This window comes from Tasmannia lanceolata, unplaced genomic scaffold (assembly GCF_043159265.1).
Source record: "Tasmannia lanceolata isolate RefF3 unplaced genomic scaffold, GAP_Taslan_0.1 ptg000024l, whole genome shotgun sequence".
In the NCBI taxonomy this organism is placed as follows: domain Eukaryota; kingdom Viridiplantae; phylum Streptophyta; class Magnoliopsida; order Canellales; family Winteraceae; genus Tasmannia; species Tasmannia lanceolata.
In genome coordinates, this window is record NW_027518701.1 from 772617 (window position 1) to 912441 (window position 139825).

Genomic DNA, 139825 nt, shown 5'->3' on the forward strand with positions numbered 1-139825 from the left:
AGGCTTCTAGTGTTCTTCAAACTTCTTCTTCATTCATTGTAATCGAGGGTCTGCGATTCGGCCAGTCAAGAAAGGTGAATCCGTTTTGTATTGGCAAAGAGGAGTTATTCCCTTGGAGGCGATTTGTGAAGAGGGTTAATTTCCTTGGAGGGGGTTTGCAAAGAGGGTTTGTTCCCTTAGAGGCAGCGGTGTTCATTGTAAAGCTTGGGGATTCGGCGTTTGTGGAGTCCCATCTTAGTAAAGAAAATCACAAGGAAAGACCAAGTACTTGGGTAGTGGAGTATGTTTTTGAGGTTAAGGGACTGAATCACTCTAAATCATTGTGTCGTCTCCTATCTCTTCATCAACTCTTCTACATTTGGGTGTTTGGTAAGATCTAACGATCTCTTCTCTTTAAGCTTGATTGAACAAGGGTTAGATTTAACTTGTATTGCTTTTCTAATTTCTATCAAATTTAGTGTAAAAAAATTTAATTACCCAATTCACTCCCCTCTTGATTTGCCCTTTGGGATTTCAAAAACTCTATAAACTAAACCCAGATTACTCCACAAGAACAAGACAAGAAAAAAAGAAAAGGCCACCACGTGGAGACGAGTGGGCCCCACGCCCCATATTTCCCCTTCTTTTCTACCCTCTCTTGTCTCTTCACCCAATCTCTCTTGTCCACACCTATAAGCGACCACTCCCCTTCTCTCTATACCTTTCCTTCTCTCCTCTTGTTCCCCTCTTGTTGGGTGACTAGGGCGTGAGGCCCTCTGTAGACACCTCATTTTGACCGAACCCTAAATAATTTGGTTCTATTAGAAACTCAATTAGATTAGTATTTTAGAGTCCTAAATTGTACCCTAGGGTAGGTTAGGATCCCAAGTAGATTCCTTTAAAATTTCGTTTAAATCCGTCATAATTTGCCTAGCAAACGAGTGTAGTTCGTATTATAGTATAATATAGTGTAGAAAGAGGGGAGTGTTTTATCAAGTTTATGGGGCGATTTTAGGTAGTGTAATTTGCAGTAAGAGGTTGTCTCAGGTAACTAAGAAGGGCTAAATTATCCCTAATTTTCATTAAAGTGTTTTTCTTGCAGACCACCCTCGCTTATCTAAAACAAGGTTAAATATACATAAGTAGGAGTTGTCTCTTAAAGTTAAGGGGGTTAAAACTTTCTAAAATCCTATAAATAGAAGAGAGGGGTCTCATTTGAGGGACCTCATTTAGAAGTTAGGGTTTTGTTTGTCCATTGGAGAGAGAAAAATCCCCAATTCAAGAACCCTAACTTTTCTCGCGAGACTTTCTTCTCCGATCGTCTCCCTTAGGCGAATTGGCCGGAGCTCCGGCCGAGTTTTCATTCCAATAGTCTTGTTCTCTCCCCTTGCTAACCTCAATTGCTGTAATTTTCTTCAATATCTTAGTTATAAACCCTAGCTTCAAGCTTAAAGAAACCCAAGAATCTTCATTTTTCTTCCTTCAAAGTTTAAATCAATTTCATTTTCTTGTAAAATCTGGTAGTGTATACAAGTTTTGGTGATTTGGATCATAAATCTCACCTTCTTTGAATAGATCTGTTTTTTTTTTAATCTCTTTGGAGGAGTTTTGAAGTTAAAATCCATCAGCAGTTCAGACATAAATCTCAGATCTGAAGGATCAAAATTCAGGAAAGAAAATAGAGAAAATGGAAAGATTAAGTGGAGGAGCTCAGAGCTCGAATCAAGCTCTCTATTTCTAACAAATCCATTTGTTTTTTTTTTATAAAATCCAGTGAGAAAAATGTATGTCTCTTGTCTTCATCTTTGTTTTCGATTTCAGTCTCCTGTGTAGCATTCTAATCTTATTTTCTGGTTGAATTTTTACTTCAATATTTGTGCTTGCATGACATTGATAATGTATTCTAATCGCTTGATCCATCACTTGTTTGACTGCCATATAAGATAAGCTTGGTTCTAGAAAGGTTTTATCCTTTGTATTTTAATTGCTTCAAAACTACATTTTTTTTTAAGTGTTTATTGATCTTAATATGTATGTTTGGAAAGTTTTGTCACTACATGGCTGCTGCTATTTTATATCATTATAGTCTTTGGTTGTAATTTGTGCTCGTAAGGAGAGGAATGCAAGTTAGAAGCTTTCATGGACTTGATTTGATCCATGCAAATTTGAGTTATGGCTCTAATTCTATATGTTCTGTATTTCACTTAATCAAATGGCTATTAGTTTTTTATCATATGCTCACATTTATTTGAAATACAATGATCTTATGGTCACCTATGACATGCTCCTTTGAAGTCAAGAGAAATGTTCTGTCATAAAGGAGCTCTAATTGATCTCCACCGTTATCAATTCCTCTTTTCCCAACCCCTCAAAGCTCATTCTTCCTCATTAGACCCAATTATTTTTTAGGAAGGTGGAAAGGTCGTATTTATTTTTTTGTGTTTTCAACTCAAACATTTTTTTTAGACCTTGAAAAGTCCTTTACGATTTTTTTAACTGAAGAGTGATAATGTGTACGTGTGTGTGCACGAGTGTGTGTGTATGCATATATGTGTCTATGTGCGAGTGTACGAGAGTGTGTGTGTGTGTGTGTGTGTGTGTGTGTGTGTAGGTGTATGTATAAGTGTGTGTGTGTGTCTGTGTATGTTGAGCGTGTGTGTGTGTGTGTGTGTGAGTGTGTGTGTGTGTGTGTGTGTGTGTGTGTGTGTGAATGTGTGAGTATGTGTGCATGTGAGAGTGATAACTGTGTAGAATCGAGCTAACATATTTCATCATTGGCATATAGTTTTTTTGTTTAAATGAATGTTTTTGGGAAAAGTATGTAGATTAACCATATTTGTTACTTGTTCAGATACATGCAAGTTACTGATTCCTTAATTAATAAGTCATTGTGGAAAGAGTAGTTGTTTCAATGGCCATATTTCTACCATTTTCCCTTTTCTTATTTACACCTCACACCATTTTGGTATGTATAGTCCTTTTGACCCCTTTAGTGGTTACACCCCTCACACCCTTTATGATAGTGGTCAGCCCTCACTCTTGTTTTTGGCAGCCACGTACCTTTGATAATTACAGCCCATACACTTGATAATGGAAGCCCTATGCCCTCGATTTTGAAAGCCCACACATCATTTTGCCCTCTTGTCCATTAGTGTTTACAGCTGGCATCATTTTGGTATGTACAACCCTCATTTTTTGTTGTGTGAAACAGGGTAATGATAATGGCAGCCCTCACCTCCTTGTTTTTGCAGCCTTCACTTTGATACTTACAGCCCTCTTATCACTTCAGTTTTGGTAGCCACCACTTCACTTTGATTTTTGCAATCACTACTTCACTTTGATAATGGCAGCCCCCACCTCCTTGTTTTTGCAGCCTTCACTTTGATACTTACAGCCCTCTTCTCACTTGGGTTTTGGTAACCACCACTTCACTTTGATATTCGCAGCCCAAACCACATTCAAATTCTGTTTTAAACCTTAAAAATTATGATGTAGATATTTCATTAGGTGTGCTAATTTTGTTTTGGTTTGGTTTACATTCGGATAAGAGTTCCTGTGTCTTGGGGGCTTCCTTTATGCCCCTGTAACTTTTTGGTCTCTTTGATCATAGTTTTATATAGCTTGGTAATTCATGTACTTTCGAGCATTGTATTAAGCATATGGAATCTTTCTACTGATCTGAACATTTATGCATTTGTTTTCTTTTTTACCTTTTTTTTCTGTTCAAGATATTTTATTGTTTAAGTTCATATTTCAACTTTCGTACTGGACATCATTTCTTTGCATTAGCTTGACTTGATATCATTATTTCATTTTCACATTGGGCTGTTGAATATGTTTATTTTATACCTTCAGGATAACATGTCAACCTGTATTAAATTAAGTTTGGTTGATATCATAGAGGGTTGAGACAACATGTGTGATAGAAATCTTAATGAATCGAGGATATAAGATGTACACTTTAGAGTCTATATGAATGTAACTTAGCTATGTTTATGGATATCAAGTCATTCATGCAAATACCTGGTCGAAATAGCATTGTGTAATAATGCCAAAATAAGGCATGTGTTTGATTGGAAAATAATTGGCAAGGTAAATTGGTTCAATGCAAGATAAGGAGAGTAGGTGTAATTGAAGATCTAGTGATTGAGCTATTCTAGGAAGATTTAAAAATCCACGTTGATATGATATTGCTGTAGCAGTATTGTCATAATAATTTTTTATTTTGTCTGTTGTATTTAGCATTGTATATGATTCACTTTATTTACTCAGGGAATGAAGTATTGTGGTATATAAAAAAGGTCTATGCCACTTATGATTTGGATTACCAGTACTTATTCTTGATGTTACTGTCGTACTATGTACCGAAGGTTTTATTTCTCTTATGGTATGATATATATATGACAGCAAAGTTATGTCACTTTTGGTTGAGAATATTTTCTTAGAAATGGATGTGGTATAATGTAGCATGGCTCTGTCATTTGTAGGATGAATGGGATGGACATAAATTGGTTTTTGTAATAGAGATTTTGTTTTATTAAGGAATAAACTCTCACTCACTTATGAAGTGTAGAGATATGAGGTAGAAACTTTTACTTTTCTATTAGTGTGAACCTGTAGTTTATTATTCTTGACAATTGAATGATAAGGTATATAGCGAACATCATGATAGGGTGACCTCCTTGGTCTTCTCGTCTTAATATATTTGCTCTGATTACCTTTCAAAAAAAAAGAAGCAAACATCATGATAGGGATTGTCATTTTTCGTTATACCTGACCGATATGTTGATCTTCTTAAAATTAAATCACTCTTTTGATCTATACATTGTTTTCATCCTGTGTTGCCTTACAATTTTCACAGACTTATGAGAGATTTATTCTATTTAAAATGTTTTCACTAATATAAAGTCTTTTGTCTTTTAGGTAAGGGTTGTTTCTATTAGTATATGATTTTATTCTTTAGTTAAGGTCTTGTTTATCATTTTAAGAAGTTATCCTGTCTAATAGTTCGGGCATTCTTCTTATCATTGCAAGGGCGATGAAGGCGTTAGCCCAAGCCCATCATTAGAAGACTTGCTCAGTCCAAGTAGCACTCCGCTCTTTTATTTAAGAGACTTGCCAAGTCTTTTAGATATGTATCCCTTCAGACATTAGGTCCCCCATTCATTGCAAGGGCGATGAAGGCGTTAGCTCAAGCCCATCTTTAGAGGGACTCACCATGTCATGGTAGTACCCTCTTTCTTCTTCCTCCCTCCTCTTTAGGTAAAGAGTTGATAAGACCATTAGACATTAGAAGCCCATTCATTGTAAGGGCAATGAAAAAATCATCTAGAGCCCACGCTTTTAAGAGACAAGTTATGTCTCGTGCAGATAAGTCGTACCATTTGGAGACAAGCTTTGTCTCATTAGTGAGTCAACCGATAGGAGACTACCTCAAGTCTCATAAGCTACCTTACTAGTTGAAGGCCAACTTGATCTGGTAGTTGCCCTAACCCTATTTATTATTGCAAGGGCAATGATAAGGTTACTTGGAGTCCTCCATATGAGACATTCAGTGTCTCATTAGAGTTAGTTGTTTCCCCTATAGGAGACATGCTGTGTCCCATTGGTCATAGTTGTCCTCTCTTTTAGGAGACTTGCCTAATCTCACAAACATCCCTTTATCTCCTCTTGTTTTAGGAGACATGCCTTGTCTCATTAGCACCCCTCTTAGAATCATCGGTTTAGGAGTCAGTCCTTAGTATATGAGTCTGTTCTTAGCTAGAGAGTCAGTTTTTAGCATATGAGTCGGTCTTTTAGGAGTCTGTCCTATCATCATAGGAAGCTAGGATTCTGTCCAACTTTTCTCAAGTCATGGGATTTTATTCAACCCTTGCAAAGTATAGGATTATGTCCAACCTTTGTAAATCTTCTGAGTCTGTCCTGCTCTTATAGATGTTTAAGAGTCTGTCCATTCCCTTTGTGAGTCTGTCTTTAGATAGGAGTTCATTTTTTAGCTATAGGGATTCAACCCTTAGCACTGACACTCTTCTATGATGTGGATCACGGGGTGCAGACATATGAGTTCACTTTGGCTAAAAGGGTGAAAACACTTTAAAAATTCAAAAAATATTGGAAAACTTTAAAGAACAAAAACATTGAAACATTTTAAAACAACAAAAACACTTGAAAGACATGAAAATTCAAAAACATCAGGAATTCAAAAATCAAAAACAACTTGAAACATTTCAAAATCTAAAAAACATTGAAACATTTGAAAAGTCGAGAGTCATTAAGAGAGTAGTTAGGAGAGTCTGTTTCCGAACTACGTTGGTTTTATCCCCTTCCACGAGGTACGTAGGCAACTTGGGATTCTTATTCCAGGTCTAGTCAAACCTTTCAAAATAAACATGTTCAAATCATTCAAAAACACAAAAATTCTTCATGCAAAACTTTGCAAACAGTTTTTGAAAAGATCTTCCCCTAGAGTTAGGAATCTGTCCTAGATGTTTGGGGTGTCTTAAGAGTTAGGAATCTGTCCTGGTTATGTTAATGTTTTGCGTGTTTCGTGTGAGTGTCCCTAGAGTTATGAGGCCTCGAGTCGTTGTCAGTTAGACACTTAGTCGAGCCGATAGCTAGATTAGGATGCACTTAGTTAGCCCATTGTTTTCCTTAGGACATACAGCCTAGTTACACATAGGATGTAGGGCCCACCTGCATTAGACTAGGTTAACTTGCATTAGTTTAGGACCATATAGGTGTGTCTAAAATACTTAAACATGAGTCGTGTCGTGCAATGTCGAGTCTAGTGTGGTCTAGGCACCTTTAGGCATCGTAGCTTAGAATAGGCCACCGAACTACGTTGACTCTGATTCTTGCCGAGGTCGGGATACATAAAGCAACCGGGACAGCCATCCTGGTCCGAGTTAAACTTCACATTAGAGTCTTAGGGTTTGTGGTTAGAGTTTTAGAGGTCTATGGTTTGGTACTTATTTGCATGTTTGAGTATTTTCTCTCTTTAGATATATCTCTTATGTGATTTTGGTTATGTTGCTTGTCGTTTGTTATGATTTCGTGTATAGGGATATGCTAGTGTGCTTTCTTCTGACATTGTTGAGTGATTATTTTCTTTTAAGTGATTCATATGTTTAGCTGTAGCATTTGTATGCTCATATTATTTAGACTACTGCTTGCTCACATGCTTAGATGTAGTTCTTTATCTTCGCTGATTATTATTGTTGTTATCATCTACTGACGTTTGTTCACTGTGCAGGTTGTCTCTTTAGTTATGATGTGCATGTGTATGTTTGCCGTTTTCTTAGATGCGTTGTGTTAGGATTAGATATGATTGGTAGAGATTGGTAACATGATTATCTGTTATTAGATCAACATTAGTCTTCTCCGCCTCTTTCTGAAAGACGGTGGATTCTAGTATTCATTTTAATGACAGGTGATACTGGTACCAACTCTCTTTATGCATGAATGTTAGATATGATAAATATAGATAGGTAGCAGGGTTATTTTATATTGGACAAACATTAGTCTTTTACGCCTCTCTAAGAGACGCTGAATTCTAGTGTTCATTCTAATGACAGATGACACTGATATCAACTCTTCTTAGGGCTTGTGTATTTCCTTTTCTTTATCCCTTCCCGAGACATGCATGCTTAGGTAAACATCTTCTCGGGGATATCCGTTTCCATTTCACATGATTTTCGTCCAAAATTCTTCAAAGTTAATATAAAATAGCATAAGAGACCGAGTGCTTGCACTTGGGCGGATGGGGTGCTCTTCGGACCTTCCTCATTCGTCACCAGGCACGGACCCAAATTATATCTCTGGATTTTATCCATTGCGCAGAGTATCTTATGGGATCCTGGGCCGACTTCCTTGGATGGCGACTCTGAGTTATTTTGGTACGTCTTGGTTCTGAGCTAGTCCCAAAATCAATAGGTATCTTATTTAGATCGCCACTCATGCAGTGAGGGGCACTCTTTTGAGAGTTCCTTAGTAGAGCTCTCCTTCACATGTGGAGATCCTAGATGATCGATGTGGATCTCATATCCTCGCCAATTTTCTCGGGATCGGGGTCCACACCCTCACACTCCTTCTCTTGAACGCTTCCACTTTCCCTATTCTCCTCCTCTCCCTTGATCACCTTTCCCTTTCCTATCAGCCCTTTATTTCTCTAACCCCTCCCCCCCCCCCCCCCCCCTCTTTTTCCTTTCCTATCAGCCCTTTATTTTGGCACGTCTTGGTTCTAGGCTAGTCCCCGAATCAAGAGGTATCTTATTTACATCGCCACTTATGCAATGAGGGGCACTCTTTGAGAGTTCTTTAGTAGAGCTCTCATTCACGTGTGGAGATCCTAGATGATCGACGTGGATCTCGTATCTTCGCCAGTTTCCTCGGGATCGGGGTCCACACCCTCACACTCCTTCTCTCGAACGATTCCACTTTCCCTATTCTCCTCCTCTCAGACTGAAAGAGGGGGCAGAGGAACAAATCCCTACATGCCACATGGCATTGGAGGGGTAGTTTTGCCATTTAAAGGGGAAAATCCAAAACATCAGGATAAAAAATTATGTGAAGAGGCTATTTGTCTGGTACTACCGGTGCCCCTCTCGATCTCCATATCATTATTCTTTTAATTACCGTCCCCTTTTGCACTATTTAGGTACAAATCTGAGCCATTTTTTAGATTTTTTTAGATCTATTATTTATTCTTCACATACTCGTGATATGATTTAGTCAGGATTAGACTTAGTCAATTTAAGCTGGGTAGATTCTTTCACCTTCTTCATGAATTTTTTTCGAAGGATTCATTAGCTGACCTCAACTAGTTTGGGACAAAGGTTTAGTTGAGTTGAGTTGAGTATACCCCTGAAATGGTTTAATTCCTAGGTAGTTTGATTTGTCAATAAAGAGATCCTCATTCGACATTGGAAACTGGAAATAATATATTAATAAAGGAGAAAATTGTATCTCCAAGAACATCCTCCGAAGCAGTAAATAACAGCCAATGGATACCAACTTAAGCACTAATGGCAAGTAGTGTTGGAAATGATTTGGCTTCAAGAGCAAACAAAGAAATGGCAAAATTTCTTCTAGTCCTCTACAAGGATGTGATTGATATGAAGGCTCCTTCAATTGAAATAGGCAGTAGGAAAGTTTTCGTTGATGCTCGCCATATATAGGAAGCCTGGCTTCGTGAAAGATCAAGTGCTTTTGAAAACTTCTCTCTATCAAAGATAGTTATAGTACCTTTGTACTCTCCATACCCTGGCACAAGCTTATATCAAGTTTTATTTCCAACAGCTTGTAAAAGCAGAAGTACTTGAAGAAAGTAGTAGGAGGCGCCACCTATGGTGGCGTACTGTAATTTGGTGGTCCCTTCTACACCCTGAAAATCATCCTCTTGTGCACGATTGAATCCTCCAGCAAGCCAACCCAAGTTCTGATAACCCCCCTCATGCAATCTCTTCACAGCCATCATAGACCTGAAAAATACCATTACAGATGCCAAGTCTGGAACTCATTTTAAATCACAATAGATCCCTGTGTATTAACCATCATCTCTTTTAGTATGTGTAATCAGTGCACCCCCATTAAACATTGATCTGGATCGTCCAATTGTCAATCACCCAACAAATGGGCTTGTTTTGAGATACCAAAGATACTAGGTGAAACCCACGAAGGCTCTGTTTGGATTGCCAAAAAAAAAAAACATTTCTGATGAAAAAAATTTCTTGGGAAAAAAATGTATTTACACGATTTAGAGGGAAATGATATGACTAAGGTTAATTTAGAGGGATATTATCATAAATTGAAGGCCCCACTAAGTGAAAATCGAAGAGGTTTTATTTAAGTTATCCTTTTTTCATTTGTAAAATAGGGAAATGATATCAGCACCATAGTTTTAAACTCCCCCCCCCCGCCCGAGTTGACTTCCTTTTTCTTTGGTTGCATTCCGCGTTTTGCCACTGCGTTTTCATTTTACCTCACAGAGTAAATAAAAATTCCTTTGACTCTCCAGATTTATGATCGCGTCAACCAACTACTCAACTGTGCCAACCGCATTCTTGGCCGTGTCCACGCCGAGTTGACAAGGATTTTTTTTGCCCGTATTTTCGCTCGGATCATCACGACCATTTCACAAAGGGAAATGATATTAGCACAACCATGTTTTAATAATTGCACAACCCATCTTATCTTTTCTTTTTAATTGGTTTGTGAAAGCTTCCTAGGAACTGTAATAACTTTTGATAGCTCTTTAAATAATAAAAGACAAGATGAGTTATTGCAATTATCAAAACATGGTTGTGCTGATATCCTTCCCTTTCACAAATTATTTTGTCTTTTAGTATTTAAAGAGCTGTAAAAAGGTTATTAAATTTCCCAAAAAGCTCTTAGGAGCCAACTAAAGAAGAAAAGACAGTTGGGTTTGTGCAAATATCAAAATATGGTTGTGCCGATAACATTTCCCTAAAAAAACTAGGAAAATTTAGAAATATTTTTCCATTCTAAGAAATTCCTGCAGTCCAAACAGGGCTTCCATCAGAGTAAAATCCTTGTGTGTGTGTGTGTGTGTGAGAGAGAGAGAGAGAGAGAGAGAGAGATTACCTAAGGCCTTCTCCACAGGCTACAAGCAGCTTAGCATTCTTGTCTGGAACGATCTCCTTGACCTCCTTGAGAAAACCATTGTTTATGGTGGTCAAAAGTTGGCCTGTCCACAGACCTATGTAGCCTAAGTGCACCCATTTCTTAAGGAAGGTAATGGGGCTTCCATCAGAGTCTTCCACAAACAATGGCACGTGCAGAGACCCTGGCACACTTGCCTTCTCCCTCTCCCACACGGGTCGAACGTCGAGGAGCACAAAACCTTCCTCTTTCATGGCTGAAAAGGCGTCCTTGGGCCGAACCGGCCTCACAGTGCCTAACTCTATCAGTTCCCTACCACTCCAGGAAAATGAAGCCATTGTTACAATTCTACAAGGGGTTACTGAGGAGGATGGTCTAGCTCTCTTAGGATTAAAAGTAGATGTGAACTGGAATACATGAACTGCAATTGCCATTCCCTCTCTCCCTCTCCCTCTCCCTCTCTATTTCTCTCTCTTATAGAATACAACCTCATCCATACAGTTTCTCCAAGAAGATATGTGGTGATATGATTTTCTTGAAGGAAATGATAGGGAGATGATATCAGCACAACCACATTTTGATACTCTCACGAACCGATTAAAGAAGAAAAGACATCTGGGTTTGTGAAAAGATAAAAATATAGTTGTGCTGGTAACATTTCCCAGAGTTTTTATACGGGGAGATGATATTTTCACCCCCCCTGCATTACGTGCACACCCCCCTTATAACATGATTTGATGTTAAAAGCATGGTTTAAAATTTCGACCGAAATCCGAAATTTCGGATACCGGTGCGGACCGAAACTGGAATTTTCCGAAATTCCATTTTTCGCCCTTTACCAAATTTCGGTTTGATGACATTATTTATTAAAAAAAAAAAGTGTTACAAAATTTTGGGATTTCAGTCCGAAATTTTGAAATTTGGGTCCGGAATTTGGAACCAAATTACCAAATTTTTGTTTTTAGTGGGGTCCGAAACGGTTACCGAAACCGAAATTTTAAACCTTGGTTAAAAGTGGGAAACTTTATGTCAAATCACGTTATAAGGGGGGGTGTAAGTACTGCAGAGGGGGTGAAAATATCATCACCCTTTATATGGTGTAAGCCCTTATAGTCCATTGTTCTTCAAAAAGTACTGTACGGACCACACTATAAGATGATCCAAACCGTCCATGTGATGGAGCACAACTTAAATAGGTTGTGCCCAAAGAATCATTTCTATAGGATGATCCCAACCCCCGATCTAGAGAGGTGATGCATATTATGGAAACTTCTTTAGATTGGAGGCTAGGATCATCTAATGGAAAACATTATTTTGGGCATAACCTACTTACGTTCTGGCCCATCAAATGGACGGTTTGGATCATCCCATGGTGTAAGCCATGCAGTCTTTTTTGAAAATACTGTAACCTTATCAAAACTCCGTTTTTCGAGTCACCAGTGCTGGTGCAAATCAGGTTGGGTTGAGGCACCGACCCAAGGAACCAATTTTTCCAACCCAACCTGACCTGAGTTCAACCTCACCCAACCCGAGTTTTTAAGCTTACAAAAAAAATGTTGGGTGTCGCTCGGGTCGAGTTGCCCAAACCCTCAACCCGAATCCGAACCCGACCCGGCTTTTTTTTCGGGTTGAACCCGACCCGAGTTGCACAGTGGGACCCACCCATCAGATGAATATAAGGAGTAAGGTGGAGCTACGGGGGTGTATCTATCAAAACTAGGGGCTTTGGACATATCAATCTAATTTTTCTATACAAAGGGGGTTAAATTCGAGCTCTGAAACCAAAAAACCAGAAATCAATGGCTTTGCTGGGCGAGGACGGGAGAGGGTACGAGCTGGCTAGAAAGCTCGAAGCCGGCGGCGTATGGAGAACATGGCTCGGAGAATCCAACTACTCCACCTTCGCCCATTTTCTCTCTTCTTCTTCCTCATGGGAATCCTTCATGAACACAGACAATTCAAAAACTAGGGCTCAAATCCAGCTCCAGCTCCGAGCCAGAGCTCTCTTATATGATAAAGCCATCGTCTCTCTCTTCCTCCGCTCTAATCCACCCTCCTCCTCTTCTTCTTCTTCCTCCGCTCTTTCTAAGCTCAATCCCGGATGTAAGTCTCGCTCTTCTTCAAAACCCTAATTTTCTATTCTTCAATTGTTTGCTATTTTATGGAAATCACCATTATGGATACATGGATTTTTTAATCCAGAATTGTAAAATCCTGGATTTTACAAGCTAAAACCTGAATGTTACAATCCTGGATGTAAGTCTCTTTCTTCTTCGAAACCCTAATTTCCGAAACCCTAATTTTCTATGCTTCAATTGTTTGGAAATTACTATTCATCTTTGCATGTTTTACTGGAGATTTGGATACATGGATTTTATGATCCAGGATTGTAAAATCCTTGATTTTACATGCTAAAACCTAGATTTTATAAGCTATAACCTGGATTTTATAAGCTAAAACCTAGATTTTATAATCCAGAACTGTAAAATCCTGAATTTACAAGCTAAAAACTAGATTTTATAAGCTAAAGCATGGATTTTATATGCTACAACCTGAATATTACAATACATGGTTAATAAAATCTAGGTTTTGGCCTACAAAACACATGTTTTAGCTTGTAAAATCAGGTTTTAGCTTGTAAAATATTAGATTTTGCAATCCTGGATTGTAAAATCCATGTATTCAAACGGCTTCTTAAGGATTCTTGATTGTCATTTTTTTATACTGGGGATGTAGCTGATGGTTTCTCTTGAATTATTGCTCATAAAATCAAAGATTTTCTTTAATTTTGCTTTCTTAGATTGATTACAGAAACCCTAATGAGTATTTATATAAAACACTGAAAGGGTAAACATAGAAGGAGATTAGCATAATCATGGAAAGTGATAACGGTAGAAATCCTAACTAGGGGCCGTTTGGATACGCGGATTTTAGAATCCATGATTTCTTCAAAATTGTAGATAAGAGACAAGAGAAGAAGTGGACCAGCCGTCGTTTTCTGACTTCTCGCCCTTCTTTCCGTCAGCAAGAGAGTAGCAAATCATCCCATGTTTCGAGGTTTTAGAAATCTCAGGATGTGAGAGAGATTTCTAAAATTCAGATTTCTCACTTAAAATCCAAGAAACGATGTCAGGTACGCCGAATATAATAATATATTTTATTATTTTATTATATATTTATAAAAATTAAAAAAATAATAATTGTAGAGCAATCAAATAACAATAACATCACCAAAATGGAAAATTCTAATATTACTCTTCATTTCCTAAGTGATTAAGTTCCACATTTCATAACATGAGGCATCAATACATCATTCATTAGAAAAAAAAAGTCTGTGACCAGTGTGTTGACCAGTGCCTGACAAGATGAATAATTTTTAGAGACCAAATTATGAGATTTTTTTTACCGGACTTTTGGGATTTAATAATGTTTGGACAAAATAGATTTTATGAATTTTTAAATTTTGAAAAATACCCCACCGTTTGGAAGTTAAGAAAGTTAAAATTTTGACCCGACCCTTTTTCTTTGAATTTTGTACTAGAACTGGAGAGTTGACTTTTTTTCCTTTTAGATTTGGGTGTTGAAACTATTTTTAATAAATCCAAAAGGGAGGTATTCCGTTATTTACATGTAAATCTTAAGTAAATGTTACTTAAATGGTTTACATAAAATACCGAGTACAGGAAAGTAGAGAGAAGTACAGGAGAGGAAAGAAAAGCAGCAGGAAGAAGCAGGACGTGTCGGGTACGCGTGGTGCGCACCCAACCACCAAAACTGGTTTTTTTTTTTTTTTTTTTAAATGTGGTACGTACCCGGGGCGTACCCGCACCCCATACGTGTCGGGTACGGGTGCGGGAGCACGGGGAGAGTACCCGTGCTTCCTAGGTTTTCAAACTAAAAACCTGGATTCTAAAATCCGCGTATCCAGACCATGGTTTTAAATTTCGGTTTCGGTACCAGTTTTAGACCCCTCCGAAATCGAAATTTCGGCCGAAATCCGGAGAAAAGATAAAAACATTATTTTATTCAATATCAAATTTCGGCCAAATTTTGGCCGAAATTTCGGTAATTTCGGTCGAAATTTTCGTAAAATATTAAATTAATTAAAAAACAGGTTTTTGGGTTAAATTTCAGAATTTCGGACGAAATAAAATACCATTTCGGGTATGTGACGTTTCGGTGTCGGTCCTAACTAAAACCCAAAATTTCGGTCCGAAATTTCGGATTTCGGTTGAAATTTAAAGCCATGATCCAAACGGCCCCTAAGGCTCTGCTTGTTTAAGATTATGACAACCGATTGTGTGTGCCAAACGATTATTGGACTCAAAATTATGTTTAAATTTGAGTCCAATAATTGGTTTAGCACACACAATCTTAAATAAACAGGGCCAAAATCTAGCTTAGTTCCCTAATCTATCAAAACTACTTAATCTACCTCACCCAAATCCAACAATCAAGTTGTCCTTACAATCAATGATCAAGATTTGATCTCCTTTAACAATTGCATATCTTCTTTCTTGTAACTCTTTGTCCAACATGCCATATATTGATAGGATTTTGAGGTTATCCGAGTCCTTAGGAAAGATAGTGGGATTGGGTAGTTATCAAAATTCCACCTGTTGGGCAGTTTTGTGCTTGAATTGAATGTGTTGAGCCATACTTTTAACGGGTTTCTCGTAATTGTGTTGATTGTAATTGTAATGGATTTTTATGTAAGAGAGGGATTGGTAACCATTTCCCGAGCAGTTTCTATGTAACAAGTTCCATTTGAGTGGTAATGACTGTTTGATTTTTAGTGTCGCCTGGGTCATATGGCTGCGCAGTGAGTCAAGATAATATGCTTTTGTTGGAAACTTGAAGCTGTGTCCTGCCAGTAACATGTGTTTCTAGTCTGCTATGTAATAGGGCTGCACATGGTTCAGTCCGGTTCGGTTTTGGGGGATTTCTTGAACCGAACCGATGCCATCGGTTTGGAAATTTTCCAAACCGTAACCGAATCGTTTGGGGGTCAAACCGAACCGAACCAAACCGATCTTGACCGGATCGGTTCGGTTCGGTTCGGTTCACGGTTTATCCGATTTCCTTGAGTTGGATTGTTGCTATTTTTATGCCCTGTTTGGATTACAAGAAAAAACATTTTTGACGAAATTTTACTTCAGTTTACACGATTTAGGGGGTAATGATATATTCAAGCATATCGAATGCAGAAAAAGGGATGCATATTCAAGCATACCTCAAAGAAAAATGGATGCATATTCAAGCATACCTCAAAGAGTAGAGATTTGAGAGAAAAATCCGAATCAAATGCTAGGGTTTTGCCGTTTCGCAGATCGAATGTGCAGCTACCGAATCAAATGCACAAAATCCTTCTTTCGCGAATCAAAAGCACAAAATCCTTCTTAGGCTAGGGTTTTTCTGTTTTGGCCGAGAGAGAGTGGAGATAGAGTAGAGATTTGAGAGAAAAATCCGTCCGCTAGGGTTATGAGGTTATCCCTTTTCAGTTTTCAGCGTGTAGTAAGTTATTCTTTTGGTCTTTGGTGTTATATTTCCGCCCATTTATTTACTTGGAACCACCCATTTTGGTCGGTCTCTTCTCTTTCCAGTTAAATACATTAGATTTGGGTGTGCCAAGTAAAGAAAATTGATATATATATATATATATATATATATATATATATATATATATATATATATATATATATATATATGATTTATAACAAAAAATAAAAAAATGGCAAAAATACCATCGGTTTGGTTCGGTTCTTCCGGTTGAAATTTTTCCTAGACCGTGACCGAACCGATCCAAACGGTTTATGGAAAACCGAAACCGTGACCGAACCAATGCCACTAAAAACCGAACCGAACCAAACCGAAAGGCCTGGTTCGGTTCGGTTTATCGGTTTAGGCGGTTAAATGTGCAGCCCTACTATGTAACCTAAACCCATAGAAAACTCACTTGTTCTCTGTTCTGCTCCTGCCATGGTGTTCGACTGTGCTCTGCTGCTGAATTCTAAAATTGCAAACACTCTCATCCTAAATGTAGTACACAAGGCATAGTCCAACTTGGGCTTGTATCTGTTATATGGTGCTTATTTCTTACAAAGTAGTTTTTTTAGATAGGGAGTTTGTGGTAATTGGCATGCTTTGTTTAATTGGTGTATTATTTTCATCGATTTATTCATTTGATATAAGCTTTACCTCTATGCTTGATATAGCCGCCTCTCTCTCTCTCTCTCTCTCTCTCTCTCTCTCTCACACTTTCTTATGTTTGCTTCTTATAATTCTTTGGATTTTTTTTTAATCTACCTTATTCTTCTTCCAGATTTGCAATTACATGGGGATGATATATATTTTTCGTTAGAAGATTTGCAAGATGGGGTTCAGCATCAAGAAGGCTCTGTTCCACCAAATTCAATGCATCCTAAGGTTGGTCTAGGATCTTGCTATATTTGATGAGTTTTCTACTTTGCTGTGAAGCCAATTACTTTTCAATATCTGATTAGCCTTCTCTCTCCCTCTCTCTCTCTCTCACTTCAACTTATGTCGGTATTATTAATAATGAAAGCAAAAGTCCAAAACATAATACGAGATTGGCAGAGGCTCCCAATACACAACTCACTTCGTTGGTAAGGAGTGTCTGCTATCTCATCAGCGGTGCAAAATATAGTCAAATGACGCATACCCTTGGCCAAGTGCAGGATTTCATCTGTAATGCAATCTAATCTCACCGTACCCAGATTTGTCTTCAGTGGCCGTGCGATGAAATCTAATTTCTCATCTTTAATTAATAGCTTTGATGCTAGATTTTTCAGAAGAGCCTTAATGCTTCCGTGAGTGCCCAAATCTTTGCTTCATTTGAATCTTTGGTACTTAAAGGTCTCAAGAAGGCTAGCTCACTTCACCTCTATAGTATTTTGAAGTCTCCACCCAAATCTTTGCTTCATTTGAATCTTTGGTACTTAAAGGTCTCAAGAAGGCTAGCTCACTTCACCTCTATAGTATTTTGAAGTCTCCTATTCTTTCTGCCCTAGGTTGTAATTGATCTCCCATCAAAGTTGAAATGAATATTTAGCTTGATCATAATCCTATGAACCATAATCATGTGACTTTTTTCCTTTTTTCTTATCAAGAGCTAGGAATAATATTATAAACAAAATCAAGGCAAAATGAGAACCACCTCCTCCGTGGAAGTTGAAATTGAACTTAGACAGCTTGAGTATTGGACAGCTTGAGTATTGGTAGCCCTTGGCCGGCTAGTATTGGAGGCTTGCCGCAGACATCTGACAGAGGTCTTATTTGGGCGTACTCGGGTCTAATTGTTGTCACGGATTATATAGAGGACATGCTTGCGCTTCTTCATAGTATTAGATTATTGGACCAGTCATAGTTGAATCAGCTTATTATTGTAGGAGACTCTGTTAATGTTATAAGATGGCTGGGAGCTTATTATTGAAGGAGACTCTCTTAATGCTATAAGATGCCTAAGAGATGGTGTGGAACACGTAGGGGGATTATCAGATGCTATGGAGAAGATTCAGGATACCCTAGAGTAAGGATGAGGTAGGGGGCGAAGGTTGGCATTCCCCCCCCTGAAAAATTTAGAAGGATGTTACGCTACCTTTTTAAATTTCCAATTTTCCCTTTTGTCCTTAAATTGTAAGTTAACCTCTAATAACATTATTTCTTATTTCTCGACTCTCTCTAAGTCGATTACCCTCTACCAAACACCGTAGCCTCTCCCCCCTCCCCTCTTCTCTCTCTCTCTCTCTGCCCTTCCCCTCTCCATTGCCAGCTCGACCTCCGCCTTTCATCGGATTTTTGACCTTGTATGGACCAAACGTATCCTTGAAACGTTTGACAAGCTGCTTGTGCATAAGGTAATCTCTCATTTTCCCATTTCCCCATTTTCTCTACCCCAAATCATTTGATTTCTGCTCTCCCATTAATCTATTAAATCAGATTGTATTAAAAAAAATTCAAACAGTTGGGAGAAATGCATATAGAAGTTATCAGTCATCCTCCAAGTGTTGATATTCATTCAAAGGTTCACATTTAATACTTTATCTTCTCATCATATTGAATGCTTTGGTTGATTTTTTACTGGCGAGAGCACTGATACTCCCAGCACTATACTTCACCAGAAAATAAATAAACATCATACACTTAAAATAACGGGGCCTTAGATTCTTTTGCTCAGTCCCCATTTGTTTTGGAATCACAATCAGTTCTAGTAAATTTTTGACAGAAATTCCATTCTTTTTATCATCTCGGTCTTGTCCCCCAGTCTTGCTTGAACTCGGCTAACTGATCCTTTTCACTATTGGGTTCATTGCTGCCACATTGACATCCACAGTAGATGGGAACGGATCTTCGTCCACTATCATAACCCCCTTTTCTTTCTCAGAAAATTTGAGCCATCCTTCTGTGATGGTTTTCTGTAAATCTTTGAGTAAAACAATACAATTGTTAGTATTATGGCTCCATAAATGGTGCCATTTGCAATACTTCTTGTTTTTCAATTCGTCGGGAGAAGAAATAGCGTGACCTTCTGGGAACTTCAATTGTTTGTCTTTGAGCAAATGGTTAAAGATTTTCTTGGTCTTTGACCCACCTCTTTTCATTAACATTGCCAGTAGGTTTATCGCTTAGCTTACATGGTCTAATGAGAACTTTGTAGAGGTAAGGTTTATTACCTACATGCTCAGCCAAAATGATCTCAGTTTTGTCAGGAGACTCTTCCTCACTGAGATTGGTTTCGGCCTCGACCATAGTAATTTCATAATTAGGATCCCGATAGGAGGCCCCTTTTGATGAAATATGCTTTTGTTCTTCCTTTTTTTTTTTTGAATGGTAGCTTTTGTTCTTCTTCTTTAATTAGACTTTCGTATCGCGCAGCGTTAGAAACCGAATGATAAAGGTCTAAAAACTCTTGACTTGCAAACTTTTTCCTTAATTCCAAACAAACTCTGTTCTGGCCCAATTTTATGTAATCAATCTGTTGCAAATTGGAGTGGCATCTATTCATAGCCCTTTTGAATAAGGCTATGTATAACTCCACTGACTTGCTGTGTTGCTTGCTGAGCCTAGCCAAATCCTCAATAGTTACCTCCGGCTCAGTCTAGTAAAATGGGGAATGAAAAACATATTCCATGTCTGCCACGTTTCGATCTATTTAAAGGCCGCTCCTGTGAGAGTTAGGGAATAGCCTACGTTTGGTCTGTAAAATGGTCTATATGCTCGACAGAGTTGGGACACACTGTTTAGGACTCAAATATCTTCCAGAAAGGATTAATAATAAATCTTATTACTCCCATTTTTTTTATAGAAAGCTGAAATCAAGGAATGTGATACATGATGGCGTGGTGTGCCAGGGGTGTTTGATACTTTGATTGAATTCAATACTGCTCCTGTGTCTCTTTTCAATCAATTAGCTTCTCTATCCCAAAGGTTTTTGGGATGCCAAGCCATATATTGTTGGATTCTGTACACTATATTTTTGAATAGAGATTGCTAAAGAAAGTCACTATCACTTCCTCTATCTCTTTTTTTTTTTAATGGTCCTCTATCTCTCTTTTCTCCTCCACGTAATGATTTTGTATCTTTGGACACTTAAAACAAGCTTTGCTCTTATAGTATTTTCATCCATTGGAAACAGGCCTTGTTTCTATTGTCCTTTAATCCAAAGTTGCCCTCGAATTTTATCACCTACTCATTACCTCCTATCCTAATAGATATCCATATAGTACCCTCTCTTTCTTCAAGCTATACAAGTAACTTCCTGCAGCCTTTTCTATTCAATTAATGGTTAATACCCTTTTCTTCAAAACGATTGAGAAGCTTAGGGTTTTTTTGGGTACCTCTCAAACTTATTTGCATATATTCTATTATGCAATTGGTTTTAGAATTAATGTGGTTCTTTTCAAATAATGGTTATATTAGTTTCAGAAACAGTGTGGTTAATGGCCTCAAATGAGGTGCTATTCTTGTGTGACGTGTGGTCAGTCTCTGGATAATCAAAATGGTTCATGACTTCTCTGTAGGGCATTTTTGAGTGTTGTAAACATGCCACTATTCTCCATTCCTTTGCTCTTTTGTGAACTCTTTTATGAACAGTTTCCATCCTTTTAATCAGTTTTTCTTCTAGATTTGATCTCAGCTTCCATGTTTTCACCTATAAACAAAGTATACAAATCAAAGAAGTATAATACCTGTTAAAGCATAAAAGATAAATAATGCCTTTCTCCAACAGCTTAAGCTTTTGGAGAAGTTGGTAAGTTAACATGGTATCAGAGCCAAAGGTCTCGAGTTCAAACCTCCCGGATAGCAAAAATCCACATGCGATGGTCGGCCCAAAGTGGGACCACATGTGCCACGTGTTTGCCAACTGGGCCACACGTGCGGGGGAGTGTTAAAGCATAAAAGATAAATAACGCCTTTCTCCAACAGCTTAAGCTTTTGGAGAAGTTGGTAAGTTAACCCATATTCAAAAATTCGGAATCTATAACTAAGGTATAAAAGCCAACAATAATAAGAAAAATAAGAACTTAAGAGTAAAAAAAAGAACACAGGTCATGTCTTGTGTCTTATCTCTGGATTTCGGATACCTGTATCCATATCCTTGTCTTAGGGTTTGGAATGACGAGTTGTATTTCCGTCCATTGTCTGCATCCGTATAGTTGTCATAGATCGGACAGACCTTGGATTGGATGCCTAAATGCTCAAGATTCTTCCATTTTGTTGTGTCCATAAAGAACACATAATGTGAAAGGAAAGCTAGTTCATCTATTTTTTTATTGTTTATTTCGTCACTACCATATCAGAGTTTATTCAATTTATTTTTAGCATGTGCAGGAAAAAAAAGGTTTCGCAAGCCCATGCATAGTACAGTAGGTTTTTACTTCGGTTTTTTGTTTCCAATTTTAGTCCATCTTCTGATTCTTAGGCTAAAGTTTGCATTATAATCAGGTCAGGTTCAGGTCGGATCCAATTAAATGTTTTTTTAACAAAGCTCAGTCCAGCCATATGCAACCTTATGCATTAACAAAATTTGGTTTAGTAGGGATGCAATTTTAGTCCATCTTCTGTTTCTTAGGTTAAAATTTGCATTATAATCAGGTCGGTTTCAGGTCGAATCCAATTAATTATTTTTTTAAAACAAAGCTCTGTCCAGCCATATGCACCCTTATGCTTTAACAATTTTTCACACACAAAAGATTACTGTAGAAGTGATACTTGTTTATTATTTCTTACTTTTTGTTTCTCTTACTCCATTGATGCAGACACAATCCAGAGTAGCCTTTAATCCTTGCAAACTTAATGAACATTCTTTCGATCGAGCTTCTAATGCTGGATCAAGATACTCTGATCCTGAGTCTGAAACTGTATCTCAGAGGCATAGGCATGATGAGTTGCCAGAGACATGGTATAACCAATATATTGAGAAGTACAGAATGGGCACTACCAAACAGCACAAATTCCCTGTTGGGAACATAGAATGCCACAAGAGAACACCTGAAGGGATGTCTAATTACCTTAGACTTCTTGAGAAACATAAGAGAAGGCGGCAAGCTTTTAAGGAAGATGAGTATATGGGTTTTGCCCATCCCATCTGGGAGAATGGGTCCCACATGCATACAAATGTTGTTTCAGACATGAGTAATTCAATTGAGGATGATAATTTTTTCTTCCCAGAAATGATGTTTCCATATAATTGTGTACCTGATTGTGCACTCCCACCAACAAATAGGCAGGAAGACAATCAAAAGATGGAGTTTTATGGGGTTCTTGACAATTTAACCCCTGTTACAGGCTGGAGTGCAGCAATGATTGAAAAATTTGGTATAAAGCCAGAATACCTTAGGATGGAAGTTGGGAGAAGCAAATGTAGGGGAAAGAATGGGTCTGAAGGAAATGAAAAACCTCTTAGCCAGGATCAAGCATCCCAAATGGCTCAAAAGGTAGTAGCTCGTGTTCTGACAAGTGTTGGGATTGAAGGTGCAACTGAGGCTTCAATGGATGTCCTTTCACAATTTCTCAGCTGTCATATCAGTAAACTAGGTTGTACATTGAAAGTCCTCAGCGATAGTTACAGAAAGCAATGTTCGGCCATAGAACTCCTTAAAATGTTCCTGCAAACAGTTGGATATGGGTAAGTATGATAGCTGCATGTTATTTAGGCATTTTCTTGTATTCATTTATATCCTACCACTTTTCAGGATAATGTATTCTGGGTTCTGAAGACTCGAGGTGTATGAACACTTTTTTGGTAATACGACTCATTACCACAAGTCAATTAAGCTGTGGCTTTACTCTGTTAGTCTGTTATAGTGACCCTTAGGTGTGTAAAGTCGAGGTCAGGGGTTCAAACTTCATACTTAACTATAAAAGAAAGGGATCGAAATAGTAAAAGAAGGAATTTCAGAAACTGTTTTCTAAGTCTTCATATCAAGGTCCAAATATGTAAATCTACAAATATCACAGGTAAGCTATGTTGCATGAGTACGGATATGAGTCGCCGTGTCGGAATCCCGCTTTTTGACTTTCGTATCAAGTGTCGGATTCGGCAAACCTCATAAATAAAGATTCATGGATTCGCCAAAATATTTAAATTAATTCTGAATTTTTAATTATAATAAATAGTTTATTAAAAAATTTAGTTTGTTTAGTAAATACAATGTTTTATTTTCATATAAAAAATATAAAAAACTTACTATTAGGATGGGTAAAACTTAAAACATGGGGTACTTGTAAGGTTGTGGTAGCAATATTCAGAAAAAAAACAATTAAAAGAGACCTAGAAGTGTCTCCGTGAATCCTAAAGTATTGGGATCCAGGATGTGTCCGACATGGATTCTTCGCCCATTCAGAAAAATCCATGTAACATAGCAGGTCAGATATTGGAGTTTGAGGTCCTTGTTTAACAAAAAAATAATATAATATATAGTTATGAATGAAACTAGTGTATTTGAGAAGGTGACATTTAGGTTACAGTAATTTGAAACTCTTTCATGTCACATAAATCAACCTTCTGCCTATAATTCAACATAAGTGTAATGTAGGCATCATTTCTAAAAAAAAGCGTAATGTAGGCAGCTCTCGTGAAAATTCTTTGTTGAAACAGAAGTGATGTATTTAGCACCTAGTTATGACTTTAGTCTTATACTTGACATTCTCTTAAATGGAAAAGTTGGCTCCAAATCATATTTCTAACAAGAATACAGAAAACACGCAAGTTCACAAATTATGCGTTTTTAAGTATTGCAAATCTATAATATTATATTGATGCATGTGGAAATGACCATTATTATTCTTCTGTTTCCACATTCTTATACTAGCCTACTTGCATTCTTTCATCAGTTGGTTCCAGTGAATGGGCACATCTTTTCTCCATAGCTTATAATGAGCCACAAATTATCATGTTGTTACCTTGGTTATTAACCTCTAAATCTTCTCCAAAAGATTCACAATTATTATGCTTTGCAGGCTTCACTTCTATACCTGAAACTTTCTATCAGTAATGATTGTGGTAAATAACAAAGTTTGTAGAGGTGTGAGGCATGAGGTGTAAGGCCTCATGAATTTTCAAAATTTTTAAATTAAAAAATTAAGAAAAAAAATAGAAAATTGTGAAAAAATCTATAAAAAAAATATCCGTCATTTCCCGTATCATCATCCAACTCTCGTTACGCAAAGAAAATAAAGGATGAAACCCATCTAAAAGATATTACTAAGTTTGCAAGTACTTACCAAGCTACCAACACTGGGCAAACAAAATAACAATTTTACATCACATTTCCACGTCACGGACACAATGTCACAAATAGAAAACACACATGAAAAAGTGTATAAATAAGGACTCAGACTCATCGTTGATCTGTCTTGGTCCTCAATCGCATCATCCCCATCCTCTTCAACCATGTAATATGTGTACTTATGATATCCAATCCCCTCACAATCACCTGTATCACTATACTCCTCTCCCTCGTCAATTGTAACATGATACACATGTGCTACAACCTTACCTTTAATTTTAACTGCATTAATGTTCAAAATAATTATTATAAAGCTGAACTGAAATATAGATTTTATAAAACTAGAAATTATACTTACTTTTAGTAGTACTCTTTCTCCTATTAGGTCGGGAAGTAGATCCAAAACTACTACCAACCAATTGGGATGGTGGTCAAAGTGGTACATCAGTTGAACGAACAAGAAATGATTGAATAGCAATGAAATCAAACACCATGCCATTGTTATCTAGACTGCTACGATCAACAAGAAGAAAAGAATCTTCTTTTTCAGCTATCCAATTATTGTCAGAATCAATATGGTCTGCCAAGATTGGATCAATGTTCTGCATCTTCTTTCTTGCAGCTTCATGTTGTACATAATATAGATTAGAGCATTTTAACTTTTCTTGCTGTAGTCACTCCTATTTTCCGTATGGATCTATCATTGACATGAAATTTTATTCACAAATCAAAAGTTCACAAGAACCACAACAATAAATTATTGAATCTTCAATTGAAAAACATAAACTTATTGCATCAAAAGTTCTCTAGTTCTTCTCATGGCCCTAATAATTGCATGTGAGGCTTAGTTCTCGCACAACAAAGCTTTCTATCTCTACTATCTTAGACCCAAAGCACATCATCTAGTAAAAAATCATCCCATTGCTTTAGAAGTACACTTTTTATTAGATGATAAATAATGAAGACATCAAATTAAGTAACAATTAAATAAGTAAATTGTAGCACTTCATCATCTCAATGGCCATACGACAACCAAAATCTCTCCTTGCTTCATCATACAGATCTAGGTAAACATCAACATCGATATGCTCTATCGATCCTCGCCCAACATCCTATTCATGCACTCATAAAACCTTTTACCTCTTCCATGATTGAAAATGTAACTTCGTATCTAAATTGGGGATTTAACTAATAGTTGGTTGCATGTAGAGGATGATGTAATTGTGGAGTTCATATTTGCTTTTGTTATTCCCACAATTAAACAACATCTTCACTTTTGCTAAATCCATCAACACATAAAGTAATATCATTGCATGCTTCCTTTCAATCCATTGTTTTAAAATTTCACCGAAACCAACACGAAATGGTCAAAATTTACAGTTTCCATCTCCATTGAAACATATATCAAATCTGAAACGCTTTGTGAAACTATAATCGTGAGTGTACCAGTGGTATACTATATAAGTACGTGTTATATAATTATTTTTATATGAATTGCATGTGAAATGTAGTGTATGTATTATTAATAAATATTTATATGAATGCGTGTGACATGTGCCAATGATCAGACATACGTGATAGTGCATGTCACTAGGTATTCAATGTTGTTTAACCATTATGGGTAATTGTTTTTTGCTAATGTGATGGTTTTTGAGTGTGTATTTGAGCTTATTCTTCTTGGCCCACTTCATGAAGTTCCATCTTAAATGTCCATCATTTGCATATGTTTCCATACTTCATGAGTGTGTTGATAGGATTTCCGTCGAAATATTCATCACGACCGAAACTCATATTGAAATGAAACTTGAAACTTGCTTGAATCTACGTATCCTATAAAACTTCCCAACGAGACCTTAATCTTAATAAAAAATGCTTCATGTTGTCCAAAAAGAAGATTAAACAATACAATACCATGTGCTTTTATGCCCTCATCCTTCTTGGCATCAAGGCTTTAGGTTTCGGTTTCGGTATGTGAATCTGACATGATGAAAATGTGAACGTGTCGGTTTTGGATAGAAATTTTGGTCGAAATCTTGTAAAATCATGGAAATATATGCAAATGATGGACATTTATGACAAAACTTCAGAAAGTGCCAGAACAAGCACAAATACATGCTAAAATCTATCATATAAAAAAGCACTCATAATGGTTTAACAATATCGAACACGTAGTGACATGCACTGTCGCACATGTTTGATAATTAAGTACATACTATACTTTGTATATCACATAATAAATATTTATATACAATATATACACCACATTTCACATACAATTCTTATAAATTTAATTATGTAACACATTCTGGTATTGTAATACACTTACAATTTTTGTTTCTTTATGTGTTTTGGTTTCGGTTTACATTTCGGTGGGGATGGAATATGGATATCATATGCATATTTATATATAATACGTGCACCACATTTCACATAAAATTCTTATGAATATAATTATGTAACACATGCGCTGGTATTGTATACCACTAATTTTTTTAGTGGTCATTGTACAATAGGACACTTATAATTCTTGTTTTGGTATGCGTTTCGGTTCGCTTTATGTTTCTGTGGGGATAGAAACAGAAGTATTTCGGTTGTTTCATGTCGGTTTTGATGGAAATTTAAAACTATGCTTGGCATAAGCACTGCTAGTAAATGCCTCAGATGAACATAATGCAATGATAGGCTGATTCGGCTTGTATAAGCTTTGTAATATGCGATAGGCTGTGGCAAAACATGTAACTACTAGACGAAGAAGCTCCCAATTCTTTGTATGGATTCTCATAAAAAAAACCCATCGATGACCATAAATAATTTTCTTTTTACTTGCCTGGCTTTCTCAATGGTCAAAGCATGCACTTTCAATTTAGTGATGCACATCAAGTCTATGCAGTGAGCAATGCATGTAGTCCAATATAATTTCTCTCTTTTCATCAACTTCTTCTCTGCACTAACATAACTAGAGTGGTTATCTGTGATAACCTGCACCATTTTATCCTTCCCAACCTCTTCAATTATGTCATCAATGGGCTTAAAATAATAAGTCATAATCCGTGATGAAACCGGTGTACCACTTTCTCCTTCCCAACTTCCTCAATTATTTCATCAACGGGCTTAAAATAATAAGTCATAATCTGTGATGGAACCGGATGTAGAAACAGATCCTAGAAACCATATCCTATCTCACCATTCACTAGAAAACTAATTAAACATCTACTCTTCCTGTCGGTCCGCCCATCTGAGTCTTTTCATATTTCTAGCAGAAAAACCTATTTGTGTGGTACTCTTGGTCAGTTGGAGGACTTATTGCTTCATATGCTGAGTGGGTGTTACCCACCCTTTCACTAACACTTCTTTCTTTATAGTTTTAACTATCTTTGACATGCCATATCGCGGTCTTGTTTCTGTAGTTTCTGTGCCTATGTATCGCTTCTGGAGTTGTTACTGACACTTGTTTGGGTATACCCCAAACTTTGCAATTTGGTATGGGTCATGGGTACCTTTTACACTGGATAACCTATGATTTGTGGACACGGACACGGAGTGTCGTGTGTCGACACGGCGAACCCCCAAAATTTAGAAACGGGGACATGGCTAAAATAGAAAGCATAGATATGATACAACAGCAAATACTAGTTAAAGAAGAGCTAAAAAAGAGTTTATAATAACGGAAGAGTTAATAATAAAAGAGGTAAACACAATATGCAATAATAAAACAGAATGTCACACTTGACACGACACAAAAACGTGTCCACAGTCACACACCCACATTAAATCTAACACTTATAGCAGTACATTTAAAAGTGTCCAAAGGAGTGTCGACACGAGTGGACACGCGTTTCGTGTCGGGCACGGCAGGACATGTGTGTCAGGAATAAATTCGAAGTGTCGGCTAAACCATTGTGGATAATTTTGTACATGGTAGACGTATCTTGCAACCACATATCTGAAAATCCTGGTATGCATAGTCAGATTTGTAGTTATAGTATTTAATTTTTTGAAAATATGTTATATATTACCATTCAGAAAAAAAGAAAATATGCTATATATATTGCTCAATAGTATAAATGTCCTAAAAGGATGTAGTATTCATTTATGTAAATAACATTCAATGACAATTTCAGTTACAAAATAGAATCTATACTAGGACATCTATATATAACACCATGTTTTAGTTTTATATCTTTTAGATAGCTTTCTTTAGTATTACCAAGCAACTGCATGCATTTTAGTCATATTAACTATTGCTAATATATTAGAAGTCGGGTACTTGCACAAATTTTAACTTTTATTTTTATTTTTATTTCATATAATCTTTTCCACTTGTTGCCGACCCCAACTATTTTGGGACAAAGGCTTAGTTGAGTTGAGTTGTGATAACCTTTTCCACTTGTTATCCATGGTTTTATCTGTTTATACACGTGTTAGCACTGCAAGTCACTATATCAATATGTTGGCAGGTTTCTTTAATTTATGTAATATATTTCAGATTTTCTGAAACAGTCAATTTATTCCATTTATGACATTGAGTGTAGTGAAAGCCTTCTTGTTGAACTTGTTGTCTAATAGTATTTTACATTTTATGTGCACCAGTAATCTTGGGGTTTTAGCAGAACATTTAAAGAATGGTACCAAGGTTTTTTCTCACCAAACACATCATGTACGGGGACTACAGTCACAGCATCAGAGTCCTCTCCTGCAAACCCAGCAAGTAAGTAACTATGCATTTTTTTAATGGTATAAATGTATAATATAGTAACCAGGCATTTCTCTTCCTGTTTTTTTCTGAATGGCTCTGTTCTCAAAGCATTTCTCTTCCTATGGAGCTGTGTTTCCTGCTCCACTTGGCATATGCATTTCCATCATTCCGGATCACATATTAAAGTGATTTAGAAAAAATGAGGAGAATTTGTAACTGTCAGAGTTCTTTCTATATTATAAGTGTGCCAGACACATAGTTGTTAATTTCCTTTAGTTTAGTTTGTCTCCTGGATTGAAAATTTTCCGCATTCTGTCTGCTCCAATTTTTTATTTTGGAAAAAGATGCAAACAAAATTTGAAAAAAAAAAGAATCAGAAAGTATTTAGTTTTAAAAATTGCAACCCAGTATAACAAATAAACACTCATTTTTACTAGTTAAATCTTCCAAATGTAACTAGCATCAAATTGGCCCTTGATGAACTCAATTAATTTCACAGATCATGAAACCAGACATAACTAAGCAAATATAATTATACAAAATAAGAAGTCACTTGGACTCATAACTCATAATATTCTTCCACTTTTTCGTCATCATTGTTATCTCCTTCACCTGGATCGACTCCTACACCCTCTCTCATGTGTGATCGTCAGCGTTCACATCCTCTCACTCTTCCTCTTGGGCGGTATGATTGTTTGATAAATTTCCAAAAAGTACTGCATGACCCACTCCGCAGGTAATTCGTAAGCGTTTATCTCATTTCATAAGCCTTTTTCATACCTCTATTACTTTGGCTGATGGATCCGTTGCTTTTGCGACTGGCCAAGTGATTCCGTGATTGTGCTCTACCAAGGCCCTTCTAGTGCCCTCAATCTTCCACATTCCAAAGTTTCCTTTTTATCTACTATCTGTTAGTAAACTTACCAAGTTTTTTCATTGTTTGGTAACATTGTATTCTTCCTCGTGTGTTCATGATTCAAAAACCAAGAAGACGATTGGTGGGGGGGTTGAGTCAAGTGGCCTTTATTATCTGGATCGTAGCCTTGTCAGTGCTGCCCTACATTCTACGTTCTCACTTCAGCTTTGGCATCACTGACATGGAAGTTAAGATTTTGAGCCGGACCGAAATGATCGAAAAAGGTCGAATTTCGTACTAGAATTGGAAAGTTGACTTTTTATCCTTTTTTTTTTCAATGGCAAAGATAATTTCATTAACACTAAATGGATCAAGATGATCCCAAAATGTACATCAGACAAAGAAGCAAATGGACCAGAACAAGCAATAACGGGAACATCAAGAGCTAGGGAGGGAGAAAGTGGAAGAACTCAATACTCTCCCCTAGATACACCTTCTTTAGCCAATATATCCGCCTCGCTATTTGGTGACCGCCTTACATGATTAAAAGAGATGGACGCAATCCCTAATCTATCCTGAATCTCATCAAACATGGCTCTGAATCTCCAAGGAACACAAGATGAGTCTCTTAGCCATCTAATGACATTTAGAGAATCTCCTTCCACAACCACCTTATTCAGGTCAACATTTTGGAGCATTTTGATTCCATGGTGAACGGCCCGAACTTCCACCTCATTTGAGTCAGCTACTCCGATAGGGCCTCTAAATGCCCATAGTACTACTCCATCTTCATCCTTCAACAGCCCTACTATACCTAAATGTCCCGGATTTCCAAACTGGAACCATCGAAGTTCAATTTTAAAACCCCTTGTCTTGGAGGCGACCATCATTGAATAACTTTGGGATTGTTTCTAGACTCAGTACAAATCTCTTTCCAACCATGCAATCATATGCTGATACGAATCTGAAGCATTCCAATGTTTTTACCCAACATTGAGCTCCCTTAAAAATCCTTGCATTGCGTTCTTTCCTAAGGACCCAAATAGTGGCTAGGAAGGAAACTTGCCAAAATATCTTTCCTTTTTCTTCCATGGAACCATTGCCCAGCTTTCCAAAAGCTCCATGATCTTAGCCGGGAACACCCATGCCATTCCAAATCTAGCCATTAATTTACCGTATATCTCTCTAGCCACCTTACAATATACTAGGAGGTGATCCACGGATTCACCATCCTCAATACAAAGAGCACAATAGTCGATAATCAACATATTCCTTTTTCTGAGGAAGTTGGTGGTCTGTATCCTTTCAAGAACAGTTGCCCAACCAAAAACACATACCTTCGGTGGTGCTTTTATGTCCCACACCTTGGCTGCTTTGGAGGTATCGAGGCTAGGTAGAAGTTGATGGTAAAATGATTTTACCCTGAATTCTCCATCTGAGTTCCACACCCAAATCCTTTTATCTATTTGTTATTTGTTCGGCTAAGGCATTCCTTCATCATTACCTCCTTTACCGTTGCTAGGCAAACAACTGTGAGAAAATTTCGTTTTAAAGGGTTGTCAGAGTATCTTGCCTTTTCCTATGCCACCAAAAATGAACTTTTTATCCTTTTAGAATTGGGTTTTGAAACTATTTTATAAATCCAAATGGGGGGTATTCTCCTATTTACATGCAAATCTTAAGTAAGTGGACATTAAAAAATAGTATAGAGAGAAGAAAAAAGTAAGTAAAACGTAAGTATTCCGGCCGAAACGGACAGAAATAGCGGCGAAACAAAATTGGGGGTGTTCTGTTCCGAAATTCCTTATGTAACAATCTGGATTTGGGGCAAATTTTTAGACATAATTTTTTTTTTCTTCAAATTCTAAAATCCGAATCGCTACCCCAAAAGATAAACAAGCGGACTCAAAGAGAAACCCAATACAACTCACAAAGTAAAGGCACTTTGCCCGACAAGGCCACATGGCCAAACACTATTTTTTCGATCCCTTTAGCTCCCTTATTTATGTTTATGTCATCACCTGTACCTACAAAACCTGTAGGTAGAAACTAAATCAAGCAAGCTGTACAAGTTTATAGCAGACTCGTATAAACTTCTGATCTAAATGTATCAAACCTAGATGGGCAATCAATCAAAGATAAGCAAAATAAGTGCCTCAATAAGATCATGTGAAGGACAACCAAAGGTTACAAACATGGGCAAATGAAAGAATCGATAGAATATGAAAAATATCAAACAGCGTAACATGCTAAGGTATCAAAGGAATACAATTATGGGTAACTAAAACGAAGTATCACACCCTTTGCGAAAAATGTCTCAAATCAAAAGCGTCATATGTATATACATGGATCATACATCACATGCTTGTATGCGGATCAAGGTCATCATATATATATATATATATATATATATATATATATATATATATATATATATATATATATATAGAGAGAGAGAGAGAGAGAGAGAGATCAAATAAGAGTACCATACAAAAACATCATGTATATCATGGTTTAAAATTTCGGTTTCGGTAACTGTTTCAGACCTTCAGAAAACTGAAATTTTGGTCAAAATATGGTATTAATTAAAAAAGAATATTTAATTCATTCCGAAATTTTGGAACATATTTTTTTTTTAAATTACAATTAACCGAAATTTGGTAATGGCCGAAATTCAGAATTTCGGCAAATTTCAGTTTCGGTAATTTCGGATTTCGGTCGAAATTTAAAACCATGATGTATATGCATATGGGCCAAAATAAAAAGATCCTAAATAAGGGTTTCAAATGTTCCTAAAGCATAGAAAAATAATTAAAAATGGCATGATACATAGAGAGCAAAATCATAATATCAAAGTCATTACAAGAACATTATCATAAGAGTCAATTACAACTTTCCTTGAGTTTCGTGAGTGTAAGGAGACGATGCAAAAGCTCTATGTATCAAATCGAGGCGTACCCTGAAATATCATTTAAATGAAGTTAATTATTTTATCTTAACCGATTTAGTTTTTATTCGTTAGTTTTATTTTGAAACTAAACCCCAAGTATAACCCGAAATAAACCCTACTCCCTAGAAGCCATCTTTCGTAGTTATATCCTTTTTATTATATTCACCCTTCATTTTTTATTTTACAACACATAATCTCATAGAAACAAAATTACATTCGCATAGACCGCTTAAAAGACTCGAATAGATAAAACGATTTCTCTTAAAAAGTAAAGTTTTACAAACTAATTCATATAACTTATAACCACATAATTACAAATCATTTTTCCTTTTTAAATCAATTTGAAATTATTTTCAGCCCTTTTTATGATTCTGATTTTTCAATAAAAACAGCCCTAAAATAGGTATAAACATTCACATGTGTTATCTATCCTATAAAAGTACATAGTTTATGAAATTCGCACGTAAAAGATTTCGCATAAAACAACCCTTATTAGTACCATATACATGCTGATTTTTTTTTAAAAAAAATACTTAAGACCACATAGAACTTTCACTAAAGTTTTACCCTCTTTAAATAAATATTATACATGCATCCTATATAGATTTTACTTAAATTTCTTGAAAAATCAGCAGCCAATAGATACTGATTTTTCAAGAAAATATGGTAATTTGAACCCTAATAATAATATCATACATCTATTATTACATAAACAATATAATATCAACATGAACAATAATCCTCCAACCCTTTTTCTTGGAAAAACAACACCATATGTTTGCTGATTTTTTATATATATAAAAATATGTAAACTAACAATGAAGGCACACATATAGCCTTCGTTATTCCAAATCAACATTAAGTAATATTACAGGTGATTTCTTACTTTGAAACCCTCAAAAAGGAACTCAAAACTCCTTTTCTTGATCAATAGAAAACCACTCTTTTTGTGAAATCACAACCGTACTAACAAAATACACCATAAACAAGTAATTACCAAGAAAATAAAGAAGTTAGGGTACTTAAAAAACTAATCTTTTTGTGCTAAAACCCTAACTTTTTCCCTCTTTTCTTCTTCTTCTTCTTCTTCTTCTTCTCTCTCTCTCTCTCTCTCTCTCTCTCTCATAGCAGGAAGAGGGGAAAAGATTGGGTCGTGCGATCTCTCTCTCTCTCTCTCTGCTTCAATTTATAGGTGATTAAAAATAACCCTAGATGGATTTATTTATAAACTTAGCCCGGAGTTTTATTTCAAGAAGTAGATTCCTAATTATAATCTAATACTAATTTAAAAGGTGAAAATATCAACATTGGGTTTCCTAGCTTATTCTAATATATTATTATTATTTAGGTTATATTATGTTACTTTTAGATTTTTTTTCTTTTTTAACAACCTAAAAGTTGCTTAATAAGTAGGGGTGTAAATGGATATTCGGAAATTCGATTACCGTCAGCATCCGAATCCGTTTAAAGCGAATATTATCCGAATCCGTTTCAAGCGGATATTATCCGAATCCGTTTATGAGATATCCGGCTCTTAGCGGATGCGAATCTGGTAAATGGTATATCCGATCCGTTTAACATCCGAATCCGAGAAGTAAATCCTTTTTATTTATTATTAATAATATCATTAATATTTATTTTTAGTAATGACACACTATCTTTTGTTTCTATAAGAAAAGTGAATATTCTTTTTAGAAAAAATAAAATAAAAATAAAAATAGCCCAAACCCATTCTATCAAAATAACCCAAACCCATTCCATCATATACAAAAAAAAAAGGAAAAACCCAAAGACCACTGGCAACACTATCATCCATCCCCATCGCCTCCCTCTCTCTCTCTGCCTTTGTTTTAAAAGGAAGAAGAAGATCTCATATATTTTAGGGTTTGAGAGTTAATTTTGTGAAGAGAATGTAAAGGTCTAATTTTAGGGTTTGGAAAATTCATTCGAGTAAGTAGGAGCAAAAGGATAAAGTGCTGCAATAAAATGTTCGAATTTACCGGATAAACGGATACGGATAATATCCGAATTCGAACAATATCCGACGGATACGAATTCGGTAATAGATATTAAATATCCGTCAAATTCGAATCCGAATCCGAATTCGGATAGTGTATACTGTAATCGAATTCGGATATAGCCATATCCGCTCCGAATTCGATCCGTTTACACCCCTATTAATAAGACAAAAATCGTAACTATGCCTAACCCTAACAGAAATAGGGTCATAACTTACTCAAATCATGTCCAAATCGCTAAATCTTGGGTCCGCTGGATAGGTATTCGAAATACCCATCTATCAGAACCAAAATCATGTCGAACGAACAATATTTGATGCCCCAAAAATAGGTTATACTAAAAGTGACGAAAAGACACTATGACCGTCGGTTTTTAATATCGTTTAATCTAATGCGAGATAGGAAATACACAAGAATCTTAAAGATTGGGGATCGATCTAACATCTAATTTACATATCATACTGTTCGAAAACTCAATCAAATATCTAGCCATTAATCTTTGATCAAAAGATCTACGGCCTAGGTTTAATTAGGATTTGTATCGTTATAGGCCCTTGGTGGGACTGGGTCATTACATTCTACCCCCTTAAAGGAATTCCGTCGCCGAAAGTCGACTCCCTAGATTCTCATAAGTTACAAGACTAAAGTGATATGCCAACAACACAACCAATGGAGTGTACAAATAACATATTATGAAATTCATTTGTTCTGTGTGAATCTTAAGTAAACAAAATATTATAGAATTTAGTTATTAAACAAACAACATATTATAATATGACTTTGGTCCATTATTTGTATTATAAAATGTGATTAAGTAACGTATATTAATGCTGCGTTTTCCTTTAAGTATATTTATGAGAATCATGAGGGAGGTGCATTGATTTTATCAAGTTCAACCAACTACCTTTCCTAAGACGTACCCATACAACGTAACAATTTTCTTGGAAGCCTAAGACATTTCACTATATTATATGGGATCTTGTAATCCACCACCACCACCCCTTTAGGGCCCAACATCTTCGTTGGCACATCATACTGGAGGAAAAACACTGAATCCATATGAGAAGACTAAATTACACTTTGGAGCCCACAACTAACTTTCTTTACTTCAGCCAACATAACTCGCTCATATGTCGAACCAGGCGTCCCCGGTGCACGTGAGTTCGTTACAGGTGGTATTAGAGCTTAGGGTGTAGGTCCCTAGGTTAATATTTAACGAAGTTATGAGATAGGTAAAACTAGGCAAGGAGCACATAGGATCAACGCAATAAATTCGTGTGTACTGAGGCACATGAGTTAATTGTGTTGTAAGAACCATGTAACGAACTCACGTGCACCGGGGACGCCTGGTTCGATATGTGAACGAGTTATGTTGGCTGAAGTCAAGACAGTTAGTTCTGGGCTCCAAAGTGTAATTTAGTCTTTTCAAATAGATTCAGAATGTTTTACCGCAGTATGATGTGCCAACACAGATGTTGGGCCCTAAAGGGGGTGAATTGCAAGATCCCACATAATATAGTGAGATGTTTTAGGCTTCCAAGAAAATCGTTACGTTGTGAGTATGGGTACGTCTTAGGAAATGGTAGTTGATTGAACTTAATAAAATCTATGCACCTTCCTCATGATTCTCATAATACACTTAAAGGAAAATACATCATTAATATACGTTACCTAATCAAATTTTATAGTACAAATAATGGACCAAAGTCATATTATATTACGTTGTTTGTTTAATAACTAAATTCTATAATATGTTGTTTGCTTAAAACTCACACAGAACAAATAAATTTCATAATGCGTTATTTGCATATCACCTTAGTCTTGTAACTTTAATACATGAAAACTGTTAACTTAAGAGAATTTAGGGAGTCGAATTTCAGGGACGAAATTCCTTTAAGGGGTAGAATGTAATGACTCGGTCCCACCAAGGGACTATAAAGATACAAATCTTAATTAAATCTAGGTTGTAGATCTTTCGATCAAAGATTAACTGTTAGATCTTCGATTTTGAGTTTTCGGACAGTAGGATATGTAAATTAGATGTTGGATCGATCCCCAATCTTAATCTTTAAGATTCTTGTGTATTTCTTATCCTGCGTTAGATTAAACGATTTTTAAAATCGACGGTCATAGTGTCTTTTCATCACTTTTTGTATAACCTATTTTTGGGGAATCAAATTTTGTTCGTTCGACATGATTTTGGTCCTGGTATATGGATATTTCGAATACATATCTAACGAACCCAAGATTTAGCGATTCGGACATGATTTGAGTAAGTTGTGACCCTTTTTTCTGTTATGGTTAAGCATAGTTACAATTTGTGTCTTATTAGGCAACTTTTGGGTTGTTTTATTTAAAAAAGATAAAATCTAAAAGTAACCTAATATAACATAAATACTAATAATATTAGAATAAGCTAGGAAACCCAATATTGATATTTTCTCCCATCTTAAGTTAGTATTAGATTATAATTAGGAATCTAATAATTAGAAACCTTCTTGAAATAATACTCTGGGCTAAGTTTAAAAATAAACACATCTAGGGTTATTTTTAATAACCTAAAAATTGAAAGAAAGAGAGAGAGAGATCGCACGACCCAATCTTTTCCCCTTGCTGCTGTGAGAAGAGAGAAGAAGAAAGAAGAAGAAAAGAGGGGAAAAGATTAGTCCTTCAAGTAGGTACCCTAACTTGTTTATTTTCTTGGTAATTTCTTGTTTAGGGTGTGTTTTGTTAATAGGGTTGTGATTTTACAAAATGAGTGGCTTTCATTTGATCAAGAAAATGAGTTTTGATTTCCTTTGGGGGTTTTAAAGTAAAAAATCACATGTAATATTACTTACGGTTGATTTGGGATAACTAAGGCTATATGTGAACCTTCATTGTTAGTTTACATATTTTTATATATATATAAAATAAGCAAACATATGGTGTTGTTTTTCCAAGAAAAAGGGTTAAATGATTATTGTTCATGTTGGTATTATGTTGTTTATGTAAGAATAGATGTATGATTTTATTATTAGGGTTTAAATTACCATATTTTCTTGATGTTTTGGCTGCTGATTTTTCCAGAAACTTACGTAAAAGGTATATAGGATTCATGTAGAAACCTTCAACATGTTTTAAAAGGTATATAATATTACTTTGTATGTTATCCACTTGATCCCCATTCATTTCTTCTATTCCCTGATTTGATTCTGGTTCACTTGTCAACCCTTGATGTAAGGATCTATCATTGCCGACCCCATGAAGAATAACCTTGTCCTCAAGGTTCAAAGCCGAAAACTCCAATTGCAGCTCATGTAGATTTTCCCACGTTGTGTCTTCTGGCAATAGTCCGAGCCACTGAACTAAGACTTGTTGAATTGGTTTGTCATTGTTTAGGACAGTTCTCTCACCCACAATCGTTAACGAGGAGATGAGCGGTTGATTGTTAATACTCAAAGTACACACAGCTTGGGGTGGAGGTCCACAATATGGTTTAAGCAATGATATATGAAAAACAGGGAGAATCTGACTTCCTACAGGCAACGTCAATTTGTAAGAACCCTTCCTGATTGTAGCTTCAATTTCATATGGCCCATAGTACTTTTTACTACGCTTGTGGAAGGTTCGACGAACCAGGAAATGTTGTCTGTAAGGTTGGAACTTTAACCAAACCCAACTACCCACCTCCAATTGCTTGTCAAGACTTTTCTGATCCGCTAGACAGTTCATTCTCGCTTGAGATTGATGTAAAGTGTACTTGAGGCGGATTAAAATCTGATCACGTTGTTGAAGGTCGTCCTCCACTGCTTCAATGGAAGAAGAGCCTGAATTGTACGATGGTATTATAGGAGGCTTTCTTCCGTAGAGTACCTCGAACATTGTTCTTAGTACTCTGGTATGTCCTCCGGAAGGAGCACTGTGTAATTCATACATGAGTTGGTGCCGTAGATTAGACTGTGAGTTAATGAACAAGCGATGGTTATGATAGAGGAGACCATTTCTGATAGTGAATTCCGGAGAAGCGAGTCCCTTTGTAATTTCTTCGTGTTTTGCAATTAACTCTGGGTCAGTCAGGTTCTGGAGTTGGCCTGAAATATCAAGTTCTGGACGAGAAACTGCCAATTGTAATTGGGAAGATGATATTGGAGCTGAATGTGGTAATGCTTCTTCGATTCTGGGAGGTCATCAGCTAGCTGGTTTTCTTTGCTGGTTTTCTTTCCCAGCTTTGTACACAATGGAATAATTATAGCCAAGTAATTTGCAGAGGTATTGTTGTTGCTCTGGTGTTTGAATAACCTGAGCCATCAGTTTTTTGAGACTACGATGATCGGTGTATATCACAAATCTCCTACCCAGCAAGTATTGCCTCCATCTCATGACAGATTCTGTAATGGCAAAGAGTTCCATAACATACGCTGATGCTATTGCCATGATCGGTGTCATTTTTCTGCTAAAATAAGCAATGGGGTGTTTTTCTTGCATTAATACAGCTCCAATGGCAATGCTAGATGCGTTAGTTTCCAAGACAAAATCTTTTGAAAAATCTGTCAATGCCAACACTGGTAATTGTGTCATTAATTTCTTTGAATGATCAAATGCCATTTGAGCTTCAGAACTCCACTGAAAAGCGTCTTTTTGTAAGAGGTCTGTGAGAGGGGAGGCTACAATAGCATAATGACGAATAAATTGACAGTAGTATCCTGTCAGGCCGAGGAATCCGCACAAGTGTTTCAAAGAGGAGGGCCATGTCCAATGTTTAAAGAGGGTAAAAAATTTAGTGAAAGTTCTATGTGATTAAGTATTTTTTTGAAAAACAAAATCAGAATGTATATGGTACTAATAAGGGTTGTTTTATGCGAAATCTTTTACGTGCGAATTTCGTAATATAACTATGTACTTTTATAGGATAGATAAAGCATATATGGATGTTTATACATATTTTAGGGCTGTTTTTATTGAAAAATCTGAATCATAAAAAGGGCTGAAAATAATTTCAAATTGATTTAAAAAGGTGAAAAGGATTTGTAATTGTTGGATATATGTAATAAGCCTGAGGGCATAGTTGTCATTGTACTTATCTTTCTCTTTAAATAAATACATTATAGTGAGGGGGAGTTTTCCCTAACTCACTCACTTTTTCTCTTCTCCAAATCTCCAACATGGTATCAGAGCTCTAGGGTTTCTGATCCCTAGGGATTCCTTTTGGGCTCCATCCCACAACCCTAACCCTATCCCTCGCATCTCTCTCCGTCTTCTCTCCCTCTTTTCCCACCCCCCCACGCCCCACCTCCATACCCCCCCCCCCCCGCCTAGCCCTCCGCCCCCCTCACTCCAGCAAGCCTATGCCCCTTTCCCACCCCTCCACCTCCCACTATAGCCCCTTTTCTCAAACTTCTTTAAACCCTCTTCGCCCATTTCACCTTTCTATGTCCTCCCACTTGGATTTCTTCATCAAAACCCTCTTCTCCACCATTATGTGCTGAGTTAGTTGGGTTCCTATTCCTCTTAGTTCTTCGCGGTCTCTCTCCGTCTTCGTGGTCGAGGCAAAGTAGCTTTCTTCGAGATGAACCCCCATCTCTCAAGGACCCTTCCTATAGTCGGTGGGAGCAGGAAGATGCCTTGATTCGTAGTCTACTCTGGCAGAGCATGACCCCTGCCGTTTCATCCACCATGATTCTCCTCCTTATTGCAAAGGAGATCTGGGATCACTGAGCTGTCACTTACTCTAGGGTTGAGAACCTCAGGCGTATTTGTTCCACTTACTCTGAGTGGATGCGTCTGCGACGAGGTGACATGTCCCTTGAGACTCATTATGGGCAGTTTATCTCATTATGTCAGCAGCTTGACATTTTCTTACCTCTCACTTCTGATGTCAATGTCCTCCGTCGCCAGCGAGAACAAATTCGGGTTGTGCACTATCTTGAGAGCCTGGGCCCTGAGTTTACACACCTTCGTCATTAGATTCTTGGCTCCGGCACTATTCCATCATTACGAGAGGCTTATTCACGTGCGCAGCAGTGCCTTGATGAGTCACCATACAGCCTCCCATCTGATAGTTCGGCACTCGTGGCTTCTGATAGTATTGGTGGTTCCAAGCCACCCAGAGGAGGTGGCTCTTTTGCCCGAGCTCGTGGCCGTAGAGGTGGCCGCACTGGTGGTGGACGTGGCCGTCCATACTCTACCCATTGCCATCGTGATGGCTACCAGATCGAGACATGCTATGTGCTTCATCCAAAGCTTCGCCCACCTCGATCAGCTCATCTCACTGCTCCTGGCCCATCTGACAGCGTGACTTCTACCCCTGGTTCTACTTCTGTTGATGAGTCCTTTACCTTCACGATGGCAGATTATGAGCTGCAGCGTTTTAGACAGAGTGCTTCACATCCCACTGACGGGTTTGCTCAGCCAGATAGTTCACCCACGACCTTACTCTCTAGCTCCGGGTCCTTGATTATTGACTCGGGAGCCTCCAATTACATGACTGGTAACTCATCTCAGCTATCCTCTTTTCGCTCTTTTTCCTCTGGCTCTCCGACCATTACCTTTGCTTATGGGTCCACTTCCCCCATCATTGCTATTGGTACAATATCTCCCTCGCCTACTTGTACTATGTGTCCCTAAATTTCCATTTAGTTTACTTTCTGTCAGTCAATTAACGAAAAATCTTCAGTGTTCCATCTCATTTTATCCCTCTTATTGTTTGTTTCAGGATCTTTCGACTGGGAAGATGATTGGATCGGGTCGTGAGGTGAATGGACTTTATCACCTTGACTGCAGCTATTCTCCTACCGCTTTGCATAGCTCTATTGATGCCTATCAGTGGCACTGCCGTCTTGGTCACCCTTCTCTTCAGCGCCTTCAGCAGACGTCCTTTGTTCCTTCTTCTGTCTCTCTGTTCCAGTGCGAGTCTTATGAACTCGGGAAGCACCACCAGGTGTTCTTTCCTTCCCGAGTCATTAGTCGAGTTGATAGTCCTTTTCTTTTAATTCATTCTGATGTATGGGGGCCCTCTAGGGTCGCGTCAAATAATTGATCGTAGTTTTTATTGATGACTATTCGCGTATGACATAGGTATATATGTTGAAAGACCGCTCTCAGGTCTTCACTGCTTTTCAGAATTTCCATGTTGAAATAAAGAATCATTTTAATTGCAATATTAAATGTCTTCGCACTGATAACGCTCGCGAATTTTTCTCTTCCTCACATGGGTTTCAGGATTATCTTTCATGTCATGGAATTCTTCACCAATCCTCTTGTGCCTACACGTCACAGCAGAATGGTGTCGCTGAAAGGAAATTAAGGTATTTGCTTGAAGTTACTCGAACAATCATGTTTCAAATGCGAGTCCAGCCTTTTTGCGGGGAGGCCGTGTAGACATCATGTTTTCTTGCGAATCGCCTTCACTCTTCTGTCCTTCGTGGCTCTTCTCCCTTTCAGGCTGTGGCCCATCTAATGGACGGTTTGGATGATCCTGTGGTGCGGGCCATACCGTACTTTTAATATAGTGAGGAGTGCCCTCATCAAAATACAGTAGTGCTGATAATATTTCCTTAAAAAGACACCCATTTCTGTGGTCTATGCTAGAGTCTCCATCATCAGTCTCGTCCACGTCTGCCCTTGTAAACTAGGAAGCACGGGTACTCTCCCGGGGCTCCCGCGCCCGACACGTACGGGGTGCGGGTACGTCCGGGTACGCCCTGGGTACGTCCGGGGTACGTACCCCATTGTTTTTTTTTTAAAATCTAGTTTTGCGTGTCGGGTGCGCACCACGCGTACCCGACACGTCCTGCTTCTTCCTGCTGCTTCTCTTTCCTGTCCTGTACTTCTCTGTATTTAAATGTAAACCATTTAAGTAAATGTCTTTACTATTTTATTGTCCATTTACTTAAGTAAATGTCTTTACTATTTTATTGTCCATTTACTTAAGATTTACATGTAAATAACGGAATACCCCCCTTTTGGATTTATTAAAAATAGTTTCAACACCCAAATCTAAAAGGAAAAAAAGTCAACTCTCCAGTTCTAGTACAAAATTCAAAGAAAAAGGGTCGGGTCAAAATTTTAACTTTTTTAACTTCCAAACTGTGGGGTATTTTTCAAATTTTAAAAATTCATAAAATCTATTTTGTCCAAACATTATTAAATCCCAAAAGTCCGGTAAAAAAATCTCATAATTTGGTCTCTAAAAATTATTCATCTTGTCAGGCACTGGTCAACACACTGGTGACAGACTTTTTTTTCTATGAGTGGTGTATTGATGCCTCATGTTATGAAATATGGAACTTAATCACTTATGAAATGAAGAGTAATATTAGAATTTTCCATTTTGGTGATGTTATTGTTATTTGATTGCTTTACAATTTTATTTTTTTTAGTTTTTATAAATATATTATTATATTCGGCGTACCCGAACGTACCCGCACCCGGTTTTTTTGGCAAATCACGTACCCACGTACCCGTGTCGCGTCGTACCCGCACCCCGTACCCGTACCCGTGCTTCATAGCTTGTAAACCTTGAATCTACGCCCATTGTTGATGTCCCCATCAATTTCTTTAATTCTTCTTATCCCCAGCTAGGGGTGTAAACGAGCCGAGCTTGGCCAGGCTCGGCTCGAACCGGGCTTGGGCTCGGCTCGGCTCGGCTCGGTCAGGCTCGGCTAGGCTCGCGAGCCTTATCGAGCTTGGGTTATATTAAATTCAGTACAACATTTTTGGAAAAATTCTTGACTATACGTGACCTATCAAATTGACGGTTTGGATTATCCTAGTGAGAGTGCCCTCGTAAGAAAACAGTAGTTGATAACATTTCCTTCTTTTTTTTTATAGGAATTTGCTAGCAAACTTCTCCTATGCCACTTCTCGGCATGTGACCATCCTTGGTGCAAAGATTCGCACATGGCAAAGGTGGCTAGCAAAAGCAAAAATAAGAAAAAAAAAGTAATCATTACAAAAAAAGTAAAATAGCTGAAGGTATAAAGTTTGAAATGAAAAATTACCAACAAAAGGTAGAAAGTTATGGCAATTACGGAAAAATTTAATTTCTCACGAGAATTAACCGTTTGATACGAACTCCATTTCGAGAAAGACAAAACCTCATGATGTTGACAAAACAGATGTTGACAACACCAACCTCATGACGATGATTATGCCTCCAGCTGTTTCCTACTGTATTATATTTAGGACTATTCTTTTATACGGGTTTTCTTAACGAGCCTTAAGAAGCTTAGCCGAGCCGAGTCTGGCCTAACTCGGGTTCGGCTCGTTAAGGATTCGAGCCGAGCTCGAGCGAGCTTCCGAGCCCGAGCTAAAATTGACACCCCTATCCCCAGCCCACCCCTTTTTATGGGTCTGCACCCATATTGTCCCGCTAAAGTAGTGTATTATAGTCATCCTTGTGGTGTTTTTCTCAACTTGCATTCATAATATGGAAGATCTTGGAAGAAAAAAAAGTGGAATAGTTTTAGCTCTATGGAATTTATTCAATTGTTTCGCTGTAATTGATTATATTATACTTTGAGTTCTGTGACTTGCCCATATATGACTTAAATTGATCTGTATCATATCAGCTGCCCCTTTTAATTGGAGTTGTATTTTTCGAATCCATCCATTTCATTTATTTTTTTTGTGGTGGATTTTGCAGGTTCAAAGACAAATGCACATGCTTCATCCCCAGAACCTAGCAATGCAGCAGCAACAGTGGGATAAGCTCCGAAGACGCCAACCCTCTACTCCTCGAACCTCTAGTATGATTTCAGATAAAGACAGACCCATGGTGGAAGTCAAAATTGAAAATGCATCAGAATTTCCAATAGATAGTACACTCGGCGCTGTCAATAAACACCAACTGCAACTTAGACATCAGCAAATGGTTATGGCAAACCATCACACTCAATCTGGCCATCAGTTTAACCAACTGACGCCCCTTCAAATTCCTCAGCTTCAGCAACAGTGAGTCCCTTAGAAAGATCTCATTGGTGGTTGAGAAATATTGTATATTTGAGTGCTTGATGTTCTGATTAATTATGTTATGCTTTTCTGTGTGTGTAGGGGCATGTTCAGTGTGAGGACACCGCCAGTGAAGGTAGAGGGCTTTCAGGAATTAATGGGTGGGGATGCGTCATTAAAGCATGAAACTGAAGAGCATAGATTAACCTCACCTTCAAAATAGATGGGTATGCATGCTCTCTCTACCACCCTTCATGTATCAATTATGATGAATTATCTACCCAAGAAAAAAGTTTTAAAAAAATTCTGATGTATGAAATATTTAACAGATGAGCTACACACATTTTTTTATCAGTGTTTCTTTTCTAACTTGTAACTCATGAGAACAAGGGGAATCTTATCAGGAATAAATGTTTGTATTTGTTGATAGATGCACATATATGCATGCATATGTATTTCCATTAAAGCAATCGCTTCAACCTCATGTTTGGAGTATTGAGGGTATCAGTACATATTCATTTTCTTCACATATTTTTGGTAGGAAAAAATTGTGGTGAAATTATTGCTTTTTTGGTAGGAACACTAGGATTGAACCTCCGACCCCAGGGTTGAAGAACATTGTCTATAGGAATTGAGCTAGAGGCTCAACCCCTCAAAATGTTGGGTTGTAGTTTAGGGTAAATTTTGTCTAGAAAATCTTCCCAAAAGTTGCATCTTAGAGATTTGACAATATTAGAAAACTCCCATTTTTTTGGGGGTTGGTAGGCTGGGATTGAACCTGCAACTTCAGGGTCAAAGAACGTTCTCCTTACCAATTGAGCTAGAAGCTCAACCCCTTGTGAAATTATTGCTTCACATTGTTACAAGCACCATTTTTTGAATGGCAAAGAATATGTTTGTTATAAGCACAATTTTCTTCCCTACTGCTGGTCGCTTGCTATGCCAGATTCATGGGGGGAATATTTCTATCATTACCTAGGGGGGCCACAATTTGCAGATAATATTTTCAGAACCCAAATACTCTTTCCAACCTAATCTTCTTCCTTAGAGTCTGAAGCCTAAATTGTGAATCAGAATGAAGACAACGCAAGAGTTTCAACCTATAACATGGATTCTTCTGAAAGGGCAAACTACGCATATTGGACACTAAGGCCCTGTTTGCATTACAGGAATCTTGTAGAAATGGTTGGGAAAACTTTTTCAGATTTCCCTGCTTTTCCATTGTATGATTACACATTAAAAAAAAGTAATTTGAATCACTGCAATTCAAGTTTTATTTATAAGGACCTTCAATTTATAATGATATCCCTTTAAATAAGTCATAACAACATTTCCTACAAATCATGTAAATGAAGTTTCCACATGAAATGTTTTTACTGCAACATGACCTAAATGGATTCTATGTGACATTCTCTAGATAACCCTTTTTTTCTATTTTTTTTTTTTATGAATACTGCTAACACAAATTTACAGTTAAGTTTTCAGTTTTATCGATCTTAATAGTAAGCTTTTAATATGAGAATAATGCATTACATTAACTTAATTAAAATTGTGAGTATATTACTCGGGATAATCATATTAAAATATAAAATTATTAATCTTTTAGAATTGATCAAAATATATTGTTGAACCTTAGAATATTTCTTTATGTAAATGTATGGTGTCAGATTCCAACACTACCCAACATAATTTGGAGCAAGACTATCTGAGACCAACTCAGAGTGGCAGCAAGACCATAGTTAGCAAGACCTGCTAGGCGAAAAAAAGTCGGGTTTAATACAGTATTGGCTAAAAAAAAAATGTAGTAAATATGGTGGCATAAATAAAAACATGAAAAATATGTTTAATGTTTAAGATTCTGTCATTTACAAAATATAGCCGAGGTAAAATTGGAAATTTGGTAAACAAACAAGTTTAAAACGTGTTTAAAATGCGGTGAGGAGAGGGCAAGAAAAACCTAAAAAATCAGGAAACAAAAAACTCACTCCAAATGTGAGACTTTTTCCTGATTTTTTAGCCATTAATCACCCTCACCTCAACTCATTCCTGCTCTCCCATCTCTCTCCTTCTCCCACCTGCCCTACTCTCAAACTACAGTTATTTGCATTCTAATCTACCTACCCAACTCCATGGCAGATCTTTTATATATGTGGTTCCAATCCTCCCCTAGAAGACATCATCTTTAACCAACAACCCCCGAGTCACACCTCCCTTTGGATTTTCATAAACGATTGTGAGTTCAAAACTGATTATTTGATTCAAATTTACGTTTAAGAGCCGATTGTAGTCTAGTCCTAAGAACTTCATCTATTGCATGCAAGTGATTAACACCATACAGGAGCAGTTCGAATCCGTGATCGACGTGGGCACTTTGTTTCCATACAAAATATGATCGACGTGGGCTCTTTGTTTCCATACAAAATATGATCGACGTGGGCTCTTTGTTTCCATATCAAAATATGAGGACGAGAGCAAAAACAAGGACAAGGGTGAAAGCAAAAATGATAAAATAACCTGTCTATTTTCCAGAGTTTTTATATGATGCCCGACCGTCAGAATTACAAGAGCAAGGTGGCAAAACCCTGCCTTTTGATTTTAGATCTAAGTGGAAAGTCACAGAAGGTGGTTTGACTAGGATAGGGGCAGGGTGGCCTTTGTAATTTTGACCGTGGCCACCATATAAATTCTCCTATTTTCCATTCTGAATGCTCCTCTCCCTGATAATGTATTCAATGCTTCATCATACCTGTTCTATTTTCCCTTTCAATGCTCCTCTCCCTGATAATGTATTCAATGCTTCAATGCAAAAGTCTGGCAATAATGTCTGCACAAAGGTTTGTCATATTCATTGCTAAAGTTTGGCAATAATGTTGGCACAAAAATAACTTAGAATAAGGTTTATTAAAAGGAAAACACTTCCTAAATGGGATTTCTTTTGGAAAATAAAGACAAAAGTGGGATTTCATCTTTATCTTCCAAACGAAATACCCTTTTATTAGCAACTCTCTTGAAAGAAGAGGAAGAATGCTAAGCTGAAGGGCACCCTTGCTAAAAATAAAAAAAAATGCTCCCATTGGACCATCTCACCGAAGTGCACTAATACTGGCACAGGAAAATAGGACACTCACCTACGAACGGGCGCAATATACACCTATTATTATATGGCACCTATGTTCATAAATCATATAACATGTATTTTTCCATTGTGTAGACTTTGTTGGAAGACCAAAGCATTGATTTGTTGATCCTCAATTTTAACTCCATCTGATGATTCTAACTGTGTATCCCATATAATACTACAATACCATATAAAAATCTCTATGGATAGAAGAGTTAGTTTCATACTAGGGAGATGATTTTTTTTAAATACATATTCTACGACTAGTTATGGTAAAAAGTAATTAAGTATGGGTGAACCCATCGGTTCAGGTTGAGCCAACCCAAGTTGCACCACTAGGATTGTGCTTGAGAAACTTCATTAAAATAAAGAGAGGAATGACAGTACAAAAAACATAGTGAGGATAATCATTTCCTAACTAAACATAGATAAATCTACAACTAAACATAGATAAATCTACTTGTCAACACAAGGCATTCACTGTTCTTGGAAAGTGCTTCTCTTAAAAAGTAGGAGAAAAGAGAAGGTTACACTTGATTCATGACTACTCTCTATTCACTATTTTGCCTTGTAATCTTTAAGGAAGTCAGCAAACCCTCTTGCATAGGCTTCTTGTAAACTGTGATTGCCAAACACATCCTTCATTTCTCTAGCATGGGCCCTCAGTTTCTGTCCTTCTTCTTCAACCATGGCCTGTCTCAGACACCTTGCAATCTCATCTCCGGTGAATGACCCATCTTTGTTTCTCTGTACTTCTAAGGCAAGACCCTTCTCGCCCAAAAACTTCGCATTGAGCCCCTGGTCTATGATCATTGGCAAGAGAACTGGCGTGTGCCCGTGTTGGAGGGTCTCAATGATGGACCCCCAACCACTGTGGATCAAGGAACCCCCTACGGCCCGGTGGGCCAAAATTTCTAACTGTGGGGCCCAACCCATACAAACAATCCCTCGACCGTTGATTCGGCTCTTGAATCCTGATGGCAGAGCATCATGATCGTCGATTGCCCATATGGGCCTTCTAAAAGCCCATAAGAATGGCAAATTTGAAAGCTCTAGCCCATTTGCTATCTCATAAACTTGATCTCTACTCAATTTACACTCACTCCCAAACCCAACATACACAACTGACTTGAGCTCCTTCCCATCAAGCCAATTGAATATCTCACCCCATTCACCTTCTGTCCCTCCGGCCGTGGCCGCCGGAGGAAGTACGCCGACCGGAATAATGGGTTTCTTATACAATTTCTCAAGTAAATCTATAAACTCCCCTTCATACTCATGGCAGCTCCTTATGGCCACAACATCACAAGCTTGATGTGATAAAGACACTCTCTCAGCATCAGACATGTTGGGGTCATTGGGAGCGAAAAACCCATAGAATAATCCATTAATCTCATCTGGCCTGAGAGCCAAAGTTGATGGGAAAGGGAACCAATCTGGGGGTGATAATAGGCTCTCCGGCGAAGACCGAGCTTTTCGTCTTCCATCTCCGGTCATCGACTCAACCGGACCGATGAAAGCTAGAAAAGCAGCAGGGAAAATAGAGTAGAGAACAATTGGGATGCCCATCTCTTTAGCAATGTCTTTAGTCCAGTAAGAAGTAGAGTCTTGGACTATCCAGTTGGGTGATTCCTTGGCAATGAATTGCTCCACAGGGCAGCGCAAGAGATCATAGGCCTTTTTTAAGAAATGGGTATCTTCCATTGAGACATCAATGGTGGCCTCAGCGCCTTTCGGCAGGCCATCGACCTGAGGTAAGGGAAGTTCCACCAGTTTTATCAGAGTTGCTAAATTTGGAGGGACTTTGGGGAGCCTTCGAATGTTTCTTGGAGTGCAAATGAAGGAGACTTTGATTCCTAACTTGGCTAATGCTATGGAGAGTTGGAGGAATGGGATCATGTGACCAAAGGCCAGCCATGGAAGCATCACTACATGAAGATCCTTGGACATGTTTAAGTCAAAACTAACTCAAAGCTGTGTAGGTACAGAACCTGTTGTTGCTTCCTATATATATATATATATATATATATATATATATATATGAACAAGCCCACTCCACCAGCTCCCACCCAATAAAAGTCTTGGTGTTGTTGGCCTCTCTTTATTATTACTAACTTCTTCTTCATTAAATTGATTTGTGAGAACTTTCTTTCTCCACCACACAAAATTTTTAGGGATAACTACTAAAAACCCCTAAATCAAAACCTATATACAAGAAACCAACCAAAATTTTCTTAATTACCAATAACATTGTCTTGTGCCATAATTAGCTTTTAAGTTTTTTTCTATAATTTAATTACGCTTAGTTAAAAGATACTGTAAAAATCCCTACAAAATCTCTCTCTTGAATCCATTCCCGGATTTCTCTTCTTTTTAGGTAAGTCTCTCTCTCCTCTCTTAATTAATTAAATACATCATCATAGCACCCCTACAATGCATACATGGGTGTAAAATAATGGGCCCCACATGAAGTTGAGGTGGGTGCGACACCCTTTTCCAGTTTTCCTCATGTTTTAATTCGTGGGTCCAATATTCCAAATATCTTACACCTCATTATCATGTGGGCCCACCTTTTTCAAGCTTTCATCACTTTCCTTTGTTTGGTTACACATGAACAGATTTTTCTAATGGAAAGACCTTTTTCATATGAAAAGAATAAATACCCTTCTTTCTTTTTTTTTATTTGACCCTGTTTGGAATTTTCTGAAAAAGTTTGGAGGTAAAATATTTCTAAAATTTCCTCTTTTTTTTTTTTTTACCCATGAAGACAGATAACTTGAATCAATCCTGTTTAATTTTTATTTAGATGGACTTTCAATTTATAAAATGAGAGGAAGTCTAAACTTAAGGGAGCCCTTGCAAAAAAGAGGTGAAAGGGTTCTCCTATTGGCTACACATCACCACCATCATGCATTAATAACGGCTGAAAAGTCAAACATGATGGTGATGTGCAGCCAATGGGGGAGCCCTTTCACCTCTTTTTTGCAAGGGCTCCCTTCAGTCTAGAATTCCTCTTATAATGATTCCCTCCATATTAACAGTAATCATATCATTTCCATCTAAATCATGGAAAGAAAAAAAAATCTAAGAAAAAAATTTCCGGCACAAATGCTTTTCTTACAATCGAAACAAAGACAGCCTGAGGATAGGAAACCAACAGTCTGATGTTAGAAAGATTCAGATAGAAGTTGAAATAGCTTCTCTACATAAATAAATCAATGAAACCTTTCAAAATCAAGGCTTTAGACAAAGTTTACTGTGAGGGGATTTGCTAGCGTCCATCGCACAAGGCATTTCGCGGATGGGTTGTTGCATGTGAGAGCATCCACCTCATGAACGAAGACAGAATCTGCTGAAAAGTGAGTCTGTGTGGCTGCTCTCACATGCAACAGCATCCACGAAATTCCTTTTGCGATGGACGTTGGCAAATTCCTACTGTGAGTGGATTAAACATTCTTTAGGGTGTGTTTGGATTGCTAGAATTAGGTGCTGGAATCAGGATCTGCTTCCAATTCCGCCGAATTCCATTGTTTGGTTAAAGAAAAAAGAACAGAATCAAGGGGTTGGAACAGCGGGGCAGAATTGGGGGGGGGGGGGGGGGGGGGGGGATGCCATAATCTATTTCCAAGCCAGGGAGGTGAGAGGACCGAGTGGTGGTATTCTGATTCTGCCCCCGTCGGAATGATAATTTTATTAGAATCTTTTTTTGAATTATAATTTTTCTCATTCCGTTTAAAGGAGAATCCAAATAGGAATCTGAATATGATGCTGATTCCGATTCTTGATTTCCGGCAATCCAAACGCACCCTAAAGATAGAAGTACGACCACTAAATCCATTGATAAATACAGAGTGAAAGACCCAGGAATGAAAGCTAAAATGAGTAATGTAATTGGCATAATTTTCTTTTAGTTTATAAAAGGAAATAACCATGACGTATGCTCAAGCCTCTAAACAAATCTGCAATTAGAAGCAGAGGGGAAATGCTATAGTTTTGCAAAATCCTTCAAGCCTCTAAACAAGTACACAAACTTGGTAAGCCCTAACAGAAGCCTAGCCCATTGACAATCTTACTCCCCTACATGTAACTTTTTAAGGTATAAGCACCATATAAAAGCCTTTGAGTTAAAAATCTCTTCCTCTTCTCATAAGCAATAGATTTTGAAGGTTTACCTTTGCCAAACAGCCAGTATGTACAAAGTTCCAGTATTTTGCTGAAGCATGTCAACAGAATTGAACTTGAAACTTCTCAGTCAGCCATCATCATACTGTAACAATGGTGCAATTCTGCATTTAACACTAAAAAAGAAAATAAATAAATAGAATTGAAATTTGAAGGGGAAATCAAGGAGATTCTCAAAAAACAAAATTTGAGAAGCAAAAATGGAAATCTTCCGTATTATTGTGGGGAAGATGCTATGTCTTTCTTCCAACTGTGTTCTTCAAGCCATTAATCAATCCCTTCATTTTGCTTCATTGAGAAGACTGATTCAGAATCCAGAGTACAGATCCAGCAAAGTTCTGCAAAAATCAATAAGTTACAGAAACTACAGAGATGAGAACTGGACAGAGAAGTCTCACACAATAAGAAATTATTTAATCTGTCTTTTGGTTATCCAACCTTACACACCAATTCAAGATTTCTAAAACCCAAATGGTTGCAACATAAAGGCTGATAAAATCACCAAAATCCTGCTAAATCACAATAGTGGGATCTTCCTTTAGCTATGGTGGTTCTCAATAATATTAAAGATGCGGTGCAGGTGCTCAAGCCACTGTGCTGAATAACTTCTTAAACTTGGTATTTATTTACGTTTAGGCACATATTTGAAATGGAGGATATGGATAGCCACGACTCTCCCACCTCTTGATTTACCCAAACCAAGACAGATCAAGACTATAGGGATCTTGATATAGAACAATAATTTGCCAATAAACAAGTAGATATCCAATAAAACCAACCAATTAAATAATGACCAATAAAGTACCTTTATTTCTCACTTCTTTTTTTTTTTTTGCAATGCTCTAAACTTGATTTTTTGTACACCTCTATTGTATCCGTCTATCATGGAGATAGATGGGCCAGCTAGGCCAATTAGCAGTTTTACTTCTTTAATTTTGCTAGTTTGTTTGTTTTCCATTTTTTTTTATTTTTTTTTTTGAAAATTGACAAATATATTCATACTAGCAAAATTACAATGGGGACTAGTAGTCCCACCAGATTTACATAGTATGAATTGCCCAGGAGCATTCTCCTTGGCCCAAAAGAAAAACCCATTACCCCTTACATTACCCAATAGCCTCAATTGAATCGAATCCAACAAAAAGTGCCATATTTGTGGGGCCCGCCAAGTCAAGATCGTGACCTGCCACGTCACACCGATTTCTCCACCACAATCCAGCTAGCAAATTCGATTTTCAAAAATCCCGCTCAAAGGCCCAGAGCTATTGTGCGCCCCTAACCGTGCACGATAGCCAACCACCCAACATCATCATCCAATCTCCGGCGGCCTCCACCTCGAACCACCACCAAACACCGGCGGCTCCCTATTAAAAATATATCAAATCCTTCCACCATCCTCTCCAAAACCTACTTCCACTAACCCAAAAATCAGAATCCTCCTCCCCTCTAGAATCAAATCATTCATATCCCATCCGAAAGTATACTCCAAGCCCTAACCCTAAACCGTAACCCTAAAGACTATAATACTCTCCTCGTCCTTCCCCCTTCAACCCTAACCCTAACAAGCCTAATACTCCCCTCCTCCTCCTCCTCCTCCTTCAAACCCTAACCCTACCTGGCTACTCATGCCGCTCATTGTCGCCGTCCACAACGTCCCTCACCTCCACATCCAACCTCCTCCTTTTCCCCTGAATCCGGACACCCTTTTCCTTACTTTGGCCCCTTCCACAGCCTCCGACGACTCCCCAACCCCCTTTCTCTGTCAACCCTAACCAAATCCGGCCCTTTCACCATTAAATCCAACCTTCTCGAGCCTAGATCCGGCCATTCCGCCCCTCCAGCCACCATCTCTACAATTCCTGCGAGATCGGCCCATCTCCGGGCAACATCCGGCCACCATCTTCTCCCTTGCCCATCAAGAGAGAGATAGATCAGAGAGACCAAAGAGAGAGAGGGAGAGGGAAAGGGAAGGAGAGATCAGAAAGAGAAATAAAAAAGGGAAATCAGAGAGAGACGAAAAGACGAGAGAGAGAGAGACAGAGAGACAGAGAGAGAGAGAGAGACCACCTCCCTCCCTAGGGATTCCATCGACCTAGGGAGCGAGGGAGAGAGCCGGAAGCGCAAAAACCCTCTCTTTTGTCCCTCAAAGACACTCTGTTTGTTTTCCATTTGGTTTGTCTGTTTTTTACCTTTCAAAAAAAGTTAGGAAATTGGGTAAACTTACAAGCCTCAAAGTGTTAAGATAGGGCAGTGTTTAAATACACGGATGCGGCATGAAACGCGGCCGAAGAAAATCCTAGTTGGATCAGCACGACTTGGTCGAGTCATCGGTTGACACGGTCATAATTCAGGAGAGTCAAAGGAGTTTTTAATTTTTATTGACTCTGTAGTGCAAAACGCGGAATACGGAACACGGATGGGGCGCAACGCGCAACGCGGCCAACGTAAAAGGGAGTCGACTCGGGCGAGCCGACGCAGACGCGGGGGAGTTTTACAACTATGAGGTGCGCCACCTTGTCCAATTAGCAGTTTTACTTCTTTTATTTTATTAGTTTATTTGGCATTAGTTTGGTTGTTTCCCACCTGATTTGGTGTTAAAAGTTAAGAAGTTAGGTTACCTCCCTAAACAAAAGATAGCTATAAAAGCCCATGAAATCCTTCATTTTCTTTTCTTCACTTCTTCAACAATTCTATCCTCTTCGAATCTTTTTATGAGTGGTCCGGTAAAAAAATCCCAAAAGTCCGGTAAAAAAATCTCATAATTTGGTCTCTAAAAATTATTCATCTTGTCAGGCACTGGTCAACACACTGGTGACAGACTTTTTTTTCTATGAGTGGTGTATTGATGCCTCATGTTATGAAATATGGAACTTAATCACTTATGAAATGAAGAGTAATATTAGAATTTTCCATTTTGGTGATGTTATTGTTATTTGATTGCTTTACAATTTTATTTTTTTTAGTTTTTATAAATATATAATAAAATATTAAAATATATTATTATATTCGGCGTACCCGAACGTACCCGCACCCGGTTTTTTTGGCAAATCACGTACCCACGTACCCGTGTCGCGTCGTACCCGCACCCCGTACCCGTACCCGTGCTTCATAGCTTGTAAACCTTGAATCTACGTCCATTGTTGATGTCCCCATCAATTTCTTTAATTCTTCTTATCCCCATCTAGGGGTGTAAACGAGCCGAGCTTGGCCAGGCTCGGCTCGAACCGGGCTTGGGCTCGGCTCGGCTCGGCTCGGTCAGGCTCGGCTAGGCTCGCGAGCCTTATCGAGCTTGGGTTATATTAAATTCAGTACAACATTTTTGGAAAAATTCTTGATTATACGTGACCTATCAAATTGACGGTTTGGATTATCCTAATGAGAGTGCCCTCGTAAGAAAACAGTAGTTGATAACATTTCCTTCTTTTTTTTTATAGGAATTTGCTAGCAAACTTCTCCTATGCCACTTCTCGGCATGTGACCATCCTTGGTGCAAAGATTCGCACATGGCAAAGGTGGCTAGCAAAAGCAAAAATAAGAAAAAAAAAGTAATCATTACAAAAAAAGTAAAATAGCTGAAGGTATAAAGTTTGAAATGAAAAATTACCAACAAAAGGTAGAAAGTTATGGCAATTACGGAAAAATTTAATTTCTCACGAGAATTAACCGTTTGATACGAACTGCATTTCGAGAAAGACAAAACCTCATGATGTTGACAAAACAGATGTTGACAACACCAACCTCATGACGATGATTATGCCTCCAGCTGTTTCCTACTGTATTATATTTAGGACTATTCTTTTATACGGGTTTTCTTAACGAGCCTTAAGAAGCTTAGCCGAGCCGAGTCTGGCCTAACTCGGGTTCGGCTCGTTAAGGATTCGAGCCGAGCTCGAGCGAGCTTCCGAGCCCGAGCTAAAATTGACACCCCTATCCCCAGCCCACCCCTTTTTATGGGTCTGCACCCATATTGTCCCGCTAAAGTAGTGTATTATAGTCATCCTTGTGGTGTTTTTCTCAACTTGCATTCATAATATGGAAGATCTTGGAAGAAAAAAAAGTGGAATAGTTTTAGCTCTATGGAATTTATTCAATTGTTTCGCTGTAATTGATTATATTATACTTTGAGTTCTGTGACTTGCCCATATATGACTTAAATTGATCTGTATCATATCAGCTGCCCCTTTTAATTGGAGTTGTATTTTTCGAATCCATCCATTTCATTTATTTTTTTTGTGGTGGATTTTGCAGGTTCAAAGACAAATGCACATGCTTCATCCCCAGAACCTAGCAATGCAGCAGCAACAGTGGGATAAGCTCCGAAGACGCCAACCCTCTACTCCTCGAACCTCTAGTATGATTTCAGATAAAGACAGACCCATGGTGGAAGTCAAAATTGAAAATGCATCAGAATTTCCAATAGATAGTACACTCGGCGCTGTCAATAAACACCAACTGCAACTTAGACATCAGCAAATGGTTATGGCAAACCATCACACTCAATCTGGCCATCAGTTTAACCAACTGACGCCCCTTCAAATTCCTCAGCTTCAGCAACAGTGAGTCCCTTAGAAAGACCTCATTGGTGGTTGAGAAATATTGTATATTTGAGTGCTTGATGTTCTGATTAATTATGTTATGCTTTTCTGTGTGTGTAGGGGCATGTTCAGTGTGAGGACACCGCCAGTGAAGGTAGAGGGCTTTCAGGAATTAATGGGTGGGGATGCGTCATTAAAGCATGAAACTGAAGAGCATAGATTAACCTCACCTTCAAAATAGATGGGTATGCATGCTCTCTCTACCACCCTTCATGTATCAATTATGATGAATTATCTACCCAAGAAAAAAGTTTTAAAAAAATTCTGATGTATGAAATATTTAACAGATGAGCTACACACATTTTTTTATCAGTGTTTCTTTTCTAACTTGTAACTCATGAGAACAAGGGGAATCTTATCAGGAATAAATGTTTGTATTTGTTGATAGATGCACATATATGCATGCATATGTATTTCCATTAAAGCAATCGCTTCAACCTCATGTTTGGAGTATTGAGGGTATCAGTACAGATTCATTTTCTTCACATATTTTTGGTAGGAAAAAATTGTGGTGAAATTATTGCTTTTTTTGGTAGGAACACTAGGATTGAACCTCCGACCCCAGGGTTGAAGAACATTGTCTATAGGAATTGAGCTAGAGGCTCAACCCCTCAAAATGTTGGGTTGTAGTTTAGTGTAAATTTTGTCTAGAAAATCTCCCCAAAAGTTGCATCTTAGAAATTTGACAATATTAGAAAACTCCCATTTTTTTGGGGGTTGGTAGGCTGGGATTGAACCTGCAACTTCAGGGTCAAAGAACATTCTCCTTACCAATTGAGCTAGAAGCTCAACCCCTTGTGAAATTATTGCTTCACATTGTTACAAGCACCATTTTTTGAATGGCAAAGAATACGTTTGTTATAAGCACAATTTTCATCCCTACTGCTGGTCGCTTGCTATGCCAGATTCATGGGGGGAATATTTCTATCATTACCTAGGGGGGCCATAATTTGCAGATAATATTTTCAGAACCCAAATACTCTTTCCAACCTAATCTTCTTCCTTAGAGTCTGAAGCCTAAATTGTGAATCAGAATGAAGACAACGCAAGAGTTTCAACCTATAACATGGATTCTTCTGAAAGGGCAAACTACGCATATTGGACACTAAGGCCCTGTTTGCATTACAGGAATCTTGTAGAAATGGTTGGGAAAACTTTTTCAGATTTCCCTGACATTAAAAAAAAGTAATTTGAATCACTGCAATTCAAGTTTTATTTATAAGGACCTTCAATTTATAATGATATCCCTTTAAATAAGTCATAACAACATTTCCTACAAATCATGTAAATGAAGTTTCCACATGAAATGTTTTTACTGCAACATGACCTAAATGGATTCTATGTGACATTCTCTAGATAACCCTTTTTTTTCTATTTTTTTTTTTTTTTATGAATACTGCTAACACAAATTTACAGTTAAGTTTTCAGTTTTATCGATCTTAATAGTAAGCTTTTAATATGAGAATAATGCATACATTAACTTAATTAAAATTGTGAGTATATTACTCGGGATAATCATATTAAAATATAAAATTATTAATCTTTTAGAATTGATCAAGATATATTGTCGAACCTTAGAATATTTCTTTATGTAAATGTATGGTGTCAGATTCCAACACTACCCAACATAATTTGGAGCAAGACTATCTGAGACCAACTCAGAGTGGCAGCAAGACCATAGTTAGCAAGACCTGCTAGGCGAAAAAAGTCGGGTTTAATACAGTATTGGCTAAAAAAAAATGTAGTAAATATGGTGGCATAAATAAAAACATGAAAAATATGTTTAATGTTTAAGATTCTGTCATTTACAAAATATAGCCGAGGTAAAATTGGAAATTTGGTAAACAAACAAGTTTAAAACGTGTTTAAAATGCGGTGAGGAGAGGGCAAGAAAAACCTAAAAAATCAGGAAACAAAAAACTCACTCCAAATGTGAGACTTTTTCCTGATTTTTTAGCCATTAATCACCCTCACCTCAACTCATTCCTGCTCTCCCATCTCTCTCCTTCTCCCACCTGCCCTACTCTCAAACTACAGTTATTTGCATTCTAATCTACCTACCCAACTCCATGGCAGATCTTTTATATATGTGGTTCCAATCCTCCCCTAGAAGACATCATCTTTAACCAACAACCCCCGAGTCACACCTCCCTTTGGATTTTCATAAACGATTGTGAGTTCAAAACTGATTATTTGATTCAAATTTACGTTTAAGAGCCGATTGTAGTCTAGTCCTAAGAACTTCATCTATTGCATGCAAGTGATTAACACCATACAGGAGCAGTTCGAATCCGTGATCGACGTGGGCACTTTGTTTCCATACAAAATATGATCGACGTGGGCTCTTTGTTTCCATACAAAATATGATCGACGTGGGCTCTTTGTTTCCATATCAAAATATGAGGACGAGAGCAAAAACAAGGACAAGGGTGAAAGCAAAAATGATAAAATAACCTGTCTATTTTCCAGAGTTTTTATATGATGCCCGACCGTCAGAATTACAAGAGCAAGGTGGCAAAACCCTGCCTTTTGATTTTAGATCTAAGTGGAAAGTCACAGAAGGTGGTTTGACTAGGATAGGGGCAGGGTGGCCTTTGTAATTTTGACCGTGGCCACCATATAAATTCTCCTATTTTCCATTCTGAATGCTCCTCTCCCTGATAATGTATTCAATGCTTCATCATACCTGTTCTATTTTCCCTTTCAATGCTCCTCTCCCTGATAATGTATTCAATGCTTCAATGCAAAAGTCTGGCAATAATGTCTGCACAAAGGTTTGTCATATTCATTGCTAAAGTTTGGCAATAATGTTGGCACAAAAATAACTTAGAATAAGGTTTATTAAAAGGAAAACACTTCCTAAATGGGATTTCTTTTGGAAAATAAAGACAAAAGTGGGATTTCATCTTTATCTTCCAAACGAAATACCCTTTTATTAGCAACTCTCTTGAAAGAAGAGGAAGAATGCTAAGCTGAAGGGCACCCTTGCTAAAAATAAAAAAAAATGCTCCCATTGGACCATCTCACCGAAGTGCACTAATACTGGCACAGGAAAATAGGACACTCACCTACGAACGGGCGCAATATACACCTATTATTATATGGCACCTATGTTCATAAATCATATAACATGTATTTTTCCATTGTGTAGACTTTGTTGGAAGACCAAAGCATTGATTTGTTGATCCTCAATTTTAACTCCATCTGATGATTCTAACTGTGTATCCCATATAATACTACAATACCATATAAAAATCTCTATGGATAGAAGAGTTAGTTTCATACTAGGGAGATGATTTTTTTTAAATACATATTCTACGACTAGTTATGGTAAAAAGTAATTAAGTATGGGTGAACCCATCGGTTCAGGTTGAGCCAACCCAAGTTGCACCACTAGGATTGTGCTTGAGAAACTTCATTAAAATAAAGAGAGGAATGACAGTACAAAAAACATAGTGAGGATAATCATTTCCTAACTAAACATAGATAAATCTACAACTAAACATAGATAAATCTACTTGTCAACACAAGGCATTCACTGTTCTTGGAAAGTGCTTCTCTTAAAAAGTAGGAGAAAAGAGAAGGTTACACTTGATTCATGACTACTCTCTATTCACTATTTTGCCTTGTAATCTTTAAGGAAGTCAGCAAACCCTCTTGCATAGGCTTCTTGTAAACTGTGATTGCCAAACACATCCTTCATTTCTCTAGCATGGGCCCTCAGTTTCTGTCCTTCTTCTTCAACCATGGCCTGTCTCAGACACCTTGCAATCTCATCTCCGGTGAATGACCCATCTTTGTTTCTCTGTACTTCTAAGGCAAGACCCTTCTCGCCCAAAAACTTCGCATTGAGCCCCTGGTCTATGATCATTGGCAAGAGAACTGGCGTGTGCCCGTGTTGGAGGGTCTCAATGATGGACCCCCAACCACTGTGGATCAAGGAACCCCCTACGGCCCGGTGGGCCAAAATTTCTAACTGTGGGGCCCAACCCATACAAACAATCCCTCGACCGTTGATTCGGCTCTTGAATCCTGATGGCAGAGCATCGTGATCGTCGATTGCCCATATGGGCCTTCTAAAAGCCCATAAGAATGGCAAATTTGAAAGCTCTAGCCCATTTGCTATCTCATAAACTTGATCTCTACTCAATTTACACTCACTCCCAAACCCAACATACACAACTGACTTGAGCTCCTTCCCATCAAGCCAATTGAATATCTCACCCCATTCACCTTCTGTCCCTCCGGCCGTGGCTGTCGGAGGAAGTACGCCGACCGGAATAACGGGTTTCTTATACAATTTCTCAAGTAAATCTATAAACTCCCCTTCATACTCAGGGCAGCTCCTTATGGCCACAACATCACAAGCTTGATGTGATAAAGACACTCTCTCAGCATCAGACATGTTGGGGTCATTGGGAGCGAAAAACCCATAGAATAATCCATTAATCTCATCTGGCCTGAGAGCCAAAGTTGATGGGAAAGGGAACCAATCTGGGGGTGATAATAGGCTCTCCGGCGAAGACCGAGCTTTTCGTCTTCCATCTCCGGTCATCGACTCAACCGGACCGATGAAAGCTAGAAAAGCAGCAGGGAAAATAGAGTAGAGAACAATTGGGATGCCCATCTCTTTAGCAATGTCTTTAGTCCAGTAAGAAGTAGAGTCTTGGACTATCCAGTTGGGTGATTCCTTGGCAATGAATTGCTCCACAGGGCAGCGCAAGAGATCATAGGCCTTTTTTAAGAAATGGGTATCTTCCATTGAGACATCAATGGTGGCCTCAGCGCCTTTCGGCAGGCCATCGACCTGAGGTAAGGGAAGTTCCACCAGTTTTATCAGAGTTGCTAAATTTGGAGGGACTTTGGGGAGCCTTCGAATGTTTCTTGGAGTGCAAATGAAGGAGACTTTGATTCCTAACTTGGCTAATGCTATGGAGAGTTGGAGGAATGGGATCATGTGACCAAAGGCCAGCCATGGAAGCATCAGTACATGAAGATCCTTAGACATGTTTAAGTCAAAACTAACTCAAAGCTGTGTAGGTACAGAACCTGTTGTTGCTTCCTATATATATATATATATATATATATATATATATATATATATATATATATATATATATATATATATATATATATATATATATATATATAGAGGAAAGTGAAGCTACACCGCCGGTGTAGCTAACTTAGCTACACCGCCGGCTTAAAATACAATGGGCCCACATTGTTTTGGTGATCAAAACCATTCATTTGATTGGCCCTCACATAGATAGGGTGTCCACCAAAAATCAGCTCCATAGGATCATCCCAACCCTACGATTTGTGGAGGCAAAAATGAACGTGTAAAAACCTTCACAAATTTGTCCATTTTTGCCTCCACAGTTTGAAGGGTTGGGATGATCCTATGGAGCTGATTTTTGGTGGACACCCTATCTATGTGAGGGCCAATCAAATGAATGGTTTGGATCACCAAAACAATGTGGGCCCATTGTATTTTAAGCCGGCGGTGTAGCTAAGTTAGCCACACCGGCGGTGTAGCTTCACTTTACTCATATATATATATATATATATATATATATAGAGAGAGAGAGAGAGAGAGAAGCTACACTGCGAGTGTAGCTAACTTAGCTACACCGCCGGCTTAAAATACAATGGGCCCACATTTTTTTGGTGATCCAAAGAATTCATTTGATTGGCCCTCACATAGATAGGGTGTCCACCAAAAATCAGCTCCATAGGATCATCCCAACCCTATGATTTGTGGAGGCAAAAATGAACGTGTAAAAACCTTCACAAATTTGTCCATTTTTGCCTCCACAGTTTGAAGGGTTGGGATGATCCTATGGAGCTGATTTTTGGTGGACACCCTATCTATGTGAGGGCCAATCAAATGAATGGTTTGGATCACCAAAACAATGTGGGCCCATTCTATTTTAAGCCGGCGGTGTAGCTAAGTTAGCTACACCGGCGGTGTAGCTTCACTTTCCTCATATATATATATATATATATATATATATATATATATGTGAACAAGCCCACTCCACCAGCTCCCACCCAATAAAAGTCTTGGTGTTGTTGGCCTCTCTTTATTATTACTAACTTCTTCTTCATTAAATTGATTTGTGAGAACTTTCTTTCTCCACCACACAAAATTTTTAGGGATAACTACTAAAAACCCCCTAAATCAAAACCTATATACAAGAAACCAACCAAAAATTTCTTAATTACCAATAACATTGTCTTGTGCCATAATTAGCTTTTAATTTTTTTTCTATACCCATTTTACCCTTAATTTAATTACTGTTAGTTAAAAGATAATGTAAAAATCCTTACAAAATCTCTCTCTTGAATCCATCTCCCTACCACCATTCCCGGATTTCTCTTCTTCTTAGGTAAGTCTCTCTCTCCTCAGTCTCTCTCTCCTCTCTTAATTAATTAAATACATCATCATAGCACACCCCTACAATGCATACATGGGTGTAAAATAATGGGCCCCACATGAAGATGAAGTGGGTGCGACACCCTTGTCCCAGTTGTCCTCATGTTTTGATTCGTGGGTCCAATATTCCAATATTTTACACCTCATTATCATGTGGGCCCACCTTTTTCAAGTTTTCATCCCTCTCCTTTGTTTGGTTACACATGAACAGATTTTCTAATGGAAAGACCTTTTCATATGAAAAGAATAAATACCCATTTTTTATTTTTATCTGACCCTGTTTGGGTTGTCTGAAAAAGTTTGGAGGTAAAATATTACTAAAATTTCCTATTTTTTTCACCCATGAAGACAAATAACTTGAACCAATCCTTTTTAAATTTTTATTTTAGATGGGACTTTCAATTTATAAAATGAGAGGAAGTCTAAACTGAAGGGAGCTTGCAAAAAAGAGGTGAAAGGGTTCTCCTATTGGCTACACATCACCACCATCATGCATTAATAACGGCTGAAAAGTCAAACATGATGGTGATGTGCAGCCAATGGGCAGCCCTTTCACCTCTTTTTTGCAAGGGCTCCCTTCAGTCTAGAATTCCTCTTATAATGATTCCCTCCATATTAACAGTAATTATATCATTTCCTTCTAAATCATGGAAAGAAAGAAAAAATCTAACCAAAAAAATTTCCTGTCACAAATGTTTTTCTTACAATCGAAACAGGTTTAAATACAGCCTGAGGATAGGAAACCAACAGTCTGATGTTAGAAAGATTCAGATAGAAGTTGAAATAGGTTCTCTACAGAAATAGATCAATGAAACCTTTCAAAATCAAGGCTTTAGACAAAGTTTACTGTGAGGGGATTTGCTAGCGTCCATCGCACAAGGCATTTCGCGGATGGATTGTTGCATGTGAGAGCATCCACCTCGTGAACGAAGACAGAATCTGCTGAAAAGTGAGTCTGTGTGGCTGCTCTCACATGCAACAGCATATCCACGAAATTCCTTTTGCGATGGACGTTGGCAAATCCCTACTGTGAGTGGATTAAACATTCTTTAGGGTGTGTTTGGATTGCTAGAATTAGGTGCTGGAATCAGGATCTGCTTTCAATTCCGCCCAATTCCTTTGTTTGGTTAAAGAAAAAAGAACAGAATCAAGCGGTTGGAACAGCGGGGCAGAATTAGGGGGGGGGATGCCAGAATCTATTTCCAAGCCAGGGAGGTGAGAGGACCGAGAGGTGGTATTCTGATTCTGCCCCCGTCGGAATGATAATTTTATTAGAATCTTTTTTTGAATTATAATTTTTCTCATTCCGTTTAAAGGAGAATCCAAATAGGAATCTGAATATGATGCTGATTCCGATTCTTGATTTCCGGCAATCCAAACGCACCCTAAAGATAGAAGTACGACCACTAAATCCATTGATAAATACAGAGTGAAAGACCCAGGAATGAAAGCTAAAATGAGTAATGTAATTGGCATAATTTTCTTTTAGTTTATAAAAGGAAATAACCATGACGTATGATGAAGCCTCTAAACAAATCTGCAATTAGAAGCAGAGAGGAAATGCTATAGTTTTGCAAAATCCTTCAAGCCTCTAAACAAGTACACAAACTTGGTAAGCCCTAACAGAAGCCTAGCCCATTGACAATCTTACTCCCCTACATGTAACTTTTTAAGGTATAAGCACCATATAAAAGCCTTTGAGTTAAAAATCTCTTCCTCTTCTCATAAGCAATAGATTTTGAAGGTTTACCTTTGCCAAACAGCCAGTATGTACAAAGTTCCAGTATTTAGCTGAAGCATGTCAACAGAATTGAACTTGAAACTTCTCAGTCAGCCATCATCATACTGTAACAATGGTGCAATTCTGCATTTAACACTAAAAAAGAAAATAAATAAATAGAATTGAAATTTGAAGGGGAAATCAAGGAGATTCTCAAAAAACAAAATTTGAGAAGCAAAAATGGAAATCTTCCATATTATTGTGGGGAAGATGCTATGTCTTTCTTCCAACTGTGTTCTTCAAGCCATTAATCAATCCCTTCATTTTGCTTCATTGAGAAGACTGATTCAGAATCCAGAGTACAGATCCAGCAAAGTTCTGCAAAAATCAATAAGTTACAGAAACTACAGAGATGAGAACTGGACAGAGAAGTCTCACAAAATAAGAAATTATTTAATCTGTCTTTTGGTTATCCAACCTTACACATCAATTCAAGATTTCTAAAACCCAAATGGTTGCAACATAAAGGCTGATAAAATCACCAAAATCCTGCTAAATCACAATAGTGGGATCTTCCTTTAGCTATGGTGGTTCTCAATAATATTAAAGATGCGGTGCAGGTGCTCAAGCCACTGTGCTGAATAACTTCTTAAACTTGGTATTTATTTGCGTTTAGGCACATATTTGAAATGGAGGATATGGATAGCCACGACTCTCCCACCTCTTGATTTACCCAAACCAAGACAGATCAAGACTATAGGGATCTTGATATAGAACAATAATTTGCCAATAAACAAGTAGATATCCAATCAAACCAACCAATTAAATAATGACCAATAAAGTACCTTTATTTCTCACTTCTTTTTTTTTTGCAATGCTCTAAACTTGATTTTTTGTACACCTCTATTGTATCCGTCTATCACTGTAATGTATCCGTCTATCATGGAGATAGATGGGCCAGCTAGGCCAATTAGCAGTTTTACTTCTTTAATTTTGCTAGTTTGTTTGTTTTCCATTTTTTTTTTTTTTTATTTTTTGAAAATTGACAAATATATTCATACCAGCAAAATTACAATGGGGACTAGTAGTCCCACCAGATTTACATAGTATGAATTGCCCAGGAGCATTCTCCTTGGCCCAAAAGAAAAACCCATTACCCCTTACATTACCCAATAGCCTCAATTGAATCGAATCCAACAAAAAGTGCCATATTTGTGGGGGCCGCCAAGTCAAGATCGTGACCTGCCACGTCACACCGATTTCTCCACCACAATCCAGCTAGCAAATTCGATTTTCAAAAATCCCGCTCAAAGGCCCAGAGCTATTGTGCGCCCCTAACCGTGCACGATAGCCAACCACCCAACATCATCATCCAATCTCCGGCGGCCTCCACCTCGAACCACCACCAAACACCGGCGGCTCCCTATTAAAAATATATCAAATCCTTCCACCATCCTCTCCAAAACCTACTTCCACTAACCCAAAAATCAGAATCCTCCTCCCCTCTAGAATCAAATCATTCAGATCCCATCCGAAAGTATACTCCAAGCCCTAACCCTAAACCGTAACCCTAAAGACTATAATACTCTCCTCGTCCTTCCCCCTTCAACCCTAACCCTAACAAGCCTAATACTCCCCTCCTCCTCCTCCTCCTCCTTCAAACCCTAACCCTACCTGGCTACTCATGCCGCTCATTGTCGCCGTCCACAACGTCCCTCACCTCCACATCCAACCTCCTCCTTTTCCCCTGAATCCGGACACCCTTTTCCTTACTTTGGCCCCTTCCACAGCCTCCGACGACTCCCCAACCCCCTTTCTCTGTCAACCCTAACCAAATCCGGCCCTTTCACCATTAAATCCAACCTTCTCGAGCCTAGATCCGGCCATTCCGCCCCTCCAGCCACCATCTCTACAATTCCTGCGAGATCGGCCCATCTCCGGGCAACATCCGGCCACCATCTTCTCCCTTGCCCATCAAGAGAGAGATAGATCAGAGAGACCAAAGAGAGAGAGAGGGAGAGGGAGAGGGAGAGGGAAGGAGAGATCAGAAAGAGAAATAAAAAAGGGAGATCAGAGAGAGACGGAAAGACGAGAGAGAGAGAGACAGAGAGACCACCTCCCTCCCTAGGGATTCCATCGACCTAGGGAGCGAGGGAGAGAGCCGGAAGCGCAAAAACCCTCTCTTTTGTCCCTCAAAGACACTCTGTTTGTTTTCCATTTGGTTTGTCTGTTTTTTACCTTTCAAAAAAAAGTTAGGAAATTGGGTAAACTTACAAGCCTCAAAGTGTTAAGATAGGGCAGTGTTTAAATACACGGATGCGGCACGAAACGCGGCCGAAGAAAATCCAAGTCGGATTTGCACGACTTGGTCGAGTCATCGGTTGACACGGTCATAATTCAGGAGAGTCAAAGGAGTTTTTAATTTTTATTGACTCTGTAGTGCAAAACGCGGAACGCGGAACGCGGAATACGGAACGCGGATGGGGCGCAACGCGGAACGCGGCCAACGTAAAAGGGAGTCGACTCGGGCGAGCCGACGCAGACGCGGGGGAGTTTTACAACTATGAGGTGCGCCACCTTGTCCAATTAGCAGTTTTACTTCTTTTATTTTATTAGTTTATTTGGCATTAGTTTGTTTGTTTCCCACCTGATTTGGTGTTAAAAGTTAAGAAGTTAGGTTACCTCCCTAAACAAAAGATAGCTATAAAAGCCCATGAAATCCTTCATTTTCTTTTCTTCACTTCTTCAACAATTCTATCCTCTTCGAATCTTTTTATTTATGTACTGTTGTTAGATTAGGTTTATTTGCATTCTTTTTTGTATTTATTCTACTTCCAAATGACGGTGGTGCTAGTTTCAAAGAGGTTTTTTCTACTTCCAAGGGATTCTAGTTCTACAGGAATGAGGGACTTGGAAGTGTATGCCTGAAAACTATATATTCAAAAGACATACCTGTATACACTATACATACTACATTTTAGGTTTCATTCGCTTCTTTCGGGTTTCTTTTTGTTGCATTTCGTTTTTCTTTCCAATTTTAATTGAATTTAAAGAATACAATGAGTTTGGGACCTTTCGAAGGAGCCTCATCCATTGGTTCCACTCCCGCTAGATCCAATGACCCGGCATGGGCATATGACAACTTTGAACTATTCAATATTCTCTTTTTTTTGTTGGGTAATATGTATGGTTAGTACTTAGCACTTGACATTTTGTACGAATAATTTTTTTTAGTTTCAATGATGCATTGCAATAAATTTGATGTTGAAGTAATAAAATGTCATTTTTGTTAAATTTGGTTGATATATTTATAATATTTTTGTATTTTTTTTAAATTTTTAACAACTTATAAAATCTTTGATCAGGGTGTCTTTTTCAAAACGAAACACCGAAACGTCTCATCTCAGTGCCCAAAATGAACTATGGAAAGGTATTGATAAGTGAATACTGACGATTCTATTGTACAAAATATGGATTATTATCTTCTATGGGTTGGTTAGTTCAGTCATTCATTCATTTTTTTCCTCAGATTACTATTATTATTTTGGATAATTTTTCAGTGTTAATATGGTAAGCTTTGATCTATTATAATTGTGAGTTTATTGGAGGTACACTGTTTGATTTCACATGAAAATTTGGGCTAAAATTATAAGTTCAGATCATTTGATTGTATTCATTCAAGAACCAGATTTTGGGTTGATGCACGTCAGTTCAGATTGCATTTATTGTGAATTATTATCGCGTATTTCCTGGAATAATTAACCATTCAACCCAGTGTATGTAGATGGAAATGTAGATTTGAAACAGAACGGTTTACAATAACCCTATGTGTGTGTGTGTGTGTGTAGACACACACATACAGATTTGAAAGTTATATTATCGAAAAATTGTTAGGTCTTTTTACAATAGACATATCTTTTATAGGGACAAAAAAATGTAGAAGTTTAAAATAAAAATCATAAATCAAGAAGGTACAGAGTCACTTGCCTCTTGTTGAATTAGTGAAAAAAGTCAAAAACCAGATATATGGTACAATGCGGTAACCCAACCTCTGTAACTCCATGGGTCCTCCAAGGATCCGACCATGTCGCTCCAATAACTTGAAGTAATTGCCCAGTTGTTAAAGTGTTGGCAAATGTGCCTTTAATAAATCAAATGAGGTGATACTCATGAGTACAAGAAACAATGCGTACAAAAGGAATGTCGATACACTGCAAGTGCATTCGTGATCTCCATCTTCAAAATGTTCAAAATAAGGGGAAAGCATTAGTACTCGGCCAATGATGGAATAGCAAGCAACCACAATGTTATTGATGAAGATAATCTCTAGTGATCATTTTATGCCCCACTCCTTTCATCAGGAAGTTCCTTGATCAACAAATCATATGTTTGAGAACTAGGTTGACAACCCTTTTCCTCCATGATGTCTAACATCTCAGAGCATATATCAACATGTCCTTTTTCAAGCAACCCATCAATGAGAATTTTCCATGCTACTTCATCATTATTGTACCTGCATTGAAGCAAAATGCAGAAAACTGTTTTAGCCATTTCAATGTTTCCTTCATCGCAAAGCCCACAAATAAGTAGCTTGTATGATACCAAATGCAGTAAGAGACCACATTTGGCCATTGTATCCAACAACTCCAATGCTTCTCCATATGCTCCCAATTTACAACAACAATTGACAAGGGAGGTGTAGATATCCTCGTTGAGAGATACTCCTCTTTCATTCATATGACAGACCAAGAGTTGTGCTTCTTCCAACCGCGCCTCTTTGCAGAATCCCGCCATGAGGGCTTCATAAGTGTTGATATTAGGTGTGCAATCATGCTTAATCATTTCCTCCAAGAGCTTATATACAGTCTCTATCTCTACTACCTTCCACGCATCAACATTAACTAGAGAGGCACCATTTGAAAATGAATCGACACTCATCTCACCGCTTGGTCCAGTGACTCCCTTTTCATAGAGGAGGTGTTTGATTAAGATAGAATAAGTCTGATGATTAGGCTTGCATCCAGCATCAACCATGTGTTTCAATGCAGCAAAAGCACTATCAATCAATCCCAAATTTCCACACCCATCTATCAATGTGTTAAAAGTCACTAAATCTGGGTAAACTCCTTCAGTACTCATTTTAACCATCACATTCTCCGCTTCTTTCAACTTTCCTTCACTGCAATATGCACGAATAAATGCAGTATATGTACAAACATCAGGCCGACATCCCGAAGAAATCATTTGTTCAAAAACTCTATAAGCATGTTCTGAGTCAACTCCTTTCAACAACTCATCAATGAGAATTGTATAAGTGACAACCGTGGGCTCCACTCCTCTCTCCACCATCTTATCAAGTAATGCCGATGCCTCATTCATTTTCCTTTCTCTGCACAAATAATCTATCATTACATTGTAGGTATAAGAGTTTGGAACACAACCTTCATCAACCATTTTTTCAAGCAGCTCATGAGCTCTATTAATATTTCCCACCTTGCAATTCCCATCAATCAATGCAGTATAAATGACTTCATTTGCCTTTATTCCTTTCTCTTCAAAAGAATTAAAGAGAGAATGAGCTTCTTCAATCCTTCCATGTTTGCAAAGGGCATCTATTAACATAGAGTAAGTCCACTGGTCGGCGATCAAACCATTTCCACTCATCAAATCAAGCAACCTAAAAGCAGTATCTATATGACCCTCCTTACACTGTCCATGAATCAAAGTGTTATACGTAACCAGACTCGGCGATAAACCACTCTCTAACATTTTACTTAGCATCCCCATCGCCTTATGAACCTTCCTCTCCTTACAAACTCCACATATCAACTCATTATAAGAACGAGCATTCGGCTTACACCCATTCGATTCCATCAACTCCAAAACAGCAAAAGCAGCATCCATTTTCATCTCCTTGCAATACCCATGAATCAAAGCATTGTAAGTAACCACATTGGGCACCAAACCTTTCCCCCACAACTCATTCAACATCTTACTCGCATCCTCAAGCTTGTTCTCTTTACACAAGCTATCAATAAGCACGGTATAAGTATGAACATTCGGCTCACACCCCTTCTCCAGCATCTCCCTAAACAAAGCAAATGCTTCGCATCTCCGACCCAATCCACAAAGTGCATCAATAAGAACTGTATAAGTACGAACAGTTGGGCGACAATTATCCTCACCCATCTGAGAAAACAATGCAAAAGCTTCATCCACCCGCCCGCTTTCACAAAACCCATGAATAAGCACAGTGTATGAAACCTCATTCCTTCTACAACCCTTTAACGGCATCATCGAAAAAACCCTAAAAGCACCATCTAAATCATTACTCCTACAATATCCTAACATAAACGAGGTATACGTAAACGTATCTGGACTCAAACCATCTCGAATTATAAAACTCAAATACAATTCCGCCTCGAGAATCTTCCCTCCTTTACAATACGCATTAATCATCGTATTATAAGTATAAATATTAGGCATAATCTTATGATTCAAAATCTCTAAATAAACACTTTTCATCTCATCAATCATCATAAATCTCGCTAACGCCATTAACAATGTGTTATAACATCTAAGAGTAAGTTTAAATTTACCATCTCCACTATCATTTCTATTCATTTTTCGAACTTCACCCAAAACAAAACACATTTCTTCTTTGGAAACACATGATTTTATCATTGAAATTCTGATTTTTTCAGCAATGCTAAGAAATCGAGCACGAATAAGAATAATTAATAAGGAGAAGTAGCATTTAGGGTTGTGGCGGAATCCGGGCCGTTGAGCGATCCAATTGAAGAAATCTAGGGCAGTTTTAGGGTTTATGGGGAGATTTAAGAGATGGGAAATATGTAGAGGGGTTAAGGTTTGGGAGAGGGTTTTGAGAGTAGGGTTTTTTTGCCAGTTAGGGTTAGAGAGGATTGTGAGGAGATGGGAGGGTATATGAGAAGGATCAGATTCTAGGGTTACGGTTAGGGTTTGGGGTTTTGAGGAGGGTTGGAGATTGAGAGAGGTGAAAAGGAGGGAGTTACCTGGTTTGATAATGGCCGTCGATCTTCTCATCGTGTGGAATCGGACGGTGGTGAGGAACCCATGCATGAATGTGATTTTGGAGAAGGGTAGAGAGAATGGGAATAGATGGAGGCTTATTTAGTGGAGATGGTGGAAGTGATTTGCTAAAGTACGCCGGGGGCGTGGGATGAATGGCCGGAGGTGAAGAAGAGATGATGAAACAAGTGTTTCGGGGTTGTTATATTTTGAGATGATCTGGACCGTTCATCTTGTGGGTTTCGGACCCAAAATTCTACCTGTGCTAGAACACGATCCTATCCGTCCAATTGATGTAAACTTTAGTTGTAACTTGTTAATGCTACTGATATTGGGACTACCATGTTTTGATAATTGCACAGATTTAGCTTGTCTTTTCTTTTTTATGTTGTTTATGGGAGCTTTTAAATCATAGAGGACAAGATGTGTTGGTACAATTATCACCAACACATAGTAGTGCAAGTATTAGGGGCCTTTGTTAATCCTTAGTTTATTTAGTACTGTAGGGTGGGGGAGGCAATTTTTGGGCCCATATACTAACCATTGGTGATGGGGCCCGCCCGATGAGTGTTTAAGATGCACAGCTGTGGGCTCACATACGGAAATTTGTGGGCCTAATAGGAAAAATGTTCTAGTTCTAGAGGCCACTAGGGGCTAGGTATTAGCCGCAGGGCCCACTGGATGATTTATTCTAGACCTTCAATCAAATATGATGAAAATCACATCCTTTATTAAAACTAATTGCTGTTATTAAAACTAATTGCTGACCCGTGCGATGCACGGGCCAGCCCAAAAAAATATTGTTTTATAAATTATTTAAAAAAGAGAAAGGTGTTGGTGCGCGTGCGCTCAAGTTGTTAAAACGCTTCCTATTGGTTCCTATATGTGGGACCAAACATTTAGTGCAATAGGAAACGTTTTAAACAACTTGAGTGCATCATCTGGGAGTGCGCTTAGCACACCAACACTTTTCTCTTTAAAAAAAAAAGAAGAAGAAAAGAAACTGCTAAAATTAAACAAAACGAAAACAAAAAGGGAAAATTATTATCCAGATTATTAGCATATTGGATTGGTATTTGTTGGTTTTACATAAAGAGCATTTATTTTTTCTTTATAGCCCGGTGCAAATTTTCCTATTACAATATTAGCCTGTCGAGCTTTCCAACCCATGTTTTTATTTTTTACTTACATAAAACTCTTTAGAACTTAACTAAAAAAGAGGAAGAGAGATTATAGTAGATTTAATTGGTTGCTATGGAGAGAAATAAGGAAGTTGTAGAAATCTTTTTCAAAGTAGACGGTGGAAAGAGGGATTGCTTTCTCTTTAAAAGGTAACTAATAAAGATGGAGAGATTATAGGAGATTTAATTGGTTAATATGGAGAGAAATAAGGAAGTTGTAGAATTCCTTTTCAAACATAAACTGATGAGATTTCGGTGCTATACACAGAAGTTGCGTGTATAATATCATTTCTCTTAAAAGGGGTTATACATAGAAGTTGTGTGTATAGAACGGGTGCCACATGGCAGCACCATGTTGTGCAACATGCAGCTTTACTTATACTAGTAAAAAACCCGTGCGATGCACGGGCCGACAAAGAACGGTACGGACCACGTGATAGGTTTATCCAAACCGTCCATGTGATGGAACACAACATAAATAGGTTGTGCCCCAAAAATCATTTCCATAGGTTGATCCTAGCCCTCCAATCTATAGATGTTTCCATAATTCCTCTTATCTTAAATCGGATGGTTAAGATCACCCTATAGTTTTTTAATTAAAAAACCATAAAGGAGGGGGGTAAGATCAAAATTATACGGCTCTAATGGGTGCCTTTGTTAAAAGCATAAAGGAGGAGGGGTAGGATTGAAATTATATGATCTAATGGGTGCCTTGGTTAAAAGCATAAAGGAGGAGGGGTAGGATTGCAATTATATGAGTTGAATGGGAGCATTTGTTCAAAAAAGTCAAAAAATGCGAGGTGTAATTCTCACGAATTTTTCAAAAAAATCGAAAGAACTCTCTCTTTTCATCCCGGCTTATTATAGTAGATACTAGTGTGTCAACCCGTGCGATGCACGGGGCGACAAAAGAAGTAAATTATTCGTAAAAAATGTTGTCGAAAAAGAAAATGCAAGGAGTAAATTATTCAGAAAATGATGCAACAAAATTGTTTTAAAATAAAAAATAAAATGCATTTATGCATTTATGGAAATTAATAAATATCAGATGGGTGGATCAAGGCCTATGAGCAATAAGAAACCATTTTTTTCAGATAAAACACCCAGAAGTTGACAGAGAAGTAAAAATCAAATTCCATCTGAAAAAACAAAGAACAACAAACCCAAAACCAAATAAAAAAATGGCTCTAATCCATTCCATATAACATCCAGAACTGTATATCCCAAACAAAAAGCCTTTCACCTGAATGAAAGAAAGGGAATACCTTGGAAACGAAAAAAAAAAAAAAAAAAAAGGTGGGGCCGATGATCATCTCCATCGGAGGCCATGGTGCAGAGAGAGGAGAGAGATCGTCCATGTTTACACACATGGGGTCGTAGATCATTTCCATTTTATTCGATGCAAAATTGCCAGTTCGGAAACAATGAACGGGAAGAGTTGTAAATTGAAAAAAAAAATGATTTCTTATGGTTTTGGTATGTGTAATTAACGGCTGTAACGGGAATATGTCAACTTGTATAGAACGGAAATCTTGGCATTTAATGGACAGAGAAAAACGGAAACAAAATTTTATCCATAAATAACTTTCTGAAATGTGTGATTAAGGGCAAGATGAAAATGTATGATTAATTGTAATGGAAATACTAAACGGCAAGAGTTATAAATTGGGAAGAGTATTAAGTAGAATTTGCTCTTTTTTTAAAAAAAATCTAGAAATGGCATGGGAGTGGGAGCAAAGAAGACAAACAATAAAAAATATAAACGGAATTAAGCAAAAAATGAGGCCTACATCTAGAGAGAGAAATCATATGGATCAGAGTAATAGTTGCTCTCGGTGACGGACCATGGATAGTCATGTCGCCAAGATCAGTAATGTCTCATTGAAGCATTCCATCAAACATCCGGCGTGCATAAAAAAATCATATTCAGATATGAGAGGAAAATGAAATAGCTGAAAACAATGGATGGAAACCCATTGGAAGGGCTTCGTTGCATAATAATTACCCTACCGAAAATATGAAACCGGCAAAAATTGGATCTCCCTTCCACAACCATTACATTCTTTATTTGCTGCATGGTTAAAAGCCATCGATTACAAAACCTGTTTTCAGCCACCGATGCAAAATCATACCAAGCCTCTGAAATGGCAAAGTTTAATTGCTTCTCTACAGTGGTTGGAACGAAAAGAAATTCAAGGTGAGAAAGAGAAGAAAATATTACCTTTGTGGAGGGAGCCTTGCAGCTGAAAGACATGTCTATATTAAAACAAAGGATTGTACTGTATACCATTAAAAAAAAGATTGTACTGTTTAAATTATTTCCACCTCATATTTCCATGTTTGCACTGAATGAAAATCAACTATTCAAACCAAACGTCAATCCGAATAACCTAATCTTACATTGTATCCGAAGCTTAGAATTTCCACATCAAATTTGTAACTTTCTAACCAAGATGAGACGCCCAACGCATATCTCTAAAACCCATACCAAATTTCTGGGGCAAAACTACACAATCAAACAAATTACTCTTCTAAAAATCAAATTACTCTTATAAAAAACCAGTCATTAAAACCCTAAAAACCTTAAAACCATTAAAAATAGAAAGATTAAATACGTGGCAGAATAAGAAATAAAAACAGTTTTCAGATCTATAGGCGTAAATCCAAGGAATCTGCAGAAGAAGGTCCTAAACGTGGTAAGAAGATAAGGCTATTGCCAAAAATATCTCATGTAAAAACACATGAGAGAGAGATGGCGTGGGAATTCAAGGGCATAAAGGTATTTATGTAATAAGGGGGGTAAGATTGAAATTATATGAGTTGAATGGGTGCATTTGTTCAAAAAAGTAAAAAAATGTGACGTGTAATTCTCATGTGATTTTCAAAAAATTCGAAAAAAACTCTCCTCTTTTCATCCCAGCTTATTGTAGTAGATACTAGTGTGTCAACCCGTGCGATGCACGGGGCGACAAAAGAAGTAAATTATTCGTAAAAAAATGTTGTCGAAAAAGAAAATGCAAGGAGTAAATTATTCAGAAAATGATGCAACAAAATTGTTTTAAAATAAAAAATAAAATGCATTTATGCATTTATGGAAATTAATAAATATCAGATGGGTGGATCAAAGCCTATGAGCAATAAGAAAACATTTTTTTCAAATAAAACACCCAGAAGTTGACAGAGCAGTAAAAATCAAATTCCATCTGAAAAAACAAAGAACAACAAACCCAAAACCAAATAAAAAAATGGCTCTAATCCATTCCAGATAACATCCAGAACTGTAAATCCAAAACAAAAAGCCTTTCACTTGAATGAAAGAGAGGGAATACCTTGGAAATGAAAAAAAAAGGTGGGGCCGATGATCATCTCCATCGGAGGCCATGGCGCAGAGAGAGGAGAGAGATCGTCCATGTTTACACACATGGGGTTCGATGCAAAATTGCCAGTTCGGAAACAATAAACGGGAAGAGTTGTAAATTGAAAAAAAAAAAAAATGATTTCTTATGATTTTTGTATGTGTAATTAACGGCTGTAATGGGAATATGTCAACTTGTACAAAACGGAAATCTTGGCATTTAATGGACAGAGAAAAAACGGAAACAAAATTTTATCCATAAATAACTTTCTGAAATGTGTGATTAAGGGCAAGATGAAAATGTATGATTAATTGTAATGGAAATACTAAACGGCAAGAGTTATAAATTGGGAAGAGTATTAACTATTAAGTAGAATTTGCTCTTTTTTTTTGAAAATTTTAATTCTCAATGCCACTTTGGAATTTTGTTGCCATGTAGATTTGAGGGAGGAAGGGAGGGGTACAATGGCTGTAAGTAGAATTTGCGATGCACGATCCACGAGTTGGAAAAATGGTGAAAGTAAGGTATAGAAGAAAGGCTAGGAAGAAATCGGTTTAGAAAAAAAAGTACTTCCCGTTAAGAGCAAGTGAAGGAAAGATGAATTTGGTCTAGTAATGCCAGTTCTAACAATCTTTAGAACAAAATAACAAAATAAAAAATTGTAATTATAATTCATTAAACACAAAAATGACCCATAATATAAAATAGGGAAATGATTTCAACACTCCATTGTTTTGATAAACATGTATTCCGCTTGTTTGTCATGTAGTATTTAAAAGGTCTTTAAGAGCTTTTTGAAAACCTTAATATTCCTCTGACAGCCCTTTAAATACTACACGATAAAAATTGGAGCGCCTTTTATCAAAACATTGGAGTGCAGAAATCAGTTCCCTATAAAACACTGAATAGCATGAAATGAGAAAAACACAAAAGAGAAATGAATATGCCATTATTGTAGCCTTAATGACCATATTACTGATCTTACTTCTGGGTTGTGTACTAACACACAAAAAATAAAATTAGAAATAATTCAATAAATAATAAAATACATATATAAGCATAATTATGAAGCTTAAATCCAGAGATGAATGGAGGCGAAGGATAGACAAACTTAAACTTCAGAAATATAGAGGAAAATCTACTTGCGGATTTATTGATGTGCAATTCAGGTTTGTCGTCTCAAATTAAAAAAATGGAGAACATGTGATTCTTAACATGACAAAATAACCCAGAAATGTATATGGAATATTTAGTCTGTATGTTTCCAATGCTTGTTTTTAGACACAAATTAATTCTTAAACAACCAATAGTAGTATAGTATGTTCTCACCCATGGCTTCTGGAATACGGAAGTAACTCCCTCATAGCACCCAAATTTCTCTCCCTGTGAGTAGCCTACAGGATAGCTTTGACATAGAAGGAAGATAGGTTTCAGAAAGTTATAGGACAGAGAGCAATTCTATGAAAAAATAATGTACAGTTGCAAATTTATCTAAAACAAATGAAATTTAACATTATAAAGCCCAAAAAAATATTAAAAAGTTCACATGCTTGGTAGCTTAAATGTTTAGCTATGAAAAGAATAAAATGTTCACCTGCTTGATAGACATCTTTATGATTTTAAATATAGGAGAAGAAAATAAACTCTAAATTAAAACAGCCATACCCTTTCGATTTCTATTCAAAATCCACAAACCATAAACCATAAAACCTGAGAAGCACACAATTATATGAGTTAGAACCCATCTGAAATTTGGGTATTAAAAAAATAACAGACATCAGTTATACAGACCAAGCAAAAAAAAAAACTGAAAGATACAAAAACTAAACCTGTACACTCACAAATCAGATTTAGACACCAAACAACAGTTGCAAGATTCTAAACTGTCATAGGTGGGTGTTGTTGCGAGATGACGAACGATTGACGTTGAATGTGGAAGGTTGTAAATCTGCAAGGAAGAACCAGCTTGTAAAAATTAAGTGATGAGTATCTCTTGTTGGAGGAAAGAGGAGATGAAACAATGGTCTGCGAAAGGTGAAAAGGAACTTCCATTGCCATAGAAGCCTAAGGCAAGATGCTTGCATTAACTTACAAAAAGTAATGGGTGGGAATTTCTCGTAACGAGTGGGTTAGAGAAGTTTTTCGTTTCCTGAAATGAATTTGGTTTATTTGGACTGGAAAACTAAACGAATTTGGTATTTAATGGGATATAAAGTGTGGAGTTATTGCCAGAAATGAAAGGAATGTATTGATTGGTGAAGGGAATAGGGAAGAAAAATCGATTTTCGGTATTTAACGGGAAGGAAAGTACAGAGCTATTGCCATAAATGGAAATGATGTATTGATTGGTACATAGAATAAGGAAGAAACATCATTTTTTTTTTTTACTTATTTAATGGGATGGAAAGTGCAGATTTATTGCTAGAAATCGAAAGGGTTTGTATCGATTGGTGAATGAAATAGGGAAGAAAATTCGAATTTATGAAATTCCAGGTATGAAGAAAAACGCCATTCAAGAGGGGAAGGAGAGGGAGAGATATTATAGGAGATTTAATTGCATTAGAGAGAGAGATATGATAGGAGATTTAATAGCTTTTAATAGGAGATTTAATAGCTTTCTTCCCTATAATAGAAGATTTGCCAAATAAAGAGGGCTTTTTAAAATCGCATGATAAAGGAGGGGCTAACACGTGGCAGCACCACACCACAGCTTAGAGGATTCCGCTTTACTTATATATATATATATATATATATATATATATAAGATAATTAGATTTTTTTTCACCCCCAATGATGTATGCTTGGCATTGAACTTAGACCCAAAGGTCTGCCATGTGGCATCGTATCATATCAACAGTCCAAATCACCAAGCACATATTATCACGCGTGCCACCAGTCTGACCTGTTTTTGTTCGTCGAGACAAGATCATATTGGTAGTTGATCTCCTGAACAGTTTTTTTTTGGAATGCATTTTTGTTACAAGCATATATTTTCAAGAAAAAAGTACAAAGTATGGTAAAAGACTTTGGTGATCCTAACTATTCAGTATTCACCTTTTGGTCAAACCAAATACTCTCAAGTCCATATCATTTTTCTAAGAGAAAGCTGCTGAAAAAATGAGATTCCGTTTTGCCAAAAAATAAGTATATGACAGATGCACGTGTACAAATAGAGAAGAAAGAGCCCTAGTTCATTTGGGTTTAACGTTGTTAAGCATAAAATGGTGAAAATACCCTTTGGGCCCGTTTGGATACCTCATATTTTGTATTTGGATTTGGAATTGAGTTTTGAATACAAAATGAATAGATCCACCAGCTCATGTTGAGAGAGAGAGAGAGAGAGAGAGAGAGAGAAGGGGGTACTTCCTACTGGAGAGAAGAGGTTGAGGAGCAAAGAGGGCGAAGGAAACTGCCAGATATGTGGATTTCCAATTACTTATTTCCACAGCATATTTGGAAATCTGATTTAATCTGATTTTTTTCACTGTCAGTTGCCGGTTTGGAAATCAAAGGAGTTGATCCGGATCCAAATCACAACACAAAAAGGGCTACAAATGTGAGAAATCCAAATCAAAATCTTCTCGACATCCAAACAGGTCCTCTATGTAGGATTAAATTTTTGATTACTCTCCGTGGTTGTAGGAAACTTGAGAAGGTGGTCTTCTGATTTTATGGAAACTAATAAAAAATCTACAGATCATTTTTTCGAAGGCCGAACCATATTTCACCGTATGGACTCTCCTTCGACACTGTGTTGGCCTGGCAGAGAGCGCGTGGCAAGTTTTTTTTCGCATACGAATGCGGGTAGTGGCATTAGTGACTACGCCGTTTGGGTGAAAAATTGACCCTTAGATAATGGTATTGTCATCATTTTTACTTTTGTCTTTTTCACCAAAACAAGATCCGGTTTCCGAGGAGTTTTCCTTTCTCAAAACATCATGAGGAATCCAAACAATAGTGAACAAAATAAATAAAAAAGTGTCTAATTGACAGCCTTAATCATTACATGTAAATCAATATGAGCATTTTATTCCAAACTTCCATTTGTATAGCATTGATTTGGGAACAGGTTTGTTTGGTTGTTAGAGACTTTTGGACATTGGCCCATAATTTTCTAGCATTACGAAGGAGTTAGTCGCACTGGACTTTGGAAAACTTGGGGGATTTGAGGAGTAACGAGTTAGTCCCAACAAACTTTTAGTTTCCGATGCGAAGTCCCTGTGCAGGTATGGGATTTAGCCCAAAGAGTCCACCAAAATCCCATTCTCTAGTAAAAACGCTCACTAGAGAATCCCTATCAAGCGGGCAGGACTTCAAAGTTCTAATGGACAACTCTTTTCCCTCTCATAAAAAAATGACCAATATACCTTATCTCATGAATAAAATGACCACAATACCCTATCGCATGGAAAATTGATAAAAAAAAAATTGGAAAAATAGAAAAAATCCTAACTACTATCTATAAAAGCAAAATCGTGGGTTTTTTTTCTTCCTACCCTTTCCCTTTTTCTCCAGTCGTGTCCCACAGCCCTGGGTTTTTCTCCCACAGCCCTGGGTTTTTCTGTCATTTCTCCAAGAGAAATCCTAGTATTTGGTTCCCAGCTTTAGGATAAATTCTCCCCGTGCCCTGCCCATATTTTGATTGCACTTCCAACTGTGCCTACTTTATTGGTGTCATTTTCCACATTTCCTTGGACGGCTTACCCCGTGCGTCCGCCCGAAAAAACATGCTGGTCTTCTGCCTTCATTTCTCTTAAGCTAAATACTCTTCATGGTCATTTCCATGTCTATGATCATTTTAGATACATCAACAGCTGTTTGAAATACATGCGTCATGTCATGCATCAATTCAGTGATGTATATACTCTTCATGGTCATGGGCATGGCCATGGTCATTTGAGATACATGGACAGTTGTTTGAAAATACAGCCCATACACACTTCATGGTCATGGCATGACTATGATCATTTTAGCTGCATAGACAGTTGTTTGAAATACAGACATCATGTGTTAACTTACCTACTTCTCCAAAAGCTTAAGCTGTTGGAGAAAGGCGTTATTTATCTTTTATACTTTAACACTCCCCCCCCCCTCCCCTCCCGACGTGTGGCCCACTTGGCAAACACGTGGCACATGTGGTCCCACTTTGGGCCTACCATAGCATGTGGATTTTGGCTATACGGGAGGTATGAGCTCGAGACCTTTGGCTCTGATACCATGTTAACTTACCTACTTCTCCAAAAGCTTAAGCTGTTGGAGAAAGGCGTTATTTATCTTTTATACTTCAGCATCATGTCATGCATCAATTCAGTCATGTATGTGATATGAAAAAAATAAGAAAATAGATAAAATACAAAATTTCCTAAAATCCTAAAATATCCCTATGTTAAGATAACAAAATGCCATAATCCCAATAGGGTTTGTTATTGTGAGCCATGGTTTGGCTTTGATGATCTTAGCAACCTTAAAGTGAAATGGCTGTGATCAATTGAAATAATTCTCATATATCATAAATTTCGTGCCTAATCATGTAAAATTTGCAAGTGTGCTACGCCCTTTTGAGTAAACCGTAGAAATTTAAATTTTTTAAAATGTAAAAAAAAAAAAAAAAAAACACTTTTTTCAATGGCTATGAAAACCTTGTTACATTTCTGATCAAGTAAAGTTTTAAATTTTTTTAAGCAAATTCAATAGGTTTTAACAAGCAGGCAGCCAGCATTGTTCGGGTGATCGAAACCATTCATTTCTTGGACCTTGTCTTAGCCCTCCAATTGATTGATGTTTAAAAAACTCCACTAACATCACTGAAGGATGTTGTTTAAGTGATCAAAACCATTCATTTCTTGGACCTTCTATAAGATAAGGTATGGCCAGAATGTCTACTTCATAGGATAGTCCTAACCCTCTGATTGATGGATGACTGGATGTTTAAAAACCTCCACTGACATCACTGAAGGATGTATAGAACACAAGTGTGGAACACTTAAGATCTATAAAAAAATTATTTGGGTGATCAGAACCATTCATTTGTTGGGACTTGACTTAGATAACCTTCCGATTGATGGGCGTGTTTAAAATGGACACACAAGTGTGGAACACTTAAAATTTATAAAAAAAAAATTATTCGGGTGATCAAAACCATTCATTTGTTGGGCCTTGACTTAGATAGGGTGTGGCCAGAATGTCTTCTTCGTAGGATAATCCCAACCTTCAGATTGATGGATGTTTAAAATGGACGAAGCAACTGTGAAACACTTACAATTTATAAAAAAATTATTCGGATGATGAGAACCATTCATTTGTTTGGCCTTTCATGGATTTAACTATGGGTTTAATTTAGCTAAAGTGCCGTTGAAGACCTCTTGTTCAATTACTAATAGATTAGGGCATGCTCCAAAAACTTTATTCATACGCACGTTCATGGCATGTGCGTTTTTACTGGTTCATAGAAAACCTAAAAATACACTCATGACATAAAAAATGACCAAAATACCCTACTCCAATAGAAAAAAATGGAAAAATTTAGAAAAAAGTCTAAAATTTTTAAAAATCCTAAAATGCCCATGTATCATGAAAAATGACCAAAATGCCATTATCTCGTATAAGATAACCATAACTCCCTTATCTCATGCAAAATAAGAAAAAGGAAAAAAAAATAATGATAATTATAAAAAATAAAAACATCATAAAATACCCCAATATTATTGAAATAACCAAAATACTCTTATCTCATGAAAATGGGCAAAATAACCTTATCTGATGGACAGATGGGAAAAAGGAAAATAGAAAAAAATTAAAATAGGGAAAAAATCTAAAATACTCCAATGTCTTGAAAAATGATCAAAATAGTCAATGACCAAAATACCAGGTCGGTGTAAGAGAATGGTTAAGTGGGTTTTAGCCTTTAGAGGCTACCTCTTGGGTGCGTGGTCGATCCGCCATGGGAGATAACTGGAGAAACACACACAACCACAAACAATTTAGGGAATAAAAATGAACTTTTTTTCGTTGAAATGGAGAGCTATTACATTGGAGATAACTTATTCTTGCATCGAACAAAAACAAAACAAGAATAAAACGAAACAAACTTGAACAAACTACTTACGGATAAAACTTCTTGAGGTTCTCCATGTTCCAAGCATGGGGGATGGGGGTTCCGTCGAAGTCTTCAAGTCGATAGGTGCCTGGTCAAAAGACTCAAGCGACCTTATAAGGTCCTTCCCAGCTAGGGTCGAGCTTTCCCAAATTCCTCAAATCAGAAAATCTTGATCGTCAAAGGACGAGGTCTTTAGCTCTTAGAGCTCTTCCTTTCATTCTCAAGTTTTACTATCTACCAACCCTTTATGGTAGGCAGCGGTGCGGATCCAAGCTTTCTCCATTGTCTCTTCGATCAAGTCGAGGTTATTCTTCAAAAGTTCGTCGTTTTCTCGCTCGTCGTAATTCTCGACTCTGAAGGGCAGGATGCCGATCTGATGATGCCAAGATTCGTACTTGAGCCTCCGGCGGTGCCATAGATGAACTCCAATGCTTAGGATGGCCTACGCCCAAAGAAAACTACGTTATAAGGGCCCCAGAGTGTGGACTCTGGAAAACCACTCTGACGCTCAAGTTAGAAATCGGCACAACAGGGAGAACAAAGCGATAGTTGAATGGAGAATTGTAACTCTTGCTAGAGCTTGTAAGATGCATACCTTTGAGTGTGGGAGTCTATTTATAGGAGATGAGATTAAAACTATTTAAAAGACTTACCTTAATAGGAGTCTTTCGTTATTAGAGGAGTTGCCATGGAATTGATTTCTATGTTTATCTTGATACATATATGATGAAACTAGTTTCTATTTAAACCTACCGACTTTAGAGAGATGTTTCCGTTCTTCGTAAGGATTTCCCCTTGGAGGCCCTTAGGAGACAAGTTCGGTTTCGCATCACGGAGTGGTGCCATGTGTCACTTATATAAGGGGATGCCGATTTTACCCCAAGAAACGGTCTCGATCTTACATACATCCGCACCAGAGCCCTCTCGTAGGACCCAAACCCAAAAAAGTACCCTTTACCATTGATGCTACGAATGCCACGTGCGAACCAAAGATTAGAGCTAGCTGCCAAATATAAAAGGGAAATGATATATTTGCTGTTTTTCTTTCTCGGCCTCACCCCTTGTAGGGTAAAAGTGTGGTCATAAAAACACGAGAGGGGGCTGACAAGGGGTAGAAAATGGGGTGAATATATCACTTCCCAATATAAGATATAAAACATAGCTAGCCGGGGAGCACTACAACAACACTACCTAAAAGCCGACAATTTGTTTGGGAAGTGATATATTCACCCCTCGTGTTTTTCTTGGCACAGCCACCTCTAGTGTATTTATGATTGCTCTTTTACACTAGATGTAGCTGTCCCAAGCGAAAAAGGGGCAACTATATAACATTTCCCCATTTTGTTAACTGTATCTATACCCCCTCATTTTATAATCGCACTCCTCGTCTTAATAAAATAATCACGGCTTGTTAGGCAATTTCATGGGAAGCCATTTCGGCTCACTTTTGCAGGAGGGGATAAACACAGGCTCACTTTTCATGGGAAGCCATTTCGGCTCACTTTTGCAGGAGGGAATAAACACAGGCTCACTTCTTAGGAAGTTTTCCTCTTCATTTAATTCATCTGAGGTGGCTGTTATCTTCTCTTTTAATAATTGCACGAACCTAGCTTGTCTATTATTTTTTAATTGCCATGTGAATTTTTATTTTGCTAACTGTAATAACCTTCGACAGCTCTCTAAATGATAAAAGACAAGACGGTTTAGTGCAACTATAAAAAATGGTTGTGCCCATATCATTTCCCTACTTAGGTAAGACAAAAAAAGACAAAAAAAGAGGAGTGTTCTTACTAAGAAGAGGGTACGAGGATATACAATCTCCCAAGTGGTGTTACCGTAATTTCACCTTCACAGTTCGTTATGTAAAGAGCACTGCTAGGAAAACGGGACCTCCTTTTGGGAAAAACAACGGGCACCAGCCAGTAGTGCCACGTCCACTAATAAACAAAATAAAAGGTTCAAATCCCCATAAAACCAAAAAATACTTCTTGGAAAGAGTCAAATCAACGGTAACACGAGTCCCGTTTTTATTTTCAACACGGAATCCCGTTTCAAACTGTTTTCCACATATAAAAGATTCGACACCAGGTTCCCCCTGTAGAGTTCCCTTTCTTTTCAGAAAAATTTCCGTTTCCAAAACTCTCCGTGTCATCTTCTCCTTTAGGTTTTCCCAAAACCTCCAAATTTCATTTAATTCCAAGATTCTCAACGTTTTAATATATACATGCTCCCCAAACCAGTATTGCCCCAAACCTAGGGTTAGGGTTAGGGTTTCTTTTTCCCCTTTTTCCTTCTGTTAAAACTCTCCAATCATGTCTGAAACAAACCCACAAAATTCAAATCCTTCAGCTCCTCAAGATCAAAATCAACCTATCAATGTTGATCAAAATCAGACCATTAATGTTCCTTATGAAGGTGAGAATATTGAAGAGAGTGGGGGTGGCGTTACTAATGGTGAGGCTATGGAAGGAGTAGAAGAAGGTGGTAATGAGGAAGAGGGTTTGGATGGAATGGAAGAGGGTGATCCTAATTTCGCTGTTCCGCTGAGGATTCAGACCTCGAATCAGCTCATGCTTTCTTTCCAAGGCGAGGTCTATGTTTTTCATTCTGTCTCACCTGAGAAGGTCTGTGATTTTTTTTCCTTTTTGCTTCATGTTGATAAATTAGCTTGTTTATTTTTGAATATGAGGGGGACCCAGTTAGGATAGGGCAAGAAAAGTTTGAAAAATCAGTATCATGAGAATTTTTTTTATTGATAAGAATAAAATTACATGAGGGTGATATATAATCTTGGGTTTAGAGCCCATCCTAATACAAGAAAAATATAGCAATAATCGCCCATTCCCAAAAAAGAAAAGAAACAACAACATTATTTATTAAGTATATAAGGAATACACAATTGATAGAAGGTCTGCAATTTATTATGGTTATTATTGGTGGAATTGCAACTTGAATAGGGCAAGAAAAGCCTGAACAATCAGGGAAAAAAAAACTCCACTACACTGATTTATCATGAGAAAAAAAAATAAAAAATCTTGGCTGCCATATTCTTTTTTAAACCTGGAATTTATCTAGGAACGTGGGGTGGTGCCATAAATTTTATTGATGAGAATGAAATTATGTGAGGGTGATGTATATTCTTACATTTAGCCCATATGATACAAGAAAAAATATAGCAATAACCTCACTTTCCAAAAAAAAAAAAGAACAACATTATTTGTTACGTATATAAGGAATACACAATTGATAGAAGGTCTGCAATTTATTATGGTTATTATTGGTTGTTTTCATTGGCGTGGAATTGCAATTTGAATGGAACTTTTTATTGTTATTATCGTTATTAATGCTTGTTTTCATTGGGGTGGAATTGAAAGGATCTATCTTTTCTCGGAAATTGGTATCTACAAAATAGATTTAAAAAAAAAAAATCTGCAATATATAGTAATAGTTAGAGCAAGGCTTGTCCCCCTTTTATTGGTATCGCGGGGTCGAATTCATGTGTAGCCATTCATGTGTAGCTTTGGCACAGAGAAAGAACATTATGATTTTGATTATTTTTTTTTTTTTTTTTTTTAAGGTTTTGCAGTACCATTCGGCCTTTCTTGGAAGAATTGCTAGAGAAGTATTCAGATGGTTTGAAGTCTTAAGTAATTGAAGAAAGTTAATTGTTCTTGAATTTTATGTCCTACCTCATTGACTGTGGAAGGAATGCTATCAAAGGAAAGGACTTCATCGAAATCCCATTCACTGACTGTTGCATTTTTTTGTGACACATGCTCTTGAGACCCGAACGATCTTCATATTTCAAATAATTTTGTTAGGAAACACTGATTGCATGTTTAACTACAATTAAATCAAATATTGTCCCAATGAGTCCTTTCCGTTGTGGAAAGATAACTTAAAACCATCTGGAACAAATTTAAAATGCATCAGGCATAAGGCATCAAAGTTAAAATGCACCAGGCATCAAAGTTCGGGTTTTAGTGCTTTTATTTCAGTAAATGTTTTAGTGTTATTTTAGGAAGATTTAATTTTGGGATTAGACATATTAAGGAATTCGAGAACAATGATCTTTGAAAAGAGAGTAAAGAAGATTATTGCTCCAAGATAGAATCCCCCTCCATTAGGATGGCTGAATCTTAACTTTAATGTCTATTCTAAAGGGAATCTGGGTCCTGCGGGGGATTGGTGGCCTCTTTTGAGACTCAGAAGGTCACATCGTTCAATTTTTCTATGGATCAGTTGGAGTATCTGGATCCAATAAAGCAGATGTACGGGTGCTTTTATGAGGGCTGGTGTCATGGGGCAACTCACCAAAATCAAAATTTCTTCGATAAAGGGACTGTCCATGATGGCCTAGCACTACACTAGTCAGCCACTCAAGTTTGCACACACAAAGATCACACAACAACACAAGAACACAACAAAACACGAGACTTTTTAACGTGGTTCGGCCAAACCATGCCTACTCCATTGCCATCCTATTTCTCAAACTCTTTAGGCAAAAGCCATTACAAAGGAAACTCACAACAGATTGCCTATCTGTTGCCTATCAACAACGTATCTGTCGCCTATCAACAACCTACCTTCCTTTCTGTTGCCTATCTATTGCCCATCAACAGACTATGTTGCCTTGGGCAAAAAACGCCCATTACACACAAATTGCACAATCCGTGTGTCTAAGCACTTACAAATGACAAGCCACCATGTGGCATAACAGTTGCCTAACCACCCGGCCATGATTGCCTTAGGGGAAGTCTTTACAATGTGGAAGTTCATTGCCAATGCCTTGCTGCCATGTGTGCAAAAACGCCCACCAGTTGCCTTTGCCTTGCTTTCCTTGTGCCCAAGCCTTTAAACACGACCAAGCAATGCCTTGGTTTGAATCATAACCGTTTACAACCATTGCCTCCATGTGCCAACACACCCAGGCGCTTGCCAATTGTCACATGCGCACTGGTGCCCTGGTTTTGCCTATGCGTTGCCCACCAGCTAGTGCCCACCAACCAGTGCCCACCATGCAACGCCCACAAGCCAGTGCCCATTAGCCAGTGCCCGCCAACCAGTGCTAACCATCCAATGCCCGACCCAACCAGTGCCCAACTAGTCCAGTGCCAGTGCCCAACCAGTGCCCACTGATCCACACTTAAGTTAGGTTAGGTTCCCACTAATGCTTGCCTGTGCAAGCTATGCATAGCCCACACCTATGCTCTAGGCCATGCCAAAGCGTTGGCCCAATGGCCTTCTTCCCACCTTGATGTTCCAAGTGCACATTGGCAAGGGTGCAACGTGCCACAACAAGCCAATATGTGTGCCAACATTTTAAGGGGGTGACATCTGGGGTGTACACGAATTTGATGAATGCACTTTATTTTAGGAGATTCTTCAAATGCCTTATCATGGACGATGAACAGGGTCATAGATCCTTGGCGGTGTTGCATGGATTTGGATTCGCATGCCGAATTCGTGGATTCAGTAATTTTTATTAAATAAAATAAAAAATTAAAATTAAGACTTAAAATATATATATATATATATATATATATATGAGGAAACTGAACTTATGGTGAGCTAGCTTGCCCAATCACATGCCTCCCACATTTTGGGGAGTGATCCAAACCATTCATTTGCAAGGCCTTATCATAGATAGGGGGTGTACCAAAAATCAGCTCCATAGGATCATCCTAACCCCTCCATTTGTGGAGGACAAAAATGGGGCAGATTTGTGTCTGTCCATTTTTGTCCTCCACAAATGGTGGGGTTAGGATGATCCTATGGAGCTGATTTTTGGTACACCCCCCATCTATGTAAGGGACTTTCAAATGAATGGTTTAGATCATCCTAACAAAGTGGGCCCCCATGTGATTGGGTAAGCTAGCTCACCAACAGTTTCCTCATATATATATATATATATATATATATATATCTTTGAGGATGGAGGATTGAGGCGCCATTGTTTTTATTAAGAGAGGACATGTGCTTCTATAAAAAAAAAGTTAAGAAGAAAACATGTTTAAAGGAAAAATAAATGGGATTCGTATTTTAAAAGAGGCAACGATGTGTCGGATTCGCTTGAAAAAACAAGATTCGGGTCGGACAAGGCTACGACAAGAATCCGGATGTGTCTTACGTGAGTCCATGTCTGATTCACGTGTGGAGACGTGTCGACACCGATTCAGCAATGGGGGCAAATAATCCATGCAACACAAATCCTTGGAAACAAACTGACTTAATATTGGAAATCTGCGATTTATAATCGACTATTAAGTTGATGTTTAGTCACACGATGCAGTCGGCAAATGCTCATGCGGTTAAATTGGTGAATGAGGGCCTAGAAAAGGAGGAGATCACGTTCTCGGGCCCAGAACTGGGTCGTTGTTGGCCTGCTTTTTCTATGGCTGTTTGTGGGGTTCCTTGTCCCTGCCCATGTATTTCTTGCTTTGATTAAAATCGTTACTTTAAAACTATGATTTAACGGACGCCTCGAATTTATTGCTGACACACGTGTCCTGCCATGTTCGACACGACACGCGTGTCCACCAGTGTCGACAGTCCTTTGGACACTTTTAAATGTACTGCTACTTAATGTGGGTGCGTGGACACATTTTTGTGCCGTGTGAAGTATGACATTCTGTTTTATTATTGCATATTGTGTTTACCTCTTTTATTATTAACTCTTCTTTTATTATAAACTATTTTTAGCTCTTCTTTAACTAATTTTTGCTGTTGTATCATATATATACTTTCTATTTTGAGAAAACGGTTTCTACACACTAGTGTAGATAAGTTATCTACACACTAGCTTAAAATACAGTGGGGCCCACATTGTTTGGGTGATCCAAAGCATTCATTTGATGGGCCCTCACATAGATAGGGTGTGCCCAAAAAATCAGCTTCATAGGATCATCCTAACCCTTCGAACTGTGGAGGCAAAAAATGGACAGATTTGTGAAGGTTTATACACGTCCATTTTACCTCCACAAATCTTAGGGTTGGGATGATCCTATGGAGCTAATTTTTTGTGGACAACTTATCTATGTGAGGGCCAATCAAATGAATGGTTTGGATCACCCAAATAATATGCCCTCCACTGTATTTTAAGCTAGTGTGTAGATAACTTATCTACACTTGTGTGTAGAAACCGTTTTCTCTTCTATTTTAGCCGTGTCCCCGTTTCTAAATTTTTAGCGTTCGCTGTGTCCGACACTCCATGTCATTGTCGACACACGACACCCGTGTCCGTGTCCACAAATCATAGCTTTAGAACCATTAAAAAAAAAAAAAACGTCGTTACTTTAAAAAAAATGGTTTTCTAATTGGATTAGACTAGCTTTAGCAAGTTAAGCCACTGGGATAGTTTCTTTCTTTATTTGTTTAAATAGAATCCTAATTAGAAGTTTAAAGACAAATTGGCAACTCAAGATTTGCATTGAGTTTAATTTCCAAATTTGGAAGGAGACTTACTATGCAATAATGCAAGCCAAGAAGAAGTCTCTAGAATCCGTGTGGAGGGATCTATTTATATATGCCCATGGCCAGATTTTTTTTATGACATGATACATAAAAAATTTGAAGCTTGGAATTGCAACTTGAATATGATAGTGTCACCTTCAATCATGGTATGATGCCTTGATCAAACCTAATGGTGTAATGCTGTAGGATATATTGGTGTGATGTCTTGGTAGCTATCTTCTTCTCTTTCTTCATTAAATGTGCTTTTAGTTCTCCAATTTCAATATTTCCTTCCAATCTTTGTTCTTCTCTTTGAATTATTCAGTTTGCTTCTTCAATTGAGAGGAATTGTTTCTAAGTGTTTCTTCCTATTTTCCAGAGCTCTATCTTGAATCCTAATCCTACCTTCGATCAAGGTTCTTTGTGATTAAAAGTCCATTAAGTTCACTACCAGATCTAACCCTTGGATCTGTTTTAAAATTTCTCCGTATTTTGACCTATCATAAAAGTTTATACTCATGCCTTTATCTTTCCTCATGTGATTCTGATTTCAACTCTTACTCACATTTAATTGGATTCCATGTTGTTCACCTTCTAATTGACTTTTCTACCAAATCTGTCCCTATACCGTTTTTGAAATTCTCTCCCATAGCCCATCCTATGGGGGGCACTTGAGTTAAATCAAGTTTGGGTTTCAGTGCTTTTATTTTAGTAAAGGTTTAAGAGTTACTTTAGGAAGAGTTAATTTTGGGACTAGACAATATATGAAGAGTTAATTTTTAGGAAGAGTTAATTTCCAAGAGTTATCTTGGAAATTGGTATCTACAGATTATATTTTTTTTTAAACCTGAAATGTATAGCACTAGTCAGAGCAAGTCTTGTCCCCCCTTTATTGGTATCACAGGCTTTAATTCATGCGTAGCTTTGGCACAGAGAAAGAACACTACGATTTTGATTATTTATTTATTATTTTTAGGTTTTTGCATTACTATTCTGCGTTTTTATGAAAAATTGCAAGAGAAGTATATGGTAGAATAATTTTGACGGATTTTGGATGGTTTTAAGTCTTTAAGTAATCACAAAAAGTTCATTGTTCTTATTCTTTATGTCCTATCTCATTGATTGAGGAAGGAATGCTATCAAAGGAAAGGGCCTTCATCAAAATCCCGTTCATTCACTGCTGCATGGTTTGTTGTGAAACGAGCTCTTGAGACCCCGAAGATCCACATATTTAAAATAATTTTATTAGGGAACACTATTGCATGTTTAAGTACGATTAAATCAAATATAGTCCCAATGAGTCCTTTCCGTCACGAAAAGCAAAATTAAAACACAGTAGGCACAAAGTTAAAACGCATTCGGCGTTGCCACATAGGTACATTATGAGCAAAATGGTGTCCTCATTTGGCTTAAGAGGCTTTGGGTGAGAGTGTGTAGGTTACTTATTGGGACTTTCTTCTATCGAAAGTTAGGGGCATTATGATTTCATTCGATGTCATTCTATCCCGTCTGCCAATCACCCACTGATGGGAACCATCACGTCAACTCGTCAAGTGATACAAAGTAAAGTGAAGTCGAACCATTACCTCTTCAAATGGGGCCAACGTGATACATCCTCTCCCTGTTAGGCCTCAAACTGAAGCCACAAGGGAGGGGAGGGGTGAATTTGTCTTTTTTGGCAAATTTTATTTTGGTCACACTGGCAAAAGGGGATATTTTCCCTTTCTTTGAGTTTTCATAGTTCTTTTTCCTGTTCCTAACTCCTGCCCGGGTAGTTCCCAATATTTGGCACTTTCTATACTTCGTGCGTGCAACATAAACAAATTCGCTCATGAGAGCCCTTGAGTTGGTTGCAAGTTTGGGTTTTAGTGCTTTTATTTTAGCAAAGGTTGTAGAGTTATTCTAGTTATAATTAATTTGGCTACTAATTTCTATTTAACTTGTTTGAAGTTAATGTTAACTAATTTCTTAATTGGGTTAGACTAGCTTTAGGTGAAGCCACTAGGATAGTTTCTTTCTTTAATTGTTTTACTAAATTTCTAATTAGAAGTTTAAATAGATATTGGCAGCTCATGATTTCATAGTGTTTAATTAGTAAATGCACTTTATATCTTATTAGTAAAGCCTAAATGTCCTTATTGAAAACTAAAGCGCTAACGAGCAAGAAAAGGCCCCTTACTATATATATAGGCTAACGCGCCTTACATCAGATCACAAAACAATAGCTAAAAAGGCACTTTTTCGTAGTGTTTGAGCTTGATTAGTGCTTGAGGTCCTCCTCCCCGGCACTGGATCAGTCACTAAGCTAGTGTGCAACTATCACACCATCCGTTTTTCGATTCGTTCTATGTTCAGCTACATTTTTTTTAGGCACGCTTACTGTCTTATACTGGATCAGCCTAGAGGTACCAGAGAAGGCTCTCGTCTTGTTGGGTGACATCAGTTGACCGTGGACAATCTTTAGCATTTTATCTTATCTAACCACTGACATGATCTTAACCATAGTCGAGAGTATACTACACCTGCTGGTACCCCACCTTCTCCCAAAGGAAGAGGGGCTACCTTACTCCGAACAAGATCATAACACCTAAATTGGCGACCATATTTTTGGAAGGAGTCTTACGATGCATGTAAAGAGGAAGTCTCTAGAATCCATGTGGAGGGATCTATATATAGGCCTATGGCTGGAATTTTTTTATGAAATGATAAATAAAAATTCTGAAACTTGTAATTCCAACATGAATGTGATATCATCACCTTCGATCTTGTTGTGATGCCTCGATTGAACCTAATGGTGTAAGGCCGTAGGATATCTTGGTATGATGCCTTGGTGTGATGCATCTCTTCTTCTCTCTTTCTCTATAAAATGTGCATGTAATTCTCCAATTTCAAATTTTCCTTACTTCCAATCTTTGTTCTTCTCTTTAAATAATTGTGTTTGTTTCTTAAATTGAGTAGGAATGTTTCTAAGTGTTTCTTCAAATTTTGAGGGCTCCATCTTGAATCCTAATTCTACTGCTAGATCAAGGTTCGTTGTGGTAAAAAGTTCATTATGTTCACAATCAGATCTGACCGTTGGACCTGTTTCAAAATTTCTTCGTATTTTGACCCGTCATAAAAACTGGTGTTCACGCCCCTATCTTTCCTACTGTGATTCTGATTTTAAATCTCACCAACATTTAATTGAATTTCTTATAGTCACCTTCTAATTGACTTTTCCTACCAAATCAGTCCCTATACTGTTTTTGACATTCTCTACATCTTATGGGGGGCACTTGAGTCAGATTGCAAGTTTGGGTTTTAATACTTTTATTTTAGTAAAGGTTTTAGAGTTATTTTAGGAATAGTTAATTTTTGGATCAGACATATTAGAGAATTGGAGAATGGTGATCTTTAAAAAAGAAAGAAAAAGAAGATTATTGCTCAAAGATGGAATCCCCCTCCATTAGGATTGTTGTATCTTAACTTTGATGGCTGTTCTAAAGGGAATCCGGGTCCTGCGGGGATTGGTGGCAATTTTAGAGACTTGGAGGGTCACATTGCTCAATCTTTCTGTGGATTAGTTGGTGGATGTGGAGGATCCAATGATGTGGAAGCACGGGCGCTTTTATGAGGGCTGAGGCGGTATGTGAATTCGATGAGTGCACCTCTTAATCTAGGAGATTCTTCAAATGCCTGGTGTGGGCAATGAACAAGGTCATAGATCCTTAGAAACCTGCTGACATAATATTGGAGCTCCGCGATTTATGCTCGACCTTCAGTCACTTGAAACAGTCGGCAAATGCTCATGCGGATAAATTGGCGAATGAGGGTCTAGAAAAGGAGGATATCACGTTATCGGGCCCGAAACTGGGTCGTTGCAGGCCTGCGTTTTCTATGGTTGTTTGTGGGGCTCCTAGTCCCTGCGCATGTATTTCTTGCTTTGATTAAAATCGTTGCTTAAAAAAGGTTTCCTAATTGGGTTAGACTAGCTTTAAAAAGTCGAGCCACTAGGATAGTTTCTTTCTTTATTTGTTTAAATAGATTTCTTATTATAAGTTTAAAGAGAAATTGGCAACTCAAGATTTGCTTGGAGTTTAATTTCCAAATTTGGAAGGCTCGCAATTGCAACTTGACTATGATATCGTCACCTTCAATCATGGTATGTTGCCTTGATCAAATCTAGTAGTGTAATGCTGTAAGGATAATTGGTGTGATGCCTGGGTAGCTATCTTCTTTTCTCTTCATTAAATGTGCTTATAATTCTCAAATTCCAATATTTCCTTACTTCCAATATTTGTTCTTCTCTTTGAATTATTCAGTTTGCATCTTCTATTGAGAGGGACTGTTTCTAAGTGGTTCTTCCAATTTTCCTGAGCTCCATCTTGAATCCTAATCCTAACTTAAATCAAGGTTCTTTGTGATCAAAACTCAAAAGTCCAATAAGTTCACAAGCAGATCTGACCCTTGGATCTGTTTTAAAATTTCTCTGTATTTTGAACTATCATAAAAGTATATAGTCATGCCCCTATTTTTCCTCATGTGATTCTGATTTCAAGTCTTACCCGCATTTCATGGGATTCCATCTAGTTCACCTTCTAATTGATTTTTTTTCCACCAAATCTGTCCCGATACTGTTTTTAAAATTCTCTCCCATAGCCCATCCTACAACGGAACACTTGAGTTAATTGCAAGTTTGGGTTTTATTGATTTTATTTTAGTTAAGATTTAAGGGTTATATCAGGAAGAGTTAATTTCCAAGAGTTTTCTTGGAAATTGGTATATACATATTAGATGTTTTTTTAAAACCTGCAATGTATAGCACTAGTCAGAGCAAGTCTTGTCCCCCCTTTATATGGTATCACAGGCTCGAAATCATGCGTAGCTTTGGCACAGGGAAAGAACATTATGATTTTGATTATTTATTTATTATTTTTAAGGTTTTACAGTACCATTCTGCGTTTTTAGGAAGAATTGCAAGCAAGTATTCAGTAGAATAATTTTGACAGAACTATTCAAAAAAATAAAAATAAAAATTTGACAGTTTTTTGATGGTTTAAAGTCTTCAAGTAATTGCAGAAAGTTCATTGTTCTGGATACCTCATTGATTGTGGAAGGAGTGCTATCAAAGGAAAGGCCTTCATAGAAATCTCATTCACCCACTGCTGCATGTTTTTTGTGTCATGAGCTCTTGAGACCCGAATGGCTCTCATATTTCAAATAATGTAGGGAACACTGATTGCATGTTTAACTATGATTAAATCAAATATTGTCCCAATGAGTCCTTTTCGTCACGAAAAGCAAAGTCAAAACACAGTAGGCACAAAGTTTAAATGCGTAAGGCATTGCCGGAGATGAAAGGTGTATGCCTGTAATTCTAGGAGATATTTTCCACATAGTTATATTATGAGCATAATGGTGTTCTCATTTGGCTTAAGAGGCTTTGGGTGTGAGCATGTAAGTTACTTAGTAGGGACTCTCTTCTACCGAAATTTAGGGGCATTAGCATGCAATGACATCCTTTCGATATATGCTTTCCATCTCGTCTGCCTATCACCCACTGATGGGAACCATCGACGTCAAGAGATAGGAAGCAAAGTGAAGTTGGACCAATACCTCTTCAAGTGGGGCCCACATGATACATCCACCTCTTGTTAGGCCTCAAATGGAATCCATAAGAGAGAGGATGGGTAAACTCATCCTTTTGACAAATTTGATTTTGGTCACACTGTCAAAAGGGGATATTTTCCCGTTCTTTGAGTTTTCATAGCTCTTGTTCCTGTTCCTAACCATTATCTCTATGAATATGAAGGAATTATTCCATTATTGATCACTAATAATAGTGAAATCAATGGTCAATCCCCTGGTAGTTCCCAATATTTGGTGCTTTCCATATTTCATGGGCGCAGCATAAACAAATTCGCTCATGAGGGCACTTGAGTTGGTTGCAAGTTTGGTTTTCTGTGCTTTTATTTTAGTAAAGGTGTAGAGTTATTCTAGGAAGAGTTAATTTTGGGACTAATTTCTATTTAACTTGTTTGGAGTTAATGTTAGCTTGTTTCCTAAGCGGGTTAGACTAGCTTTAGTAAGTCAAGCCACTAGGATAGTTTGTTTTTTTAATTGTTTTAATAGATTTCTAATCAGAAGTTTAAAGAGAAATTGGCAACTCACGATTTGCATGGAGTTTAATTTCCAAATTTGGAAGGAGAATTGCTATGCATGTCAAGAGGAAGTCTCTAGGATCCGCGTGGAGGGATCTATATATTGGCCTACAGCCAGAATTTTTTTTATTGACATGATAAATAAAAATGTTGAAGCTTGCACTTGTAACTTGAATGTGATATCGTCGCCTTCGATCTTGGTGTGATGCCTTGATCAAACCTAATGGCGTAATGCCACAGGATATCTTGGTGTGATGCCATGGTAACCCTCTTCTTCTCTATTTCTCTATAAAATGTGCCTATAAATCTCCAATTTCAATCTTTCCTTACAATATTTGTTGCTCTTCAAATAATTGAGTTGCTTCTTGAATTGTGCTGAACTGTTTCTACAAGCCACCAGGATAGTTTCTTTCTTTAATTGTTTTAATAGATTTCTAATCAGAAGTTTAGAGAGAAATCGGGAACTCACGATTTGCATGGAGTTTAATTTCCCAATTTGGAGGGAGGATTACTATGCAAGTCAAGAGGAAGTCTCTAGGATCCACGCGGAGGGATCTATATATTGGCCTACAGCCAGAATTTTTTTTATGACATGATAAATAAAAATGTTGAAGCTTGCAATTGTAACTTGAATGTGATATCATCGCCTTCGATCTTGGTGTGATGCCTTGATCAAACCTAATGGTGTAATGCCACAGGATATTTTGGTGTGATGCCATGCCAACCCTCTTCTTCTCTAACTTGAATGTGACATCGTCGCCTTTGATCTTGGTGTGATGCCTTGATCAAACTTAATTGCCGTAATGCCACAGGATATCTTGGTGTGATGCCATGGTAACCCTCTTCCTCTCTATTTCTCTATAAAATGCGCTTATAAATCTCCAATTTCAATCTTTCCTTAATCCTTACAATATTTATTCTTCTTCAAATAATTGAGTTGCTTCTTGAATTGAGCCGAACTCTTTCTAAGTGTTTCTTAAAATTTTCTAGGTCTCCATCTTGAATTGTAATTCTACTGTTAGATCAAGGTTCTCTTTGAAAAAAAAAATTGAATAAGTTCACAAGCAGATCTCATCATTTAAAAAAAAAGAGAGTTCACAAGCAGATCTGACCCTTGGATCTGTTTCAAAATTTCTGGGTCTTTTGACCTGTCATAAAAATTGATATTCAAGCCCCTATCTTTCCTTCTGCGATTCTGATTTCAAATCTCACCCACATTTAATTGGATTCCATCTAGTTCACCTTCATATTGACTTTTCTTACGAAATCAGTCCCTATACTATTTTTGAACTTCTCTCCCATAGCCCATCTTACTGGGAGCACTTGAGTTGATTGCAAGTTTGGGATTTAGTGACTTTATATTAGCAAAGGTTTTAGAGTTATTTTAGGAAGAGTTGATTTTGGGATTTAGACATATTAAGGAATTGGAGAATGGTCATCTTTGAAAAGAGAGTAAAGAAGATTAGAATCCCCCTCCATTAGGATGTCTGAAGCTCAACTTTGATGGCTGTTCTAAAGGGAATCCGGGTTCTGCGGGGATTGGTGGTCTCTTTAGAGACTTGGAAGGTCACTGGATCAGTTGGAGCATGTGGATCCAATGAAGCAGAAGCACGAGTGCTTTTATGAGGGCTGAGGTTGTACACGAATTCGATGAATGCACCTCTTAATTTAGGAGATACTCAAATACCTACGATGAACAATGTCATATATCGTTGGAAACTAGCTGTAAGTCATATTGGAGATCTGCGATTTATGATTGACCATTCAGCCGATATTCAGTCACATGAAGTGGTCGGCAAATGTTCACGCAGATAAATTGGCTATGAGTTAGCCGACACTTGAATTTATTGTTGATACATGTGCCTGCCGTGTCCGACACGACACGCATGTCCACACGTGTCGACACTCCTTTGAACACTTTTAATGTATTTCTGTGATTGTTACAGTTAATATGGGCACGTGGACACGTATTTGTGTAATAATCAATTATTTTATGTGTGTGTACGTATGACCATTTCTAGAGTTTTAGATGTTGCCATGTTAGATAACTCATATTCGTGTTGAAACTTGACACATGAATCCCTATCGACAAATTATGATTACATATACTTTCTATTTTAGCTGTGCCCCCATTTCTAAATTTTGGGAATTTGCCGTGTCCGACACTCTGTGTAGTGTCGACCAGTGTTTAAAAACGCGGATTTGACGCGGAACGCGGCCAGGAAAAATCCTTGTCGACTCAACGCGGACGCGGCCAAGAATGCGGTTGACGAGGTTGACGCGGTCATAACTTGGGAGAGTCGAAGGAGTTTAATGACTATGTAGGGCAAAACGCGGAATGCGGATGTGGTGCAATGCGGAACGCGGCCAAGGCAAAAAGGAGTCGACTCGGGGGAGTTCCTTGTCGAGTCAAGGAGTTTTTGAACACTGGTGTCGACACGCGACACTCGTGTCCGTGTCCACAAATCATAGTAAATTGGCGAATGAGGGCTTAGAAACATGGTTTCAAATTTCGGTTTCGGAATGTGTTTCGGTTCTCACCGCCGAAATTTCGAAATTTTGGCCGAAATCCGCGAAATCACATTAACGCCTATTTTTTCTCGTACATAATTTCGATAGAAATTTTGGTAATTTCAGCTGAAATTTTGGCGTAAATGAAATGAAATTTCGACCGAAATATCGAAATTTCGGCCGAAATAAACTACGGTTTTGGTCTCCACTGAAACCGGACGAACTTTAAAACCATGCTTAGAAAAGGTGGATATCACATTCTCGGGTCCGAAACTGGGTCGTTGTAGGCCTGCGTTTTTATGGTTGTGTGCGGGGGCTCCTTGTCCCCTCCCATGCATTTCTTGCTTTGAGTAAAATTTTTACTTTTAAAAAAAAGTTTCCTAATTGGGTTATACCAGCTTTAGTAAGTCAAGCCACCAGGATAGTCTCTCTTTAATCTTTTAAATAGAATCCTAATTAATTTGGAGAAAAACTAATCATAATTAGTATTTTCCAAAAAGAAAATTTCTAATTATTAGTTTACAGAGAAATAGGCAACTCAAGATTTGCATGGAGTTTAATTTCCAAATTTGGAAGGAGACTTACTAAGCAATAATGCAAGTCGAGAAGAAGTCCCTACAATCTGTGTGTGTGTGTGTGTGTGACTTACGTGTGTGTGTGTGTGTGTGTGTGTGACTTGCGGCCAGAATTTTTTATGACATGATACATAAAATTTTTGAAGCTTACAGTTGCAACTTGAATGTGATATTGTCACCCTCGATCTTAGTATGATGCCTTGATCAAACCTTATGGTGTAATGCCGTTGAATATATTGGTGTGATGCCTTGGTAACTATCTTATTCTCTCTTTCTCTATAAAATGTGCTTATAATTCTCCAATTTCAATCTTTCAGTACTTCCAATCTTTGTTATTCTCTTCAAATAATTGAGTTTGCTTCTTGAATTGAGCTTGACTGTTTCCAAGTGTTTCTTCAAATTTTCGAGGGATCCATCTTGAATCCTAATTCTAATGTTAGATCAAGGTTCTTTGTGATCAAAAGTCCAATAAGTTCACAAGCAGATCTGACCCTTGGATCTGTTTCAAAATTTCTTGGTATTTTGTCTGGTCATAAAAGTTGATATTCACACCCCTATCTTTCCTACTGTGATTCTGATTTGAAAGTCTCACCCACATTTAACTGGATTCGATGTAATTCACCTTCTAATTGACTTTTCCCACTAAATCAGTCCCTATACTGTATTTGAAATTCTCTCCTGTAGCCCATCCTACGGGGGCACTTGAGTTTATTACTTTATTGCATGTTTGGGTTTTAGTGCTTTTATTTTAGTAAAGGTTTTCACGTTATTTTAGGAAGAGTTAATTTTGGGATTCCGACATATCAAGGAATTGGAGAACATTGATCTTTGACAAGAGAGTAAAAAAAGGGCGGCCCAGTGCATGAGGCTCCCGCCATTGCGAGGGAGGTCTGGGGAGGGCTAGATGTACGCAGCCTCTCCCCTGCTTTGCAGAGGCTCCCTCCAAGAGGGAATCTTTGACAAGAGAGTAAAGAAGATTATTTCTCCAAGATGGAATCTCCCTCCATTAGGATGGATGAAGCTTAAACTTTGATTGCTGTTCTAAAGGGACTCTGAGTTGTGCGGGGATTGGTGGCCTTTTTAGAGACTTGGAAGGTCACATCGTTCAATCTTTCTCTGGACCAGTTGGAGTATGTGGATCCAATGAAGCAGTGTTTAAAAACGCGGATGTGATGCGGAACGCGGCCAAGGAAAATCCTTGTCTACTCGGTGCGGACGCGGCTAAGAACACGGTTGACGCGGTCATAACTCGGGAGAGTCAAAGGAGTTTATTGACTATGTAGGGCAAAACGCAGAATGCGGATGTGGTGCAATGCGGAATGCGGCCCAGCTAAAAAGGAGTCAACTTGGGCGAGTTCCTTGTTGAGTCAAGGAGTTTTTAAACACTGCAATGAAGCAGAAGCGTGTCTGCTTTCATGGGGGCTGAGGTGCTACGCAAACTCGATGAATGCATCTCTTAATTTAGAAGGAGATTCTTTGAATGCTTTAGCATGGGCGATGAACAAGGTCCTAGGTCTAGTTGATGTAATATTGGAGATCCACGATTTATGCTCTTTCATTCAGCCGATGCTCAGTCGCACGAAGCGGTTGGCAATTGGTCAAGTGGATAAATCGCGGAATGAGGGCCTAGAAAATGGGGATATAACATTCTCAGGCCCGATGGTGGGTTAGGGCTTTTTATGTTTTGTCTGTAACTGGGTCGTTGCTGGCCTCTGTTTTCTATTATTGTTTGTAGGACACCTTGTCTCCTCCCATGTATTCTTGCTTATGACGAAATCGTTACTTTTCAAAAAAATAAAAATAAATAAAAAGTTTTCCTAATTTGGTTAGACTAGCTTTAGTAAGTCAAGCCACTAGGATAGTTTTGTTGTTGAATTGTTTTAATTGAATCCTAATTAGAAGTTTAAAGAGAAATTGACTACTCAACATTTGCATGGAATTTAATTTCCAAATTTGGAAGGAGACTTACTATGCAGTAATGCAAGTCAAGAAGAAGTCACTAGAATCCGTGCAGAGGGATCTGTTTTAATGGGCATATGGCCAGAATTTCTTTTTACTACACCATGGATAAAAATTTCATACCTTCAATCTTGGTACGATGCCTTGGTCAAACTTAACGTTGTGATGCCTTGGTAACTATCTTCTTCTCCCTTTCTCCATTAAATGTGCTTATAATTCTCCAATTTCAATCTTTCCTTCCAATCTTTATTCTACTGTTCAAATAATTCAGTTTGCATCTTGAATTGAGACAGACTATTTCTAAGTGTTTCTTCCAATTTTTGAGAGCTCCATCTTGAATCCTAATCCTACTATTTGATCAAGGTTCTCTGTGATCCAAAGTCCAATAAGTTCACAAGAAGATCTGACCTTTGGATCTGTTTCAAAATTTCTGGGTATTTTGACCTGTCATATAAATTGGTATTAACACACCTATGTTTCCTATTGTGATTCTGATTTCAAATCTCGCCCACATGTAATTGGATCCCATCTAGTTCACCTTCTAATTGATTTTTTCCTACCAAATTAGCCCCTATACTGTTTTTGAAATTCTATCCCATTGCGCATCCTATGTCACCCATCCAACTATGGCTTTTGCGTTTAATTACTGAATGTTAGGTCACTCTACGATCAATTCTGCAGTGTCATTAATATAGATTTTAGCACATATTTTCTCAACATAATATGGGATTACTAGTTTATTTGATGTACCTTTGATTGCTGGGAGTCCTGGACCAGCTTCCAGCTGTGGATTCGCCATTGTAATTGAAATTTTGGAAGTGCAAGAGAAGTAGTGGAGAGAATTATTTTTTTGACCTGTCATAAAAATTTGATTAGAGAGAGAATTCTTTTATGCTGTTCTCTTTTGCGTGGATAGTTTTTGGTGATATTATAGTTATAGAAAAAATATTTATGTAGTAGCTTTGACATCTTTTGTTTGAGTTAAAGTGGTTGCATTTCCTTTGGACGATCCTGAAAATCTAGTTCTTCATTTATTAAATTCATTGCCTGCCATGCTTTGGTTGGTATAGACTTATAGAGGACTAGAGATACATATCTCGATGCATTGTTAACCCTTTGGAGTCGCTGTTACTTTCTTTTCTTTTCTTGCTATTTTTTTTCTTCTAATCTTGATAATTGTATTCACTTTAAAACTGTCATTATATATTAATGCCCTTTGAATAGGGAAGAAACTGATCTGACATATTTGTAAATTGTAATAATGACGCTTTCTATAAATCTCATAAGGCATTTTCTGTTATTTCAAACTAAGTTGCTGTATCGAGTGTGCTTCTTCTTTGTTGTCAGCTGAAGTTTTGTAACTGTTAGTTCATATGAATAGTTGAAATAGTGATTTTGTTGGATTATGTTTAGCCATTTTTTACTCTCATGTCACCTCTTTATTTACTTCCACCACTTGCTTTCTGTCTTACAGGTGCAAGCAGTACTACTACTTTTGGGTGGGCGTGAAATGCATAGCAGTGGTGAAGCGAATCAGAATAACAGGGTATTTCTGCACATGCGGAAGTTCCATTGTTCTTCTTATTCTTCTTCTTCTTCTTATTCTTGTTCTTATTATTATTATTATTATTATTATTATTATTATTATTATGTTACTGGTTGGATGTGTCCACTAACTGCTTTACCTGCATTTCCTGCAGGGCGGCGATACTCCACGACGCTCGAATGTTCCACAGAGACTCGCTTCTCTGATTAGGTTCCGTGAAAAGCGAAAAGACCGATGTTTTGATAAGAAAATCCGATATAATGTCCGCAAGGAGGTTGCTCTCAGGTAAATAGTAGTAGGATACTCTGTACATCTGGTGTTACAATTTATTTCTGATTGGCCCTATTTCCATAAATCTGTGCGGTTTCCTTTAAAGTACTTTGTCATAATGATAATTTCCTTGTTTCCTCAGTTGTATTACGAAAAACAAAATTAGTATATTTTTTTCACATTTGCCTATAGTTTTTAAATAATTCACTCACATTGCTTTCTGGCGCTTGTGTTACTGTTGTATCAGTAGTCATAATTTATGGTCAGAACAAATTTCTTGATATTTTCACATAACTTTCTCTTAGGGCTGTTATTTAGTCTCTTTCTTTATCTTGTCATTGCTAAAATTGAAACTTACAGAGTGAGTATATTATCTATGCAATATCATGTGCATCAGAGTTTGAGTATTAGGAGTAAAAAACTAAAATACTAGGTTTGGAAAATTAAATACAGATATATTAATATCTTTTACCTGTTAAATATATGATAGCTTATTATATATTATCTATGCAATATCATGTGCATCAGAGTTTTAGTATTAGGAGTAAAAAACTAAAATACTAGGTTTGGAAAATTAAATACAGATATATTAATATCTTTTACCTGTTAAATATATGATAGCTTATTATTTATCACATTTGTTGCCGCATTTACTATATTATTTTAAGCCATTTACCTGCATTTTATTTTCTTTTATCTCTTATTTTTCCATCCTTTTTACTGGTGCATTATTAAAAGTTGAAGATTACAATGCTGAAACAAGGCCCACAAAAAGGGCCTGAACATAAATATACAAAAGAAAAATACAATTCAAAGTGAAAAAGGAATGAAACAAATACAAGCATTTGGTGTCAAATAAATATCTTGCTATGGGAACCATTCAACAAAAATACTTACCCCAGGAAGCACCAAAAACTAGCTAATCTGCCAGAGAATGTCCTTCATGATGGATGCGGGAGAACAAGAGAGATCGGTTGGCATGATGTCCTCCATTTCTCTGAACAAACCAGATGATGGGGGACCATCCAAGATGCCATGAAGAATCAATGAGTTACGAAGATGGGGCCTATCGTCGATCTTAAAAGAGTTTTATTTAGCTTTTAGAGGGTGAGCCTTGGCGCAACGGTAAGGTTGCTCCATTATGACCTGGTGGTCACGGGTTCAAGTCACAGAAACAGCCTCCCTGCAAAGCAGGGGTAAGGCTGCGTACATCTAGCCCTCCCCAGATCCCGCAACGGCGAGATCCTCGTTCACTGGGCCGCCCTATTTTGTTTGTTGAAGTCATAAAGGAGTAGTAGAGTCTTTTACTATCAAAATCACTTAGGCTCTGTTTGGATGCCAATTGCAACGGAGCCTTAAGCAATCCCCAAGCAAAATAATGCACTTTTTGGTGTTTGTTTGCCAATTTAGCATCACTATCCATGGAGACTACTAGACAAGAATCATAGCTAATTATTGCTTGTCTGGTGACGTGGCACTCTTGAGCTCTTGTACCCTCCATGCCTCATTTCTCCAAAATAGTAAAATTCTTCGAGTAGAATTTTGCTCTCTCTCTCTATGTATTGGTAATGACACCCCCTCCCATTACTTACGAGATTAGCAACCAAACACTACTTGTCACTATTCTATCTGGTATATCCTTGTTAGATCAAACATTAAAAAAGTTTGTCTCCTCCCTATTGACTACTTATACCCCTAATCTACATGTTAACCATCTGCATCCAAACAGAGCCTCAAGTTCTTTCAATTATAAGTCTTTTAAGCACCCCTCCTCTCTCACACACATACGTTGACATGTATTATGAGAATTTTAAGCGAGAAGAGTCTTTAAGTCATTAGAGGTTATTTTAGTCTATTAGGTTTTTGTTTTAGGGTTTTGGAACTTTCTAGTTCTCTTCTTTTATTTTATATATTGTAAGCGTACGGCCATTGATGCTATGATGATGATGGTTGGATTAATAAATATTTTAGTTATTTCTTATTTGTCGGGGGTTAGATGCCTTTTTCTTTGATCAAGAGAGATTATTGATATGTAACTTAAAGTCTTGAAGGTGGCCTTCATTCCAAGAGTGAATATTGAATTGTCTAGGTGTGACGCTTAGATCGCGGTGCGAGGTCACAACTCATGGGTGCGAAGCCTTAGGGTGACCTGGAGTGATTCCAGGTATTTATCATCCGTTCTTTCTGTTTATTTTCTTCACCTGTTTTTCCTACGCCTTTCAACTTTCCCTTTTCCTTCAGCACTTTCAAATCCACCTTTCTCATTTTCTCATAATCTTCCGATTCCATTCCCTCTTTCCATCCCCTCTTAGTTTACAAACCCTATTAGCCGATTCTTGAAATCCATTCTTGATTCGATATTGGACCAAGAAACAGTCTTGAAAATCAGTCTTATTTCATCTCACGATCCAACGGTTTGTTTATGTCCAATTTTGGGGAGAAAATCCTACTCTACCATTTTGTATAACATATCCAAAATTCAAGTTAATCCAAAAGTCTGATTTGAATCTGGGATCAGATTTGAGCCATCCATGTCCTGTGTTGCATGGATTCTTTGCCACCTATGCCGAATCCACGTTGGCACATTTCTACACCCGAATCGGACTTGGATTCGCGCGGGACACACCCGGATTCTTATTGTAGCCGTGTCCCACATGAATCCTCTTTTTTCAGGCGAATCCAATCCATTATTGTTGTCTCATTCAAAATGTGAATCCTATATATCCATCCATGTCCAGTGTTGCATGGATTCTTTGTCCTCTATGCCGAATCCACTTCGACATGTCTCCACACCCGAATCGGACTTGGATTCGCGTGGGACACACCTGGATTCTTATTGTAGCCTTGTCCACATGAATCCTCTTTTTTCAGGCGAATCCGATTCATTGTTGTCTCATTGAAAATGTGAATCCTATATATTTTCCTTTTAACTATGTTTTCTTCTTAACTTTTTTTATTTGAAAGCACGAGCCATACTCTTGTTATAAAAGCCCTAGCGCCACCTTCCTCCTTCGAGACTCTTAATTAAAACTCTAAGGCCTCGACCCTCCACCCGAAATTCTTTAATGAATATACACATATTTATTATATTTAATTTTTAAAATTTATTTTGTTTAGAAATTACAGAATCCACGAATCCTACTTTTTGGGGTTTACTGAATCCAGCACCTCGAATCCGTGTCGGATCCCGACACACGAATCCGAATCCATGCAACACAGTCCATGTCGAATATCTGTTTATCTATTTTTCTTCTATTCCGATTGATGTTCTGATGATTTGATCGTCATCAAACTATAGTAAATCACCCTAAGGTTCAGATCCTAACCCATAACCCTATATCTACTTGATCCAACAGACAAATCTTCCTAGAAACCTAAGATAACTGATCTGATCTAGATTCACACCTGATAAGATCCTAACCATAACCCTATATCTATTTGATCCAACAAACAAATCTTCCTAGAAACCTAAGATAATCAATCTGATCTAGATTTACACCTGATTGGAGCTCTCCGATTAGTAAATCGCCTTCTCTCTTTCTCTCTTTTGAAAAAGATTAGACCACCTTCTCTTTCTCTCCTCCCATAGACCGTCATGCATAACCAGATAGGCCAGATAGAGGCGCCATGGGGATGGGAAGAGCCCTGTTGAGGCAGAGTTGGTAATAGAGAAAAGGTCTCCTTCAAGTCAAATTTTAATATGGCTCTTCTTTGTAAGAAAATTAGAGCCCTTCAAGCTGCAAAGATTCTCGCTTGAATTGCCTGACAATCCAAGCAATTGAAATATAATGAGTTGCTGATTTAACTTGCATCATATTGTTTTTTGGCTCTAACATGTTGAGAGTTCAAAGTGCAATATTGCTAACCTTGTGTATGAAGGTTTTGCTGTTTGGTTCAAGCATATACTTGATGCGAGGCCAAAGGGATGAGAAACTAGAAGGTAAAAATTTTTCAAAAAAAAGAAGAGAAAAAACTAGAAAGGTTAAATCAGCTTGATGCAGCAGAATAGGTATGGACAGGCCCATATTTTTTTTTGAAATATGATATATATATATATATATATATATATATATATATATATATATTGTAAATCATACGAAGATTACATAAGATAGGTACCAAGAGTCCCTCTATGTTTTACAACGTATGGGATCCAGGAGATCATACCCCGGCCAAAAGAAAGAAACCAAAAATTCCTTAAGTCACTTCATACTCATCCCATCCTTCGATTTAGATCCTTCTGAATTTATAACCGACCAAAAACAAAATGCCTCTACTCCAAGAGCCCTGAAAAACCTTACAAAACCCTGATATATACTTATCAAAAACTTGTACAATCTTCTAATAAAGATCTTTAATGAACTCCCCTTAAGATGAGCATTTTTATAATTCCGACCGAAGTCGCTCAATCTCGGATGCAAAAACCTCCTCATCTAGACTAATAGTCGAGAGCTCCGCATCGTTTAGATCCTTTTCTTCAGATGCCCCTTTCCGTTTAATCATAGCCTCTAACTTCTGAATCCCCGTCGCCTTATCTGCGTCTCATCGAAGAAGCCTCAGATTCTTTTCATCCGCCAAGAATTTGGTAAAAAAGGGGTGCTTATGCATGGGTGAGTGAGTTTCTTTAACATTGTGCGACCCGGTTATGCTAAAGAAGACTTCCGGCCTCCTATTGGCTGCCTCTTTAAAGAGTTTCCTTTGTCTTTTCAGGAAGTCCCTAATGACTTTTCTCGGCGTTGGTGATAATTTGGAGGCCAACTCTTCATTATAAACCATAGCTTTTATCCTGCACAGAGTTTTCTCCATCTCGATTAAGTCCACGGTTCGCTTCCTCTTCCGCCCCAACACCAGAGTACTCGAAGCAGAGGAACGGGCTGAGGGAGTGTCGTTCAAAAACTTTTACAATCTTCTAATAAAGATCTTGAATGAACTCCCCTTAAGATAAGCATTCTTATAATTTCGACAGAAGTCGCTCAATCTTGGATGCAAAAACCTCCTCATCTAGACTAATAGCCGAGAGCTCCTCATCGTTTAGATCCTTTTCTTCAGATGCCCTTTTTCGTTTAATCATGGCCTCCAACTTCTGAATCCCTGTCGCCTTATCTGCATCCCATCGAAGAAGCCTCAGATTCTTTTCATCTGCCAAGAATTTGGTAAAAAAGGGGTGCTTATGCATGGGCGAGTGAGTTTCTTTAACATTGTGCGACCCGGTTATGCTAAAGAAGGCTTCAGGCCTCCTATTGGCTGCCTCTTTAAAGAGTTTCCATTGTCTTTTCAGGAAGTCCCTAATGACTTTTCTCGGCGTTGGTGATAATTTGGAGGCCAACTCTTCATTATAAACCATAGCTTTTATCCTGCACAGAGTTTCCTCCATCTCGATTAAAGTCCACGGTCCGCTTCCTCTTCTGCCCCAACACCAGAGTACTCAAAGCAGAGGAACGGGCTGAGGGAGTATCGTTCAACTTTTCCATCTGGTCTTCTTCTGTTTTTTATTTTCCTCTACTCTTACTATTTACATAGGAAGCGAAGGGACAAGAAAGGTGGCTACTCCTACCTTTGTGAATTTGGGTCACCGCCTCAGTATGGCCACTGACCAAGGACCAAGTGTCCAATCTCAAACTCATTATAGCGTACAAAGATCTCATCATGCAATAAATAGGCATTTATGGCGCCGTAGTACTCGTTGCCATCCGACCCAAATCAAGGAGACCTCTTCGACTTCCCATGATACAAAAGACAGCGAAAAATTGAATACTTTAATAAAAAAGTTTTAAACTACCTTAGGTCCTTGTCCCAAAACAGAGATCTCAATTCTTCCTTTCTTTAAATGAAGGTAATCATTCCTCCGGGTAGCACCCTCTCTACAATACCACTGTCAAAGTCATTAAATAGTAGATGCGACCTTTCTTGATACTATCCCCAATAATACGCATCATCTAATTTCTCCCAAACCAGAGGATTGTGAGACCCTAGATAACCTTCATCCGAAAGCAGCACATGCCTTGGGTAGCTGGGAGAGCCAACCATAACTCATAGGGGTCATGGCAATACGTATCCTTTTATCCTCCAGCCATTCTGAAGAAAACTTTTTGGTAGTATTCGGCTTTTTCTTGAGAAATTTTCCACGAGGATACCCCCATGACGGTCGGACAGGTCCGCTACAGATCTTTGCTCCCATGCTAGTCTAGGTTTAAGCTTTCGAGCTCTAGGCTTTAACCCTGAAATTGATCCAAAAAATAAGGGTTGGGAGTCCCAGGTTTAGTGACTCCCAACACTTTCCTTGGCCTCGCAAACCTACCCTTCAGGGTCAAAATACGTGCAGATCTAGCACGCATAGGTGATTGTTTAGAGTAGAGAGCCTCCTGCTTGAAACCTTCTTTAGTGGGGCCAAATCCAGTAGGTAAAGGGCATTCTTGTCCAGATTGTTTGTTTGACGTTCCCAAGGCGTGTCCGTCAGTCAGAGAGGGAAACAGAGAGGGGGAAGGAAGATCACCCTGCAATTTGCCTGCCGCTTCAGCTGGACAGTGAAATTTGAAATTTGAATTCAAAGAAGCGGGCCCCAAAGGATCAACGGGCCTCCTGCCCTGGATTTCGAAAATCGGATTACGATCCCTCATAGGTTCTTCCTCCATGGAGAGCAGTAGGCCCGAACAGTGGGAGCACTCACAATGAGCAGCATCGGAGCCCAACTGAGGCCCAATATTCTGGACTTCGATTCCGACTGTGTAACAATGACTTGAGGTCCGAATCTGAACAAAGGAGGGGGATAACTTCCACCAAGGAGCAAGAATTTTAGCGGACACAAAGTCCATACACTGGTTATGGCTCCTTTCTATTTTCACCTCCAGAACCAGGCCAAACATATTTGCTAAGGCTTCAACCGTTGAAGTAGCCCATACATGTAGTGGGATACCATAGAAGTTAACCCAAAGTACTTCTGTACCTTGAACATATTCTCGGCTCCAGGTGGACAGAGAATTCAAATGATTACCCCAAACCTCATTTCCCTTAGCCAGAATCTCGCCAACCTCCTCCTCCGATTCAAACATAAACAGGACTTCATCCTTTGACAGGGTACATGGGCAAGGAAGGGAGGGGATATCCCAAGTTCTTTTAGCCCACATCCAAAGTTCTTTTAGGGTTCCAAATGTGTCCTTCCTCCTTCCTATCAAGCAAGATTTTAGGGTATCCAACCTCGTTTCCACCTCCTTACCCGAAATAGATAAAGCCGAGATCTCTCCCTCGAATGATGAGGAGATCACCCCAGAGTTAGGCCACCGGTCAACCTCCTTACTAACATTAGCCGATGGGCTTCCGGATTGATGGGATTCACACTAAAATGTGAAACATCTTCCTTACTGTCCAAATGGCACCGCCGACATCTGCCCCGCCGTTTGAAATTAAGGTAGTTGCAAGATGGGCAAAGCCAGTCCCCAGGCCTCCAGTTCGATTCCTCCTTACTTCTTCCTTTCCACATACCCCCCTCGGAGGTGAGGTTATGACTCGAGTTGGGTGATCCCGTTTCTTGTGCTTACACCATCGGCAACGACTCCGCCATTTGAAATAACAATAAGCACAAGCCAAACAAAATCAATCCCCCACCCGTCTTAGCATCTCCCTTCCTCTCTCCTTTACCCTCTTGACTTTTAGTCCAAGGCAGAGGAATTTTTGGATAGGCCCATATTTAATATATCTAGTATATATAATATGCAACCAGGTTGAAACAAGGTTACTTAATTGATTTGAATGCAATGGGAATGATCAAATATCAAATTCTAGCAATGGGAATGATCCAACAGTTTAGATCTTATCTGATTGTGGGGTTGGAGATGAATGTCTAAAATCCTAGATGAATGAATGATTGAGACAAGATGAGAATATCGATTAACTAGAAGAAATAAATAAAGGAACAACGGAGAAATGAATATGATCTATGAGAGACTAGATAGGCCAGATAAACTGATAGAGGGCACGGGGACATGAAGAGGTCTCTTGAGGCTGTTGGTAATAGAGAAAGGGTCACCTTCAATTCAAGCTTTAGTGTGGCTCTGCTTTGTAAGAAAATTTAGACCCTTTTAAGCCACAAAGATTTTCGCTTGAATTTCCTTCAGGCAATCCAAGCGATTGAATTGCTATGAGTTACTGGTTTAACTTTCATGATTTTTTTAACCTCTAACAAGCTGTGTTCGAGGTGCAATGTTGCCAACCATGTGTGTGAAGTTCTGACTGTTGGGTTCAAGCGTACACGTGATGCTGGACCAATGGAATGAGAAACTAGAAAGGGAAAATCTTGGATCTTCCTATTACTAGGTTTAAGATAAAATTAGGTTGATGTAATAGAATAGGTATGAAATGCTCATTCAAAAAAAAAAAGGGTATGAAATGCTCATATTTAATAGATATAGTATATCTAATATGCAAGTAGGTTGAAACAAGTGTACTTAATTGATTTGAATGCAATACGAATGATCAAACAATTCATATCTAACCTGATTGTAGGGCTGGAGATGAATAACTAAAAGGGGTTTTTGCAGAAGAAGTCACCTACTTTGCCTTGCTTGCAAAAGAAGTCTTATCGTTTGACAATTAACAAAGGCAGTTATTGCATTTGGATGGTTTTTTCAAATCCAGTCATGTCATCAATTTGTGATGGAAATACACACGGCATATTTTCTTACTTGGAAAATACCAAAAATGCCCTTTTATGTAAAAGACTAAAACGACCTCAATTTTAAACTTAATTGTATTAAATTAAATATGCCATTTATTTAATCTAATTAAGTGATAGGATTAATTTAACCTTTTTTAATTTTTCCCTCTTTTCATGGGAAAACTGGTCGCCTTCTTTCTATGCCCATGTGCGACTCCAAAACCCCCAAGGAGTAGTTGGTGAACAGATGAGGAGTGATAAAAATCCCATTTCCCTGTTGTCAAAATACGAAACTATGACTAAAAAAGAGGAGTCCATGGTAAAATTAGGGAGTTTTTTTGTCAAGTGCAATGAAGATCCAGTAACCCCTGTTCTTGGGCAGTGCACCCTGTTTAACGTCTCACTGCCATCATCCATGGTAAAATTAGGGATCTTTCTTTGTTAAAGTGAAGTTGAAAAAAGTGCAATGAAGATCCACTAACCCCTGTTTTTGGGCAGCACACCTGTTTCACGTCCCGCTGCCATCACCTTTTCATATAAGGGCATTTTGATAATTTTATATGCAATAAAAATGTCGTGTGTAGTTCTGTCACAAATTGACGACATGACTGGATTTGCAAAATGCAGCCAAATGTGGTGACTCCCCTTTGACTGCTTTTGCAAATAGTAGACTTTTTGTGTGTGTGTGTGTGCAAAAACCCCTCTAAAATCCTAAATGAATAAAAATTGGGAGAGGATGAGAATATTGATTAGCTAGAAGGTGAATAAAAAAATAATGGAGAAAATAATACGATTTAAGAGTTTACCTTTCAAAAAAAGAAACAAAGAACACAATCTGTGTGTAGAAACACAAAACTTAAAAATAAAGAATACGATCTATGAGTAGAAACACAATACTAAAGAATATAGAATCTATATACATGAGATTTTTTTTTTGGAAGTGGAAAAGAAATAAAAGGATGGAGTAAATACCTGAGATTAAGAGAACAATAAATGATAATTATGTTAGCTTCACACTAGTAACGCCCTAAGCATCGCACCCAAGGCATCCGACCTTGGAGAGTAGACAAAAATCCATGATTTTGCAATGATTGCTGAAAAGATTTTTTTTCTTCATTCATAAAGTCCGTCTTTGATGGACCTAGGGCTTACATATATAAACTTCTCTGTGACTTCGAGTCTCTTCTAGACTTATACTCTTAATAACAAATAAAACCCTAGAATGTAGTCCTTATTGACTTAAAATAGATAAATGTCTTAAATTTTAGTAACTTCTCACTTAAAAATTCACAAAAATAAACTAGCGACAAAAAGAAGATGTGGATTGTGTGGCCCCCATTATTAGCACTCATCCTACTAATAATTATTAACACTAACAGATAAAGGCTATGGAAAATAAAACTGCGGCTAGAATAATGTGAGCCCCACGAGGACTGGGCTCTTTAATTCTTGGCAAACAATATCTGGAATATATTGCATAATCAGCCCTCCATCCTTATTAATCTCTGATGCTCTTCAAAAACTAGTGGTGGTTCCTATGGGCCCCACTTCATCATGACTTTTAAAACAAGAGCTTGGACTTGATGCTCTCTCTTATGACTTCAGCCGAGTATGTTAAACTGATCCCTATCGTTTCTCCCTTGCTTGAAAAAACTCGACCCTGTCAAGTAAATAAAACTGTAGTGGTTATAAGGATCATTGATTTACATATTGAGATTCTACGAAATTTGTCCTAATAGCTGATAATGGTCGTCCTTCCATCGAATAAGATACTTATGATAACCCCTTCTAGTGTACATAATCTGCTCATCAAACACCTCTCCTATGTCTTCTTTAAGGTTAGGAACGGGACGTAAATAAATAGTCAGCTCACTCACTATAGCCCTTGGTAGCTTTTGTGATATCATTTTTGTTCCACAACTTCGGCATGCGGACATTTAAGTGAAATGGTTTTGGTTTGATAAATATAAATCTGTCAAGGCCCAAATATGATAAGCAAGAAGATCCCGGTGCTTCCGAAACAACATTCTTCCTAGGTATATTATATATCTGTGCTCTCTCATGGTCATTATCACCATGAACATGGTCTGCCAATGTGATTAAACGCATCAAGCAGTTGTATAGCAATTTCTTATGGGATGAGTCGGTGACTAGGAGATTCCACTTGGTCAAGTGGAAAGATGTATGTCAACCTAAATGATTTGGAGGTTTGGGAAAATATCATCGCCCAAAATAAAATGAAAAAGAAAAACCAGGTGGCGAAGAATCTTACTGAATATCTGCCGTGTTTTTGTACCGAAATATTTCCGTGATTTTACAACATTTTGGTCAGAGTTTCATACCCAAATCGAATTGTTTCGGTTTCTCTGATGCCCGAAATCAAAATTTAAAACCATGATTCTCTCTACCACTGCCTTAAGCCAACTACGTCTTCTACACCAGTACGCCTGCGATTAGAGCACGGAGAACGTTCTCCTAGAGTTTGCACCTTCGTTTGGACGACCCATCTCGACAAAATCCCTACGGTGGATCACTTGCGAAGTCGTGGGATGACTATCCTCGATCTTATACGCCTCGTGTGCATGCGTGTGGGGGGGGGGGGGGGGGGGGGGGGGGGGGGGGGCGCAGATATTAGAAAAAAGCATGCAAAAGAAAACTTTGCGGTGGGGCTAGGGCTATCAACAATTGAGAAGAGACTAAAGAAAACTTCGCGATAGTGAATGGGATAGCCTTGACACGTGGTGTTACTTGCTGCCCGTGTTTCACATCTCAACCAAATGAAGGTGGCACATGGATATGCGTAGAAGCATGCCCGCCATGCGTAGATTGTAAAGGAAACCACAATAATTAAGTTCCCAAAATATGGACCAGATTCAATGGACCTTGGAAACAAGTAGGAAAATGAATTAAGCGTAGAGGAAACAGCCTTGGCGCAACGGTAAGGTTGCTCCATTGTGACCTGTGGTCATGGGTTTGAGTCACGGAAACAGCCTCTCTGCAAAGCAGGGGTAAGGCTGCGTACATCTAGCCCTCCCCAGACCCCGCAATGGCGGGAGCCTCGTGCACTGGGCCGCCCTTTTTTTTTTATAAGGGAGGAACAAAGCTGTCACGGGAAAACGTTTTTGGAGGTTTGGTTAATAAAAGATTCATTATGGCACACCATTAGTGGGGAAAAATGTTGAAAAGAGAGGGGGTAGAGACAGAAAATGGTTCGGGGACATGGCGGTCAATTTTTAACTTCGTATCATAACTTGGATGACTGTCAAAAGTTGGGTTTAGTGTAAGGAGGAGGGGATGGATTAGCTTTTGAGAGGTTATTTGATTAGGTGAGTCCCTGCTTTGCCTTGGCTTTCCTGATTTATATCTTTTAGTAAGCCATAGAGGGATTAGAGACTTAGTCAATTTGAGCCGGGTACATTCTTTCACCTTCTTCATGAAATTTTCTAAAGGATTCACTTGCCGACCCCAGCTAGTTTGGGACAAAGGCTTAGTTGAGTTAAGTTGAGTTGAGTAAGCCATAGAGTGGTGAGAATTCAAGATAGATATGAGGAAAGGGGGGATAGGCCCATTATTTGGGTCATTAACCTTTGGACATACACACTGGGATTGACATCCTAGACTGCATCATTGGGTCTTGAGAACCTGATACTAGGATTTGGATCCCAGTTACTCAACGATATACTTATCGGTAAAATCTTTTTTCCAAGGTTGGTGGAGGGAGGTTCACAACACATGCTTTTCTTGGCTAATATTATGGTGCTCATTAGCTCCCCTTAGAGTTGTGGCTTTCTTATTTACGATGGCGACGAGGAAGATGTTGGAAAGTTACTATGGAGATTAGCACCCTATGTAGTCCTACGACATCTATGGAGGGAAAAATTCTTGTATTTTCAAGGAAAGGAGTAACTTGTGTGGTAAGATCATAAATGAAATAAAAATGGACTTAATTAAATGGACACAAGGCAAGAACTCCTTGAGAACTCTATCTATCAATGAAGTCAAATTGGAAAGTAACCATTGGGGAGAAAACATATCAGTCAAAATCCTTAACCCGTTGGAAACCTCCTCCATTGGAATTCATCAGACTAAAATTTATTGGAAGCACAAAAGGTAATCCTTCTCAAGCTGGCATTGAGGGCAGCTTTAGAAATCACGTAGTCATCACAACTTATTCTGGCCCAATTGGTGACACTGATTCAAACTAAGCGAAAGTAAAGGGTCTTTTAATTGGGCTTCGATTTTTTTAGGAAGGCACTGTTTGAAAACTCATAATTGAAGGAGATTCCAAAAATGCAATCTCATGGGCTCAATGATGGTCAGCGGGCCCATGGAGACTCACGTTTCATACTCAAGGTACTTCATTTATGTTGAAGGCTCAGACCTAAGCTTGACCATAAACCAATATCTTCTAATGACATGGCTGACATGTTGGTAAAGGAATGAATAAAAAGACCAGAATTAATGATGAGACATACATTTCCGCTAGTGTGATGTGTAGTGTAATGCGTGTGTGAGAGCTGTACTGATCCTGGGACAACTCGTCCTTGGCTGCTTCTGCTTTGTATCACGCAGTTTTTTCTATTAACTTCTGTTATCGATAAAAAAAAACTCATTCTCATGATGCTCTTTTACTATTACAATTTGCTTTTGCGATTGTTTGATGTATGAATTTACCTCCTTTTGTATTTATGAAAATGAATTATTAGGATACCTATCCAACAAGTACTACTTTTTTTCTTGAATGAGTGATCATCTAAATTTACTTGCATATTTGACCTTTAGGATGCATCGTAAGAAAGGCCAGTTTGCATCATCCAATGCAAGTTCTGAGGAACCGGTATCGCCTCCAGGTTTTGAACCTTCACAGAACACTCAAGTGACTGCGTAAGTTTCTGGCCATCTTTTGTCATGTGGATGTTTTTCGTTTGGTCGGACGTAATCATTTCTAATGAATTTTGCATGAATGGAACTTTCTTCAACTACTTTTGTGTTTCTTTCAAGGTGTTATTATACTTGTGCTTCGGTTGTTGTATCTTGTTTTTCTAATCTTTATGTGGTGTATGCAGATGTCAACATTGTGGCACTAATGAAAAATCAACTCCGATGATGCGTAGAGGGCCTGCTGGCCCGAAGACCCTATGCAATGCTTGTGGACTGAAGTGGGCAAACAAGGTCGGTATAAATCTGGAAGGCCGAATGTCGTGGTTATTTCTCAAATGTATTGTATGTTTCGCTATGCAATATTAAATTTTTTATTTCCACTACATAACTGGGACATGCTTTGGTGCATAGTTAGTTAGAACTTCTGGGAAAAAATATATATTGGTTGAGCATATTTCTGAGATTCTGACCTTCATGTGCCTATGTTAAAACATCTATATCTTGTCTCAATTTTTTTGAGAACTATACTGATGATTCTACATATTTTGTGACGTTCACATGTTGTGAGTCTCAAAATAGAAAATTAAGTCACAAAAATTATGATAATTTTTAAGTAATCTGAGTTGTTTTCAATATATTTTGAAGGAGGTCTAGATGGATAAAACTGCAGATGGGTTTCTCTACGTCGGTTTCTATTGTCATGTTGATGCTTGGTTAAGATTAGGAAGCTTTTATTTGGTAATATATGTGGCTAGATTGACTTGGTAATTGATAGAGGGCATCTTGTAGGTGGGTTAAGCCTTGTTTTCAGTCTATAATTAGTTCCTTTTTAGGGGATTCTATGTTTTATATTGAATTGTTCAAAGTTCAGAGAGCTGTTGCTCCATTTTTACGTTTAGTATCAATTATTTTCTCTCTTGATTTCTTTGTCTTAATTTGAACCTAGCCCCTTCATTTACAATAGTACTACACATTGTGCTTGTTATATATGGATTGGTTTTGTACATTTTTTTGGGACCTGATATCAATGCTCCTTATTTGATAATCACAGCCCACTTGCTTGTCATTTTATTTACAACGAACCAAATAACCCTACACATATCTGATTTGGATTTCTTCTTTCCATCTCATTACAGCCCTTACCAAATCCTAATATTTCTAAGTCCTCACATTGATCAAAATAGCCTTTCATGCAAGGTTTTAAAATTTTGTCTCGGCTGCCATGGAAATGAAAACCTTTCAGTTTCTGTTTGGAATTTCGGTGGAAACCTGTAAAATCACAGAAATGTATGGAAACATATGTAATTGATAGAATTCTAAGATGAAACTTCATGAAATGTTATAGGAGGTATAAATACACACTTAGAAACTCATTTATGCAAGACAACCATCCGTAATGGTTTAACCATAGTTGTCGGAAACTCCTTGGGCGGGGGGAAACACTTTTCGCCTAAAACGCGTTTGTCGCAGGTGGGAAACTCGTTTCCCCTAAAACGCGTTTTCCGCATTTCGGAAACGTTTTAGAAACATGATAACAAAATTGGACAAATGTTTCTGAAACACATGGGAAACATATGAGAAACTTATGTAAATCATGTGTGAAACACGTGATAAACGTACGCAACTCTCGTAGAAAATGCATGTGAAACATGTGTGGAACTTACAAAAATCATTTTGGAAAAAAACACTTATTGTGGAATAGATATTAAAAAGGAAAAGAATAGCAGATATTGTAATAAAAAAATAAGAACAATTCAAATAGAAATTTGAAATTAACAAAATTTAAATCTACAAAACCACATATTTCGTGTTATCCTTGTGTTTCATGTATGTTTTTTCTATGATTTTCTATCGTTTTCTCGTTTCTTGTTTTCCCTATATATTTTTCATGCATTTCCCGTTTCCGTTTCACGTTTCGTTTCCTGAATTCATTTCCCACCCTAGTAACTACGGGTTTAACATCGGCACCTAGTAACATGCGATGTCCCACATGTCATGTTTGATCATTTAGACATGCAACATTTCACATGTAATTCGTATAAATATTTATACATAATGCATTTTTCTCGCAGGTCGGAAACTCGTTTCCCCTAAAACGCGTTTCCTGCATTTCGGAAACGTTTCAGAAACATGATAAAAAAATTGGACAAATGTTTCTGAAACACATGGGAAACATATGAGAAACTTATGTAAATCATGTGTGAAACGTGTGATAAACGTACGCAACACTCGTAGAAAATGCATGTGAAACATGTGTGGAACTTACAAAAATCATTTTGGAAAAAGCACTTAAAAAATTGTGGAATAGATATTAAAAAAGAAAAGAATAGCATATATTGTAATAAAAAAATAGGAACAATTCAAATAGAAATTTGAAATTAACAAAATTTAAATCTACAAAACCACATATTTCGCATTTTCCTTTTGTTTCATGTATGTTTCTTTTATGATTTTCTATCGTTTTCTTGTTTTTTGTTTTCCCTATATTTTTTTCATGCATTTCCCATTTCCATTTCACGTTTCGTTTCCGAATTCATTTCCCACGCTAGTAAGTAGTAACTATGGGTTTAACAATGAACACCTAGTAACATGCGATGTCCCGCATGTCATGTCTGATCATTCAGACATGCGACATTTCACATGTAATTCGTATAAATATTTATACATAATGCATACTTCACATTTCACACACCATTTTTTTTATAAATATAATTATGTAACACTTACTGATAGAGCATACTGCTAATATATGTGTTTCGGGGCGATGAAAACTGAAACACTACGGTCGTTTCCTGTCATTTTCATTAGAAATTTAAAACCATGCTTTCATGGTCTTGAAGGGAAAGGTTTCAGTTATTCAATGATTGAATGGGCTGTTTCAACTACCATAGACAATCTCGAAAGCACTCCTTCAGGAAGATGCACATTCTCACGACTCCATTGGCTCTGCAAGGGGGCAAGTTGTTTTGTGTACATGCATATGCATCTGTGTGTGTGTGGTGGGCGGGCTAGCCCATAGTTTAAATTGGCCAGATCTGTGGTCATCTTGGCATAGCAAGAGATCCCAAAACTCATTGATCAAGAGAAAAAGAAAAACTAGTCTTTTTTCATTTTAAGAAGTTTTGATTGTTGGTATTTGAATTTCAAAGATTTCTTAGTTTCCAAAGCCACATGATTCATTTTTAAGACAGTGAATGCAATAGGCATTATTTTAGTATGGATAGATGCTCTAAGAATAATTTTTTTGGCATTCTAATATCTTAGTAGGTTAATGTAAGTTATGAGAAGTTATTCTAAATTGGGGAGGGGATTTTTATCACTGCTTAGGGGAAGATTTATGGAAACCTCTTCCTTATGCTATCACATGGTCCATTTGGAAGTAGGGGTGTGCATTATTTGGTTAAAACCGAATTAACTGACTGAACCGAAATAGTTCGGTCATTTCGATTCGACCATCAGGTTAGTCGGTTCGGTTTCGGTTTTCACATTTTACAAAATCTGGTTTTCGGTTTTCCCAATAATTATTTTGGTTTTTCCGAAAACCGAAGTTCTATAGTCCTATTCCTTCGTAGGAAAGGTAAAGAGAGTACAGGAGGTTGTGCCAGGTGGGTTCACATCATGAAGACTCAGTGGAAGTAATACACTAGCCTCGTTTTTAACTCAAACAGCCCCTCTAATGTATTTAATATTATTATTTCTTTACACTAAAGGGGTTGTACCGACTACCAAGTAGAAAAAGGGGCGAACATATAATTTCCAGCTTTTAATGCATAGTTGAAAAATCATTGACTGGCAGCCTGTGATAGTCAAAAGTGCTGCAAGGAGTTACATCACATTAATGACTGATTAACTGTCCATTACTTTTCAATTTATGGAAAAATGATAGCTCCACGCCTTTGAGAATACCTAAACTTTTGTTGCAGGAGCTTTCATTAAAGTTTATTTTCTTTATTTACACTATACACAAACATCTGGTTTGTTCTTGGGATTTTCTTCTTTACATGAGGAGAAGATATGGCCGAAATAGCACAAGTATTTGTATCCAATCTTCTTGATGCAGTGTTTGGCAAAGAATCGGCATTACAAGACATTAAATCCATATGAAGTTTTGAGGAGGAGGTCTTTAGGGTTTGAACAGTATAAAAAAGGGGGGGTGGGGGGTGGGGAGGGGGAACTAGAAGGGGGTTTCTCATGCTCTCTCTCTCACTCGATTTAGTTAACAAGAAAGAGAAGAGGAGGCTAGTCATCTCTCTCAGATCCTCCACCTCCACCTCCACCATCACTGTAAGTCTCTCTCTCTCTCTCTCTCTCTCTCTCTCTCTCTCTCTCAATTTGGTCTTTTCCTTAGGAAAATTGCTGTGTTGTGGTTAGGTTGTTCAATTCGGTTTTACCCGAACAACCAAAATTTTTATTCGGTTCTGTTCGGTGTCAACTAAATTTGGTTTCGGTTTCGGTTCCAATTTTGGATAACCGAAATAATTTCGGTTTCACGATTTTGGTTTTTTCGGTTCGGTTATAACCGAATACGAACCCCTATTTGGAAGGAGCGGAACTCACGCATTTTTTCAGATAAGTCGCAGAATTGGAGGCACATCGCTTTGGAAATAAGGCTAGCACTTATCTCCTGGGCTAAGGCGAATGGCAAAATCACCTACTCAACAGGTCTGGCTTTGAAAAATTGGAGCGCTTTAGTGCACGAACGATTGCCTCGGAAGGAAATCAAACCAATATGGGAGCCGCCGGGGGAGGGATGGTTGAAACTTAATTTTGATGGAAGCTCTTTAGGTAATCCCGGCCCCGCGGGTTTTGGGGGACTGATACGGGACCGGCGGGCATCTGCGACACAAATGAGGCGGAGGCAAGGGGTCTTCTATTTGGACTCAGGTGGTTTGCCTCTCACAATTTGGGACCTCTTATCGTAGAGGGGGACTCCTCCAACGTAATTGCGTGGGCTGTTAATCAAGGTGGAGGGCCATGGAGAATACCCAATATCTTAGACGAAATTCGGGACTTGGTGAAGAGTGTTCGCCCTCATCTTACGGATCGGAGGAGAACTGCAAATTCCTCTGCTGACGCCTTGGCAAAAGAGGGCGTCCATCTTCCCTCTACCAATGTAATTTTTTCCGCTTCTATGGCATCTACGCAGGCATAGTCCTGCTGGGCTGCCATTCTCGCTTTGTACCGGCACATCTTGTCCCCACCCATTTTTTTCTAATAAATTTACTGTTAATTTTTTTTAAAAAAAATTTAAGTTATGAGAAGTGTTTCTACTTGTTTTGGGAGTCTTGGGTTTGCTATTTAGGGCTAGTATATATATATGGGAAAAGTTACAGATTTCTGCATGTTATGTCTGTGAGGGGTTTTTCAGGCTTGAATAAAATTCATGTCGCTGCTTTTAGGTGCTTCATTTTGATCTTCTAGTTTAAATTTCTTGTTGTTCTTCAAACTCCATTCCCTCCTGATCCTTCCAGAGAACTGCATAAGGTGGCATTAGTAAGTTCATCTGGGAGCTGTTATTTTGTGGTCTTGGCAATTTTTTAGGCATGATGGATTCTAGTCCAAACGAGCAAACTTGTCGAGTGGGCTTTTGTTTAGCATCAAAAGCTGATCGCAAGTGCTGTCACTTCACGGAATTGGGTTCTTTTTTTTGTCTAGGAAGATAGTAATCTCACGTCATTAATGAATGCCATATCTATGATCCCCGTGCTATAGGGCATAGAAGTCGCATGTATTTTTTGTGCTGTACAAAGATGAACACCGTGGGTATGAACGCTGCTCTCTTTCTTCAAGGAAGATAGTAATCTCACGTCATTAATGAATGCCATATCTATGATCCCCATGCTATGGGGCATGAGCTTAAAGAAGAGACACCACGATCTTCCTCTACAGATTCTTCCTCACATGTTCACACGAAAAGGATCTTTACACCCATATGAAAATAATTATACTGGTCAACACAAACTTAACCAGGCATTGTCAGCGCAGGTCACAAGTATTAGAGATCCTATTTCCTTTTCAGAGGATACTATCGCCAACAGATGGGTAGAGGCCATAGCAGGGGAGTTGAACGCGTTGCATAAAAAGTATAAACGTGAGATCGTTTCTTGAACCCCTGTTAAGGATGTTGTTGGATGTTAATGTGTTTACAAACTAACAAAAAACATGATGACGCTAGAGACAGATCGATGGCACATTTAGAAGCAAAAGAATATAAACAACAAGGACTAAATTATCATGCAACTTTTAGTCCTTCTGTAAAAAGAAACCTGTGTCACAAATGGATGTCAAAAATGCATTCTTTGCATGGTCATCTAAAGGGGGAAGTATATGTGTAACATCTTAGAGGGTTATAAAGCAACTAATAGGGAAAGATTTGTATGCAAACTCAAGCAGGTCATCTATGAACTAACACCTGAAGTGTGGTTAGATAGGCTACACGTTGCTTTCAAAGTATGACACTCAATGTGGAACCCATTTAGTTTACCTTGATGACATTATGCTTACCAGGAGTGATATGGATGAGATAGTGGATGAAAAGGAATTTGCGAAAAGTTTGGGCATGAAAGACCTTGGAAAATTTTGTTACTTCCTAGATGTTCAGATTGAGCGCACCAAGGAGGGGATGACAATGGCTCAAAAGGATGCATATCATAGATCTTAAAAGGGTTCAGTGATGAAAACGTGCAACCCAATTTACACACTGATAGTATATGCTAAAAAATCATAGGGAAGGAAGGTGAGACACTCAGTATGGCACCCATTTTAGTTTATGTTGATGACATTGTTCTCACTAGGAGTGATATAGATGATATACAGAGGATGAAAAGGAATTTGAGAAAAGATTTTACCCTGAAAAACCTTGGAATTGTGTTACTTCCTTGGTGTTGAAATTGAGCGCACCAAGGAGGGAATAACAATGACCCTAAGGATCTATATCATATATCTTAAAAAGTTTCAATGATGAAAAACTGCATACCAATTTGCTCACCGATAGTATATACTAAAAATATGTTAGAGAAGGAAGGTGAGGAAACCAAAGTTCCCATATGCATCACAATATGGTAGGCGCTCTGCGATGTCACATCAAATTAGGTTTGTCAGCATATGCATGATCCTCAAGAGGAACATCTACAGGCAGCGGAGAAAATTTTGAGATGTATAAGAAGAACTACGAGTAATGGTTTATTCTATGGGAGATGTCAGGAGAACACTACATTTATTTGAAAGGAATCATATGCATTAACTTTTGAATCCGAAAAATTAGAATAAGAATCCTTTGTTCAAGAATCTCCCAACGAAGCCAAATCCGAAGCCGCGGCATATGGGTAGTCTAAGATTCGTCCTTTGCTAGCAGCTATAGTTGCGCCAGTTGGTTAGTAAAAACCTCCCTCTTCGGCTAACCTGACGCAGCAAGCAGAGTTCACTACGTGCTAAAGGTACGCTTGCTCCATATTCAGATGCCGATTGGGTAGAAAACCCAGACACCAGATGGTCCTTCTCTACTTATTGTGTTACTATGAACATGATTTCAAGTCTCGCTTTTGGTATGCATTTCGATTGTGATGTAAATAGAACATGTCAGTTTTGGATGGAAAATTTGGTGAAAATTCTATAAAATTATGGAAACATATGGAACCATATGAAAATGATGGACATCTAAGATGAAACTTCAAGAAGTGCTAGAATAAGCACAAGCACGCACCCAAAAACCATCACATAGGCAAAAAAACACCTGCTGTAATATCGAACCCTTACTGAACATGTCTCTGATAATTCACTGCAGACTACATTTCACACGTAATTCATATAAATATTTATGCATAATATACACACATTTCACATGCAATGCATATAAATATTATTATGTAACACATATAGTACACACAAACACCTTCACGGTTTGGTTTCGGTCTTGGCATGTGTTTTGGTGGGGATGGGAAGGAAAACATTTCGATCATTTTTTTTAAACAATGATATATTATTAATGAGAAAGAAAACTCGCAACTGAGGAGCTTGAGAGCACCAAGGAAGGCTAAGAAAACAATTAGAAAAAGAGAGCAATCATAGTCAAGGAGGCTAGAAATCGAATATCTCCAACTCTGGGAGATCGACTCTGGCCTAAGCAAGCCTATTCGCCTCCTCATTTCCCAACCTCCGGGTATGCTAAAACCGAACCGATAGATCCTCTGCAGAATCCAAAGCCAGATATCCATGGCCCGGTTTGCCAAAGCTAGAACCGTCGAAATTTAACTTCACCCTGCCAAGATATGGGGGGGACTCCATCTAGGGGCCATCACCACCTCTTGATCCATACTCATGCTAATCTTCCTACAACGAAGGTTTTAAATTTCGGTTTCGGCCTCCCTCATGGATATTTCATCAGAAATTTAAAAATATGATAATAATTTTGTTTTTTTTTTTAATTTCCACCGAAATTTATTTTGGATATTCAGTGGAAATCATAACATCTCAGTGGAAAAATTTAAAATTTCAATTGACGTTTTTAAAATTTTGGGGAAATTTTGTAAAAAAGGGTAAAAACAAAATTTCAGTGGCTAAATTTCAGAATTTCACTGAAATCTTGTAAAAAAACGATTTCATTTAAATTTCGTTTCGGCCGAAACGACAGCCAAAATTTAAAACAATGCCTCCAACATCCATGGCCGCTTACAATTTAAAGTAAGGTAGAATTCTACCCAAGAGATTGTTAGCGATATAATCCTCTCATATGAGTGGGATGTTTTGACTTTTTTTTTAATGTGCGAGCATTTTGTTTCTTCCGTAAGACCCAGAGAACGAGCTTCGATAAGACTAGGAAAAAAACAATAATCGAGAAGATCGGCAGAATGAGCAACTTTTTTTCTGTTGTGTCTGTTCAATGGAAATTTAGCTTTGGGGGGAGTGCTAAAGTATTGGTGTGGTTGCTGGCATTATTGTTATTACATTTTAGTAGCATTCTTGTAATTTCTGTTCTTTAGGGTTTAGTATACAAGACATCATGAAACACACTTTATGGTCGCCTGAAAGTAGAGAATGGGTTCCCTCTCCTTTATATTCTTATCAGATTTAAAAGTCCCTACCATTGGAGAATTAGACAACTCTCAGACCTAAATGACAAAGATGAACTGACTAAAGAAGCTGAGGAGGTAAGAAGACTAATATGTAGTCACAAACATGCGCGCGCTTACACACACACACACATGCACGCAGTTCTCTTTTAAACAGAAAACTTGTCTGAGGGGCAACTTCCTCGTGTAAAGGAAAGACACACCTATGACATTGTGGGCAGCATACATGAACTAATCGTGATCTGCGTTGAGCATATTAATGCTGCTGATTGCTTTTCATGGTCGCAGATCTTAGGCCTGCCTGCCTTAAGAGAAGTCCCATGGCGACTTTTATCAGAATTAAGCTTCAAACACTGACAACAGTATCCATTTATCCATTTCTGATTAATGTGTGGTTGCTCTAATACGTTCTTAAGGCTAATGTAATCAGGATTTTCAATTTTCTCTCATGTTTGTTGGCTGCCTTTGCTACAGCCAGGTTTGATTTCTCACTGAGCTAGATGGCTTTCAGTCATTTAATGTAGTTTCATAATTAGACTAAGCTCTTTTATGCAACTCTAATCTCTAGGCCCAGCTTCATGATTATCATCACCATTCTTTGGTCATAGCACTGGTGAATTTGAGTTATGTAAATGTACTGAAGTGGTAACACGGTTTAAATGTCTAATGCATTGCTCCTAGAATTAATAAGTTGATGCTCTTGGCGTTAAGAAGAGTCCATGAGAAAACCCCTTTCTAGCTTGATCATATCTATTTTTTTAACTTATTTATTGGGGTTTTCAGGGTGTTTTGAGGGATCTTTCCAAGGCTTGGGGTACCCCGTATTCTTCTCCTAACCAAATTGCATTATCAGCTTCTGCAAATCCAAGTCAAGGGGAATCATCTGCGAACCCAATTGAACAGGTATATTTTCTTAGCAACAACCAATGTTTTGGAAACCTAGTTATTTGATGTAAGAACAGATCAATTGTTCGCTGAATATTAAATGCGGATGCTTGAAACTGTCTTAGAGTTTTTTTTCCCGTATACCTTTAACCTTAGTTATGGGATGTACAGGGAACTTCAAGCGACCTTTCCAAGGCTTCGGCCATGGAAATCCAGAATCCTTCTGTCAACCCAAATGAGCAGGTATGATTTGTTAGTAACAACCAATTCTTAAAAGTCAGGATATGACATGGTAGGCCTAAACCAAAACCAAGAGAAAATATTGTACAAACTGGAAATCTTGGTAATCAAGAAAAGGCGGAAAATAGTGGTAGATGGAAACCTCAAAAATATTTTTTTGAACAATTGTTTGTTTTTTAATAAAAACCAAACAAACGAACTTCAGTTATACAAACTAGCAAACTGAAAGAAAAATAAAACTTCAGAAAACCGACCATTTTGGCAGGCTGCACGTCAGGCATCTACTAAATCAGTACATTCAAGCCCAAACTTGGCTAACTTTTAAGGTCTATGGTTTTCTTCAGAATGGATTTCAGAAACTATTATGAAGAAAAAATAAATAAATATCAATAAAACATACAAACTTCAGTTATACAAACTAGCAAAATGAAACCGAAAAAAACATAAAGAACAGAAAACCGGCCATTTGCCAGCCTCCACGTCGGGCATCTACTAAAACAGTACATTCAAGCCCGAAGTTAAAATTTCAGCTCTATGGTTTCCTTGAGGATGGATATCGGAAATTAATATGAATAAAAAAATAAATGTTACTCACTGAAATTGAGTGAGAAATATCACTTCCCGTTGTGCTTCAGTCTTTTTTCTTTTTTTTTGAGAATTCGCCAAACCTAACAACAAGAACATGAAGTAGAGTTGTATGCCTATTCTTTTTCGCCATTGATGCCATTATGTTTGTTTATTGCAGAGTGAAGTGACTGGTACTGAAATTCACAACCAGGCAGCCAGTGTCGTTGCAAATGACGAGAAACCAGCCGTAGAAGCTGTGTGAGAGTGCGTCTGCATTCCGACAGTCTAGCCATGCAACTCAACAAACATCATCATAAGAAGTTTCTTGTCTATAATTTTATAGGTAGAAACCCTGCTGGGGGTTTTTGAGTTTCGAAATACCATTTTAGAACCTTGGTCAAAATATATGAATTCATTTGGCTAGGGTGTCATTGTGATCAAGGCATGTGGTAGGGAAACTGAGAGTAGATAACAATCTTGGTTTAATAGTTTTAGGGCCCTAGTTTAATTATAACTTGTATTATCTTATAGTGGATCCATATTTGTTTGGTAAGAAAACCCTCCCATATCAGCAGATAAATTCTCTTGAATAAACATTTGTCGTGTTTGAGAAACAAAAGATACTCTGCAACTGATACTCAAATATCAATTATACTTGTTCTTCATCTGAAATGGCATGGGAATATTAGACTTATATATCTGCCTTGGTGCCATATTTCTGCTTATTTTCTAGTAGGATCAGAGGTCGGATCGACGCTCTGGATTGAGCCCCCATTTGGGGGCGTATGGATTGATTTTGCTGCTACCTGTGGTGCCTGGATTATGGTTTTCATGTGCTTGTGGGCCTAATATATTTAGGCTGAACATAAGGATTGGGGGATGATTATAACATTTACCGACCATAATCATACCCTTTTTCTTCTAAATTATGGAATTATCTGTTAGTTATGTTTTTCTTACAACCAAACAGGAGCTTATGGATTGGTGTTTTGCCATATTCTTAGGCCCTGTTTGGATTGCAGGAATTTTCTGTAAAAATTGGGAACCCAAAAACTTTTCTTAAATTTCTTTCAATACAAACAGGCCTTAAGAATTGGCGTTTTGCAGAAGATATCCCTTGACTTGGGGCTCACCTTGTTCAAAGATGAAAACCATTGTACCAACGTTGCACCAAGAAAATTATAATAAAGATGATTTTTGGTCTAGTAACATTGGGGCCCAACAAGTTTGCATTTTTCATTTTTCGAAATATATATACACTGGGCCCACCTGTTAAATGGCACCTACCTACATACATTTTAATAAAATTCATTTGTGCCACTTTGTTCTAAGATCCAAAGCATTCATTTCTACCAAAAATCATCTCCATTGGATGATCCTATCCACCTGATCTAATACGAGGACACCATATATAAATCTCTATGGATCAGAGTTAGTATCATCCTAGGAGATGATTTTTGGAGCATGGCTTGGGTAGAAACAAATGAACGGTTTGGATCTTTAAACAAAGTAAGCCCAAGTGATTTTTTTTAAAAAAAATATACACTTTTTATAGTGTCCGCCGGCAAAGATCTAAAACCATTCATTGTTAGGCCCCACTAAGGGTTCACCGCTGTGAGAAATTGAGAATAAGTATGGGGCGGTGATACATCCGCATTTCACCGAATAACCCAGTATTTACCATATTACCCTGTCAGGAGCGGCCCAGTGCACGGGCTCCCGTCATTGCGAGGTCTGGCGAGGGCTAGATGTATGCAGCCTTACCCCTGCTTTATCGTATTACCCTGTCCATATAAAATAAATGTGTGACAAAGAGGTGAATGATATATTGACCCTATTTCTCACTTGGGACATTCCCATACAGTGTAAAAGTGTAGTCATAAGCATGGTTTCAAATTTCGGACGAAATCTGACGAAATCTAATAAAATAATATTTTATCAGATTTCGACCGAAACTCGAAATAAAATACCGCTTCGACTATATGTGATTTCGGTTTCGGTCGAAATTTCGGACCGAAAAATATTTAAAACCATTGTCATAAATACACTAGAGGCGTAGTCCCAAGTAAACAGTAGGGCAAATATATCACTACTCGGTATAATTTGTATTTTTAAAATAATCACTTGGGTTTGCTTTGATCGAAGATCCAAACTGTCCATTTGTTAGGCCCCAACATAAATGGACCTACCTGTTAAAATCATCTCCATAGGGTGATCGTAACCCTCCGATCTACAGATACACGACATCATATATAAACGTCTACAGATCGGAGCGTTACGATCATCCAATATATACTATTTTTGGGCCACAACCTATTTACATTAAGGCCAAACAACTTTACTATAATGTATTTCTTAAAAAAGTAAGTGTAGCCACTTGGGATACCATACTATCTACTTTTTGTGCCATAAATTAGGTGAGACCCACTGTATATTGCATGATGCCCAATTTTTTTTCAAATACACGGGAGCCCACCTTGTTGGAAGATCCAAACCATTCAATTGTTGGGCCCACATGTAAATAGATGGTGCCCCAAAAATCATTTGCGTAGGATGATCCCAATCCTCGAATACGTAGACAGACTATACCAAATAGAAATTTTATGGAAGATGGTTCTGTTGGCCTTTTTCCGGTCCTTTGGAAAGAGAGAAATGCACGCAAATTCAAGAACGTTGCCTTCAGTGCTCCTTCCTCTTTCCCCCAGAATCTTATCCTTAGTCATTTCCTGGGCCGAAGTCCTTCCCAGTTTCAGTCTATATACTTCCTCCAATTGTAGGCGTTGTTGGAGAGAGATTTGCTGTGATAGGAGGTTCATGGAGCCGATCTTCCCCAGATGGTGCACCTGATCTTGGGTGGCAAAAAATCAATTTATGTGTCACAAGTTTGGGAAATCTGGGACTAGCAGGAATTGGATGCCTTCTTAGGGCGAAGAAGGGCGCACAAGATGGTCTTTTCCTGCTCCTATCAGTATTAAGGAGTCTAATGAGGCGGAAGTCAGAGCAGTTAGGGAGGCCGGAGAGTTGCATACCTTTATAGTGGAAGGAGACTCCCTCAATGTCATACGATGGCTAGATGGGAGAGCCAATCCGCCTTGGAGATTATTAGAATTCAGTGATAAGATCCTTGATCGAGTGGAAAGTCTCTCTATCTAGTTTCATCATGTAAGACGATCGACGAATGGAGATGAGGATTGGTTGGCTAGGGAGGGAGTGTTCTGGGCAGCTTTAGAGTTTCTTCACCCCCTCCCCTTAATAACTATGGTCATCTAGGCCTTGTTACATGCCTTTTGTTTTCCTTTGTGATCCTTTTATTCTCCTATGATTCTTTAATAAATCATCATCAGTTTAAAAAAAAAATAAAAATTGATCAAGGAATATCCTTGATTATTGCTTGATTCCCACTTCTAGATGACAAGGGGTTCATTTCATAATCCATAATTTATGGTAATAAACACGAGCTCAAAAGAATGCTTAATTGAGTCGGTGCAATAACGAGAACATTGCATAAGAAAAAAATTGTTGGTGCATTTTCAAAATAAAATAGCTTTTGAACAGAGTTTTTAAAGAAAAGTGCTTTTGTTTTGAAAAAGTGGGTGCTTTTAGAAAAGAGAGTAAAGTAGCTTTGAAAAGATACTACCACATTGTTAGGCAAAAAGTTGGAGAGAGGTTTATATAGCTTTTCCTACTTCTCTCTATTGCTTTATGGAACGATTGGTTTTAGCCTTTGGGTGGACCCGCGGGACGGTGCAACGCACTGTTCGCCTACGCGCGCGCACACGCACGGCATGAGCAGTGGGTTGTAGGGCGCTAGTGGTGCTTTTTATGTCGTACTTTGCCCTTTACAAGGAGCAATTGGAGCACTTCAATTTTTAGTATTCTGCACCGTGGATGATTGATCTAGTGGTTACGGGGCCGGAAGGACGTTTTATTTAAACCAACAGTCGCTCCATGTTGAGCTAGACCGTAGAGTCGCGGATGGGCACGATCTAACAGCTAGAATCGTACCCGCTCTGAATAGGTGCTCTATAAGAGTGCAAATCAAACAGAGAGGCACCATAAGCTCTATAAAAAGAGCAGAAAGGTGCCATTTCAATCAATATACAAAAATCCACTTGTGAGACTTTTGTTTGATAATTTCTGAAAGCAAAAACACTCTCTTGAAAGCCTTTCAAACTTATAGTTTCTTTCTTTTTGAAAAACCAGTTCTAGCATACTGTTTTCTACAGAAACAGTAACTAGGGTCTCAAATACTTCTTTAAAAGGTGGGCTTCATTGTATCTTGGAGGCAAATTCAGGGTACCCTTTGCACACTTACTACTGGGGGCGAGTATTGTCTTACGGAAAGCGACATCGCACCTTGAAGCATCTCTTTTCTCTTCTCAATTTCCCACCATCTCCACAACAAATTCTCTAACAAAAATTAATTACATACTAGTGCTACCAAATTAATTTCCAAAAGCTATTAGCAAAGTGTAGAAAGCCTTTATTGAAGGAAGAGAATACAGATATTTAGTATTGATCTAACTATTTCTAAGAATAGTCTCCCATCATATTCTTGATACATATTAGCATATTCTAATTAGGTTTACAAGGGTAAACAAATGGTAGCAGTAAAAGAAAAATTCTCATCATATATCCATTATAAAGATTCAAAATCTAATCAGGTTTTATAAAAAAAAAAAAAAAAAAAAACTTATACTAATATCAGAAGTGAACAAACTATTCATCCATATGAAAAACATGAGGAAAAAAGAAGAAGATGGCAGCCAATGTCTCTCCCACCTCAAACAAACCACCTATGATTCTGTGTGAGATCAATGAACCGTGGCTCGATCAAGACTGCTTTCAACCTATACATTTCCTTCTTGACACTTGTTATATATTATAAATTATTATATTACTAATAATGTAATTGGTATTATTAATTATATTATATTACAATAATATATTTTGAAGGGAAAAAGCAAAGTTTTTGAGACTTGTGCAAGTTCCCTCCATCAATTTGAAGGGAAAAATCAAAGTCTTGAAAGTTGTACAAAGTTCCCTCCATCTTTTTCATTTGAAATCTTTTCAAATGCTTTGGTGGGAAGTATTTGAAATTTGGTAAATCCCAAATGGAGATTTGGGTTTCAAACCCCTCTCTCCTTCATCCATAAATAAGAGATAGTTTCTCTCATCTCATTCAAGTTCTTTGGAGCTCTTTCTCTTTGAGAGAGCACCATGAAAGAACTTCAAGTATATATATATATACAAGGAAAGTGTTTCTAAGCACGTGCTTAGATAAGCTTATCTAAGCACATGCTCAAAAACACATGTGGCCCACATTTTTTGGGAGATCCAAAGCATTCATTTGGAAGGCCCTTCCATGGATAGGGTGTGTACTAAAAATCAGCCCTATAGGATCATCCTAACCCTGCTATTTTAAGTTCTAGGATGACCCTTTGGTGCTGATTTTTTGGGCACACCCTATCTATGTTAGGACCTATCAAATGAATGCTTTGGATCATCCAAACAGCGTGGGCCCACTGTGTTTTTTTAAAGGGAGGAGTAGATAAGCTTATCTAGGGGAGAGACTAGAGACACTTTCCTCATATATATATATATATATATATATATATATATATATATATATATATATATATATATATATATATATATATATATATATATATATATATAGAGAGAGAGAGAGAGAGAGAGAACGGTTTCAACACAAAAAGTGTAGATAAGTTATCTACACACTAGCTTAAAATACAGTGGAGGCCCACATTGTTTGGGTGATCCAAACCATTCATTTGATTGGCCCTCACATAGATAGCGTGTCCACAAAAATTCAGCTCCATAGGATCATCCTAACTCTTCGAACCATGGAGGCAAAAAATGGACAGATTTGTGAAGGTTTATACACGTCCATTTTACCACCACAAATTGTAGGGTTGGGATGATCCTATGAAGCTGATTTTTTGTGGACACCCTATCTATGTGAGGGCCAATCAAATGTATGGTTTGGATCACCCAAACAATATGCCCTCCATTGTATTTTAAGCTAGTGTGTAGATAACTTATCTACACTTGTGTGTTGAAACCATTTTCTCTCTCTCTCTCTCTCTCTCTCTCTATATATATATATATATATATATATATATATATATATATATAGAGAGAGAGAGAGAGAGAGAGAGAGAGAGAGAGAAAATGGTTTCAACACACAAGTGTAGATAAGCTATCTACAGACTAGCTTAAAATACAGTGGGGGCCACATTATTTGGGTGATCCAAACCATTCATTTCTAAGGCCCTCACATAGATAGGGTGTCCACAAAAAATCAGATCTATAGGATCATCCTAACTATTCGAACTTTGGAGGCAAAAAATGAACTAATTTGTGAAGGTTTAAAGACATCCATTTTACCTCCACAAATCGTAGGGTTGGGATGATCCTATGGATTAGATTTTTTGTAGACACCCTATCTATGTGAGGGCCTTTAAAATGGATGGCTTGGATCACCCAAACAATGTGGGCCCCCACTGTATTTTAAGCTAGTGTGTAGAGAACTCTCTACACATATATGTAGGAACCGTTTTCTCAATATATATATATATATATATATATATATATATATATATATATATATATATATATAAGTAAAAAACCCCGTGCGATGCACGGGCCGACAAAGAACTGTATGGACCACATCATAGGTTGATCCAAACCGTCCATGTGATGGAACACCACATCAATAGGTTGTGCTTGTAAAATTATTTCCATACGCTGATCCTAGCCCTCCAATCTATAGAGGTTTCCATAATTAAAAATGCATAAAGGAGGGGGGTAGGATTGAAATTATGTGGCTTTAATGGGTTCCTTTGTTAAAAAGCATAAAGGAGGGGGTAGGATTGAAAATATGTGGGTTGAATGGGTGCCTTTGTTAAAAAATGTCAAAAAAAGTGATGTGTAATTCTCATAGAATTTTGGGAGAAATTCAAATAATTCTCTCATTTTCTCTTCTGCTATATAGTGTGTGTGTGTATATATATATATATATATATATATATATATATATATATATATATATATATATATATATATATACTCGTAAAAACCCGTGCGATGCACGGGCCGGCAAAGAACTGTACGGACCACATCATAGGTTGATCCAAACAGTCCATGTGATGGAACACAACATTAATAGGTTGTGCCCGTAAAATCATTTCCATAGGCTGATCCTAGCTCTCCAATCTATAGAGCTTTCCATAATTGAAAAATCATAAAGGAGGGGGGTAGGATTGAAATTATGTGGCTTTAATGGGTGCCTTTGTTAAAAAGCATAAAGGAGGGGTAGGATTGAAAACATGTTGGTTAAATGGGTGCCTTTGTTAAAAAAAGTCAAAAAAGTGAGATGTAATTCTCATAGATTTTTTGGAAAACTCAAATAATTCTCTCATTTTCTCTTCTGCTATATATATATATATATATATATATATATATACTGATGGGACACCCCGTGCGATGCACGGGGAGTAGGAAAACATTATATTTAGCTTCTCATGATAGACAATAGAGAAACTGCATATTACGAAAACCTTATAGATCGGAGGGTTGCGATCATCCCATCGAAATGATTTTGGGGGCACAACCTATTTGCGTCGCGGCCCATCAAATGGACGGCTTGGATCATCCTATGGCGTTGACCGCAAACTTCATTTGAAAAATCTGGGTGGGGCCTACGATTTGGCCTTAATGTTAATGCACGACCCACACCATAGGATGATCGAAACCATTCATTTGATGGGCCAGAAGGTAAATAGGTTGTGCCCCAAAAATCATTTGATCACAACTCTCCAATCTATAGAGGTTTCCGTAATATGCAGTTTATCTTTAGAATTGAGGGCTATGATTATCAAATGGAGGGTTTGGATCATGGGGCGGTGCGTACAATGCACTTTGAAAAATACAGGTGGGGCCTACCTCGTTCAAAGATTTGAAGAAATTATTTTTTGGGCCCACCAACTGTGGGGGATAGGGCAGTGCAAAGATTTGAAGAGATTAATTTCTGGGCCCATCAAAAAGATTTTGAAAAATATGGGAGGGTTTGACCCGACCCGTAAGGGTCGGGGTGACACGGGCCAGGTCAAAATGACCCGAGGAAATTTACGGGTCACGAAACTTGGACCCGTACCCGGCCCAAGAACTGTACGGACCACATCACAGGTTGATCCAAACCGTCCATGTGATGGAACACAACATCAACAGGTTGTGCCCCAGAAATCATTTTCATACGCTGATCCTAGGCGTCCAATCGATAGAGGTTTCCATAATATGATGTTCCTCTTACATCGGATGGTCAAGATCACCCTATGGATTTTTTATTACAAAAGCATAAAGGAGGGGGGTAAGATTGAAATTATGTGGCTTTCATGGGTGCCTTTGTTAAAAAGCATAAAGGAGGGGGTAGGATTGAAATTATGTGGCTTTAATGGGTGGCTTTGTTAGAAAGCATAAAGGAGGGGGTAGGATTGTAAATATGTGGGTTGAATGGGTGCCTTTGTTAAAAAAAGTCAAAAAAAGTGATGTGTAATTCCCACAGATTTTTTGGAGAAATTGAAATAATTCCTTTAGTTTCCATTCCTCTATATATATATACTAGCAAAAAACCCCGTGCGATGCACGGGCCGACAAAGAATTATAAAGACCACATCATAGGTTGATCTAAACTGTCCATGTGATGGAACACAACATAAATAGGTTGTGCCCCAAAAATCATTTCCATAGGCTGATCCTAGCCCTCAAATCTATAGAGGTTTCCATAATTCCTCTTCAATCGGATGGTTAAGATCACACTATAGATTTTTTATTAAAAAAGCATAAAGGATGGGGTAAGATTGAAATTATGTGGCTTTAATGGGTGCCTTTGTTAAAAAGCATAAAGGAGGAGGTAGGATTGAAAATATGTGGGTTGAATGGGTGCATTTCTTAAAAAAAGTCAAAAAAAGTGATGTGTAATTCTCATAGAATTTTCAAAAAATTCAAAAAATTCTCTTCTTTTCTCTTCTACTATATAGTATATTAGTAAAGACCCGCCGTGCGATGCACGTCAAAACAAAGAACACTAAATGATTCATCAGAAAAAATGGAGATAAAGAAAATGGAAAAAAAAAAACCAAAGCTTGAAGCTAACACAAAATAAAGATCCAATTTTTATTAAAATGGAGAGAGAGAGAGAGAGAGAGAGAGAGGTAACTTGGAGGAAATGGGGAATTTAATAGTTAAAAGGGGCTCGAAGTGATAACGGTAATATGTTTAGGACAAACTCGATTTGAATGTGAATTTTGTGCAAGTTTATACATGTTTTGTAGTTAGTGTTGAAGTATAAATGATTAAATAACACCGACTGTACTTATAATTTGTAGGTGGGGTGGAAAGTTAACTGGCACATGCCGTTCTATAGGCAATGAAATTGTAGATTCCTTTCGTAATCGTAACAGTATGGTGGCAGCCAAAAAATTGAAAAAAAAAAGTAATAGGAAAAGGAAAAGGAAAAAGAAACCAACCTCATTGAACATGCCTAATGATCAAAACAAAATAAGATTTTGGTGGTGATCATATACAGGAAGGCCAAGCATAATAGGCAAACACAATGTCAGCTTACTCTAACCATTAAAAAAAAATGTCAGCTTACTCTATGAAGAAGATATTCTTAGACAGGATTGCATAAAATCCAAAGGAAACACTATAGTCCAGAAAATGCATCCACTAAAATAAATTTATGAATTGATCTACATTATCCAACCTTATAAATTGCATTCCTTGTACTAAATAGAATTCACTAATAAGATTCAAAATGAAAAGTATCTAAACAGAAAAATTAATCAGATTGATTACTCATTTGGGGATTTAGTAAATAAAACAGAATATATACCATCCAGGAGTTGGACTGAAAATCAATTCTCAAAAGCCAAAACAAATAGGGCCATTATCGCGTAGGTTTGATGACTCCATCCATAATATCTTAAGATTTTATGCTCGTCAAGCATATTTTTTTTTTACCTAAAAAAAAGGAGAACGTGGGTTAGAGTAACTAAGTGAAGCTCCTTTTGACATTATCAGAAAATGATACCAATACTCCCCTGTTTCGATAATGGCACCCAGACATTATTAAACAATTTTCTTGTTGAAATAAGGAACTGATGATTAATTTTTTAAAAAATGAAGATCAATTTCAAAAAAAAAAGAAAAAAAAAGGAAATGATGATATCAATGACATTTACATACTGCATAAATCATGCGTTTCCATTACTACGAATGTTTTATTGCCTAATCATTCAATTTTTAATTGGAGAATAAGGTTCCTAAAGGGAAGCATTGGAAATTTTGGTATTGGTTGAGGATATTGACATTGAAAAAAATAATAATAAAAAAAGAAATGGATAAGATCTTGGGATTCAGCTGGATAACAGAGTAGAATATATCTACTAAAAAGGGCACCTCAAATCTCTGGACAAATCATTCATAAGATTAAGGGATGCTATAACCAAAGGAAAAGAAATTGAGATGCTAATTCTCTATCATCTGTGGCTTATATATGATGGGGTACTTTGTTGCCTAACGTAATATGGATCCAGTCAGGCTTATAGATGATGGTCATCTGATAGGGAAACTTCGAAAAAGGAATGTGAAAAACTTATAGATGATGGATTCAGTCAGGCTTATAGATGATGGTCATCTGAAACATATGTTGAGAATTCAATGGTGTTTAACCAAGGGACTTCTAAGTACTAAAATTTAATATGTGAGTTTCACCAAAAACTTCCCAAACAGAACCAAAATCAGAGCTGTAACAAAGAAAGCATAAATAATAACTCCCACAGAAGAATGAATAGAAGAGACTACTTCCACAGTAACGATGAACCTAATGCTCAGTATCATGAACATCTTAATGTTTGTGAACAAACAATATCAATAGCGAAATCTGTATATGGAAATATGGTAGATACTACCTCCACTGTAACAAAGCACCTGAATAAGAGAAAGTGGAAAAAACCCTAATCGTGTAATTGAATCTAGTTCCAGCAATAACAAATGAACCCCACCTTCTCAAAAAGCTTATAGTATATACATTGTGAAAAGAATAAAAAGACCCCAAAAAAATTCCCTCGGAAATGCAAAAACGTAGGCAAAAGAATACAAAAAAGATGAGATAAAATTACAAACTTCCTTCATGTCCAGCAACCCTAAATAGAGGAATAATTATATATATTTTTGGGAATTTTAAAAGACCTAAAATTCTTCAGTTTGGAGAGACAAATTCCATTAATCAACAATTTCTACTGCGAAAATAAAGGGGAAAGAACCGAGTTGGGGACCGAATGTGGAACCGAATAAATAGGGGTGCTAGAGATATTGGTTCCTTTTTGTGGGGCTTTAATTTTCTGAAAATAGCAAAACTACCCTTCCTATGACATGTGGCCTTCATTTGAGAGAGAAAGAGAGATTTTCAGAGGATTTATTGTTGCCTTAGCTATGAAGGGAGATATTTTAGGGATT

General features: G+C 37.8%; 4 protein-coding genes, 1 long non-coding RNA gene and 2 pseudogenes across 6 annotated transcripts; 3 read left to right on the forward strand and 4 right to left on the reverse strand.

Annotated features, from left to right (window-relative positions):
* Nucleotides 1–8900: 8900 nt before the first annotated feature.
* LOC143857217 (rhodanese-like domain-containing protein 10) lies at nt 8901–11070 on the reverse strand. Its single transcript, XM_077367634.1, has 2 exons — nt 10582–11070; nt 8901–9458 (listed from the first exon to the last, which is right to left on the reverse strand). The coding sequence occupies exons 1-2, from the start codon at nt 11031–11033 to the stop codon at nt 9257–9259; spliced, it is 654 nt and encodes a 217-aa protein (XP_077223749.1). The 5' UTR covers nt 11034–11070; the 3' UTR covers nt 8901–9256.
* Nucleotides 11071–12350: 1280 nt separating this feature from the next.
* Nucleotides 12351–45231, forward strand: LOC143857370 (uncharacterized). Of its 2 annotated transcripts, none has more exons than XM_077367797.1 (6): nt 12351–12702; nt 16922–17025; nt 21879–22747; nt 28941–29058; nt 44496–44803; nt 44903–45231. In XM_077367797.1, the coding sequence occupies exons 1-6, from the start codon at nt 12399–12401 to the stop codon at nt 45021–45023; spliced, it is 1824 nt and encodes a 607-aa protein (XP_077223912.1). In that variant the 5' UTR covers nt 12351–12398; the 3' UTR covers nt 45024–45231. The 2 variants fall into 2 exon arrangements, with proteins under 2 accessions (XP_077223912.1, XP_077223913.1); XM_077367798.1 differs by lacking the exon at nt 12351–12702 and adding an exon at nt 13597–13732.
* A 2976-nt stretch (nt 45232–48207) lies between these two features.
* On the reverse strand, nt 48208–49903 carry LOC143857261 (putative UDP-rhamnose:rhamnosyltransferase 1 pseudogene; annotated as a pseudogene).
* Nucleotides 49904–56205: 6302 nt separating this feature from the next.
* Nucleotides 56206–57084, forward strand: LOC143857368 (uncharacterized). The gene is made up of 2 exons (XR_013238637.1): nt 56206–56656; nt 56756–57084. It is a non-coding gene; the product is annotated as an uncharacterized LOC143857368 (long non-coding RNA).
* Nucleotides 57085–60044: 2960 nt separating this feature from the next.
* Nucleotides 60045–61715, reverse strand: LOC143857248 (putative UDP-rhamnose:rhamnosyltransferase 1 pseudogene; annotated as a pseudogene).
* Nucleotides 61716–68788: 7073 nt separating this feature from the next.
* Nucleotides 68789–72055, reverse strand: LOC143857177 (uncharacterized). The gene has a single exon (XM_077367565.1). The coding sequence runs from the start codon at nt 71953–71955 to the stop codon at nt 69193–69195; it is 2763 nt and encodes a 920-aa protein (XP_077223680.1). The 5' UTR covers nt 71956–72055; the 3' UTR covers nt 68789–69192.
* A 13573-nt stretch (nt 72056–85628) lies between these two features.
* Nucleotides 85629–128953, forward strand: LOC143857362 (GATA transcription factor 28-like). Its single transcript, XM_077367791.1, has 8 exons — nt 85629–86161; nt 103649–103720; nt 103875–104005; nt 117423–117524; nt 117707–117812; nt 127373–127492; nt 127646–127717; nt 128460–128953. The coding sequence occupies exons 1-8, from the start codon at nt 85850–85852 to the stop codon at nt 128541–128543; spliced, it is 999 nt and encodes a 332-aa protein (XP_077223906.1). The 5' UTR covers nt 85629–85849; the 3' UTR covers nt 128544–128953.
* The last annotated feature ends 10872 nt before the right edge of the window (nt 128954–139825 follow it).

Coding starts and splice junctions, on each gene's coding strand:
- LOC143857217 (XM_077367634.1), bottom strand. CDS start 11,033: ATGGCAATTGCAGTTCATGTATTCCAGTTCACATCTACTTTTAATCCT. Junction 9,459..10,581: donor GCCTGTGGAGAAGGCCTTAG/GTAATCTCTCTC, acceptor GGTATTTTTCAG/GTCTATGATGGCTGTGAAGA.
- LOC143857362 (XM_077367791.1), top strand. CDS start 85,850: ATGTCTGAAACAAACCCACAAAATTCAAATCCTTCAGCTCCTCAAGAT. Junction 117,525..117,706: donor CAGAACACTCAAGTGACTGC/GTAAGTTTCTGG, acceptor TGGTGTATGCAG/ATGTCAACATTGTGGCACTA. Junction 127,493..127,645: donor CTGCGAACCCAATTGAACAG/GTATATTTTCTT, acceptor TGGGATGTACAG/GGAACTTCAAGCGACCTTTC.
- LOC143857370 (XM_077367797.1), top strand. CDS start 12,399: ATGGCTTTGCTGGGCGAGGACGGGAGAGGGTACGAGCTGGCTAGAAAG. Junction 12,703..16,921: donor TTCTAAGCTCAATCCCGGAT/GTAAGTCTCGCT, acceptor TTCTTCTTCCAG/ATTTGCAATTACATGGGGAT. Junction 17,026..21,878: donor CAAATTCAATGCATCCTAAG/GTTGGTCTAGGA, acceptor CCATTGATGCAG/ACACAATCCAGAGTAGCCTT.
- LOC143857177 (XM_077367565.1), bottom strand. CDS start 71,955: ATGCATGGGTTCCTCACCACCGTCCGATTCCACACGATGAGAAGATCG.